Raw genomic sequence first — 141,002 nt, 5'->3', positions numbered from 1 at the left:
TGCCACCTCTGCTTCCCGGGTTCAAGCGATTCTCCTGCCTCAGCCTACTGAGTAGCTGGGATTACAGGCACCCACCACCACGCCTGGCTAATTGTTGTATTTTTAGTAGAGACAGGGTTTCACCATGTTGATCAGGCTGGTCTCGAACTCCTGACCTCGTGATCCACCTGCCTCGGCCTCCCAAAGTGCTGGGATTACAGGCGTGAGCCACCATGCTTGGCTTTGATTTCTTAAATTCTACTTTCTTCATTTAACAATACGTCTCGGGGCTGGGCACGGTGGCTCACGCCTGTAATCCCAGCACTTTGGGAGGCTGAGGCGGACGGATCACGAGATCAGGAGATCGAGACTCTCCTGGCTAACACAGTGGAACCCCATCTCTACTAAAAATGCAAAAAAAATTAGCTCGGCGTGGTGGCAGGCACCTGTAGTCCCAGCTACTCTGGAGGCTGAAGCAGGAGAATGGAGTGAACCTGGAAGGCGGAGCTTGCAGTGAGCCGAGATCGCACCACTGCATTCCAGCCTGGGCAACAGAGCAAGACTCCGTCTCAAAAAAAATAAATAAATAAAAATACATCTTGGACACCTTTCTGAATCAGTATACATAGACCTGCCCCATTCATTTGAGTAGCTGCTTAGTACTCTACTGCGTGGAGTACAAATTAATTAACCTAACCTAGGTCTTCAAGTAATGGATGTCTTGATCTTTTTTTTTTTTTTTTTTGAGACAGAATCTCACTCTGTCGCCCAGGCTGGAGTACAGTGCTATGATCTCAGCTCACTGCAACCTCTCCCTCCTGGGTTCAAGTAATTCTCCTGGCTCAGCCTTCCGAGTAGCTGGGACTACAGGTGCATGCCACCATGCCCAGCTAATTTTTAGTATTTTAGTAGAGACAGGGTTTCACCGTGTTGCCAAGGCTGGCCTCGAACTGAGCTCAGGCAATCCACCAGCCTTGGCCTCCCAAAGTGCTGGGATTACAGGCATAAGCAACCACGCCCAGCCTAAAAGCTTTTTCTTTTCTTTTCTTTTTTTTTTTTTTTTGACAGAGTCTCGCCCTGTCGCTCAGGCTGGAGTGCAATGGCACGATCTTGGCTCACTCCAACCTCTGCCTCCCAGGTTCAAGCGATTCTCCTGCCTCAGCCTACTGAGTATCTGGGATTACAGGCACCCTCTACCATGCCCAGCTAATTTTTTGTATCTTTTAGTAGAGACGGGGTTTTCACCATGTTGATCAGGCTGGCCTTGAATTCCTGACCTCGTGATCCACCTGCCTCGGCCTCCCAAAGTACTCGGATTATAGGTGTGAGCCACCGTGCCTGGCCATCTTGATCTTTAGCAGCTTTGTTTTTGCAAAAAACAGACACCAGCCAACGTTATAGGATGCGCAGCTGACTGAAGGTAAAACAGGAAGTCCCTGGGGAGCCTGAGCAGTACTTGCAGCTGAGTCAAGCTGATCAGAGTAATCCAAGACGATGCACCTGATACGATTAGCCCTCCCATTAGACAATGTCTCACAGTTCCCAGGGTGCTTATGCATTTGATCCTCATTACAATCCTGTGAGGTATGCAAGGCTGTGGGTATTATTGGCTCTGGCTCTGAGAGTTGGATACTGAGGTCCACAGGCATCATGCGACTTGTCTGAGGTCGCAGAGCTGGAAGCTTAAAGCAGGAACCATATCTCCAGGTTCCCAGTCTGCAGGTCTTTCCTCTGTGTGCTATAACTTAACAGTGCGAGCTGCACAATAGACTCCCTGGGAAGCTTTACAAACAATACTGAGGCCTGGGTCCCAGCACCAGAGATTCTGATTCAGGTGTTTGGAGGGCAGGACTCAGGGCAAATGTTTGAAAAGCTCCCTAGGTGACTCCAATAGACAGGCAAGGTCGGGGGCCAGACCCAAGCTGTACCTGGGGTTTGCAGCATGACATTCCTTCCTGATTCAGGTTATGCTTGTGTCAGATTTATTTATCTATTTATTTATGTATTTATGAGACTTTGTCACCTAGGCTGGAATGCAGTGGTGTGATCTTGGCTCACTGCAACCTCTGCCTCCTGGGTTCAAGTGATTCTCCTGCCTCAGCCTCCCAAGTAGCTGGGATTACAGGTGCACGCCACCACGCCTGGCTAATTTTTGTATTTTTAGTAGAGACAGGGTTTCACCATGTTGGTCATGCTGGTCTTGAACTCCTGACCTCATGATCCGCTGGCCTCAGCCTCCCAAAGTGCTGAGATTACAGGTGTGAGCCACTGTGCCAGGCTGGCTGTGCCTATTTTAAACAGCGCACTGCTGGAAAATCCCGAGGCCTCTGGAACAATCCTACTCATTCCCCAGCATGGGAAGATGACTGAGGGGCAGCCTATTTTGTCCCCCAAGCACCAAAGGGAAAAATTATCAATCCCAAGGTTATAACATGGAGTCATCTGTTCCATATTATATCAGTCCTATTTTATCCATTCTCTATCAAAGTGCAACCCAACCCAGATGATAAAATTAATAAATGGTACTGGAAGATACAGAATGGCATATAGTGCCATTTGAGGGAAAAAAGCAACTCATATGTATATACCCTTGTACATGCAAACATCTCTACAAGGAGACAGGAAATTGGAATTCGTGATTGCCTCCGGGGAGAGAAATTGGTAGGGGGGAAACAAGGTGGGAAGGGAGACTACTTTACATTGTGTGTCCTTTTATACCTTCTGAATTAGTTATTATTAATTACAAAGAAAGCAGGGAAGGATTGTTAACTTTCCTTTTTTTTTTTTTTTTGAGACGGAGTCTCGCTCTCGCCCAGGCTGGAGTGCAGTGGCGCGATCTCGGCTCACTGCAAGCTCCGCCTCCCAATTCTCATGCCTCAGCCTCCCAAGTAACTAGGATTGCAGGTGCACACTACGCCTGGCTAATTTTTTGTATTTTTAGTAGAGGCGCCATGCCTGGCTCCACCATATTCTTTCAATCAGTCATTCGATAAGTATTTATTGAGCACCTACTGTGTACTAAGACCTGTTCTAAGTCCAGAGAATACGGTGGTGAATAAAACAGACCAAAAAAATCCCTGTTCTTGTGGAGTTTACATTCTAGCAGATAGAGACATAATAAACGATAATTTAGCCAGTAAATTATAGAGTATGTTAGAAAGAGTATGTGTTATGGGAAAAGATAGAGCAAGGTATGAGGACTCAGCCGTTGGTGGGGTAGGAGTATATTAGTTTCCTATTACTGCTGTAACAAATTACCATAAACTTAGCGACTTAAAACAATATACATGTTATCAGCATAGTGGCTCATGCCTGTAATCCCAGCACTTTGGGAGGCTGAGGTGGGAGGATCACAAGGTCAGAAGATCGAGACCATCCTGGCTAACATGGTGAAACCCCATCTCTACTAAAAATACAAAAAAATTAGCCGGGCATGGTGGCGGGTGCCTGTAGTCCCAGCTACTCAGGAGGCTGAGGCAGGAGAATGGCTTGAACCCGGGAGGTGGAGCTTGCAGTGAGTCGAGATTGCACCACTGCACTCCAGCCTGGGCGACAGAGCGAGACTCAAAAAACAACAACAACAACAACAACAACAAAAACAATGTACACGTTATCTTACAGTTTGTTATCTTACAGTTTGGTATATCAGAAGCCCTATCAGGTTGTCTGCAGAGCTATTTTCCTTCTACAGGTTGTAGGTGGAACTGGTTTCCTTGACTTTTCCAGCTTCTAGACGTCACCTGCATTCCTTGACTTGGTCCCATCTGCCATCTTTAAAGCCAGCATCTTCAAATCTCTCCCCACTTCCCTCTCTCCTGACTTCTGCTTCCATTATCCTCACATCTCCTTTCTCTGACCCTTCTGCCTCCTTCTTATAAGGATCCTTTGATGACATTAGATTTACCCAGACAATGAGCATAATCTCCCTAACTTAAGATCCTTGATTTACATGGCAAAGTCCCTGTTGCTGTGTAAGGAAACTCACAGGCAAAGAGGGGCGGTTAGGATATGGACATCTTGGGATGGGAGGGGACCATTATTCAGCCTACCATAGGAAGGGGGCAGCAGATTGCGGAATTTTTTGTTTTTGTTTTTCTTCTGAGATGGAGTTTCATTCTTGTTGCCCAGGCTGGAGTGCGATGGCTCAATCTCAGCTCACTGCAACCTCCGCCTCCCGGGTTCAAGAGATTCTCATGTCTCAGCCTCCCGAGTAGCTGGGATTACAGGCATGAGCCACCATGCCAGGCTAATTTTGTATTTTTAGTAGAGATGGGGGTTTCTCCATGTTGATCAGGCTGGTGTCAAAATCCCAATCTCAGGTGATCCGCCTGCCTCAGCCTCCCAAAGTGCCGGGACTACAAGTGTGAGCCACCGTGCCTGGCCATGGACAATCTTATTTTTATTCCCTGACTCTATTGCTACCTCTGAGCTGGTATCTCAATATTTACCTCCAGCCCTAGCCTCTCTTGAGCTTCAGAACTGTGCCATATTTTCCAACTGCCTTTGTTTCATTTCATCATGTGGCATACTTAGCTATTTATGTCATCTTCCCCATGAGACTGGAAATGCCTTGAAGACAGGTACCCTATTTTTTTGTTTCTTTGGTTTGTGTTATTGTTTTTTGTTTGTTTGTTTTGTTTTGTTTTGAGACAGTTTCACTGTTGTTGCCAAGGCTGGAGTGCAATGGCATGATCTCAGCTCACTGCAACCTCCACCTGCTGGGTTCAAGTGATTCCCCTGCCTCAGCCTCCCAAGTAGCTGGGACTACAGGCATGCGCCACCACACCCAACCATTTTTGTATGTTTAGTAGAGATGGGGGGTTCACCATGTTGGCCAGGCTGGTCTCAAACTACTGACCTCAGGTGATGTGCCCACCTCATCCTCTGAAAGTGTTGGGATTCCAGGTGTGAGCCACTGCACCCGGCCTACCCTGTTTTATTCATCCTGGTGTCATCCTGGATTGGTCATATAACAATGGCAATTATCATAATAACCAGTATTTGGTTTTTTGGGGGGGACAGAGTTTCACTCTTGTCACCCAGGCTAGAGTGCAATGGCACGAACTCAGCTCACTGCAACCTCTTCCTCCCAGGTTCAAGTGATTCTCCTGCTTCAGCCTCCCAAGTAGCTGGGATTACAGGCGTGCACCACCATGCCTGGCTAATTTTTGTATTTTTAGTAGAGATCGGGTTTCACCATGTTGGCCAAGCTAGTCTCAAACTCCTGACCTCAGGTGATCCACCCACCTTGGCCTCCCAAAGTGCTGGGATTACAGGCATGAGCCACCGCGCCTGGCCAGTAACCAGTATTTACTGAGCACTTTCTATGTGTCAGGCACTGTGCTAAGCACATTACATATATTAATTCACTTAATCCTAACAACAACCCTATGAGATGGATAGTATTACAATCCTCATTTTACAGGTGAAGAAACTGAGGCTCAGAAAGGTAAACTACCTTCCTTAAGGTCTCACAGCTAAATAAATGGCAAAGCCAGAATTCAAACCCAGGCAGTCTGGCTGCAAAATCCAAAGGCAGTAGTTGGAATGGATTGGCATTCAGCTCCATTCCAAATTGGTACCTTTCTGCTTCAGAAACCAAAGAGCTAAAAAGTACATTTCCCAGATGTCCTTGCAGCTAGGAAGTGAATTATGTCGCACTAATTAGATGCAGATGAATACGATTCGGAAAGTGGAAGTGAGGTGAAGACCCTCCTCTGCTGCTTTGATTGTTCCTGCTAGCACGTCTGGTCATGAGGCTGTGGGATTTTTCTGGAGCAGTGTCCAGTGTCCAGTCATTTGCTTTGTAGGTATTGAGTATTGTGAGACAGTTGAACCACAAGGAGCAGTAGTGGTTTCCTGATCCATGGATCACAGCTGCAATTTGTGTTCATGGGTTCAGTCAGCTTCAGGATCCCCACCAGCTACAGTAGTTTATTTCCTGCAACTAGAATTCAGGATGATACCTTCAAGGAAGGGATCTGAGAGTGGATATCTGAAGTCTCAGTTATCACATGTAATGACAAAATGAATAAATTAATTTACTACCTGGGATCACCAGGAATGACTGGCCTATTGAAGGTAAGGCTTTGGCAGGCTACACACTGTTGAGATTAAATCGTTACGGTGGGGAAAGGAAATCAAAGGCCCTGGTGTGGTCTGGCTGCTTAACTGCACTGGCGAGCTTAAAGAATTAAAAAAAAAAAAAAAAAAAAAAAAAAAAAAGGCCGAGCGTGGTGGCTCACATCTGTAATCCCAGCACACTTTGGGAGGCTGAGGTGGGCGGATCACCAGGTCAAGAGTTTGAGACCAGCCTGGCCAACATGGTGAAACCCCATCTCTACTAAAAATACAAAAATTAGCTGGGTATGGTGGCGCATGCTTGTAGTTCCAGCTACTCAGGAAGCTGAGGCAGGAGGATCACTTGAACCCGGGAGGCAGAGGTTTCAGTGAGCTGAGATCGTGCCACTGCACTCCAGCCTGGGCAACAGAGTGAGACTCTTTCTCAAAAATAAAAATAAAAAATAAACAAGAAAAAAAATGGCTGGGTGAGGTGGCTCACGCCTGTAATCCCAGCACTTTGGGAGACCAAGGTGGGCAGATCACGAGGTCAGGAGTTCGAGACCAGCCTGGCCAACATAGTGAAACCCCATCTCTACTAAAAATACAAAAATCAGCCAGGCGTGGTGGTGCACACCTATAATCCCAGCTACTTAAGAAGCTGAGGCAGGAGAATCGCTTGAACCCAGGAGGTGGAGGTTAGAGTGAGTTGAGGTCACGCCATTGCACTCCAGCATGAGCAACAGACAGAGATTCCGTCTCAAAAAAAAAAAAAAAAAAAAATTCATTTAACTTGGCCCAGGAATTCGGGTGGCCGAGGCAAGCGGATCACTGGAGGGCAGTTCGAGACCAGCCTGGCCAACATGGCAAAACCCCGTCTCTCCTAAGAATACAATAAATGAGCCGGGAGAGGTGGTGCACCCCTGTAATTTCAGCTACTCAGGAGGCTGAGGCACGAGAATCGCTTGAACCTGGGAGGCAGAGGTTGCAGTGAGTGGAGATGGTGCCACTGCACTCCAGCCTGGGTGACAGAGCGAGACCCTGTCTCCAAAAGTAAATAAATAAATAAACAAAGATTCATCTGTGTTGTTGCATGTAACAGTAGTTCCTTTTTTTGTTGAGTTATATTCCATTGTGTGCATGCACCGTCATCTGTTTACCTATTCACCAGCTGAAAAATGTTTAGAATGTTTCCGATTTGAGGCATTTATGAATAAAGTTGCCATAAACACTCAATGTATGGATTTTTGCATTTTCATTTCATTTTTCTTGAGTAGTTTTCATTTCTCTTGGGTACCTAGGAGTGAGATGCTGGGTCATGTGGTAAGTGGTTGTTTTTTGTTTGTTTGTTTGAGACAGAGTCTCGCTCTGTCACCCAGGTTGGAGTACAGTGGCATGGTCTTGGCTCACTGCAACCTCCGCCTCCCGTGTTCAGGCAATTCTCCCACCTCAGCCTCCCGAGTAGCTGGGATTACAGGCATGCACCACCATGCCTGGCTAATTTTTTAGTGTTGGGATTACAGGCGTGAGCCACTGCGCCTGGCCAAGAGTATCTTTTATGTACAACTATTATGTACCCGTAAAAATATTTTTAAAGGAATAAATTTATTTTACTCATAAAAAAACTGAGGCCCAGAGGGTGACTGACTCAAGGTCACAGAGATAGTGACAGGGCTGGGACAAGGATTCAGACTGCAGAGCTTCTCAGCTTTTCTCACTCTGGTGGGTGACCCAGACCAGGTGCAATGGGAATGTTCCTGACTTCATCTTCCTTCATCAAGAGTTGCTGGGGCTTCCCCAAGGGCTGGGAGTGGAGAGAGGCCGCAGGCCAGGGCCAGGGACTGGGTGGAGCTGGGAGTGAGTGTCTGTGCACGACCCTTCTCATCTCTGGTGAGCATAACCAGATTGGGACAGGCCTTCAGAGAAGGAAGGGGCAGGGGCAGTCGTGGCACCTGGGAAGAGGACACTGGAATTCTGTGCTCAGCTTACAATAATATCAAACCTTATGTAGCACTTATCCTGGGCCAGATAGGGTCCTAAAAGCTTAACATATATTAATTCATTTAATCCTCCCAACAATCCCAAGAATGCGCTCTCTTTAGCCCTATTTTAGGAGCGAGGAAATGAAGGAGCTGAGAGGTTAAGGGACTTGCCCAGGAACTCCAGTTCGCCAGTGGCTTGCCAGGGATTTGAGCCTGGAGAGTCTCACTCTCTGTCCGCATCTCAGTCGCGCTGATCTCGGCCACACGTGGGTCCATAGGCTGGTCCTCCCTCACGAGTGGCCTCCGCGAGCCCCTGGCCCCTGGAGCGCCCTCCTCCCAGCCACCAGACCCTCTGAGGCCTGACTCCTGGCTAGGCGGGGCTAAGGGGCGAGGAGAGCTGGGGGACAAAGCCCCTTTATGTCGGGGTGGGATTCCCCTTAAAGCCACAGCCAAGATGGAACAGGATGGGGGGCAGAGAGGGACTGGGGGAAGGCGCCAAAGCCCGGGACCGAGGGGGAGCGGGGAGGAGCTGGACTCTACTCGAGGGAGGATCCGAGGGCGGGCAGGCGGAACCCTCCTCCTTAAAGATCTCGCAGTGAGGTTAGGGAGCTGCTCCCCGGCTCTGGGAAGCCGCTATCCTGCCCATACCCTCCTTTCTCTCCGCTGCTGCCCCTGCCTCACTCCCGCGCGCTCCCAGTGGGTGGTGCCTGGGTGTCCCCGGCTCGGCAGCTGCGGCTGCTTCCCAGCCCCGGGGTCTCAGGGCCGTCCCGCCGGTCCCAGGGCACCGCTCCTGTGCCCCACGCCTCCGCTTCCCCAGTTGCCCCCTGACTACAAGAGTCTCCTGGTTTTCGGCTTGTCCTGGGACTCCTGGGAGAGCCCACCGAGAGTTCTGGGGCACCCGCAACCTCCCTCGTCTCCTAAGAGGGTGGGGGAGTTCTTTTCTAAATTTTATAAACCTCAAGGGGAAAAACCAAGGGGTGTATGTGTGCACGTTTGGGGTAATATTTGAGTATTAAAAAACAACCTTCCTCCCAAAATAAATAAATGAATAATAAAAAATTAGCCTGCCTTGGCCGGGCGCAGTGGCTCACGCCTGTAATCCCAGCACTTTGGGAGGCCGAGGTGGGCGGATCACGAGGTCAGGATATCGAGACCATCCTGGCTAACACGGTGAAGCCTCGTCTCTACTAAAAATACAAAAAATTAGCCGGGCGTGGTGGTGGGCGCCTGTAGTCCCAGCTACTCAGGAGGCTGAGGCAGGAGAATGGCGTGAACCCGGGAGGCGGAGCTTGCAGTGAGCCGAGATCGCGCCACTACACTCCAGCCTGGGCGACAGAGCGAGACTCCATCTCAAAATAAATAAATTAATTAATTAAATTTAATTTAAAATTTTTAAAAAATTAGCCTGCCTTGGTGGTGCGCACCTGTTATCCCAGCAACTCGGGAGGCTGAGGCAGGAGGACTGCTTGAGACCAGGGGTTGAAGAACAGGCTGGGCAACAAAGTAAGACTCCATCTCTACAAAAAATTTTAAAATTTACCTGGGTGGTCGCGCGTGCCTTTGGTCCCAGCTACACAAGGGGCCCAGACGGGAGGACTGCCTGAGCACCAGAGGTTGAGGCTGCAGTGACCCATGTTTGCACCACTGCACTCCAGCCTGGGTGAAAGAGTGAGATCCTGTCACAAAGATAAATAAATAAATAAGTAGAATGCAGAGCAATGAAACCCTCATATGTTGCTGGTGGGAATACAAAACGTGTACAACTACTTTGGAAAACAGTTGGGCCGTTTTTTCTAATTTTAAAAACACACCTCCCAGTGCGGTGGCTCACGCCTGTAATCCCAACACTCTGGGAGGCTGAGGCGGGCGGATCACGAGGTCACGAGTTCAAGACCAGCCTGGCCAATATGGTGAAACCCTGTCTCTACTAAAAATACAAAAAAAAAAAAAAAATAGCCAGGTGTGGTGGCATGCGCCTGTATTTCCAGCTACTTGGGAGGTTGAGGCAGAAGAATTGCTTGAACCTGGGAGGCGGAGTTTGCAGTGAGCCGAAATCATGCCATTGCACTCCAGCCTTGGGCAACAGAGCAAGACTCTGTCTCAAAAAAAAATAGTAATAAAAATAAAAATATACTTACCAGCTCGGTGTGGTGGCTCACACCTCTGATCCCAGCACTTTGGGAGGCCGAGGTGGGTGGATCACCTGAGGTCAAGAGTTCGAGACCAGCCTGACCAACATAGAGAAACCCCGTCTCTACTAAAAATACAAAATTAGCCAGGCGTGGTGGTGCATGCCTGTAATCCTAGCTACTTGGGAGGCTGAGGCAAAAGAATCACCTGAACCCGGGAGGCGGAGGTTGCAGTGAGCCAAGTTTGTGCCATTGCACTCCAGCCTGGGTGACAAGAGTGAAACTCCGTTCTCAAAAAAATAAATAAATAAAATAAAGTAAATAAACAGATGGTTCAAGTTTGGCCTCTCCCAGTAGGAATCCTCTTTGTGGCCTTCCTAACATCTGGCCTCCGTATGAAGAATTTATGACAGTATAGCCCCTGTTGGATAATAATTGTATAATTACTGGAACATTATTGTTCCTTCTACTGGGCTGAAATCTGCCTCCTACTAACCTTCTAAACTCAGCTCTGCCCACTAGAGTTACACAGAACTCCCTCTTCCATTAGATTTCAGGCATAAGTGATTATTCTTCCCCTAACCTGTATAAAAGCAACCCCAGTCATGGTGTAAGGATTTAGCTGCACTGCTGGCCTCAACCTCACCTGCCTGAATGAGCTGGAAAATAATTATCTACACAGAAACAGCCCGAGGAATTAGAATGATAGTGATGCTCAGATCCGGGGAGGCTGTGTCCCCCTGAAGGCCCTGGTCAGATCCTGGTGAAGTGGATGGTGCTGCCACAGGAGGGATGTAGGGTAAACTTCTCAGAGACTCAGGGCACTCCAGTGATCTGGGCCCAAAGCACACAGTTCCTTTTCCTCTCCCCACAATCCACACTGGAGCAGCAGGCTCTAGTGGGCCCCTCCCAGGCTGGCAGAACTTTCCCTATCACCCACTCCCCAGAAGCAAAAAAAGTTTAAAAAGCACCAGCCTAAGGCTGGGCGCAGTGGCTCATGCCTGTAATCCCAGCACTTTGGAAGGCTGAGGCGGGCAGATCACAAGGTCAGGAGTTCAAGACGTGCCTGACCAACATGGTAAAACCCCGTCTCTACTAAAAATACAAAAATTAGCCAGGCATGGTGGTGCATGCCTGTAATCCCAGCTACTCGGGAGGCTGAGGCAGGGGAATTGCTTGAACCCGAGAGGCAGAGGTTGCAGTGAGCCAAGATCATGCCATTGCACTCCAGCCTGGGCAACGGAGCAAGACTCCGTCTCAAAAAAAATAAATTATTGTACATTTAAAAATAACTAAAAGAGTATAATTGGATTGTTTGTAACATAAAGGATAAATGCTTGAAGTGATGGATGCCCTGATGAGATTATTATGCATTGTATGCCTGTATCAAAATATCTCGTGTACCCTAAAATAGATACACATACTGTGTACCCACAAAAATTAAAAACTTTTTTTTTTTTTGAGACAGAGTTTCACTCTTGTTGCCCAGGCTGGAGTGCACTGGCTCAATCTCGGCTCACTGCAACCTCCGCCTCCCAGGTTCAAGTGATTCTCCTGCCTCAGTCTTCCGAGTAGTTGGGATTACAGGCGCCCACCACCACACCTGGCTAATTTTTTTTTTTTTTTTTTTTTGTATTTTTAGTAGAGACGGGGTTTCGCCATGTTGGCCAGGCTGGTCTCGAACTCCTAACCTCAGGTGATCCACCTGCCTTGGCCTCCCAAAGCGCTGGGATTACAGGCATGAGCTATCAGACTCAGCCAAAATTAAAAACTTTAAAAAATAAATTAATAACCACAGCAGTAGCTAGTAGCTAATGGCTACCAGATTGGACAGGACAGTGCAGCACCAGACTGTAAGCTCCCTTTGGGCAGAGACTGGACTATCTTGTTCACTCTTATGCCCTGATACATAACACAATTCCAACACATAAACAGCAGGTTGTTATTTTCTTTTTTAAAGACAAAAATTTGAAATTGTAATTTTTATTAAATTGTAAATAAAATGTTATTTTATTTTATTTAATAACCTATAGCATTTGCCAATATCCAAGGTGTAAATACTGCCGTCATGGTTGATTTAAAATGGTTTAATTCTGGGAAGCAAAATTTTCAAATTTAACAATCTTCTCTTACTAGCTTTTGAATGAATAAGCAAATGAATGAACAAATAAATGAGCAAATAACCAACCAAGAGGAGTCTCTGCATGCCTCACCCAAGGAAAAGAGGACAAAGGAGAGTAGAAGAATATTTCAAGATGCCAGCAGTCCTCTCACTCTCTTTGCAGGTCCTCTTCGTTCCAGGAAAGAGAACTTAGTGGGAGAACAATTGAACGCCCTCAGCCTCGCTTCACACACACCCCAGCTTTAAGAAAGCCCAGGAAGAATTTTTTTTTTTTTTTTTTGAGATGGAGTCTCACTCTGTCACCCAGGCTGGAGTGTAGTGGCGTGGTCTCGGCTTCTCAGCTCACTGCAACCTCCACCTCCCAGATTCAAGCGATTCTCCCGCCTCAGCCTCTCCAGTAGCTGGGATTACAGGTGTGCACCACCACGCCCAGCTAATTTTCATATTTTTAGTAGAGACAAGGATTTCACCACGTTGGCCAGGCTGGTCTCGAACGCCTGACCTCAAATGATCCACCCACCTCGGCCTCCCAAAGTTCTGGGATTACAGACATGAGCCACCTCGCCTAGCCTTTTTTTTCTTTTTAAGGAAAAAAAGAAAAATAAAATCTCATCTTAATCTGCTCCATTTTTGTTTCTTTTTAAAGAAACTTTCCCAAGTCACTCAAACAGTCTTCGTAATGGGAAGGCACTCAAACTATAAATCTCCCTGTCATTTAGGAATGCTCAGTGCAAATGTTTATAGAACCCGGGCACCACTTTCAACCTCTCCTTTGAAGAAGGGCTTTGTAATCCTCCTCTGGGGTCACTCCTAGATTCCAAAAATGTTCAGGAAAGGAGGGCCAGGTACCCACCAGTGGGACAGCTTAGACCCAGGTCCCCACCCTCAGGTTCTGCCCTAAGAACATAAAGATACAAGAAAGGTCATGAGGTTAATTCAAAGCCAAGGAATGTCATGGCAGTAAATGCTGCAGGTGTTCACGGGGAGGATGATGGCCATGATTTGTGGCAGAAGTGAAACCTGAGGGATGCTAAGACTTGTGCAGTGGGAAAGGTGAGAAAATAATGAGAACAAAGTCCCCAAGGCTTGGCTGCGTGCCTGGCAGCTAGTAGGTACTGCATAAATACAAGTTCATTGGCTTTCCTTGAGTTGTCTGGCTGGGGTCCCAGAGACTGAAACTTTGCTCTTGGCTGCAGCAGGGGCAAGATCGCAGGGGTGGGTACATGCCAAGCCCCAGGCAGCACATCACCAGAGAGATAATCTTGAGCTGGTGGGAGCAGCCAGGCATGCAGTGGGGCTGAGCTGAGCCAAAGCACAAAACAAAAAGGTCTCATCCCCGTGGCTATAATCAAGGATGCCAACCCTCCAGCTGCCCCAAGACCCCAAGCCTAGATAAGGAGATAGCATCCTGCCTGAAGAGTGTGGCTCTGTCCAGTCAGGGTCTCAAAGGCCTACTGCCCACTTTGGTGCTGCCTTTAGCCCTGTCTAGCACCAGACCCAGCCACAGGGAGCACCTCAGGACCACGGCATCCTTCTGTTGACCGGATGGTCACAGCCCTGGTCAAATCAAAGCCTTCTTGGGGTTCCCTGGAGCTGTCACTCATCTGCCACCACTTTCAGGCCTCTGTCACCCTAACCCAGCCCTTCAACACAAGTTCTCTGGCTTCTTCAAGCTCCTATCAAGTAATACAAAATCACCCTTAAAAGGCTCTATAGTATTGTTCAATTCCTTATCTAATACTTTCAAACCCCAAAAAACTCTGAAAACCAAAAGTTCTTCATAACTCACATGCAAAACCTAACATGAAGTTATTTATACTTTTTTCTTTTTTTTTTTTTTGAGACGAAGTTTTGCTCTTGTTGCCCAGGCTGGAGCGCAATGGCACGATCTCGGCTCACCGCAACCTCCGCCTCCTGGGTTCAAGCAATTCTCCTGCCTCAGCCTCCCAAGTAGCTGGGATTACAGGCGTGCACCACTGTGCCTAGCTAATTTTGTGTTTTTAGTAGAGATGGGGTTTCTCCATGTTGGTCAGGCTGGTCTTGAACTCCCGACCTTAGGTGATCCGCCCACCTGGGCCTCCCAAAGTGCTGGGATTACAGGCGTGAGCCACCACGCTCAGCCTATTTATACTTTTTATATATTCCATTTAGTGTGAATATTCATACGTTTCACTGCAGCAATATTGATAAGACTGAGTCCATGATTACACGTGCCACAGATCCCCCCCTCCCCACTGTGGTTTTCCTTAGTATACATTTTATGTACCACATTTCCTTTGTAAAATCTGAAAGATTCTGAATCCTGAGAGTCATCTGGACCTACAGGTTAGGTTAAGTGATTGTGGGCCTGCAGCCTAAGCCCAAGTTTAGAGTGAAAGAATTCCAACCTGAAATGCCTACTCCCCCAAGAGATGCACAGGCCCCTGCCAGGCAGAACAGACAGGGCCTTAGAGCTGATGGTGGGAGGGTCCCAGGAAGACAAGGCAGGGTAGGGGACTTGGATAGCTCAGGGCAGTGCCTCTTCGCCAGCTAGTGCACAAGCGCAGTGTTTCCAGGCTTTCACAACCACGCAGCAGCCCAGGGTGTGCCTGCTGCTCACCAGGATGACTCCACCTCTTCCATCAGCCAGAGCTTGAGCAACAGCTTATCTCCCCACCTGGGTTTCGTCATCATTGCAAGGAACCCACCTGGGAGCCCTGGGTGGGGACGAAAGGAACTAAGGCATGCAGCATATTTAAGGAACTCAGTGGGAGTGGGCTACTTTGATTGTTCCTTTATTCAGTGTTTCTTGACCACCTTGTACCATGGTAGACCCCTGTGGGCAAGACAATGTATAAATTACCGTGTTAAGGACGGACAGAAAGTACACAAATAATTAAAAGCAAAATTGAACTGAGCAGATTAAAGTGAGATTTCAGAAGAGAGTTTGGCCTGGAGAAAAGAAGCCTGGGAGGAAAGAATGCTGCCTGGGGCGTCAGGAGCCCTGGGTTAGGTCAGGCTGACTCATTTCGGTGACTTTCACAAGGTTCTTCTTCTCTGGGCTCAGTTTTCCTCGTCAGCAAAATATAGATTTAGCCTCAGATCTCCTCTAAGATTCCTTCCATTTTCTTTCTTTCTTTCTTTTTTTTTTTTTTTTTTTTTTTTTTTGAGACAGAGTTTCGCTCTTGTTGCCCAGGCTGGAGTGCAGTGGCGCAATCTAGGCTCACCGAAACCTCTGCCTCCTGGGTTCTAGTGATTCTCCTGCCTCAGCCTCCCGAGTAGCTGGGATTACAGGCGCACACCACCATGCCCAGTTAATTTTTGTATTTTTAGTAGAGATGGGGTTTCTCCATGTTGGTCAGGTTAGTCTCAAACTCCTGACCTCAGGTGATCCACCCGCCTCGGCCTCCCAAAGTGCTGGGATTACAGGGGTGAGCCACTGCGCCCGGCACCTTTTTTTTTTTTTTTTTTTTTTGAGACAGCGTCTTGCTTGATCACGGCTCACTGTAACCTTGACCTCCCACGCTAAAGCAATCTCCTGCTTCAGCTTCCCAAATAGCTGGGACTACAGACATGCACCACCATGCCCAGCTAAATTTTTTTTTATTTTTAGTAGAGACGAGGTCTCACCATGTTACCCAGGCTGGTCTCAAACTCTTGAGCTCAAGCGATCCTCCTGCCTTGGCTTCTCAGAATGCTGGGATTACAGGCGTGAGCCACTGAACCTGGCCTCCCTTCCGTGATGCCAAATATCAGAAGGTCTGTCATTTAGGAGAAGATAAATTATACCTACTCTCTGTGATTCCCAGGGGTACAACCAGACAGAAGTGTGGAAGCCAAAGGAGGCAGGCTTGCTGAGATGAAGGACTTTCTGAGGTGCTCTCCTGCACTCAGGAGGCTGCCTCCTCCTCATCCCAGTGCAGCAGCCTGGGGTTTGTAAATTAGGTAGAGAGTCAGAATGGGGTGCCACACAGTCCCCTCCCTCCACAAGTCCATAAACTCAACCTCAAGAATGGCTTTGGGTTTGCAGAGCATTTGCCAATTCACCAAGCAAGTCTGATTTCATCCTGGGAGCAGATCTAAAAGACAGCAGGGCAGGAACTCAAGGAGTCTTCAAGGAGGCATGGGGGACGAGGACCCTGGGAATGGGCAAGGGAATAGCACCTGGATATGATGTGAGTTACACATTAAGGGGGATGTTGGCTTATGCCTGCAATCCCAGCACTTTGGGAGGCCTAAGTGGGCAGATCATCTAAGGTCAGGAGTTCAGCCTGGCCAACATGGTGAAACCCCATTTCTAGGCTGGGCGCGGTGGCTCACACCTGTAATCCCAGCACTTTGGGAGGCCAAGGAGGGCGGATCAAGAGGTCAGGAGTTCAAGACCAGTCTGGCCAACATAGTGAAACCCCAACTCTATTAAAAATACAAAAAATTAGCTGGGTGTGGTAGTGTGTGCCTGTAATCCCAGCTACTCGGGAGGCTGAAGCAGGAGAATTCCATGAATCCAGGAGGTGGAGATTGCAGTGAGCCGAGATCGTGCCATTGCACTCCAGCCCGGGTGACATTACAAGACTCCATCTCAAAAAAGAAAGGAAGGAAGGAAAGAAGGAAGAAGGAAGGAAGGAAGGAAGGAAGGAAGGAAGGAAGGAAGGAAGGAAGGAAGGAAGGAAGGAAGGAGAGAGAAACCCCATCTCTACTAAAAATACAAAAAAATTAGCCGGGCGTGGTTGCAGCCGCCTATAGTCTCAGCTACCAGGGAGGCTGAAGCAGGAACCCGGGAGGCAGAGGTTGCAATGAGCCAAGATCGAACCACTGCACTCCAGCCTGGGCAACAGAGCAAGACTCTGTCTCAAAAAAAAAAAAAAAATTTTTTTACTTTTAAAAATTAAAAAGGGAGGGGAAGGCCAGGCGCGGTGGCTCATGCCTGTACTTTGGGAGGCCAAGGTGGGTGGATCATCTGAGGTCAGGAGTTCGAGACCAGCCTGGCCAACATGGTGAAACCCCATCTCTACTAAAAATACAAAAAAATAGCTGGGCATGGTGGCAGGTGCCTGTAATCCCACCTACTCAGGAGGCTGAGAATCGCTTAAACCTGGGAGGCAGAGGTTGCAGTGAGCCGGGATAGCGCCACTGCACTCCAACCTGGGTGACAGAGCAAGACTCTATCTCAAAAAAAAAAGGGGTGGGGGGAAGTTATGGTCATCTATGCATATAATACACAAAATGCAAATTATACACCAAATAGCAGAATATAATCAGTATGGGGTTAGTGGTAACAAGGGCTAGCAGGGGGTGTGGGAGGATTTTGTGTCCTCACTCTGCCCTCCCCTCTCCAGCTGGGTATTTCTGCCCCTGCCCCTGTTCTCTCTCTGTTTTTTCTCTCTCTCTCTCTCTCTCTATGTGTGTGTGTGTGTGTGTGTGTGTGTGTGTGTGTGTGTGTGTGTGTGTCTTTGTCTGTTTCTCTCTCACTCTCTCTTCCTCTTTCTCACTCCTCACATTGGCTCCCACCCTCCTCAACCATGGCCAGATGGCACCGAGGAGGAGATGCAGCCCCTGTCCTTGAAAGGTGTAAGGTGTGGCTGGGCAAACACCAGGCCAACCCATCCACAGGAAACCCCACGGGGCCAAGGCCCAGCAGAGTCCTCTCTGTTTTGGCACCAGAGACAAAGGATTGTTCCAAGGATTACAGAGAAGGAGCCAGGCTGGCTGGCTGGGAGGAGAAAGAGCAGGGAGAGGGGCTTCCTGGAGGGGTGGGCGTCACACTGATAGACAAGAATGAGTGGACTGTTCCTGAGCTGCAGAGGGGCCAGATGACCCCCTTCAAGACTGAAGTGCTTCAGATAGCACTCCTACAGCAAGCTCAGAGACAGGTCCAGCATCCTCCACCTTTCCAGTCTTGTCCAGGAGAAATGGGGTGGGCGGGGATCCAGGACATGAAGAAAGGCACGTAGCCTGCCTGCAGGCAGAGAGGGGTGAAGAAAGCTCCAGGGGCTGGGATCCTAACACTCCTGCTGAATTTTATCTCCCTGTAATAGCTGCTCCAATGGTCCCATCCCAGCTGCACAGAGAGATATCCCTGGACAGAAGTCAAACAGCCACAGTGGAATAATCCCAGTGAGGTCACTTCCTCCATCCTTCTGTCTGCATTCTCTGAGGCCCCCAGGAAGCAGTGCAGGACTGCACTCTGGTGCTTTTATCTTCCCAGGACATGACTTCTGTGGGGGAGAGGGGCCAAGGCAGTGAGGCCTGGGACTGGGGGTTACAGGAGAGAAAGGAGACACTCTGGGGAACCTCTGTGGGTGGACTGAACCTCTGGGATGTCCCCATGGGCCCATAAGCTTCAGACCAGCCCCCTTGCTCTCAAATTATGGCCCGCCCGCTTCTCCATTCCCCACACCCACTGTCCTGGGTTGGGCTGAGGTGCCAGCATGGAGAAGCCACATGGCACGCAGTGTACGGAATCCTTCCCTGGACTGCGCCAGGCCCTCTGGCCCAGAAAGTTTCATCCTGTCCTGTGCTACCTGGTAGGCAGGGAGGGACTCAGGTCCAAGCCCCACTGTGGACAGAGCCCCGGCCAAGCATAGACACAGGGCGACAAGAATCCCAGGAGAGGGAGGGTCTCATGGCTCCCCAATCCCACCCATCCTGCATCTTCATCAAGGTACTTCTGGGCCCCTTGAGACAGTGGCAGCAGCTGAAGGTGAGGAGTCAGGGGATAAGAGAGCATGAGACCTTCACCTCTCCACCCCGCTCCTCTCTAATTTGCTTCCAGAATTATCTTTAAATCCACACTGTTCCCCTATCACGACTCCCCCCTGAAACACCTGTGATGGCCTCTCATTGTTGAAAGCATAAAATCTGATCTTCCCCCTGCATTCCATCTCCCATATCCACCTCACTACTCAAGTGCCCCGTCTGCCCTTCGCTAAACCTACTGTTCCACCTGAACTAATCTCAAACAACGTTTCCCAAACTGCCTCCTGCCAGGAGTTCTCCCCACCCTCCCATGTCCTGCATCCCATGCTTTCCTCAAGGCTCAGTGCAAATCACGCCTCCTCCCTGAAGCCTTCCCCGTAACTCAGCTGCCACCCTCAGGCTGCCTGCCAATGCTGTCTCCTCCTCTGACACCTCTTATGAGCACCACTCATCAAGATGGTCCCTTTAGTACTTGGGGTGCCTGGCCCCACATGTTGGCTGGCATTGTTTATTTGAATGAACATTGCCTTGGTACAATGATGGAGCCTGCTCTGTCCTCCTAGAAGAGACAGGAGAGAGAAGCCCATAGCAAGGGTCAAAAACTCCCAGCCTGAACCTGGGAGATGTCCATATACTGATGAAATGAGAGGTTCCCCTCCGGGTTCCGATGCACAGGCCCTGTACCAGATGAGGGAGCCATAAGGGGTGCAGACAGAGACTCAAAGACAGAGACAAGGGCTGAGGGAGGGGGGATGGAAAGAACTGGGGAGCCAAAGACCGCAGCGGGGAAAGAATGCAGTGTCCATCCTAAAAGAAGGAAAATGGAAGTTTCCCAGGGAGGAGGGTGCCTGATCTTATCTGCTGTTTACATTCCAGAAAGCCCCTGCTTCTGCTTCTCATCTTAATTAGAGAATACCTGAGAAGCCCTGCCGCTGTGCAGAGAGAAAGGAATGCAGGCCCCCCCTAAACCCCAGCCTGCCCCCCTCACCCCTGACCTCCTGCTGGCTATGTGGTGGGACTGATGGGAGTCTGGGTTCTGGATCCATTTTCTGTTTTCTGTTTTTTTGTCTACAGTGGGCTGATCCATTAAGCTGGATTCTTTGAGAGAGTATGTGAGAGGGACTGGGAACTGTCAGGGCTCCACTCCTGCAGGAAACAAACAAACAAAATTAAAAAGTATTAGAAAGAGCCACTGAGAGGAACAGCTGAGATTCTCTCAGTCAGTCTGCCATTCACCCCCTCAAACATCGCCCTCACTCCACCACCATAATGTCCAGGCAGGGTGCTGACACTTCACCATTCACCTCCCACCCTGCCCCAGGCTGTCCTCCAAATGTGTGTCAGACACAGTGCTGGGGTACTTATACTTCTGTCATAGTCTCTGTCTTCAGTAGTATATGGTAAGAGCCAGGATTCGCTATTAAACATGCTGTGAGTGGGTAGAGACAAAGTCTTGTCTTGTAGGGTGAGCAGGCAGTGAGGTCAGGAAGGGCATCACAGGTAGAGGAAAAAGCATGGGCAGAGGTCTGGACCCCAATCCCTCTTCATACCACCCGCTGACCCTTTCCCCTCCCCCCAACATGAGATTTCTCTCCCTCTCTTCTCTCTTCTCTCCCTCAACAATTCCAGGGTTGCCCACCTGAAAACAAGCTCCCTGGACCACCTTCCCTTGCAGCTCTCTGTTCCTTCTCTTTTTTTTTTTTTTTTTTTTTTTTTGCGACGGAGTCTCACTCTGTCACCCAGGCAGGAGTGCAATGGTGTGATCTCAGCTCACTGCAGCCTCTGCCTCCCGGGTTCAAGTGATTCTCCTACCTCAACCTCACGAGTAGATGGGATTACAGGCACCCACCACCACACCCAGCTAATTTTTGTATTTTTACTAGAGATGGTGTTTCACCACATTGGCCAGGCTGGTCTCTAACTCCTGACCTCAGGTGATCCACCCACCTCAACCTTCCAAAGTGCTGGGATTACAGGCATGAGCCACTGCGCCTGGCCAGCTCTCTGTTCCTTCTCACAGCTAAGCATCCTACATCATTCTATCTCGTTTTGTTGTTGTTTTGCTGTTGTTGTTGTTGTTGTTGTTGTTGTTTGAGACAGAGTTTTGCTCTTGTTGCCCAGGCTGGAGTGCAGTGGTGCGATCTCAGCTCACTGCAACCTCCTGCCTCTGCCTCCCAAGTAGCTGGGATTATAGGCATGCGCCACCACACCTGGCTAATTTTGTATTTTTAGTGGAGATGGGGTTTTATCATGTTGGTCAGGCTGGTCTCAAACTCCTGACCTCAGGTGATCCACTTGCCTCGGCTTCTCAAAGTGCTGGGGTTACAGGCTTGAGTCACTGCATCTGGCCTTACATTATTCTCAAAAGAGGTCTACACACAGGCTTTCCCCTTCCTCACCCAGTTCACTCTTCAGCCCCTCCAGGCTGGCTCAGCTCGTATGGCTCCTCAGAAGCTGCACTAGCCAAGGTTCCCAGAGACCTCCATGTTGTTGAAATCGATGGACACTTGACATTCCTTTTGTTCCTTGACCACTTAGCTTCCAGCAGCTGCATGCTCCCTCCTTCTTTTTTTTTTTTTTTTTTTTTTTTTTTTGAGATGGAGTTTCACTCTTGTTGCCCAAGCTGGAGTCCAATGGCACAATCTTGGCTCACTGCAACCTCCACCTCCCAGGTTCAAGTGATTCTCTTGCCTCAGCCTTCCGAGTAGCTGGGATTACAGGCGTGTGCCACCACACCTGGCTAATTTTTTGTATTTTTAGTAGAGACAGGGTTTCACCATGTTAACCAGGCTGGTCTTGAACTCCTGACCTCAGGTGATCCACCTGCCTCAGCCTCCCAAAGTGCTGGGATTACAGGCGCTAGCCACCGCACCCTGCCTCTCCCTCCTTCTTGAAACACTCTCCTTCCTAGTCTCCCAGACACCTCGTGCCAGGCTTTTCTCTAGTTATAATTTCTCGGTCCCTTTTCCCCACTCACCCTCCTTGACATGGTCTGTAACTTGATGTTTCTGATCTATAAATTGACCTGATATAAAGTTGATGTTCCTCAGGGCTGGGTCCTGGCCCCTATTCTCTTATTAATAGGGACTATTTTCCTGAGTCATCTCATACCTTGCCCTGGTTTTAATTGCATCTTCTATAGACCAAAGACTTCCAGATTGTGACGTCCAACCAGACCTTTCTTGTGAGCTCCAGAGCAGCCTATGGAATATTCTACTTAATGCCTCTTTTTAGATGACTCTTAAGCATCTCAAATTTAACCTGTTCAAAACTGGATTATTGATCTTAGCTCCCACCAGCTGCTTCATAATTCTTGTTCATCTTAGTAAATGACACACCATCCATCTAATTGCTTGTGCCAGAAACCTGGGAATCATATTTGACACCTCCTTCTCTCTTGGTCTACCCTATGGATCTAACAAATTAATAACCCTACTTCCACAGTAAGTCCAAATCTATTCCTTTCTCCCCATCCACATCCCACATCCAGGCTGTAGGCATCTGTCCTCTGTACTATCACTGCAACATCTTCCTAACAGAAAGTCTTCTCATGGCCACCAGTAACCACTCAGCCTTCCTCCACACACCAGCCAACATGGTCTTCTTTAAAAATAAATCTCAGCCGGGCTTGGTGGCTCACACCTGTAATCCCAGCTCTTTGGGATGCCAAAGTGGGCGGATCACCTGAGGTCAGGAGTTCAAAACCAGCCTGGCCAATGTGGCAAAACCCCATCTCCACCAAAAAAAAAAAAAAAAAATTAGCCGGGCATGGTGGCAGGTGCCCATAATCCCAGCTACTCAGGAGGCTGAGGCAGGAGAATCACTTGAACCCAAGAGGCAGAGGGTGCAGTGAACCGAGATGGTGCCACTACACTCCAGCCTGGGTGACAGAGCAAGACTCCATCTCAAAAAAATAAATACATAAAAATAAAAATAAATGTGTGCCAGGCCCAGTGGTCCCAGCTACTTGGGAGACTGAGGTGGGAGAATCTCTTGAGCCCAGAAGTTTGAGACCAGCCTGGGCAACATAGCAAGACCACCTCTAAAAAATATATAAATAAATAATAAATAGATAAAACTAGATCTCATAATATCCCTCACCTACTTAAAACCCTTCTGTGACCCAGGAAGTGTCCAGACTCCATGGCCAGTGCCCTGGCTCTGTGCTCCAGCTCCTTTTGCAGTCTCCCCTGCTGACCAGCCTCCAGCCACACCATCCACTCCACACACACACTCCTCCCTTAGCTCCCTCCCACCTCCTCATCAGCGATCTCTCCCTCACCTTCCGAGTCTCTGGCTAAATGCTCTGGTATACAGAAGGAGCTTGATGAGTATGGGGAAGGTACGGGAACAGAGGAAGGGAGGAAAAGCCATGGTGACAGGGTGACACTTATAGCAACAAGTTGTATGGTGAGGGGGGCAGGTTAAGGGATGAGGCTGCAGAGCTCCCTTGAACTATCCCTTTAAGCATTTCATAATGACTCCTATCCCTTTAAGCATGTCATAGCAAGATCTGCACCTGTTTGAGTTATTCTGTTTTATTTCTGGCACTGCATTATTATAGCCATTTGTTTTATTAAATGACTCTGATGGCATTTTTTTTTTTTTTGAGATGGAGTCTCGATCTGTCACCCAAGCTGGAGTGCAATGGTGTGATCTCAGCTCACTGCAACCTCCGCCTCCTGGATTGAAGCTATTCTCCTGCCTCAGCCTCCCAAAGTACGCACCACCATGCCCGACTAATTTCTTGTATTTTAGTAGAGGCAGGCTTTCACCAAGTTGGCCAGGCTGGTCTTGAACTCCTGACCTCAAGCCTCGGCCTCCCAAAGTGCTGAGATTACACATGTGAGCCACCACGTCCGGCACTGATGGCCTTTTTGACTGGTGACTCCAGCTGTCCCTGAGAAAAGCAGTCTTGCCTCCCTCTGCCCCCTGGTGGCCTTCTAGGTGCAGAGACCATTGTTCCAGTCATCCTGGCTACTAGAATGGCTTTGATTTTCTGGCTTATAGCACCACCATTTGGCCAAATTTGCTAATAGGCGGCTGCTCCATCCACATTCATTTCCAATTTCTTTTCAACCTTCTCATTGGCAGAGTTCATGGAATCAGAGCCTCTTGGAGCTTAAACAACGTCAGTGGACGTAAGAGCTCTCCAGAGCCTCAAGCAAGCTTGCAGTTCATTCTGGAGGGCCATGCTAGCGGTGCAGACAGAATGGCAGTGATCATGGTGCAGGAGTCGAGGAACTGGCCCTGTGAATGTCAGGCATGTGTCCCCCTGGGTTTCCTGGTCCTTCCCTATTTGCCCTTGCCCTGACACACCTCTCATCCTCCTTCATGCTGCCTCCTACACAATGCTTCTCCAGATTGGCTCAGTCCTATTTACACAGTCTTTGATCTGGTGTTTATGTCTTTTTTTTTTTTTGAGACTGGTCTCAAACTCCTGACCTTGTGATCCACCCGCCTCAGCCTCCCAAAGTGCTGGGATTACAGGTGTGAGCCACTATGCCTGACATATGTCTTTATTTTTTTTAATCTTTTTTTGAGACGGAGTCTTGCTCTGTCGCCCAGGATGGAGTGCAGTGGCACGATCTCGGCTCACTGCAAGCTCTGCCTTCCAGGTTCACGCCATTCTCCTGCCTCAGCCTCCCGAGTAGCTGGGACTACAGGCACCCGCCACCACGCCCAGCTAATTTTTTGTATTTTTAGTAGAGATAGGGTTTCACCGTGTTAGCCAGGATGGTCTCAATCTCCTGACCTCGTGATCCGCCCACCTCGGCCTCCCAAAGTGCTGGGATTACAGGTGTGAGCCCCTGCACCCCCGCCCGACCTATGTCTTTATAATAATACCTAATATTTATATAATGCTTTGCAGTTTATGAACTATTTTATTTTTTATTTTTATTTTTTTGGGACAGAGTCCCACTCTGTCACCCAGGCTGGAGTGCAGTGGCATGATCTTGGTTCACTGCAACCTCTGCCTCCAGGGTTCAAGTGATTCTCCTGCCTCAGCCTCCTGAGTAGCTGGGACTACAGGCACGTGCCACCACGCCCGGCTAATTTTTTGTATTTTTAGTAGAGACGGGGTTTCACCATGTTAGCCAGGATGGTCTCGATCTCCTGACCTCATGATCCACCTGCCTCAGCCTCCCAAAGTGCTGGGATTACAGGTGTGAGCCACTGCGCCCGGCCTATGAACTATTTTATACAGAACTACCACTCTTCAAGTGCTTACTGTGTGGCAGGTACTGTGCTAAGGATTTGAAATAAATGATCCCTAAGCTTTCTAAGATAGGTGAGTATAAGTGGTCCCATGTTATGAAAAAGGAAACTGCCAGGCGTGGTGGCTCACGCCTGTAATCCCAGCACTTTGGGAGGCTGAGGAGGGCGGATCACCTGAGGTCAGGAATTGGAGACCAGCCTGGCCAACATGGCAAAACCCTATCTCTACTAAAAAAATACAAATTTAGCCGGGCGTGGTGGCGGGTGCCTGTAATCCCAGCTTCTCAGGAGGTTGAGGCAGGAGAATTGCTTGAACCCAGGAGGTAGAGATTGCAGTGAGCCCAGATTGCACCATTGCACTCCAGCCTGGGTGATAGAGTGAGACTCCATCTCAAGGAAAAAAAAAAAGAGAGGCTGGGTACAGTGGCTCAGGCCTGTAATCCCAGTACTTTGGGAGGCCGAGGCGGGAGGATCACAAAGTCAGGAGTTCGAGACCAGCCTGGCCAACACAGTGAAACCCCATCTCTACTAAAAATACAAAAATTTGCCAGGCATAGTGGTGCACACCTGTAGTCCCAGCTACTCAGGAGACGAGGCAGGAGAATCGCTTGAACCCAGGAGGCGGAGGTTGCAGTGAGTTGAGATCGCACCACTGCACTCCGGCCTGGGCAACAGAGTGAGACTCTGTCTCAAAAAAAAGAAAAAGGGAACTGGGGTTTCGGACAAGACCAAATGACATAGTAGAAAAAGCTTTGAAGTCAGACCAGATCCAAGTTTGAATTATGTATTTGTTGTGAGTATCGTATCACAAACTGTCAGTTCACTCCCTGGATAAAAATTGCATGAGAACACCTCTAGCCAGGGCATGCACTCCTCAATCTTCCATAGTCTGCACCACTCCCAGTGACCTACACCACTTTGCACACTTGCCTATCTGAACCCTGACAGTATTTGAATTTGAGACCCTTAAAAATATTATTCCACTTGATCTTTAACAAGGGCTTTGTAAGGAAGGCAGTAGCATAACAAAGGTAGGAGGGTAGGAGGATTCCACCCTGAGTCAGGCAAGAACGGATGTTTAGTCCGTAACGAATTTTATTTTATTTTACATTTTATCTATTTTATTTTATTTTACATTTTATCTATTTTATTTTATTTTATTTTTTGAGGCAGAGTCTCCCTCTGTCATCTAGGCTGGAGTGCAGTGGCGCAATCTCGGCTCACTGTAACCTCTGCCTCCCCAGTTCAAGTGATTCTTCTGCCTCAGCCTCCTGAGTAGCTGGGATTACAAGTACATGCCACCATGCCCGGCTAATTTTTTTTTTTTTTTTTTGAGACAGAGTTTCACTGTTGTTGACCCGGCTGGAGTGCAATGGCACAATCTTGGGTCACCACAACCTCCACCTCCGAGGTTCAAGAGATTCTCCTGCCTCAGCCTCTGGAGTAGCTGGGATTACAGGCATGTGCCAGCACGCCTGGCTAATTTTGTATTTTTAGTAGAGATTGGGTTTCTCCATGTTGGTCAGGCTGGTCTTGAACTCCCAACCTCAGGTATTCTGCCCGCCTTGGCCCCCCAAAGTGCTGGGAATACAGGCGTGAGCCATCGCACCAGCAATTTTTGTATTTTAATTAGTATTATCAGTGAATTAATAATATCTGCCCTATGATTCTAAAGTTGAGCAGTATAAAGATATACAATGAAAAGAAAGTCTTCCTCCTACCCAGCACCCAGCCCCACAACCCACTCCAGAGGCAACCATTATTTACAGTTTTTCAATGTATAGGTGGCTATCATTTTAACCTCATTTTACAAATGAGGAAACTGAGGCTTAGAGAGGTTGAGTGGCTGTCCTGAGATCACACGCCTGATGGAGCTAACAGAGATGATATCAGATCTTGTCCTTGACACTGCTTTGCCACCCTGACATCATCCTGCTTCACACGTACATCCTGGGTATGCGTCCTGGACTGAGAGTCCTCAGAGGGCAGGAGTTGCCCATGGAACCTGCTAGGGGCAGTAGTCAGCACTGGGCCACTGGGTGCTACAGCAGGAGGCCTGGGATCTGCACCATGATTAAGCTGCTGTGTGATGTTGAGCAAATCTCTTGATTTCCTCACTTGCCTTTCTTTCTCACTAGGCTATATTGAGATTTAAACAAGCCAAGTAGAAAGATGATTGGAGAGTAAAGATGTCATACAGATTCAAGGAGGGGAGAGGACAGATATTTAGTATAGGGTTAACTTTGTCCTTTCCTTGGAGCACACGTGTCCATGTTCAGATACTTTACAGATACTTTAACTTGAGCACATGTGTCCTTGTTAAGTTCCTTGAAAAGTGTTGCTTGTTCACTGCCTTTCTTCTTTTTTTTTTTTTTTTTTTTTTTTTTTTTGAGACAGAGTCTCGCTCTGTCACCCAGGGTGGAGTGCAGTGGTGCGATCTCAGCTCACTGCAACCTCCACCTCCTGGGTTCAAGTGATTCTCCTGCCTCAGCCTCCCAAGTAGCTGGGACTGTAGGCACGTGCCACCACACCCAACTATTTTTTGTATTTTTAGTAGAGACGGGGGTTTCACCGTGTTAGCCAGGATGGTCTCCATCTCCTGACCTCGTGATCCACCCGCCTCAGTCTCCCAAAGTGCTGGGATTACAGGCGTGAGCCACCGCGCCCAGTGCCTTTCTTTCTTTTTTTAGATAGGGTCTCGCTCTGTCACCCTTGCTGTAGTGCAGTGGCACAGTCACCACTCACTGCACACCTGACATCCCAGGGCCACATGATCCTCCCACCTCAGCCTCCTGAGTAGCTGAGACTACAGGCGTGCACCACCGCACCAAATTAATTTTTTATTTCTTGTAGACATGGAATCTCACCATATTTCCCAGGCTGGTCTCAAACTCCTGGGCTCAAGGGATCCTCCCCCTTGGCTTCCCAAAGCACCAGGACCACAGGCACATGCCACCAAGCCTAGCTAATTTGTTTTTGTTTGTTGGGTGGTTTCTGTAGAGATTGGGATCTCACTATGGCTGGTCTCAAATTCCTGAGTTCAAACCATACTCCTGCCTTGGCCTCCAAAAGCACTGGGACTACAGGTGTGAACCACTGTGCCCGGCCTTCTGCCTCTCTTCTTTTTTGTGTGTGTATCGGGGTTTCGCTCTTGTTGCCCAAGCTGGAGTGCAATGGTACAATCTCAGCTTACTGCAACCTCGCCTCCCAGGTTCAAGCAATTCCCTGCCTCAGCCTCCCAAGTAGCTGGGATTACAGGCATGCACCACCATGCCCGGCTAATTTTATATTTTTAGTATAGACAGGGTTTCACCATGTTGGCCAGGCTGGTCTCGAACTCCTGACCTCAGGTAATCCACCCGCCTTGGCATCCCAAAGTGCTGGGATTACAGGTGTGAACCACCGTGACTGGCCTTTTGCCTCTCTTCTTTGGAAGAGGGTTAACTTCCATTTCTCTACAAGCTTCAAGCCCAGTACAGGTAATAAGCCCATCAAATTGGCTGCACAACCACCTAGAAGGTTTGGGGCCGAGCCACATACTCAAGTAATGACACTTCTTTCAGAGAGCAGTACAGGGCTCCCAACCCATTTGGGATGCAGGACAGCTGAGGCAGAAAATTCAGTCGTGGTAGACAGTGTATCTCTCCAAAGAAGAAACACTTGTCTTCTGCCTCCAGTTGACATTCTGTGACTGCACAGACAGCACTATGTCAATTTAGCTATTACTACATAAAAAACCACTCCAAGACTTAGAGGCTTAAAACAATAATTAGCTCACAACTCTGCAATTTTAGCTGGGCTCAGCTGAGCAGTTCCGTTCATCTCACTTTGAGTTGCTTAAGTGGCTGCAGTCATATGGATCAGGATGGTCTATGATGGCCTCACTCACATAACTGGCAGTTAGCTGGGATTGTCAGCCAAAGCACCTCACTTCTCCTGCCTGTGGCTCTCCAGCAAAATAGCCTGGGTTCCTTGTCTGGTATCAGCAGGTTCCAAGAGAGTAAAAGTGGAAGTCACAAAATCTTCCAAAGTCTAGGCTCCAGAAGTCACATATTGTCACTTCTGACACATTTGTTAGCCAAAGCAAGTCACAAGGCAATGCCAAATTCAAAAAGTAGGAAATAGACTCTACCTTTTGATGAAGGCACTGAAAAATATTTTGGTCATGCTTTTCAATCTATCACACACTTTCTAATCCATCATTCAATAATTATCCAATCAACCAGCCTGTACTTATTGAATACCTAACATACTTAATACCTAAATATTGTGCTAGATGGCAAAATACAAAAGAATGCTAAGACCAAGTCTTTGCTGGAAAAATTTTAAAAGATCTTAAAATGAGCTAAAGATTACTGGGTACCTTTTTGGTGTAATGCTGGTCTTTGTATAGAGAACTTTCAGTGTTATTTGATTTTGTAGTGGTCTGTGTCTTTGTGTTTTTTTGTTGTTTCTTTCTCATTTTATAAAAATAGTTTGTTTCAAAGACTCAATAATCCTTCAACTTCTTTTTTTTTTCTTTTTTCTTTTGCAGACGGAGTTTTACTCTTGTTACCCAGGCTGCAGTGCAATGGCGTGGTCTAGGCTCACTGCAACCTCCACCTCCCAGGTTCAAGAGATTCTCCTGCCTCAGCCTCCCAAGTGCTGGGATTATAGGCACCCATCACCATGCCTGGCTAATTTTTGTATTTTTAGTAGAGATAGGGTTTCACCATGTTGGCCAGGCTGGTCTCGAACTCCTGACCTCAGGTGATCTGCTCACCTTGGCCTCCCAAAGTGCTAGGATTACAGGCATGAGCCACTGCACCCAGCCCCTTCAACTTCTTATTTTTGGATATACCAAGAAGATAATCAATGTGCTCAATATAATTTTTGACTGCTTTTGACTACACTCTTATATCTCTGTAAGTTTAAAAAAAAAAAAACTGATGGTAGGCCAGGTGCAGTGGCTCATGCCTATAATCCCAGCATTTTGGGAGGCTGAGGCGGGTGGATCACCTGAGGTCAGGAGTTCAAGACCAGCCTGGCCAACATGGTGAAACCCCATCTCTACTAAAAATACAAAAATTAGCTGGGCGTGGAGATGCACGGCTGTAACCCCACTTACTCAGGAGGCTGAGGCAGGAGAATCGCTTGAACCCAGCAGGCAGAGGGTGCAGTGAGCCAAGATTGCACCACTGCACTCTAGCCTGGGCGACAGAGCAAGACTCTGTCTCAAATTTAAAAAAAAAAAAAAATTAGCTGGGCATGGTGGCAGACGCCTATAATCCCAGCTACTCGGGAGGCTGAAGCAGGAGAGTTGCTTGAACCCGGGAGGCGGAGGTTGTAGTGAACCGAGATCGTGCCCCTACACTCCAGTCTGGGTGACAGAGTGAGACTCCATCTCAGGAAAAAAAAAAAAAAAAAAAGAGAAGAAAGAAAGGGAGGAAGGAAGGAAGGAAAAAGGGAAAGAAAAAAAGAAAGAAAGAAATGTTTGTAGGTTGGGCACAGTGGCTCACGCCTGTAATCCCAGCACTTTGGGAGTCCATGGTGGGCAAATCATGAGGTCAGGAGTTCAAGACCAGCCTGGCCAACATGGTGAAACCCCGTCTCTACTAAAACTACAAAAATTAGCCAGGTGTGGTGGCGGGTGCCTGTAGTCCCAGCTACCCGGGAGGCTGAGGCAGGAGAATCACCTGAACCCAGGAGGCGGAGGTTGCAGTGAGCCAAGATCGTGCCACTGCACTCCAGCCTGGGCAACAGAGCGAGACTCCATCAAAAAAAAAAAAAAAATACAAAAATACAAAAATTAGCTAAGCGTGGTGCTACATGCCTGTAATCCCAGCTACTTGGGAGACTGAGGCAGGAGAATTACTTGAACCCAGGAAGCGGAGGTTGCAGTGAGCTGAGATCATGCCATTGCACTCCAGCCTGGGTGACAAGAGCGAAACTGTGTCTCAGAAAGAAAAAAAGAAAGAAAGAGATGTTTGTTGTTGGCCAGGCGCGGTGGCTCACGCCTGTAATCCCAACACTTTAGGAGGCCGAGGTGAGTGGATCACCTGAGATCACCTGAGGTCAGGAGTTCGAGAGTAGCCTGGTAAACCTGGTGAAACCTCGTCTAAAAATATAAAAATGAGCCAGGTGTGGTGGTGCGTCCCTGTAGTCCCAGCTACTCCGGAGGGCTGAGGCAGGAGAACTGCTTGAACCTGGGAAGTGGAGGTTGCAGTGAGTCGAGATTGCACCAGCCACTGCACTCCAGCCTGGGCGACAGAGCGAGACTCCATCTCAAAAACAAAAAAGAAATGTTTGTTGTTTAAGCCACCCCGTCTATAGTAATTTGTTACAGCAGAACTGACTAAGACAGACACAAGATCAAGGTGGGAAAAAGTGTAACTTGACCCAGCTCTGTGATGAGTTTATCCATAGCTCCTTCCTCTATTACGTTTACCTTTGATTTGTCTATTAGATAATACTCCACTATTTATATATTCATTACTCATTTATCCACAGATATACAATAAAAACATTAATCAGGTGAATTACTTTCTTATCAATACCTGCCAAGAAAACACAACTAACTATAAATTTGTAATAAACTCCCAAGGGGCAGAGGTTGGGTTTTTAGTTGCTTCTCAAACACACCCCATCATTCAAAAGTCTGAACTGGAAAGTAAGAAGGAAAAGAAGGAGAACTTTAGTACGCTAGTGTGAAACAAGCCTGTCCTAATAAGCAATCCCAAACTGCTCTCCTGTCTGGGTCCAGAATTGGGTTTGGTTTTGAAATACCACGTGGGAAATTTCTAGCCAAAGTCCTCACCAGTTCCTCCTTTGACTAACAATCTCCAACCCAGGAAGTGGGAACTACAGCGTCTTTGGTAGAGGTGGTTGGATTTACTCAAGAAAAAGCCCCACCTGAACTCCCCAAGCAGAAATCTTCATTAGAAAAAAAAACAAAACGGCCGGGCGTGGTGGCTCATGCCTATAATCCCAGCACTCTGGGAGGCCAAGGCAGGCGGATCACGAAGTCAAGAGATCGAGACCATCCTGGCCAACATGGTGAAACCCCATCTCCACTAAGAATACAAAAATTAGCTGGGCGTGGTGGCACACGCCTGTAGTTCCAGCTACTCAGGAGGCTGAGGCAGGAGAATCGCTTGAACCCGGGAGGCGGAGGTTGCAGTGAGCTGAGATCACACCACTGCACTCCAGCCCAGTGACAGAGCCAGACTCTGTCTCAAAAAAAAAAAAGTAGAAGAAGAACATTAAAAAAACAGGTTTAGGCTGGGTGCAGTGGCTCACACCTGTAATCCCAGCACTCTGAGAGACCAAGGCAGAAGGATCACTTAAGGCCAGGAGTTTGAGATCAGCCTGGGCAACATAGCAAGACACCCATCTATACAAAAAATTTTAGAAGTTAACTGGGTGTGGTGGTGCATGCCTGTAGTCCAGCTACTCAGGAGGCTGAGGCAGGAGGATTGCTTGAGCCCAGGAGTTCAAGGTTGCAGTGAGCCATGATTGCACCACTGCACCCTAGTGTGGGCAACAGAGCAAGACTCTGACTCTAAAAAACAACAAAAACTGCTGGGCGTGGTGGCTCATGCCTGTAATCCCAGCACTTTAGGAGGCCGAGGTAAGTGGATCACCTGAGGTCAGGAGTTTGCGACCAGCCTGACCAACATGGCGAAACCCCATTGCTACTAGAAATACAAAAATTAGCCAGGCATGGTGGTACACACCTGTAGTCTCAGCTACTCAGGAGGCTGAGGCAGGAGAATTGCTTGGAGGCAGGAGAATTGCTTGAACCCAGGAGGTGGAGGTTGCAGTGAGCCAAGGTCACACCACTTCACCTCAGCCTGGGCAACAGAGCGAGACTCCGTCTCAAAAAAAAAAAAAAAAACACAGAAAACAAAAAACGAACACCAAAAAAAAAAAAACCAAAACATGTTACAAGGCCCTGAAGAAGAGGAAAAAAACTGTGTATAAAATACCACCTGGATAAAATAAGCCAAATACAAAACTAAATGGGAGACCAGGCCAACAGGTTGTCTTGGGAAGATGTCTTGAAGTAGGAGGGGCTTCTCCTGCAAAGGATTTGGCAAGACTAAGAGGGAGCAGGCATTCCAGATGAAGAGAATGATGAGTAACATGGGAAAGCCCAGCGTCCACTCCGGGCCAGGCAGAAGTTGAGGTGACAGATATAGTAGGAAAAGCAAGCTGAGGGCACTTCATGCAGAGCTTTCAATGCTGGAGAGTAGGGCCTTGGAAAGAGATGTGGTGACACAGTAAGAGCGCTCTTTCAGGAAGATTTATCCAGGAACTATGTGCTAGGTGGATGGGTGGAGATGAACTCAAGTGGGACAATTCCTGAAGCAGCACAGAGGGGAAAGGAAAGTTATAGTTAGAGCAGAGTTCATGGGGACAGAGGAGAAGGGAAGGATAGGAACCCCTACCACCTTCTCCCTTGCTCACCAAGTTCCAGCCACAACAGTCTCCTTGGGCTGCAAACATGCCAGGCACCACCTCAGGGTCCTCGCCTGCCAAGAACACATTTTGCCTTTGCAACACTCTTCCCCAGATATCACTAGGCCTTGCTCTCACATCTCTACTTCCTTCACCTCTACTTCAGTCCCTCTGGCACTTGACCACTAAATATAAAATACAACTCTTCCCCCATAGCATATTCTCTAGCTCTCTGGCTTTCTATTTCTCCATGGCACTTATCATCATCTGACCTATTATACATATATATATATATATATATATAATTATTATTTATTTATTTTTTTGAGATGGAGTCTCACTCTGTCACCCAGGTTGGAGTGCAATGGCATGATCTCGGCTCACTGCAACCTGTACGTCCTGGGTTCAAGCAATTCTCCTGCCTCAGCCTCCCGAGTACTGGGATAACAGGCGCCCACCACCACGCCTGGCTAATTTTTGTATTTTAGTAGAGACAGGGTTTCACCACGTTGGCCAGGCTGGTCTCAAACTCCTGACCTCAGGTGATCCACCCGCCTTGGCCTCCCAAAGTGTTGGGATTACAGGCTTGAGCCACCGTGCCCAGCCAACCTATTATATATTTGTTTGTCTGTTCATGCCCAATATAATGTAAGCTCCGTGAGGTTACAGACTTTTTTTAGTTTGTCATTGTCTATTCAGTGCCTAGAACAGGGCACATGGTAGGGAGTCAATGAATAATTGGCTTGGTTTTGGATGGAGAGATTAATATGATACCAAGGGTTTGAGACTATGACTTGGAAGATAGTAGTACCATTAACAGCAATAGGGAAGCTGGAATAGAAAGATGAACCTTTCCACTTGAGACATGTTGAATGTGAAATGTGTAAGAGATGAACTGAAAACTCAGGACTAGTTCAGGGCAAACCCACAGGGCAGTGGAAGGCAGACTCCAAATCTCCAAAGAGTAAAAAACTGAGGGAAAAACGTTTAATCAGAGGAGCAAGACTGTCAGGTCCAAAGGGCAATGTAAGGCCATAACTGGGAAAGTAAATTACTGGGTCAGAAGCTAATAAAGAAATGTCAATGTTGAATAGGAAATGTGTGAAGAAAAGGAGATGATAGAGTCAAGCCATGAGAAAGAATCATTAGAGCCAAGCACAGTGGCATATGCCTATTGTTCTAGCTACTTGGAAGGCTGGGGCTAGAGGATTGCTTGAGCCCAGGAGCTCAGCCTGGGCAACATAGCAAGACCCAGCTCTTAAAAAAGAAAAGGCCAGGCGCAGTGGCTCACACCTGTAATCCCAGCACTTTGGGAGGCCGAGGCAGGCAGATCACGAGGTCAAGAGATCAAGACCATCCTGGCCGACAAGGTGAAACTCCATCTCTACTAAAAATACAAAAATTACCTGGGCATACTGGCAGGCACCTGTAATCCCAGCTACTTGGGAGGCTGAGGCAGGAGAATCACTTGAACCCGGGAGGCAGAGGTTGCAGTGAGCTGAGATCGTGCCACTGCACTCTAGCCTGGCGACACAGCAAGACTCCATCTCAAAAAAAAAAAAAGAAAGAAAGAAAGAAAAAGGAAAGAAGGAGCCATTAGGCCCCTAACAGTGTGCACTTACGCTGTCGGGGGACAGGTAGGACTGACAGCTTAAAGAACATTCTGAGGCTGGGCATGGTGGCTCATGCCTGTAATCCCTGCACTTTGGGAGGCCAAGGTGGGCAGATCACCTGAGGTCAGCAGTTTGAGACCAGCCTGGTCAACACGGCAAAACCCTGTCTGTCTCTACTAAAAATACAAAAATTAGCCGGGCATGGTGGTGGGCACCTGTAATGCCAGCTGCTTGGGGGAGGCTGAGGTTTGAGAATCACTTGAACCCAGGAGGTGGAGGTTGCAGTGAGCCGAGATCACACCACTGCACTCCAGCGTGGGGGATAGAGCGAGACTCTGTCTCAAAAAAAAAAAAAAAAAAGAACACGCTGGGGCTACACTCCAGCATTTAAGCTAAAGCTAGAAATACATGGTTGAAAGGTTGAAGGCATTCACTGAGCTCACCAGGAGCTTTGACACAAAGATAGGGTCTTTGCCCCCATCTGAACAGGAGTGACAACAGAAGCTTTGGGAATTGATGAGTCACTAAGGAAAACAGGGCAGGGCACAAGTTGCAACTGGTGGCCCATGGGCTAAATTGGCCCCAGGTGTGCTTTATTTGGGCTACACAGGGTTGTGATTTTTTGAATTAACTATCCACTTTTAAATGTTGGACTATTTCACCAAAAAAAAATCCATATATCTAGTTTATCTTGAAAAACTGGAAGATCTGGTAACGCTGGGCCCTATTTCACTTGACAATGAGAGTCAGGGTTGAGTTGTGACTGTCACCTTTAAAGAAAGTACATAGAGTAGGCTAGGCCACAGTGACAAAATATCAGCAACTTAACACAATGAAGATTTGTTTCTTGTTTGAGCAAAGTCCAGGGTGAATCAGGCAACTCTCCAGGGTAGCTTTCTTCTTTGCAATGACTCAGGGATCCAGGCTGCGCATATCTTATGACTCTGCTATTCCAATTTACGCTCTGGATGATCCCTTCAGGGAGCCGGAGCTGAAGGGCTGCTTTGTGGCACTTACATGCTTCCAACACAAAGTGAAATGGTACTTGAACTAACCGTCCATTTGCTGAAACTAGTCCCAGGACCCTCATCAGGGGCCTGAGAAATGTGGGGCAGCTCATGGATATTGGGTGAGCAGTAAATGTTTCTGCCACATGGAACATGTGCTCTGCAGTTTGCCACATGCTTGCCAGGCTGCTTAAATCATTCACATCATCTACCTGGCTCCTGGAGACACTGGCATTTGCAGCCTTTGGTACAAAAAGAGAGGAGTGCTGAGGAGAGAACCTTGTGGAATGCCACCAGGCAGCAGCCATCACAACAGAACCCTACACTAGCCCAGTGTTTCATGCCAAGGTTCTGTCTGTAAGTGACAGAACCTACCCCTGGGAGGTGACCTGGCTATATCTTTCATATCTCCTGGTCACACTGCTGAGGGGGTGCCTGCTGCTTCTCCACAGATGAAGATTCAAAATGTTCTTGTGTTACAACTTTTGCATATTTCAAATTCCTTAGAGTCAAAAAGGCTCTTCTGAATTCTACCTACTTTCCTTCCCCCTATATCGCATTTCTTCTCTTTACTCTTGCTCTGCATAGCTCCTAAAGACTGAACTGGAGCAAAAACCTGCACAGTAGGCTCTGGATAGTACCAGTTCCCATGTAAAATGTTCAGGAAGACCAATTTATGTGATTTTCCTGAAAAGTGTTTGTTTGTTTGTTTGTTTGAGACGGAGTCTCACTCTGTCGCCCAGGCTGGAGTGCAGTGGCATGATCTCGGCTCACTGCAAGCTCCACCTCCCGGGTTCACACCAGTCTCCTGCCTCAGCCTCCCGAGTAGCTGGGATTACAGGTGCCCACCACCACACCCAGCCAATTTTTTGTATTTTTAGTAGAGACGGGGTTTCACCGTGTTAACCAGGATGGTCTCGATCTCCTGACCTCGTGATCCGCCCGCCTTAGCCTCCCAAAGTGCTGGGATTACAGGCGTGAGCCACCGCACCCGGCCTTATTTATTTATTTATTTATTTATTTATTTATTTATTTATTTGAGATGGAGTCTTGCTCTGTCACCCAGGCTGGCGTGCAGTGGTGCAATCTCGGCTTACTGCAACCTCCACCTCCCAGGTTCAAGAGATTCTCCAGCCTCAGCCTCCCGAGTAGCTGGGACTACAGGCGAGCATCACCATGCCTGGCTAATTTTTGTATTTTTTAGTAAAGACGGGGTTTCACCATATTGGCCAGGATGGGCTTGAACTCCTAACCTCATGATCCGCCCACCTTGGCCTCTCAAAGTGCTGGGATTACAGGCATGAGCCACCGCACCCGGTCTTCTTTTTAATTTATTTATTTTTTAACTTATTATTATTTTTTTTTTGAGATGGAATCTTACTCTGTCACCCAGGCTGGAGTGCAGTGGAGGAATCTCGGCTCACTGCAACCTCCACCTGCTGGGTTCAAGCAATTCTCCTGCCTCAGCCTCCTGAGTAACTGGGATTACAGGTGCCTGCCACCATGCCCGGATAATTTTTGTATTTTTTCAGTAGAGACGGGGTTTCGCTATGTTGGTCAGGCTAGTCTCGAATTCCTAACCTCATGATCTGCCCACCTTGGCCTCCCAAAGTGCTGGGATTACAGGTGTGAGCCACCACGCCCAGCCTTCTTTTCATTCATTTATTTGTTTGTTTGTTTGTTTGTTTGTTTTTGAGACAGGGTCTTCCTGTCACCCAGGTTGGAGTGCAGTGGCAATCACAGCTCAGTGCAATCTCGACCTCCCGGGCTCAAGTGACCCACCCACCTCAGCTTCCTGAGTAGCTGGGACTATGGGCACACACCACCACGCCCAGCTATTTTTTTTTTTTTTTTTTTTTTTGTAGAAATAGGATTTCACCATGTTGCCCATGGCTGGTCTCCAATACCTGGGCTCAAGGGATCATCCTGCCTCGGCCTTCCAAAGTGTTGGGATTATAGGCATGAGCCACCACGCCTGGTCCAATTCCCACTATGCTTTAGCTATAGTTGTATGTGTTACATTTAAATACATTATAATTCCCCAAGACCATGTTCTAATATTTGCTTTTGGCAGTCAAGTGTATTTCAAATAAATTAAGAGGGGCAGGGCATGGTGGTTTATGCCTCTGTAATCCCAACACTTTGGGAGGCTGAGACAAGAGAACTGCTTGAGGCCAGGAGTTCGAGACCACCCTGGGCAACATAGTGAAATCCCAGTCTCTACCAAAAACATATAAAAAATAAAAATAAGCTGAGTGTGGTGGCACACACCTGTAGTCCCAGCTGCCTGGGGGGCTGAGGTAGGAGGATTGCTTGAGCACAGAGATTTAAGGCCACTGCACTCCAGCCTGGGTGACAGAATAAGACCTTGTCTCTTAAAAAAACACAGGGCCAAGCTCAGTGGCTCACACCTGTAATCCCAGCACTTTGGGAGGCCGAGGCTTGATCACTCGAGGTCAGGAGTTCGTGACCAGCCTGGCCAACATGGTGAAACCCCATCTCTACTAAAAATAATCTGGGCATGGTGGTGTGTGTGCCTGTAATCCCAGCTACTCAGGAGGCTGAGGCAGGAGAATCGCTTGAACCCAGGAAATGGAGGTTGTGGTGAGCCAAGATCGTGCCACTGCACTCCAGCCTGGACGACAGAATGAGCTTACAACTCAAAAAAAAAAAAAAAAAAAGACCCACAGGAAAGCAAATATGTGTATTATAGGGTGTTTTTGTTTGTTTGTTTGTTTGTTTTTGAGACAGAGTTTCACTCTTGTTGCCCAGGCTGGAGTGCAATGGCGCGATCTTGGCTCACTGCAACCTCCGCCTCCTGGGTTCAAAGCAATCCTCCTGTCTCAGCCTCCTGAGTAGCTGGGATTACGGGCGCCTGCCACTACACCCGGCTAACTTTGTATTTTTAGTAGAGATGGGGTTTCTCCATGTTGGTCAGGCTGGTCTTGAACTCCTGACCTCGGGTGATCCATCCGCCTTGGCCTCCTAAAGTGTTGAGATTACAGGCGTGAGCCACCGTGCCCGGCCTGTAGTATTTTTAATAAATAAATCATAAATAAAAATAATTTTGAAAAAGAAATTAAGACGAAAATATGCCTTTTACACTTACCTGGTAACCTACTATATAAATACTCTTTATTCCTTCCTAAATATATGCATTTCCCTCTGGTATCATTTCCCCTTAGTTTGAAGAACTTCCCTTAGTTTGGCTGTAATACAGTTCTTTCTTATCTTTTATTTTTTTGAGACAGAGTCTCATTCTGTTGCCCAGGCTTGAGTGCAGTGGCGTGATCTTGGCTCACTGCAACCTCTGCCTCCCACGTTCAAGGGATTCTCGTGCCTCAGCCTCCTGAGTAGCTGGGACTACAGGTGCGCACCACCACACTCAGCTAATTTTTTGTATTTTCAGTAGGGACGGGGTTGCCTGTTGCCCAGGCTGGTCTCAAACTCCTGAGCTCAGACAGTCTGCCCAACTCAGCCTCCCAAAGTGGTAGGATTACAGGCGTGAGCCACCTTGCCCAGCTGGCTTAAATACAGTCTATTGGCAATGAATTCTTAGTTTTCTTGTATCTGAATATGTGTTTATTTTGCCTACGTTTTTTTAAAAAAAGCTTTGAGATACAGTTAACACACCAAAGAATCCACCCATTTAAAGTATACAATTGGCCAGGTGTGGTGGCTCACGCCTGTAATCCCAGCACTTTGGGAGGCTGAGGCAGGCAGATCACCTGAGATCAGGAGTTCGAGACCAGCCTGGCCAACATGGTGAAACCCCGTCTCTACTAAAAATACAAAAGTTAGCTAGGCGTGGTGGCACATGCCTGTAATCCCAGCTACTCAGGAGGCTGAGGCAGAAGAATCGCTTGAACCCAGAAGGTGGAAGTTGCAGTGAGTCAAGATCGCACCATTGCACTCCAGCCTGGGCAACAAGAGTGAAACTTCATCTCAAAAATAAATAAATAAAAATAAAAATAAAATACACAAGTGGTTTTTAGTATGCTCACAGAGTGATGCAGCTATCATTACAATCAATTTTAGAGTATTTTCATTACCCTGAAAAAAAAAACCGATACCTTTTAGCAGTTACTTCTTCTTCCATCCTCCCAACTTCTTCTCCCCTACTTCTTCCATCCTCCCAAACTTAGACAGCCACTAATCCACTTTCTTTGTCTAGGAATTTATCCATTTCTTCTAGATTTCCAAAATTATTGACATATAGTTGCTCACAGTAGCCACTAATGATCATTTGAATTTCTGCAGTACTAGTTGTAATGTCTCCTTTTTCATTTCTGATTTTATTTATTCAGGTTTTCACTTTTTTTTCCTTAGTCTGGCTAAAGGTTTCTCAATCTCGTTCATCTTTTCAAAAAAACTTTTTGTTTTGTTGATCTTTTGTATTGTTTTCTTCATTTCAATTTCATTTATCTCTACTCTGATATTCATTATTTCTTTTCTTTTCTTTTTTTTTTTTTTTTTTTTTTTTGACTGAATCTCACTCTGTCACCCAGGCTGGAGTGCAGTGGTGCAATCTCCACTTACTGCAACCTCTGCCTCCTGGGTTCAAGCAATTCTTCTGCCTCAGCCTCCCAAGTAGCTGGCACTACAGGTGCCCGCCACCATGCCCAGCTAATTTTTTGTATTTTTAGTAGAGACGGGGTTTCACCATGTTGGGTTTCATCACGTTGGCCAGGATGGTCTTGAACCCCCGACCTCGTGATCCACCTGCCTCGGCCTCCCAAAGTGCTGGGATTACAGGCGTGAGCCACCGTGCCTGGCCAGCTATACCTAATTACATTACTTTTTAAATTCTTGCTCTAGGGCTTAGAAAACACATCCATAACTTTTCACAGCCTAGGGATAGGTTAATATTCTACTTCTTCATGTTGAATATGAAAACCTTACAACCATTTTAGGCCCATTTACCACCAACTCCCACTATTTCCTTTTTTTTGAGATGGAGTTTGCTCTTGTCGCCCAGGCTGGAATGGCATGATCTTGGCTCACTGCAATCTCTAGCTCCCAGGTTCAAGCAATTCTCCTGCCTCAGCCTCCTAAGTAGCTGGGATTACAGGCATGCACCAGCACGCCTGGCTAATTTTTGTATTTTTAGTAGAGACGGAGTTTCACCATGTTGGCCAGGCTGTTCTGAACTCATGACCTCAGGTGATCCATCCGCCTTGGCCTACCAAAGTGCTGGGATTACAGGCATAAGCCACTGCACCCGGCCTCACTATTTCTTTTTATTTATATATTTATGTATGTATTCATTTATTTATTTGAGATGGAGTCTCGCTCTGTCGCCCAGGCTGGAGTGCAGTGATGCGATCTTGGCTCACTGCAACCTCTACCTCCCCGTTCAAGCGATTCTCCTGCCTCAGCGTCCCCCATAGCTGGGATTACAGGCATGCGCCACCACGCCCAGCTAATTTTTTTTTTTTTGAGACTGAGTCTCACTCTGTCACCCAGGCTGGAGTGCAATGGCCCACTCTCAGCTCACTGCAACCTCCGCCTCCCAGGTTCAAGCGATTCTCCTGCCTCAGCCTCCTGAGTAGCTGGGATTACAGGTGTGTGCCACCACACCCAGCTAATTTTTGTATTTTTAGTAGAGACGGGGTTTCGCCATGTTGGCCTGGATGGTCTCGAACTCCTGACCTCGTGATGTGCCCACCTCGGCCTCCCAAAGTTCTGGGATTACAGGTGTGAGCCACCACACCCAGCCCACTTTCTAGTTCTTTAAGATGCATTGTTAGGTTGTTTATTTGAAGTTTTTCTACTTTTTTTGGTGTAGGTGCTTATAGCTATAAACTTCCCTCTTAGTACTGCTTTCACTGTATCCCATAGGTTTTGGTATTTCATGTTTCCATTATTATTTGTTTCAATAAATTTTTCAGTCTCCTTCTTAATTTCTGCATTTTGCCACTGGCCATTCAGGAGCATGTTGGGTAATTTCTGTGTGTCTGTATAGTTTCCACAATTCCTCTTGTTATTGACTTCTAGTTTTATTCCATTGTGGTCAGAGAAGATGCTTGATATTATTTCAATTTTTTGAATGTTTTAAGACTTGTTGGCCGGACGCAGTGGCTCACACCTGTAATCCCAGCATTTTGGGAAGCCGAGGCGGGCAGATCACAAGGTCAGGAGATCGAGACCATCCCACCTAACACAGTGAAACCCCATCTTTACTAAAAAGACAAAAAAAATTAGCCAGGCATGGTGGTGGGTGCCTGTAGTCCCAGCTACTTGGGAGGCTGAGGTGGGAGAATGGCGTGAACCCGGGAGGCAGAGCCTGCAGTGACCCGAGATCACATCACTGCACTCCAGCCTGGGTGACAGAGCGAGACTTCATCTCAAAAAAAAAAAAAAAAAAAAAAAAAGGACTTGTTTTGTAACTTAACATATGGTCTATCCTTGAGAATGATCCATGTGCTGAAGGAAAGAATGTGTATTCTGCAGCCATTTGATGAAATGTTCTGTAAATACCTATTAAGTCCATTTGGTCTATAATGCAGATTAAGTCCAATGTTTCTTTGTTGATTTTCTGTCTGCATGATCTGTCCAATGCTAAAAGTGGAGTGTTGAAGTCTCCAGCTATTATTGTATTGGGGTCTATCTCTTTCTTTAGGTACTATAATATTTGCTTTATATATCTGGGTGCTCTAGTGTTGGGTGTGTATATAGTTACAATTGTTATATCCTCTTGCTGAATTGACCATTATCATTATATCACGACCTTCTTTGTCTCTTTCAGTTTTTGTCTTTAAATCTATTTCGTTGGCTGGGCATGGTGGCTCACGCCTGCAACCCCAGCACTTTGGGAGGCCAGGGTGGGTGGATCTCTTGAGGTCAGGAGTTTGAGACCAGCCTGGCCAAGATGGTAAGACCCCATCTCTAGCAAAAATACAAAAATTAGCTGGGCATGGTGGCAGGAGCCTGTAATCCCAGATACTTGGGAGGCTGAGGTGCAAGAATTGCTCGAACCTGGGAGGTGGAGGTTGCAGTGAGCCGAGATCATGCCATTGCACTCCAGCCTGGGCGACAGAGCAAGACTCCTCAAAAAAATAAAATAAAAATAAAAATAATAAAAAAATTAAAAATTTAAAAAGAAATCTATTTTGTCTGATATAAGTATAGCTAGTCCCAGCCAGGCCCAGTGGCTCATGCCTGTAATCCCAGCACTTTGGGAGGCCAAGGTGGGTGGATCACCTGAGGCCAGGAGTTCGAGACCAGCCTGGCCAACATGTTGACACCCTGTCTCTACTAAAAATGCAAAGATTAGCCAGTTGTGGTGGTCTGCACCTGTAGTGCCAGCTACTCAGGAAGCTGAGGCAGGAGAACTGCTTGAACCCAGGAGGTGGAGGTTGCAGTGAGCTGAGATCACACCAGTGCACTCCAGCCTGGGTGACAGTGCAAGACTCTTATCTCAAAAAAAAAAAAAAAAAGGTATAGCTAGTCCTGTACTTTTTTGGTTTCCATTGGCATCGAATATATTTTTCCATCCCTTTATTTTCTGTCTATGTGTGTCTATAGGTGAAGCGTGTTTCTTGTTGGCAACAGATCATTGGGTCTTGCTTTTTAATCCATTCATCCACTGTAGGTCTTTTTATTGAAAAGTAAGGACTTATTCCTGCCATTTTGTTATTTGTTTTCTAGTTGTTTTGTGGTCTTCTCTTCCTTCTTTCCTTTTTCCTGTCTTCCTTTTAGTGAAGGTTTTTTTTTGTTGTTTTTTTTTTTTTTTTTTTTTTTTTTGAGACAGAGTCTCACTCTGTCACCCAGGCTGGAGTGCAGTGGTGCAATCTCAGCTCACTGCAAGCTCCACCTCCCGAGTTCACACCATTCTCCTGCCTCAGCCTCCCGAGTAGCTGGGACTACAGGCACCTGCCAACATGCCCAGCTAATTTTTTTTGTTGTTGTTGTATTTTTAGTAGAGACAGGGTTTCACCATGTTAGCCAGGATGGTCTCCATCTCCTAACCTCGTGATCCACCCGCCTCAGCCTCCCAAAGTGCTGGGATTACAGGCGTAAGCCACTGTGCCCAGCCTCAGTGAAGGAGATTTTCTCTGGTGATATGATTTAATTTCTCACTTTTTATTTTTTGTGTATCCATTATATGTTTTTTGATTTAAGGTTACCATGAGGTTCGCAAACAATACCTTATGACCCATTATCTTAAGCTGATAATAACACTGCTTGCATAAACAAGCAAAAAGAAAACTAATAAAAACTCTACACTTTATCCCTCTGCTTTTTAGATTTTTGTTGTTTCTTTTGTTGTTGTTGTTGTTTTTGTTTGTTTGTTTTTGTTTTCAGACAGAGTCTCAATCTGTTTCCCAGACTGGAGTCCAATGGTGTGATCATAGCTCACTGCAGCCTCCAACTCCTGGTCCCCTGCAATCCACCAGCCTCAGCGTCCCAAGTAGCTAGAACTATAGGAACACACCACTGCACCCAGTTTTTTTTTTTTTTTGAGACAAGAGTCTTGCTTTGTCACCCAGACTGGAGTGCAATGGTGCCGTCTTGGCTCACTGCAACCTCTGCCTCCTGGGTTCAAGCGATTCTCCTGCTTTAGCCTCCTGAGTAGCTGGGACTACAGGTGCATGCCATCACACCCAGCTAATTTTTGTATTTTTTTCAGTTGAGACAGAGTTTCACTATGTTGGCCAGGCTGGTCTCAAACTCCTGAGCTCAGGCAATCCGCCTGCCTTAGCCTCCCAAAGTGCTGGGATTGCAGGTGTGAGCCACTGTGCCTGGCCCACTGCACCCAGCTTTAAGTGACTGAAAATTTTTGAATTGACTATACCAAGTGTCAGCAAGTATGTGGAGCAACTAGAATTCTCACACATTGTTAGTAGGAATGTCAAACAACATAGAGACTTTGTATTCTTACAAAATCAAACATACACTTTACTGGACTAGAGCAATCCTCCCACCTCAGCCCTATGAGTAGTTGGAACTATATGTTGCCACCAGATTTCTTTTCATTCATTACAAGTATATTTTACTTTACTTCAATGAGCACAGTTATAATAGCTGCATTAAAGTCTTGTCTGATAATTTCAGCATTGGGGTTATCTTGGGGTTGACCTCTGATGTCTTGTCCCTTGAGAATGGGTCACATTTTCCACATTCTTCATATGTTGAATAATTTTGATTTTATCCTGGACATTGTGGGTTTTTTGTTCATTTGTCTTTTGTTTTTTTTGAGACAGAGTCTCACTCTGTTGCCTGGGCTGGAGTGCAGTGGTGAGATCTCAGCTCACTGCAACCTCCGCCTCCTGGGTTCAAGTGATCCTCCTTGCCTCAGCCTCCCAAGTAGCTGGGATTACAGGTGTGCCCGCCACCATGCCCAGCTAATTTTTTTGTATCGTTAGTAGAGATGGGGTTTCACTATGTTGGCCAGGCTGGTCTCAAACTCCTGACCTCATGATCCACCCACCTCGGCCTCCCAAAGTGCTGGGATTACAGGCATGAGCCACCACACCTGGCCCATATCCTGGACATTGTGAATGTTACATTGTAGAGACTCTAGATTCTGTTATATCCTTTTGTGGTTATATCCTCCCAAAGATGTCCAAATCTAAATCCCTGGAACTTTTGAATATGTCATGTTACATGGCCAAGGGGAATTAAGGGTGTAAATGGAACTAAGTTTGCTAACCAGATCTTTTTTTTTTTTTTTTTTTTTTGAGATGGAGTCTTGCTCTGTCACCCAGGCTGGAGTGCAGTGGCACGATCTCAGCTCACTGCAACCTCTGCCTCCTGGGTTCAAGCAACTCGCATGCCTCAGCATCCGTAGCTGGGATTACAGGCGCCTGCCATCACACCAGGCTAATTTTTGTATTTTTAGTAGAGATGGGGTTTCACCATGTTGGCCAGGCTGGTCTCAAACTCCTGACCTCAGGCAACGCGCCCACCTTTGCCTCCCAAAGTGTAGGGATTACAGGCGTGAGCCACCGCACCTGGCCTGCTAACCAGATGATTTTAAGATAGGGAGATTGGCTGGGTGCAGTGGCTCAGGCCTGTAATCCCAGCACTTTGGGAGGCCAAAGTGGGCGCATCTCCTGAGGTCAGGAGTTCGAGACCAGCCTGCCCAACATGGCAAAATCCCGTCTTTACTAAAAATACAAATCTTAGCCAGGCATGGTGGCAGGCACCTGTAATCCCAGCTACTCAGGAGGCTGAGGCAAGAGAATTGCTTGAACCCAGGAGGTGGAGGTTGCAGTGAGCCAAGATTGTACCATTGCACTTCAGCCTGGGTGACAAAGCAAGACTTCATCTCAAAAAAAAAAAAAAAAGGAGATTATACTGGATTATCCAAGTGAGCCTGATGTATCACAGAGGTCCTTAAAAGTGAAAGAGGGAAAAGCAGAAGAAAAGAGTCAAAGTGATTCAATGTAAGAAAGATTCAAACCTATGTTGCTGCGTTTGAATACGGAGGAAGGGGACCATGAGTCAAGGAACGTAGGCAGTCTATAAAAGATGGAAAAGGCAAAAAACAGAACAAAACAAAAACCCTGGATTTTCCCCTAAAGCCTCCAGAAGGAACACAGTTTTGTTTTGTTTTTTTTGAGACGAAGTTTCGCTCTTGTTGCCCAGGCTGGCGTCCAGTGGCATGATCTCAGCTCACTGCAACCTCCACCTCCCAGTTTCAAGTGATTCTCCTGCCTCAGCCTCCCGAGTAGCTGGGATTACAGGCATGCACCACCACACCCGGCTAATTCTGTATTTTTAGTAGAGACAGGGTTTCCCCATGTTGGTCAGACTGGTCTCAAACTCCCGACCTCAGTTGATCCGCCCACTCTTGGCCTCCCAAAGTGCTGGGATTACAGGCGTGAGCCACTGCATCCGGCCACAGGAACACAGTCTGTCAACACCTTTATTTTAGCCCGGTGAAACCCATTTCAGACTCTGACCTCCAGAGTTGTAAAAGAATAACTCTATGTTGTTTTAAGCCACTAAATTTCTGTTCATTTATTACTTCAAGAACAGGAAACTAATATGCCCTCCAAAGATGTTGATGTTTTTATTTTAGCAGGATATTAAATCGGTTAGACTCAAACTACAAACTCACTCACTTGAAATAGATAGCAGCTGGGATCTCAGTTCAAGTCTTTATTATTGTTTTCCTTAGCTGAACTGTTTGTACCCTGCTCTATGCATGCATGGTTCAAGGACCAGCCAGATTTGGGCAGAGTCTGAACACAGAACTCTGGCTCTCTTCTCTACAAGATTCCCCCCTCACTTTCTGGTAGTTGAGAATGTCTTCGTCAATGCCTTTCTCATGACACAAATGTGACATAAACTTCAGCCCCCGACACCCCACTATTCCACCCCAGTTCAGCACCTGCTTTCAAGTTTCAACTCCCCTCCAAAACTGCTTGCCTTTGTGCATTCTCCACAGCTTTCAGATAATTGTGGGTTTTCTCTTTTTATTTTTGTCCAGAGATTACCATTATCTATGACAGGATTGATCTGCTGGGAACTTATTTACCAAACCAGAAACAGAACCCGTACATAATATTCACATATATTTAAAATTAACCTCACACATTCGAAACTCAGCAATAAAAATATTTTATTCTGCAGAAATACACATCTTTAAAGTAGTGATATATTTTGCTTGGATTGTGGGGAGAGAAAACAGAAAACAATAATATATCCATTATTTTAGTTTCCTAACCTTAACAAAATAGAAGTGAGTGGAATAGGCAAGGCGCAGTGGCTCACGCCTGTAATCCCAGAACTTTGTGAGGCTGAGGCGGGCAGATTGCCTGAGCTCAGGAGTTCAAGACCAGACTGGGCAACATGATGAAACCTCGTCTCTACTAAAATACAAAAAATTGGCTGGGCGTGGCGGTGTGCACCTGTAGTCCCAGCTACTCACGAGGCTGAGGCAGGAGAACTGCCTGAACCTGGGAGGCAGAGGTTACAGTGAGCCAAGATCGCACTACTGCACTCCAGCCTGGTGACAGAGCGAGACTACATCTCAAAAAAAAAAAAAAAATTTTCCTCACCTGGCATAATGTCCTCCAGGTTCATCCATGCTGTCAAAAATGGCAGGATTTTTTTTCTTTTTTTTTGAGTCTCACTCTGTCGTCCAGGGTGGAGTACAGTGGCTTGAACTTGGTTCACTGTAACCTTCGCCTCCCGGGTCAAGCAATTCTCCTGCCTCAGCCTCCCAAATAGTTGGGATTACAGGTGCCTGCCACCACGCCCGGCTAATTTTTGTATTTTATTTATTTATTTTTTTTTTTTTTGAGACGGAGTTTTGCTCTTGTTGCCCAGGGTGGAGTGCAATGGTGCTATCTCAGCTCACCACAACCTCCACCTCCCAAGTTCAAGCAATTCTCCTGCCTCAGCCTCCCGAGTAGCTGGGATTACAGGCATGCGCCACCACATCTGGCTACTTTTGTGTTTTTAGTAGAGACGCGGTTTCTCCATGTTGATTAGGCTGGACTCCAACTCCCAACCTCAGGTGATCTGCCCACCTCGGCCTCCCAAAGTGCTGAGATTACAGGTGTGAGCCACTGCGCCCGACCTTTTTATTTTTTTTCAGTAGAGATGGGGCTTCACTATGTTGGCCAGGCTGGTCTTGAACTCCTGACCTCAAGTGATCCACCCAACTCGGCCTCCCAAAGTGCTGGGATTACAGGCGTGAGCCTCCACGCCTGGTTGGTACTTCTTGTTTCTGAATCTTGCTGTCATTACCTAAAAATGAGACTAATCTCATCAACCTTACAGGGCCACTGTGAAGACTAAATAAGCTAGTTCATTAAGTGTCATAACATTGGGATATTTTAAATGCTCAGTAACTAGAAGTCTCTCCCTACCCAATACATCCCTATTTTATTTGGCTTTTCTCTGAAACTTTTGAAATCTACTGCCTCCAATGGTCAACTTAATTCTTTTTTTTTTTTTTTTTGACGGAGTCTCGTTCTGTTGCCCAGGCTGGAGTGCAGTGGCACGATCTCGGCTCACTGCAAGCTCCGCCTCCCGGGTTCACGCCATTCTCCTGCCTCAGCCTCCCAAGTAGCTGGAACTACAGGCGCCTGCCACTACGTCTGGCTAATTTTTTGTATTTTTAGTAGAGATGGGGTTTCATCATGTTAGCCAGGATGGTCTCGATCTCCTGACCTCATGATCCGCCTGCCTTGGCCTCCCAAAGTGCTGGGATTACAGGCGTGAGCCACCACGCCCGGCCTGGTCAACTTAATTCTTAAGTTAATGGTCTTAATTCTCAGATTTCATTCCATTTTAATGATCCAAACCAGAAAAAATACAGAATCTCATGCTTCATCTCAGTCCTACTGAATTGGAATCTGACTTAAAAGTTAAATTCTCCAGGTGATTGGTAAACATTAAAATCTGAGAAGCACTGGACTAGTACGTATCATAAACATAGCAGGGCCAAAACAGAGCCCACACACCCTCTCCAAACCTGTTCCACCCAGGCTTTACCATCTAAGTAAAAGGCATCGCCCAGCAGCTCATGCCAAAATCTTAGGAGTTATCTTCAATAACTGTTATAGTTATTTAGGCAAAAGTGCCTACAGCCCATGAAAAGTTACGTGGCCTGGGCAGCAACAACCATTTTTTTCTCTAGGGATAGGGTCTGTTTCGCTCTGTTGCCCAGGCTGGAGTGTAATGGTGTGATTATAGCTCACTGCAGCCTCAAACTCTAGCCTGAAGCAATCCTTCCACCTCAGCCTCCCTAGTCATTAGGGTTATAGGCAGGAGCCACAGCTCCCAGCCAGCAACAACTTTTTTTTTTTTTTTTTTAAGACAGAGTCTCGCTCTGTCACCCAGGCTGGAGTGCAGTGGCATGACCTTGGCTCACTGCAACCTCTGCCTGCTGGACTCAAGCGATTCTCCTGCCTCAGCCTCCCTGAGTAGCTGGGATTACAGGCGTGAGCACTTAGGGAGGCCGAGACGGGCGAGGTCAGGAGATTGAGACCATCCTGGCCAACATGGCAAAACCCTGTCTCTATTAAAATACAAAAATTAGCCAGGCATGGTGGCACGTGCCTGTAGTTCCAGCTACTCAGGAGGCTGAGGCAGGGGAATAGCTTGAACCCGGGAGGCGGAGATTGCAGTGAGCCGAGATAGCACCACTGCACTCCAGCCTGGTGAGACAGCAAGACTCCGTCTCAAAAAAAAAATTGTATTTTTAGTAGAGACAGGGTTTCGCCATGTTGGCCTGGCTGGTCTTGAACTCCTGATCTCAGGTGAGCTGCTAGCCTCAGCCTGCCAAAGTGCAGGTGTGAGCCACCCCACTCAGCGGAGCAACAACCCTTTAATTGGACCTTCTCTTCCATTATTGTGTTACCAGAAAGGGGTCCAGATCCAGGCCCTAAGAGAGGGTTCTTGGACCTCATGCAAGAAAGAATTCTGGGCAAGTCCAAAAAGTGAAAGTAAGTTTATTTGGAAAGCAAAGGAATAAAAGAATTGGCCAGGCATGGTGGCTCACACCCATAATCCCAGCACTTTGGGTGGTTGGAGCAGGCGGATCACTTGAGCTCAGGAGTTCAAGACCAGCCTGGGCAACACAGGGAAACCCCATCTCTACAAAAAAAATACAAAAATCAGCTGGGCATGACGGCACGTGCCTGTGGTCTGAGCTTCTCGGGAGGCTAAGGTAGGAAGACCGCTTTAGCCCGGGAGGTGGAGGTTGCAGTGAGCCATGATCTTGCCACTACACTCCAGCCTGGGTAACAAAGTGAGACCCTGTCTCAAAAAAAAAAAAAAAAAAGCCGGGCGCGGTGGCTCAAGCCTGTAATCCCAGCACTTTGGGAGGCCAAGGCGGGCGGATCACGAGGTCAGGAGATCGAGACCATCCTGGCTAACACGGTGAAACCCCGTCTCTACTAAAAATACAAAAAAAATTAGCCGGGCGCGGTGGCAGGCGCCTGTAGTCCCAGCTATTCGGGAGGCTGAGGCAGGAGAATGGCGTGAATCCGGGAGGCGGAGCTTGCAGTGAGCCGAGATCGCGCCACTGCACTCTAGCCTGGGCGACAGAGCGAGACTCCGTATCAAAAAAAAAAAAAAAAAAAAAAAAAGGAAAGGAAAGGAAAGAAAAGAAAAAGGAATAAAAGAATGGCTACTCCATCGGCAGAGAGCAGCAGCATGGGCTGCTTGACTAAGAATACTTACCGTTATTTCTTGATTATATGGGAAACAAGGGGTGGATTATTCATGTTTTCCCTGGAAAGAGGAGGGCGATTCCGGAACTGAGGGTTCCTCCCCCTTCCTCACATTGCCATGGCATCTGTAAACTGTCATGGCCTGGTGGGAGTATCTTTTACCATGCTAACGAATTATATTTAGCATATAAAGAGCAGTGAGGAGAGGTCAATTTAGTCGCCATCTTGGTTTTGATGGGATTTGGCTGGCTTCTTTACTGCATACTGTTTTATGAGCAAGGTCTTTGTGACCTATAACTTGTGTTGACCTCCTATCTCATCCTGTGATTAAGAATACCTAACCTTCTGGGAATGCAGCCCAGTAGGTCTCAGAGTTATTTTACCCAGCCCTATTCAAGGAGTTGCTCTGGTTCAAACACCTCTGACAATTGCACTCTCCACTCAGTAGCCTGAGTAATCTCTTTTTTTCTAATTAACGCGTGACTTACATAAAGTACACAAATCTTAAGTATTCACAAATCTTAAGTATACGAATTCTAGATATACACCCATGTAACCACCACTCACATCAGGATACTAAGTAATCCTTTTTAAAATTTTATTTCAACTCATGACGTTTCTCTGCCTTAAATCATTCCACACTTTCCCAATCCCCTCACATGATCAGCCTCACATGATCCAGCCCCTATCTCTCAAGATTCATCCTGTACCACTCCTCCCTCCCCTGCCCTCACCATATTGCAGCAAACCCAACTGCGCATCCTGTCTTCTCCTAAACCTCTTCAGAAGACATTCCCAGGGCTGGCAGCTTGTAATTTAGACCTCCGTCTGAATGTCACTTCCTCAGAGGTCTCCTCTGACAGGCAATCTAAAGTTGCACCTAATAACTTATTACACCACCTTGTTTTAATTACTCACAGAATACTTGTTGTAATATTTTATTAATTGCTTATTATCTGTCCTTCCTCCACTAGAATATAACCTCTTTTGGGACAGTTCTACTCCATGTTGTACCCACAAGTGTCTGTGCCTGGCACACGGTGGGAAACAAAAATTTTCATTTAATGAATGAAATGGAACATCAGCTAGGGGAAGCATGAATAGCCCTTGTCTCAGAAATCCTAAAGGCCTAAATTGGACTAAACCTAGTCAGTAAATTGGACCATTAAATGAGGTAAAAGCCCATGACAATTAAGTGTTCAGCATTTGTTACCTTCTTATTCCGTCTAAATATGCCTCATTAAAACCATTCTTACACAAGACGTTCAATTTGTTTTGACTTTACAAAAAGTAATTTGAAAACAGTGGCTGATGCCTGTAATCCCGGCACTGTGGGAGGCCTCGGAGGGAGGAATGCTTGAGTCCAGGAGTTCGAGACCAGCCCAGGCGACACAGGGAGACACACCGCCCCCCCAAGCCCGCCACTCTGTCTCCACACAAAGACTTTTTTTTAATTAGCTGGTCCTGGAGGCACTCGCCTGTGGTCCCAGCTACTCGGGAGACTGAGGTGGAAGAACTGCTTGAGCCCCGGAGGTTGAGGCTGCAGTGAGCCGAGATCGCGCCACTGCACTCCAGCTTGGGAGACAGGGCGGGCCCCCGTCTCAAAAAATAAAAATAAATAAAAATAAAATCAGTGATTTCTGATGTGGCTTTTAAAAACTAGGCCGGGCGCGGTGGCTCACGCCTATAATCCAGCACTTTGGGAGGCCGAGGCGGGTGGATAGCCTGAGGCCAGGAGTTCAAGACCAGCATGGCCAATATGGTGAAATATCCCGTTTCTACTAAAAATACAAAAAACTAGCAGCGAATGGTGGTGGGCGCCTGTAATCCCAGCTACTCCAGAGGCTGAGGCAGGTGAATCGCCTGAACCCGAGAGGCGGGGGTTGCAATGAGCCGAGGTCGCGCGCGCCATTGCACTCCAGCCCGGACAACAGGAGCGAAACTCCGTCTCAAAAAAGTACATTAAACTCAGAATCTTCCCTTTCAGAACATCCATTTCGCCACACCCATCACCGGCTCCGTGCAGAGTAAGCAGCAGCAGCAGCGAAGCCCCGCCCTTCCCGCCACTCTTCCGGCAGGAAGTCTGTGCGTCAGGAGGCCGGCCAGGACTCAACTCCAGCCCCGCGCTCGCGTGTAGCCCTACGTAAAGCGTGAGGGGTTTCGCGACAACCCAGGCCCCGCCCCTTTGGCCACATGTCGCGCATGTCTTCCCGTCGGACGGCGTGCCACCTCGCCGCGCAGCTTTACGAACCTAGAGCAACGCCGCCCCGCCTCCTGTCTCCGTCCTCACCTCCCCGCCCCCTCCCAGCTTCGCGTCTCCTAGCTCGACGCGCCCGCTATAATCACGTGATTGCCTCATCCGGGTCTTTTGCGTTCTCGTTCCCTCTCCCAACATGGCGGCCTCAGGTGAGCGAGCAGCCGAGCGCGGCCAAGGACTGGGCTCTGAAACCCCCCTCCGAGCGTGATCCACTGATTTCCTGAAGTCGGGGAATTGCTGGCACTGGTTCCTTTCTGAATTGAGGGCTGCGGCAGGCTAGCGGCGTGGCCCTGTTAGGTTACTGCCTCGGGATGTTTGGGGGGGAGGGGAAGGACACCTTCCCCTCCCCCTCACACTCTTTTCACCCTTTCTGCGCGAGATTGGAATAGGCAGTAATGGTAGACTCTGGCTTGAATTGGGGAAGGAGGCGCAGAAAGGTGTGCGGGTGGTGCGAGGCCTTTTCGTAGACGTGAAGCACCGTGCCCGCGTGAAGGCGTGGAGGAAGGAAGGAGGCGGTTGCTGCGCGGACGAGCGCACATTAGACTACGTCTCCAAGGCGCGAGGCTGTAGCGGACCGGAGTCGGGGGTAGGGGAATAAGTGTGGTGGGGGGGAGCAGTTGGAACGCGAGCGCGAGTTGGTGGAGGGGCGGGGGAAGGCAGCGGTGCGCGTGCGCGATAGGAGACACGAGGGTAGTAGAGACGGGCGCGCCTTCAATGCGTGCGCTAGAACCCAGATGGGAAGCTTTTTAACGCGCCTGTGTTGCGCTCTTTTTATGTCCTTTTAGGTTGTCTCTTCCCTTTCTAGAGTGGCCCTGTGCCTGTATTCTTCTAAGGGTGTGTGTGTTAGGCTTGGAGGTTGGTGCTATTGGCGTTAGATGGGGGTGGGGAACCCAGTTAGGTGCGCCCACGTGTTGGAAAAGCACCGGTGTGCACCTAGATTTCCTTCTAGGCTTTTTTCTCATACTCAATTGGAGGCATTTTTTACTCAGCGCAGCTATATGGCAGGATGAGGTTTCTCTTCCGGCGCTTCCATGTTGGTTGAATTTGGATAGCTCCAATGGTAGATTTCAGCTTTTTTTTTTTTTTTTTTTTAAGGTAACTGTACAACTACCAGCAGGTACTTTTAAAATAGTGCTTACTAATGGCTGGAGTTGCTTACTTCTTTAGACAACCTTGGAGGGGAGTATCAGTGCCTTGCAAGTCTAATTACATTTCTAATGGGCTTATAAAAGCAGTGATGACCCAACATCTTGTAGCATTGATTTTAGTTTGAGGAATATAGTTTGTTTTCTCTGGCATGACCTTGCATTCTTCAAAACATTATTTGAACTTGTATCTCTGGGTGCTCATTTCTTACCTAGTAATTCATCGTCTCTATTACAAAGAAGCTAAGGGTTTTGGTTGGCTTTGGAAAATGTTGAGAAATTTGAGGTGCATTTGAACATCTTTCATTGGTGTAACGCTTGACAGTTGACCAAGCACTTTTGTGCATGTTGTCTCCTTCCATCCTGAGGTACTGCAGAGAGCTAGTGGTATTTCCCAGCTGAGGAATATTATTTAAGGCCACACTGCTCTCAGCTGGCAGAGCAAGGTCATAATCTTTGAGACTCCTTAGCAACTTAAAAGTATCAAGGTGTCATCATCAGTTTAGGACGCTGCCCGAAAGCATCTGAAGTTTACAAAAATGTTCATATTTTTTTCTCCAGTGGGCTAGTAAAAGTCCTAAATATATTTTAAACTAACCATTGCTTAAAGTACTTACTTGGTCTGGATTTGCCACCTTAACAGTTTAGTATCGTAATTTAGTGAAGAAAATCTGTGTTTTCTTAACTTTTGTGTAATTTTTAGAGGCGGAACATATGACAGCAATTCATGTCCTTCGTTTTACCGAGTTGAGGGAAATCCAGACTGATAAAAGGGATTTACTCTGACGTCCCATTCTCTTGTTCTTCCATATTTACTCTACCCCCTTGAAAACCCTCATCTCCTTTAATTCACTTCAGTAAATCTTTTTAGCTGGTACTGGTATCTGAGCACAAGTCACATCTTTCAGTCTGTTCTTGAGGAATCTGGGGTTTATCGGATTGTTTCCCCGCTCCTCTTTCCAGTCACATTGGCTTTGTGAAGTAACCAGTATTCCCTGATGTGGGAAATGGATGTTATGTATTCTGTGTGAAAATACATAAAACAACTTCATTCGCCTCTTTTACTGTTAAATGAGACCAAAAAATTCTTTGCAGCAATACCAGTTTCCAGTGTGATCCATTATTGACCTTCAAGAACTAAGGTAGGTCTCAGAACTAACTATAGAATGAGGATAGTTTGAATTCCTAGAAACTTGATACATTGAGCCAGTACACTTAATTCCTTGCTTTGCTTCTTAAAAAGAATTCTTAAAGGCCGGGTGCGGTGGCTCACGCCTGTAATCCCAGCACTTCGGGAGGTCGAGGCGGGCGGATTACTAGGTCAGAAGTTGGAGACCAACCTGACCAACATGGTGAAACTCTGTCTCTACTAAAAATACAAAAATTAGCTGGGCGTGGTGTCGCGTGCTTGTAATCCGAGCTACTCCGGAGGCTGAGGCAGGAGAATCGCTTCAATCTGGGAGGGGGAGGTTGCAGTGAACCGAGATTGTGCCATTGCACTCCAGCCTGGGCAAAAGAGCAAGACTCCATTTCAAAAAAAAAAAAAAATCTTAAAAATACGAAGTTTTTCATTTTTCTTAAATTTTCATTGTGACTACTTTAGTAGACTTGCCAGTAATAAGCCAGTTACCGCTTGAATCTCAGTTTATCTGGAAAGTGGTCATTATTTATCTGCTGTCCCCTTACCTAGAGGGAATCAAATGTGTTTGATACAGGTTAACATTTAAAATGCTTTCAGATTGGGCAGGGTGCAGTGGCTCATGCTTGTAATCCCAGCACTCTGGGACGCTGAGGTGGGTGAAACACCTGAGAACAGGAGTTCGAGACCAGCCTGGCCAACATGGTGAAACCCAGTCTCCACTAAAAATACAAAAATTAGCGGGGTGTTGGGCTGGGCGTGGTGGCTCACGCCTGTAATCCAGGAGGCAGAGGTTGCAGTGAATTGAGATTGCACCGCTGCCCTCCGGCCTGGGCGACAGAGCGAGACTCCGTCTCAAAAAAAAAAACAAAAACTTTAAAATTGGAAATAACATATGTAAGCTCATGCACAGGCCTTTCATTTCCATAATGCTTCAAAATGCCGTCCTGTGTGACATCTCATTTGATTATTTTTATAGGGAGAAGATGCTCTGCAGTGGTTGTTTTCATACACTGCTGACTCTCACAGTGAAATGGTTTTAAGGGGTGCCATTATATATTGCTTACAGATTCCCTAGTGTCAAATTCCATCCTCTATCGTGTATATGTTATTCTGTGAGTAAGATACCGAGAAGGCCAAAATTAAAACTCTTTATGAAAGTTTAAATACAAATACAGAATAGTGTCAATTAAGATAAAGCAGTGTTTCTAAGTAATGTCATTGAAAAAAGAGGTATTTTTCATCTCAAAACATTCTGGAATTCTCTTTTCGTGATGGTAGAGGAAATAACTGAACTTGAGTACAGTATTTTAAGTAATTATTTGTAATTAGGTTTGCCTTATGTACATTTATGAGCCAGTTTCTTAAATTTGTAGTAGATACTGCTGTGCTCCCGATAGTGGGAAAGTACCAAACCAAGAAGTTTAACTTGAATTTGTGTACCTCCTGTCTCCCATTTTGTGTAATGGTTAGCATGGCATGCATTGGGCACTTATTTTGTTTGATTATGTATATGATCAAATTGAGTATCCCTGGAGGGATAAGGAGAAGGTAGTATGGCATCTTCTTCTGTCAAAATGAAGTAATTGGGCACAGAGAGGTCATGTAACTGAACCCGTACGGGGGTCAAGATGGTGGAGCTTATGAGTTTTGACTCAGTCTTCATCTCTACTATGCTAAACTTACCCAATCCCCAACTAAATCAAAAGGTGGCTTGCATTGGGATCTTTTTGACTTTACAATGGGTTTATCCGGATAGTAAATGCATTTTTTTACTTGAGAAGGGTTTATCCTGACAGTCTTATCATAAGTCAGGGAGCATCTATATAGTGCAGTAAAGGTGAAGGTGAAATATTATATTACATTGCATGAAATGTCTTTTCATGGCTGGGCTGTAAACACCAATGTAATTAGTCTAATTCTAGGCACTCTGTTTGGGTGGATCGATTGTGTTTATGCAATGTTGTTGGTTTAGGGAAACATTTGTTATTCATTATTTAAAGTAACTTTTGTTTTGTTTTGTTTGTTTTTGTTTTCGTTTTGAGACAGAGTCTCACTCTGTGGCTCAGGCTGGAGTGCAGTGGCGTGGTCTCAGCTCACTGCAGTCTCCACCTCCTGGGTTCAAGCGGTGTCTTCATGTTGGCCAGGCTGGTCTCGAGCTCCCGACCTCAGGTGATCCTCCCACCTTGGCCTCCCGGAGTGCTGGGATTACAGGCATGAGCCACCACGCCTGGCCTAAAGTAGCTTTTAATTATGGAGAATGTGGCAGAACTCACTTTTAGTAACAGCTTTATTCAATGTAATTTGTATACCATAAAATTTACACTTTTAAAGTGTACAGTTTGGACCGTGTGCAGTGGCTCACTCCTGTAATCCCAGCACTTTGGGATGCCAAGGCAAGAGGATCACTTAAGCCCAGGAATTCAAGACCAGCCTAAGTAACATGGTGAGACCACGTTTCTACAAAAAAAATTTTAAAAATTAGCCAGGGGTGGTGGTGGCATGTACCTGTGGTCCCAGCTACTTGGGAGGCTGCAGTGGGAGGATTGCTTAAGCCCTGGAGGTCAAGGCTGCAGTGAGCCATTATCTCACTACTCTACTCCAGCCTGGGTGACAGAGCAAGACCCTATATGATTTGGTGGGGTTTAGTATATTCAGAGATGTTCAACCATCATTATTATCTAATTTCAGAACCTTTTTATCACCCCCAAAGAAAAGTCCTTTATATAGGACTAACATTTCCTTTTCATTTATCTTTTTATTTATTGAAGTGAAACATCACTTAGAACATGGTTCTCAACTAAGGGACAGTCTTTTCATCCCAAACCCTCATCCCACCCCAGAGCATTTGGCAGTGTCCAGAGACGCTTTTGGTTGTCAGAGTGGAATGGGGATCGGGGGTTGCTATTGGCATCTAATGAGCAGAATCAGAGATAACTGCTAAAGATCCCCCCGTGACAAATTACCTAAGCTAAAATATCAGCAGTGCTGAGATAGAGAAACTCTGAGTTAAGAAGTAGTCTGTATTTATTTTAGTATCTATTATAACAAATCCTGTTTATTAAGAAAACCATGAATGTGTTGTCTCTTGTTTAAGGGCTTCTGGACTTGGCAATATTTCCGTTTTTAAGATCTTTTATTAAACCTGTATGGGTATATAAAGAGCTGGAGGTATGTTTTCCTCACTGTAGACCATGTATAAATAATTGGGACAGGTTTTGTTTTGTGAGGTGATTGATTTGTTAACTTTTTAACCAGTTCACATAGGATTTAGAGAAAATTAAAGAATTGGACCAGTTCATTGTTGAATTGCAAAGGATTGATAAACCTGGAGCATTAAACAGTGCTTTACTTATACTTATAAAGCAGAGGGAACACTGTTGAAATCTAAACATGTAGTGGGCCTAGGTATTGAGGGAGCAAAGGGCATGGAGGATTTAGATAACATCTTTTCTCAGTTACTGGAATGAAATGGAGTGGAACAAACACGGGCACCTACTTTAGGTTTATTGATTTTGCTTTCCAAGGGCTAATTCCTTTAAACCTGCTGCTTATATTTTGACTGAGTCAGTGCTGCTGCTACAGTTAAATAAGTTGAAGATCTTGTAAGGAATTTTAGCCTGTTTTTTTAAGACTCATCTAACAGGTGGGGCGCAGTAGCTCAGGCCTGTAATCCCAGCGCTTTGGGATACAGAGGCGGGCAGATCACCTGGGGTTGGGAGTTGGAGACCAGCCTGACCAACATGGAGAAACCTCATCTCTATTAAAAATACAAAATTAGCCAGGTGTGGTGGTGCATGCCGGTAATCCTCGCTACTTGGGAGGCTGAGGCAGGAGAATCGCTTGAACCCGGGAGGCGGAGGTTTCGGTGAGCCGAGATTCCACCATTGCACTCCAGCCTAGGCAACAAGAGCAAAATTTCTGTCTCAAAAAAAAAAAGACTCATCCAACAGTAATTTCTTTTTTTTTCTTCTTTTTTTTGTGGGGAACGGAGTCTTGCTTTGTAGCCCAGGCTGGAGTGCAGTGGCACGATCTCAGCTCACTGCAAGCTCCGCCTCCCGGGTTCACGCCATTCTCCTGCCTCAGCCTCCCGAGTAGCTAGGACCACAGGTGCCCGCCACCACGCCCGGCTAATTTTTTTGTATTTTTAGTAGAGACGGGATTTCACCATGTTAGCCAGGATGGTCTCAATCTCCTGACCTCGTGATCCACCTGCCTCGGCCTCCCAAAATGCTGGGATTACAGGTGTGAGCCACCAAACCCAACAGTAATTTCTTAACCAGAGGGCCTGGGAGTGGGTGGCAGTCAGAGGAGGGGGAGACTTGTGATTTGAAAAGACATTCTAAGATTTAAAAGTGCTTTTAATATTTTTTAGTCATGATATTTAATTTGTTTGGAAATTTCAAATAACGTTAAAGAAGAAACTTGTTTGTCAAAGGAGTCAAGGGGTGAGAGTTGAGAAACTGTGATCTACAAAGTTGATTTAAGCCAAATCGGACTAAAGGGCAGATTAATTCCACATTCTGCTGTTTTGGTAGAAGATACGTATATAGAACAAAGAGGAAAGGGATACCTTATTCAGATTGTTAATGTTCTTTTGTTGAACTTGACCTTATTGTACTGACCACCAGTTCTATTTTTATCCTCCCAGTGGAAGGACAGGTTAATAATTGGATATTAGCTGATGATATTAGATTAAGCCCCATGAGGGTAAGGATCTGTAGCTAGCATCATATTAATCCCAGACACTATTTTTGAATTAAATGATATGAAAAAGTCTAAAATAAGCCCACACACTATAAGTGGTTTACCTCATGTCTTACTCGTGTTAGCTTATTAAAATCTCCCATAGATCTTTGCATATGAGGCTGGGCACAGTGGCTCATGCCTGTAATCGCAGCATTTTGGGAGGCCGAGGTGGGTGGATCATTTGAGGTCAGGAGTTCGAGACCAGCCTGGCCAACATGGTGAAACCCCATCTCTACTAAAAATACAAAAATTAGCCAGGCTTGGTGGCACATGCCTGTAATCCCAGTTACTCAGGAGGCTGAGGCAGGAGAATCACTTGAACCTGGGAGGCAGAGTTTATAGTGAGCCGAGATGGAGCCACTGCACTCCAGCCTGGACAAGAGTGAGACTCCCTCTAAAAAAAAAAAAAAACCTTTGCATATGAGCTGCAGCAGTAAAAGTGCTATGAGACCCAACATCTCTGTAACCGTATTCTTTGAAAGCTGTGGAATAAGGTCAAGTGCAGTGGCTCACATCTAATCCCAGCACTTTGGAAGGCTGAGACGGGTGGACCACTTGAGGCCAGGAGTTGAAGACCAATCTGGGCAGTGTAGCAAGACCCCTGCCTCTACAAAAAATTTTAAAATTAGCTGGGCATGGTGGTGCATGCCTATAGTCCCAGCTACTCAAGAGGCTGCAGTGGGAGGATTGCTTGAGGCCAAAAGGTCAAAGCCGCAGTGAGCCACGATTGCACCACTGCAAAAAAAGAAAAAGCAGGCCGGGCGCGTTGGCTCACGTCTGTAATCCCAGCACTTTGGGAGGCCAATCATGAGGTCAGGAGATCAAGACCATCCTGGCTAACACTGTGAAACTAAAAAAAAAAAAAAAATTAGCCTGGCGTGGTGGCACGCGCCTGTGGTCCCAGCCACTTGGGAGGCTGAGGCAGGAGAAATTGCTTGAACCTGGGAGGCGGAGGTTGCAGTGAACTGAGATCGCGCCACTGCACTCCAGCCTGTATGACAAAGCGAGACTCCGTCTCAAAAAAAAAAAAAAGCGTAGGATGGATTCAAAATGTGATCTGGTTGATCATAAACAATACTTTTGGAGCTGGATTAATATTAAGTCACTTGAGAGATACAGAAAATACTATGTTCGTGGTCAACTTTGATTATTTTAGCCGGGTTCATCTGGTTTGCACATTGAGACCGTAATACTTCAGGTTCTAATTGTGTCCAGAAGGCTATGTGTTAACATTCATAGCAAACGGGTTACCTTTATTTCCTGAAAGTTAAATTTTGAAAGAAAGGCAGATACCAAGTGAGAAAGCAACCTTCAGTTAAACAAAGGGGTACATCAAGTTTGATATTCTTGGATTAAAAATCAGGTGACAGTTGGAACATGGAGGAGAAATTCATGATTATAAAAACCATGAAGCCCATCTTTTTTACAACAAAGCTGCTTGTTTTTTTCTTAATCATGTAGTGGCTGCTATCAGGCCAGTTCTGGAACTTTACTGAGTCCCTCTGCTCTTCTGAATCAGCTCTTGATTGGTGGTGACTTCTCGGAAGTTCTAAGGACCGCAAAGAAAGAGCAGTGTCAGTTCACTAAGTTGAGCCATTTGGAGATTACTAAATATTCCATAACTGTGGGAAACACTTAAATGTGTTTTCGTGTGTTTTCCTTTTAGCATTACATCCTCATATGCAGTGTTGTTATAGTAGAGGAGGACATTTTTTCTAGAGGGCAGAGAGATCTAGGGAATATGACTGTTAACATTTGAACACTTTCAAATAGCAGTACATTTTACCGTGGTTTTGATAACCTGACATAGAATAAGCTGCTGAGATGCGAGGATACCTTGGTATATAGAAAGAGCCTTAGACTTCGTATGAAAAAAACTTGGGTTTTATCTTCAGCCTAGCCATCTAATGTCTGTAACTTTACAGACATATGGTGTTTCACTTAATCTCTCTGAGACTTAGTTTCCTTTTCTGTAAATTGATAGTTGTAGCCAGGCACCATGGCTCATACCTGTAATCCCAGCATTTTGGGAGGCTGAGGCAGGAGGATCACTTGAGCCTAGGATCCTCCAAGATACTTGAGACCAGCCTGGGCAACATAGGGAATTAAAAAACTTTTTAAAAATCAGCTGGGCGTGGTAGTGTGCCTCTGTGGTCCCAGCTATTGAGGAGACTGAGGTGGGAGGATCACATGAGCATGGGAGGGTTGAGGCTTCAGATAGCCGTGGCCACACCACTGCACTACAGCCTGGACAACAGAGCAAGACCCTGTCTCAAAAAAAAAAATGGGGCCGGGTGTGGCGGTTCACACCGTAATCCCAGCACTTTCGGAGGCTGAGGCAGGAGGATCACCTGAGGTTAGGAGTTCAAGACCAGCCTGGCCGACATGGTGAAACCCCATCTCTACTAAAAACACACAAAAAATTAGCTGGGCATGGTGGCGGGTGCCTGTAATCCCAAGTATTCGGGAGGCTGAGGCAGGAGAATTGCTTGAACCCAGGAGGCAGAGGTTGCAGTGAGCCGAGATGGCACGATTGCACTCCAGCCTGGGCAACAAGAGCAAGACTCTGTCTCAAAAAAAAAAAAAAAAAAAAAAAAGACAGTTGTGATTCCTTCCCTATGTGGTTTGTTTACAAGTGTCAAACAGTCTTCAAAACTGCCGTACTGAATATGTTATGTGAGATACGAATTTTTGTTGATCTTTTTTATCCAAGGAGCAGTGAAAGTAGTAACTGAATAGAAGTAGTTACAAAATTAAAGATCTCAAATGATAAGTGAATATAGTAGAAAATAAAAGGTTGCCCCCACACCCCAAACATACTCTCCAGGGTGTATCTCAAACACTCAGACCCTTTTCTGTACGTAAACATGTGTTTATACATAATAGGTATTCTGCAACTTTTTAATTTCTTATTTATGTCTGCATAGTACCCCTTCATGGAAATGCCATAATTTAACCATTTGAGGAGTGTCCATGTTATTTCTTTCTAAATAATGTTTTACAATATTGCATTGTACAACTCTGTAAATACCTGAGTATTGGTGAATAATCTTTCTCTTGCCTTTTAAAACAGCAAAAAAGAAGAATAAGAAGGGGAAGACTATCTCCCTAACAGACTTTCTGGCTGAGGATGGGGGTACTGGTGGAGGAAGCACCTATGTTTCCAAACCAGTCAGCTGGGCTGATGAAACGGATGACCTGGAAGGAGATGGTAATTTTTCTTTTGTCATCATGTTTGGAATGTTTATTATTTTCTAGACAAAACCTATTACATAATAATTCACATCGTTTGTAATCTGAAAAGAACTTACTCATTTTTTAGCACCTGAAATCTTACATATTTTATAGAATCTAAGGTTTAATCTGAGGTTTGGGCTGTCAGACTTTGCAGTGAAGACTGAAGTGGTCATTTAAGAGAGCTTTGCTAGTTCTTGTTCTTGCATTAACAGACTTTTTAAGTTACTATTCTTTTGGGCCTCATTTTCTTCATTTTAAAAGTAAGAACTAGATCATCTTTTAAAATTCCTTTTAGGTCTAAAATTCTATGGGGTCCTCATAAAGTGATGTTTCAGGCTGCTTGCGATGGCTTACACCTGTAATCACAGTACTTTGGGAGGCCGAGGTGGGCAGATCACATGAGATCAGAAGTTCAAGACCAGCCTGGCCAACATGGTGAAAACCCATCTCTACTAAAAATACAAAAATTAGCTGAGCGTGGTGGCATGTGCCTGTAATTTCAGCTACGCGGGAGGCTAGGGCAGGAGAATTGCTTGAACCTGGGAGGCGGAGGGTGCAGTGAGCTGAGATCATGCCACTGCACTCCAGCATGGGAGACAGAGCGAGACTCCATCTCAAAAAAAAAAAAAAAAAGTGATGTTTCAGTGTAATCTGTAAGCTATGTTTACTCAGAGCCAAGGAATAATTAGTTCCAGATGTCATTAGTATAAAATCAGAGTGTCCTTGGGTAAACGAAAATGGTCTGAGGAAAAGGAGTGAGAACAGTAATTATGGTGGGAAAATAAAGAAGAGTCAATTGGACAAGTTCTGTGCCTTCAGGGAGTCACCAGGAATAATAAGGAGCTATGTTTTATAATGACCGGGTATGACATAAATCTCATTACCATTGTTTTTTTCCTGAAAATCGTTTATTGCATGCTGAAAGAATATTTTTTCCTATGACCTGTTTTCATAATTCCTAAAAACAGGAAATTTTTTTTGAGACAGAGTCTCACTCTATTGCCCAGGCTGGGGTGCAAGTGGCGCGCTCTCTGCCCACTGCAACGTCTGCTCCCGGGGTTCAAGCGATTCTCCTGCCTCAGCCGCCTGAGTAGTTGGGATTACAGGTGCCTGCCACCGCGCCCAGCAAATTTTTGTATTTTTAGTAGAATCAGGGTTTTACCATTTTGGCCAGGCTGGTCTTGAACTCCTGACCTCGTGATCCACCTGCCTCAGCCTCCCAAAGTGCTGGGATTACAGGCATGAGCCACCGCACCCGGCCAAAATGGGAAATTTTATATAGGTCATACTTCCCATAGGTGTTGGTATCTGAAGTACAAATTCATGGACAGTGCTGTAGGAAAAGATTTTTGTTGTGATATTTTTGTTTGTTTGTTTTCAGATGGAGTCTCACTCTGTCGCCCAGGTTGTAGTGCAGTGGCACAGTCTCTTGGCCCACTGCAACCTCCACCTCCCGGTTCAATAGATTCTCCTGTCTCAGCCTCCCAAGTAGCTGGGATTACTGGCACGTGCCACCACACCTGGCTAATTTTTGTATTTTTAGTAGAGACAGGGTTTCACCATAATGGTCAGGCTGGTCTCAAACCTGACCTCAGGTGATCCACCCACCTTGGCCTCCCGAAGTGTTGGGATTATAGGCGTGAGCCACCGAGCCAGGCCTGTTGTTGTTTTTAAGGGAGGATAGACCATGCAGAAAAATACTCAACTTCAACCTCACCACTAGGAATACAAGAGTTGTCAGTAGTGGTTAAATACACCTGGAGTAAGAGGGACCCAGGTTTGAATCCTAGCTTTACCATCTGTGACCTTGGGCAAATTACTGTCTGAAATCTGAGTTTGCTTTTCTGTAGAATGGGGGACAACCTCACAGGACTGTTAAAAAGATAAGATGGGATATAATGAATATAAAGTAGCTGGCACACAGTAATATTCCATAAAGAGTTGTATTTATGGAATAATATTTCTTTGCTTACATAAGGATTAAGGTGTCATAATTAATCTCAGAAGCTTCTCTTCGTAAAGTGCCCTTATTACTGAACCCCCACTTTTTTTGTCTGGTTTTCTTGTATAGCATGTTTAATATTTGGCAATTAACATGGGTCCTCTTGTTCTATGACAGTAGTGAGAGAAGTTTCTTCTAATTTCTTACATTCATTCCTATATCCTAGTTTCGACAACTTGGCACAGTAACGATGACGATGTGTATAGGGCGCCTCCAATTGACCGTTCCATCCTTCCCACTGCTCCACGGGCTGCTCGGGAACCCAATATCGACCGGAGCCGTCTTCCCAAATCGCCACCCTACACTGCTTTTCTAGGAAACCTACCCTATGATGTTACAGAAGAGTCAATTAAGGAATTCTTTCGAGGATTAAATGTAAGTGTAAAAGTTGTAATAATTAACTAGATATTGAGGATAATGTCTAAAAAAGACTAATTGTGGAATGGGCAGTTGCTGTTGAAAAAACAACTAGAAATATAATTTAAGGCCGGGAATGGTGGCTCACGCCTGTAATCCCAGCACTCTGGGAGTCCGAGGCGGGTGGATCATTTGAGGTCAGGAATTCGAGTCCAGCCTGGCTAGCGTGGTGAGACCCTGTCTCTACTAAGAATACAAAAATTAGCTGGGCGTGGTGGCACACGTCTGTAATCCCAGCTACTTGGGAGGCTGAGGTAGGAGAATTGCTTGAACCTGGGAGACGGAGGTTGTGGTGAGCCGAGATTGCGCCGTTGCACTCCAGCCTGGGCAACAAGAGTGAAACACCATCTCAAAGAAAAAAAATAAAATCAAAATTATATATATTTATATATATAATTATATATATATATATATATATATATATAATTTTTTTTTTTTTTTTTGAGACAGAGTCTCATTCTGTCATCCAGGCTGGAGTACAGTGGATTACATGCCCAGCTAATTTTTTGTATTTAGTAGAGATAGGGTTGCACTATGTTGGTCAGGCTAGTCTTGAACTCCTGACCTCAGAGGATCCACCTGCTTCGGCCCCCCAAAGTGCTGGGACTGCAGGCATGAGCCACTGCACCTGGCCTGAATTCATCTTTTTTTTTTTTTTTAGAGTTAAATTCATATGGTTCAAACTTCAGAAGGTATAATAGGGCATTTAGTAAAGTTTCTACTATCCGTCTGCATCAGTTTTCCTCCTGAGACAACCATGTTCTTGTGTATTCAGAAAAATTCACGCACATACAGTAATGCTTTTGTAGTCCTCTCAAAAAATGACAAATGAAGAAGAACGCTAGGAAACTTTGTTGTTGTTTCTTATTCCTTCAGATCAGTGCAGTGCGTTTACCACGTGAACCCAGCAATCCAGAGAGGTTGAAAGGTTTTGGTTATGCTGAATTTGAGGACCTGGATTCCCTGCTCAGTGCCCTGAGTCTCAATGAAGAGGTAAAGAAAATAAGAGTGGGGATATGAGGGGTGTAAGTTCACAAATCTCATGTTTATTGATCAAACTGGTATTTTTTAGGTTGAGTGAGAGGCTCACTTCAAAGATTTCCATATCTACAAATAAAGGCCTGCATTATTTAACAGTGTATCACTTAACATTGAACATCTAGCAAGTCACACTTCAGCAAATTCAGTAGGCCCCAATAATTTAGATAGGTACTTAGGTGGAAAGTTGTGGAAGAAACCCACCACACACCAGGTCTCTAATTAAGTCTTACACTGGTTTACCCACAGTGTTGCCTCAACTCTTATGGCATTGCTTTTTCAAAGTAATCTGACCTGATAAAGGCAAATAGAAAAATCAAGTTTGTTTAGTATTAAAGGCATATCTCATTTTCAGGGAAGTGTTGTAATGGTATTTTTGTTCATTTAAAAGGATTTGGAAACATTTCCTACAAAGGAATATTTTACAGGAGAGTGACAATAAATATCTAGTCCTTCTGCTTGTCAACACTGCCCACAAAGGTTTTCCTGTCCCAGGACTTGAGAGGCTTATATCTGAGAAGAAAAAAGACTTTTTTCCTCCTTTAACTCCAAAAACACCTTATTGTTTATTGATAAGGCAATTTCTAGTGCCATTTGTGCCATATTTCTGTAGTCCTATTTTGCCATATGACATGATTGAAATCAACACCTCTTAGAAATTGTTTTGCTGCCTCATAATTGATTACCATCATGATAATCTGTAGTCAGTGTGAAATAGAGATAAAAATTAATGTACTTAGTTAAATGCATATGAAGGTCTAATCTTGTTCCAGAGTTACTCTTATTGGATTATTTTTAGATTTTTATTAACATTACTGGTCTCTAACTTTACTCAGTCTGGATAAGAAAAAGAATACCATGCAATTGTTAACTATTTGGTGTTTACTAGTTTAACTATTACTTAATATATTGTTGTGGTCCATATTTAGGAGTTACTTTGTTACTAGAGATTTCATTATAGTGGTGTTTAATATAGTTTTGGGTATTTTTAACTAAAAATCATTGTTATCCTTCTTCAACTGTAGATTCTACTATGAAATGAGGAAAAATCAGCAATAGAATTAATTGGGTTCAAAGTATATAAATAATGATGTGGGAAAGGGAAGTCAGAGGGTATCTCTGGAAGAACTGTTTTATCTGAAGGTAATACTGAGTGAAAGAACCTAAGATTGTAGACAAAGCATGCTTTATGCAATTTTGCTGGTACATAGTAGTAGTAGGGGCTCTATAAATGTGTTGGGTGTTTTTGTTTTTAAGAGACAGGGTCTCGCTATATTGCCCAGGTTGGACTTGAACTCCTGGGCTTAAGTGATCCTCCAGCCTCAGCCTCCTAAATAGCTGAGACTGTAGGTACATGTCACTGCACCTGGCTTCTATAAATTTTGATAAATAATTGTTGTGGCACCAAATATGCCTTTTATTCAGCTAGTTATGTGAGAATTATTTTTAATTTACTACACTTGACAAATTACCTTGGATAGTTAAAAAGTTTATTCTGTGAAATTAAGCTTTGTAAAAATAGTATAATTGACCTAATATTCAAGGCCAGCTTAAATTTGTTTAATTTTTAAGTCTTTATAAAGGACTCTTTAGCCCACAAATTTGAGTGTTAGCTAGATTACAGTGTTTTCCTTTATCTTCCTTCCCCTAGTGCTTCTGCTATGCCCAGACGTTCAAGGTCACTCAAGGGATTTGTGCATAATGGGGCAAAAGGTTGGTTAATATGGTCCTATGCTCTCAGTCTCTAGGTAACAGGAGAATTCGAGTGGACGTTGCTGATCAAGCACAGGATAAAGGTAAGGAAACTGGTAGAGATTTCTGTTTGGTAATGGTCCTAGGATGACACCAAGCCATCCTTTCCCAGAAAATTTGAATAGGGGTAGTGGTGGGCCTGCCTGAATCTACAGTAACAGTTTTCAATCAGTTTTGCCCCACAGGGGACTTCTGGCAGTGTTTGAAGACATTGTAGTTGTCACAATTGGAGGGAGTGCTGCTGACATAAGTAGAATCCAGGGGTTAATTCTATAGGGGATAGGACAGTCCCCATCAACAAAGAATTATGCAGCCCAAAATGCATGTCAAGATTGAGAAGACTGATTGATCTAGATGAACATTAAATAGATGATAAATAGATTAGCTGCCTAACAGCACGTTGGTCACAAAGGGGACCTAATTTGTATATGTTTCAGGGACTCCTGGCCCATACAGTATTTGAGATAGCTAAGCATTAAACCAATAGGAAAAAACGAGAGGAAAAGAGCCACCTGGGGTTGAATTGGAGCATGTACTTATGGGGCCTGAGGTAACTGGGATGACAGTGTGACGTGAAAGTGAAAAATAGGGTAAAATGGGGGGTTTTCTATGTGTGAGAAATATTGGGCAAAGTTTTTATGAGATAACTTATGGTTTTTGTTTTAATGTATCTGTAGACAGGGATGATCGTTCTTTTGGCCGTGATAGAAATCGGGATTCTGACAAAACAGATACAGACTGGAGGGCTCGTCCTGCTACAGACACCTTTGATGACTACCCACCTAGAAGAGGTGATGATAGCTTTGGAGACAGTAAGTTTGTTTTTATGAAGTTAGCTTCCTCTGTGCTTTGGGAGGCTATTTAGTAATAGGACAAATGTGTTACAGATGATCAGATCACATTAACAGATAGAAGGGGGGAAAGCAGATTAAGAAAAATTTTGGATAGTATCTGAAAGAACTGATAGATGCAGGAAACGAATTTGATAAATTAATAATTTTTTTTGAAAACTTAACCAAACAAAGGGACAGACATTTCTCTTTTTTTGGAGACAATTGTTTATAAAGAAACCCAAACTGGGCATGGTGGCTATAATCCCAACACTTTGGGAGGTCAAGGCAGGTGGATTGCTTAAGGCCAGGAGTTTGAGAGCAGCCTGGGCGACAAAACAAGACCCTGTCTACCAAAAAAAAAAGCTGACGTGGTGGTACGCACCTGCATTCCTAGCTGTTCAGCAAGCTGAGGCAAGAGGACTCCTTGAGCCCAGGAGGTCTAGACTGGGTGACAGAGCGAGACCCTGTCTCAAAAAAAAATCCAATAGATTCTACAAAGTGAGCTATTTGAAATAAGAGTTCAGCATGATTGCTGAGTGAAGAGCAGCATACAAAGATCACTTGCATTACTTTTATATATATATATATTTTTTGAGACAGAGTCTCGCTCTGTCGCCCAGGCTGGAGTGCAGTGGCGTGACCTTGGCTCACTGCAACCTCCACCTCCTGGGTTCAAGTGATTCTCCTGCCTCAGCCTCCCAAGTAGCTGGGACTACAGGCGCACACCACGACACCCAGCTAATTTTTGTATTTTTAGTAGAGATGGGGTTTCACCATGTTGGCCAGGATAGTCTTGATCTCTTGACCTCATGATCCGCCCGCCTTGGCCTCCCAAAGTGCTGGGATTACAGGCGTGAGCCACCGCGCCTGGTCCATCAGTTGCATTACTATATGCTTGTAGCTAACAATTAAAATGTAATTTTTTTTTTTTTTTTTTTGAGACGGAGTTTCGCTCTTGTTGCCCAGGCCGGAGTGCAATGGCATGATCTCAGATCACCTCAACCTCTGCCTCCTAGGTTCAAGCGATTCTCCTGCCTCAGCCTCCCGAGTAGCTGGGATTACAGGCATGTGCCACCACGCCTGGCTAATTTTGTATTCTTAGTAGAGATGGGGTTTCTCCATGTTGGTCAGGCTGGTCTCGAACTCCTGACCTCAGATGATCCTCCTGCTTCAGCCTCCCAAAGTGCTGGGATTACAGGCATGAGCCACTGCACCTGGCCTAAAATGTAACTTTCTAAAATAAAAATATTGATTCACTTTAAAAATACTCAAGATACAGCAGTGAACAAAGATACAGCAGTGTAATTTTTTTCTAATAAAAATTGATTCACTTAAATGCTCAAGATACAGCAGTGAACAAAAACAAGAAAATCCTGTCTTTATTGGGCATACATTATTATAGTGGAGGGAAGAGACAGTGTGTGAATAATTAAACAGTTGGGGTGCGGAAAGATAGGGGAGTGGGAAATATCATGGGGTAGGAGTAGAGATTAATTACATACATCACTTTAACAAAGACCTTTATGGGGAAAATTATGCAACTTTATTCAAATACACAAAAGTAGACAACACTATTTTTAAAATGGAAAGAAGCTACTACCTAGTAAAAATAAATAAATAGTGGTTTGTCTGTAATCAAATACTTAATAGCATAACAACAGGGATAAAATTCAAAACCTGTTACATTAAGGGGAAAAAAATTGTGTATAAATTTGAAAACAATACCATGTAGTATTAATGCATAAGTTGTAAAATTATAAAGCTACGCATGGTAATTTAACCACCCTTTTGATTGTTGGTGGGGGTAGGGAAAATTCTGTTGTTAGTCTGTAACATATTTCTTTTAAACAAAAAACAAACATGGCAAAATATGACATTCACTAAACCTAAGTAATAGGTTCATAAGTTTGTTATAATGGTGTCTTTACTTTTCTGTATGTTTGAAATAGTTTAAGTAAAAACAGACCAACTTAAATTTACAAGCTCTTTGTTTTGTTTTGTTTTGTTTTGACACAGTCTCTCTGTGTTGCCCAGACTGGAGTGCAGTGGCAATCTTGGCTCACTGCAACCTCTGCCTGCTAGGTTCAGGGTGTTCCTCATGCCTCAGCCTCCTGAGTAGCTGGGATTACAGATGCGCACCACCACACCTGGCTAATTTTTGTATTTTTTAGTAGAGATGGGGTTTCACCACGTTGGCCAGCTGGTCTCTAACTCCTTACCTCAGATGATCCGCCTGCCTTGACCTCCCAAAATGCTGGGATTACAGGTGTGAGCCAGCGCTCCCAGCACAAGCATTTTAATTTTGTGAGGTACCTTTTGAGCTTTGTACTAAATATAATTGGGGAAGCAGTAAGGGATATGTATAATTCCTTTTAGAGGAGAGTAGAAGGAAGAAGAATGGGTCATAGGTCTGAAAGAAGGATAAATCAGCAAGTTTATATCTGACTTTTTACATGACTTTGTGACACAGCAAAGCCTTGGGGAGAACTACGTGAGGTGATTAACTTCAGCATTTATGCAAGAGATTCTATTGTTAACAGGAAGAAATGGCTCTTGAAAGAAAAAGCAGACAATCAGACCAAGGGTCCTGTTTTGAGTCCAGGGGCATGACTTTTCTCACCTGAAACCTTGAATTTAGAGCAAGCAGGATGGATAACGAGTGAGTGTGCTGTTGTTATCCAAAGCTGCCCCAAAGTCAACTTAGTTAACCTGAATTAAAGATCCAGAGACTCCTGTCCCAAGCATTAGGCCAAAAAGAGAACCCTGAGGGGTGTTGGGGGGTATTACACTCAGTATTCCTATGAAATGTCAGTAATAGCGTGTGCTGCTTTTCTCCAGCATGGATCTATGCTTTCTCAGGAAATACAAGCTTATCATAATTTCAGTATTACCCAAATAAAATTAAGTGTAAATCGCATCTCCAGAAATTAAAACCACATTTCAAAAGAAACACAGGGCTGATTTTCTTATATGTGTCCTGTTTTAGATCATTTCTATAATCATTTTACTAACATTAGCATGTTCTTTAATATATAAAGTTTATAATACCAGGAAATGTTATGTCTGGTGAGTAAAAATTATGTGGTTTCCAAAATGAAATCATTATTTAAAAGACAGCAGCCACAAGAAAAAGATCCCTGGCCGGGCATGGTGGCTCACGCCTGTAATCCCAGCACTTTGGGAGGCGGAGGTGGGCAGATCATGAGGTCAGGAGATTGAGACCATCCTGGCTAACACGGTGAAACCCTGTCCCTACTAAAAATACAAAAAAAAATTAGCCGGACACCTGTAACCTCAGCTACTGGGGAGGCTGAGGCAAGAGAATCGCTTGGACCCGGGAGGCGGAGGTTGCAGTGAGCCTGCGATAGTGCCACTGCACTCCAGCTTGGGCGACAGAGTGAGACTCCGTCTCAAAAAAAAAAAGAGAAAGAAAAAGATCCCTGTTTGTCCCCCGTACATAAATTATCAGCCCTTAAAACATGTGTAGGTTGTTTTAGTTAGTTAATTTATATTTAGAAATTCAGATTTTTTTTTTTAACTTTAAAATCTGGGTTGCCAGCTTCTCTCAGAAAATTGGAAGGTCCTAGCAACAGTCAGCTGGAGCTAAATAGCAGCTATCCCTTTTACAAACAACATAACGCTACCCACAGTTTGCTATCTGAGCTACTACGTTTCTTTATACAGATTTCTAGTATTTAGGGTCCTCTGATACTGAAATGTATGTGTGTATAAAATATAGTTTATAACATAAACAACATTGCAATGAATGTCTTTGTACAAGTATCTTTATCACACATCCAATTATTTCCTCGGTGAATTTCAAGAAATTAAATTGTTGGTCAAGAAGGGTATACATGACTTCAAATCTTTTCATGCATAGTTCTAATACAACTTTCAGTATTTATACTAATTTATTGATTTATTTATTTGTTTTGAGAGGAAGTCTCACTCTGTCACCCAGGCTGGAGTGCCTTGGCACAATCTTGGATCATTGCAACCTCTGCCTCCCTGGCTCAAGTGATCCTTCCACCTCATCCTCCCAAGTAGCTGGGACCACAGTCCTGCACCACCATGCCTGGCTAATTTTTTGTATTTTTGATAGAGTTGTGGTTTCACCATGTTGCCCAGGCTGGTCTCAAACCCCTGAGCTCAGGCAATCCACCAACCTCAGCCTCCCAAAGTGTATTTGTACCGTTTAAAATTATGATCAGCAGTGCAGAAATTGATTTAAGCTCCTAAAATTCAATAGAAAATTATGTCCTGTTAGTCATATGTTGCATATATTGTTTCTCATTTTGTTTGCCTCTTAAAGTGATCTTTGAAGCTGGGTGTTATGGCTCAGGCCTATAATCCCAGCACTTTGGGAGACCAAGGCTGGAGGATTGCTTAAGCCTGGGAGTCCAAGACCAGCCTGGGCAGCAGAGAGAGACTGTCTCTCAAAAAAAAATTTTTTTTTTTTTTTTTTGAGACATAGTCTCACTCTCTCGCCAGGCTGGAGTGCAGGGGCATGATCTCAGCGCAACCTCCGCCTCCCGGGTTCACACCATTCTCTTTCTCAGCCTCCCAAGTAGCTGGGACTGCAGGTGTGCGTCACCATGCCCAGCTAATTTTTGTATCCTTAGTAGAGATGGGGTTTCACCATGTTGGCCAGGATGGTCTCGATCTCTTGAACTCGTGATCTGCCCACCTCAGGCTCCCAAAATGCTGCTGGGATTACAGGCATGAGCCACCGTGACTGGCTAAAAAAAATTTTTTAATTAAAAAATAAGTGGTCTTTGGGATCAAACATGGAGGATTCCAACTGTATTGTTTTAGTGTCTTGTGCTTTGTTTTGTTTTTTGTTTTTGCATGTAAACCTCTTCTCCTTCTGGAAATTCATTATGGAATATTTAGGGATTTTTTAATTTCCAACCCACCCTTCCCAAATTATTAGCTGAGCAACATTTATTTCACCAGGGAAACTTTTTGAAGAAATCAGATAGAAAATTTAAATAAATAGATTCTTCCAAATTGGACTGATAGCTTACCGTGTTTCTATTAATGGTGTCAGAGAAAAGGGGATGGTGTTACTTGTCTGTTTCCTCTAGAGTATCGAGATCGTTATGATTCAGACCGGTATCGGGATGGGTATCGGGATGGGTATCGGGATGGCCCACGCCGGGATATGGATCGATATGGTGGCCGGGATCGCTATGATGACCGAGGCAGCAGAGACTATGATAGAGGTAATTGTAAAACATGTCAAATTGCTCTTTCAGTAACTTTGCCTTTTTTTTCCCTCCTCCGCTGTGATGATTATAATTTGGGATATATTTACAGGCTATGATTCCCGGATAGGCAGTGGCAGAAGAGCATTTGGCAGTGGGTATCGCAGGGATGATGACTACAGAGGAGGCGGGGACCGCTATGAAGACCGATATGACAGGCGGGATGATCGGTCGTGGAGCTCCAGAGATGATTACTCTCGGGATGATTATAGGCGTGATGATAGAGGTAATAGTTTTCTTTTTACTTACTTCATGGAGCAGAAACTGGGAAAACTACGGAAAATTTGTGATTGTGTTACGAACTACTGAGTTGGGCACAAATATAATTTGCACATTGTACAGGAAGCAGCAAAGCATAGTAGAAAGAGCATTGGCTGGCCAGGTGTGGGCAGATCACAAGGTCAGGAGATCGAGACCATCCTGGCTAATGGTGAAACCCCGTCTCTACCAGGTGTGGTGGCAGGCACCTGTAGTCCCAGCTACTAGGGAGGCTGAGAGAGCAGAATGGTGGGAACCCGGGAGGCGGAGCTTGCAGTGAGTGGAGATGGCGCCGCTGCACTCCAGCCTGGGTGACAGAGTGAGACTCCCCATCTCAAAAAAAAAAAAAAACGCATTGGCTAAAGATGACATCAGTGGAAACACAGCAGTCGAATTGTTTTCATCTCATATGCCTTCACAGATTTTTCAGTTAAAATTTATTGAATAAACAGTAGAAATGGAAAAAAAAATTGCCAGATACTGTTATGTTGTGATCTCAGTAAATTACACTTAAAACAAATGGTTTTAGCTCCATTTTTCAAGTGAGGGAAATGAAATTCAGATTAAACACAGTCCTGTAGCCCATAATTGGTACTATGGGGTTAAAAACTAAGCATTAAGGCCAGGTGCAGTGGCTCACACCTGTAATCTCAGCACTTTGGGAGGCCAAGGTGGGCAGATCATTTGAGGTCAAGAGTTTGAGACCAGCCTGGCCAACATGGTGAAACCCCGTCTGTACTAAAAATACAAAAATTAGGTGGCCGTAGTGGCACATACCTATCATCCCAGATACTTGGGAGGCTGAGGCAGGAGAATTGCTTGAGCCCAGAGGCAGAGGTTGCAGTGAGCTGAGATCGCACCACTGCACTCCAGCCTGGGCGACAGTGAGACTGTCTCAAAAAAAAGAAAAAAGGATTGCCTTCTGTACCATTATACCACAATAATTGATGTTCATTAATTATAAAGGTGAGATTTTGGTGCACCTATTCTAAAATTATGCCTCTAATACTATAAGATATAAAATGTAAACTGTGTTACAAATCTAACCTGTTAGAAAATACTAATAAATGGCCACCATTTGTGTTCTAACTTCAGTGATGTCATATAAAAGGTTATGGTATCTGGCCCAGAATTTTTTTCTATCCTTTTTTTATTTTTTTATTTTTATTTATTTTATTTTTTTTTTTTGAGACGGAGTCTTGCTCTGTTTGTTGCCAGGCTGGAGTGCAGTGGCATGATCTCAGCTCACTGCAACCTTTGCCCCCTAGGTTCAAGCAATTCTCTTGCCTCAGCCTCCTGAGTAGCTGGGACTACAGGTGCACGCCACCATGCCCAGCTAATTTTTGTAGTTTTAGTAGAGACAGGGTTTCACCATGTTTGCCAGGCTGGTCTCAATCTCTTGACCTCGTGATCCGCCTGCTTTGGCCTCCCAAAGTGTTGGGATTACAGGCGTCGTGAGCCACCGTGCCCGGCCGAATTTTTCCTATCTTTAACATCTTTGTGTTAGTCCTAAACTTTGTGCCAATGGCTTTATATCCATCATCTCCTGTGATTCCCCAAGAAAGGAAAATCGATCTGGACAACTAATAAAACACAGTGAGATGACAGAATTCATCAGAGCCATATGGCAATTCTATTGCAGTGAGGTCTTTCCTTCTCCCTCAGAAAATGGTGAAGTCTTTACTCCTTCCTCAAAATAATAATAATAATTCAATGTTTGTTTGGTTTTTTTTAAAAACTTAGGCCAGCCATGGTGGCTCACATTTGTGATTCCAGCACTTTGAGAGGCCAAGGCAGGAGGATCACTTGAGCCCAGGAGTTCAAGACAAGCCCTGGCAACATAGTGAGACCCCATCTCTGCAAAAAATATAAAAGTTAGCTGAGCGTGGTAGCATGTGCCTGTGGTCCCCGTGTCTTAGGAGACTGAGGTAGGAGGGTCGCTTGAGCCTGGGAGGTCAAGGCTGCAGTGAGCCAAGGTCTCATTTCAGCTTGGGCAACATAGTGAGACCCCATCTAAAAAATAATAAAATAGGAAATAGGTTTTAAAAAATTACATTCTTTTTTTTTTTTTTTTTTTTTTTTTTTTGAGACGGAGTCTCTCTCTCTAGTTGCCCAGGCTAGAGTGCAATGGCGCGATCTCGGCTCACTGCAACCTCTGCCTCCCAGGTTCAAGTGATTCTCCTGCCTCAGCTTCCCAAGTAGCTGGGCTTGCCACCACGCCCAGCTAATTTTTGTATTTTTAGTAGAGACGGTTTCACCATGTTGGCCAGGATGGTCTGGATCTCTTGACCTTGTGATCCGCCCGCCCCGGCCTCCCAAAGTGCTGGGATTACAGGCGTGGGCCACTGCGCCCAGCCAAAAAACTACGTTCTTAAAAGCGATTTCCTCAAGCAAGAAGCCTAAAAATAGCTAACATTTATTAACCATTTACTCTGTTCCATCAGTGAGCTGAGTGCTTGTACAAGTATTGTTTAATTCTAAGACTTCTGTGTGGTATAGGTAAAATTACAAGTTAGAAAAGTGGAGGCTCAGATGTGGGCCTCATGTTCTCCTTGACTTCTGACCTTTTCCTCTCTCACACTGTCCCTTACCTCCCCACCAAGAGCTGCATACCTAATTTTTTTTTTCTCTTCTTGCTCTTACCCCCCCCAATTCCCTCTAAGATCTGCCCTCTTGTCTCTAGTTGCTGCTGCTACCTTCGTTGAGGCCTCATTGCTGCACCCACGTTACTGGCCATTGCCTCCTAACAGAGTTCCCTTTCTTGCTCCGTTCTTCACATTGGCCCCAGTTGTCAGTTGTCTTTCTGGCATAAGATCTAATTACCTTATTCTCCTGTTTAGACCTTTCTAGTTTCCCCATGGCCTGGAAGATAGCCCTTTCTCTATACCTCTGACATACACGGGCCTTCACTGTTTGCCCAGCCTTTACTTTTTTCTTCTTGAGACAGGATCTCACTCTGTCACCCAGGCTAGAATTGCTGTGACATAATCATGGTTAACTGTAGCCTCAGCCTTCTGAGCTCAAGTGATCCTCCTTCCTCATCCTCCCCAGTAGCTGGGACTAGAGGTGCGTGCCATATGCCTGGCTAATTTTGATATTTTTTCTAGAGATGGGGTTTCTCCACGTTGCCCAGGCTGGTTTTAAACTTCCAAGTTCAAGTGATCCACTTGCCCTCGGCCTACCAACGTGCTGGGATTACAGGCGTGAGCCACTGTGCCCGGCTGTGTTCTTTTATTAATATCTTAAATGAGCTACTTTTTCTGAGCCCCTATTTTATCTTACAAAAGTGACGGGGCTATAATACAGATTTAAAATATGTTTAGGAACATATATAAACTGTCGGCTTAAAGCCCTCGTAGAAAATTTAGATCTTGTTAAACAGTACCCTCTATCTACAGGTACTATGTGCATATGTAGTAAAAGTATAAAGTCAAGTGTGGGCATGATGAAGTCACCATCTAGTGGTTATTTAGAGGACAGAGTGCAGCTGGTCATGTCATCAGGAGGTTTTACCTCTTTGTTAAGGTTACATTACTTAAGCCAGGTGATTGTATACATAGGCTTTCTTTATATTCTCTGTATCTTTTGTATATCCAAAATATTTAGGACAAACAATCATTTTTAGAAATTTAACTTACTTGAAACACTTAGGTTTCTCTTGAAAGTGTTCTGACAACTTGAATCGAGGAAGAAATCAGACTGCCTTAAGAGTTTATTTGTTCAGTGTTATACATGCTTTGCCCCATGAACCACCTGCCACATTTATATTATACACAGAGACAAGGGTATAAGATCTAGAGTCTTCCTGGCTGGGCGTGGTGGCTCACATCTGTAACAGCACTTTGGGAAGCCAAGGCAAGTGGATCACTTGAGGTCAGGAGTTCAAGACCAGCCTGGCCAACATGGTGAAACCCCATCTCTACTAAAAATACAAAAATTAGCTGGGCATGGTGCCACGTGCCTATACTCCCAGCTACTGAGGAGGCTGAGGCAGGAAAATCAGGGAGGCAGAGGTTGCAGTGAGTTGAGATCACACCACTGCACTCCAGCCTGGGTGACAGAGCGAGACTGTCTCAAAAAAAATAACTAGAATCTTCCCTATCATATTGTATTAGTTCTTAACACGCAGATTTCGGAGCAAGATACTTTCATCCAGTAGTTTAATGATGGTCAAAAATTTCTTCCCATATAAAAGAGGTCTTGATAGATTATTAATTTATCACTTAAATGTTTACCATTTTTAGTCTTTCCTGTGGTCTTGTACTACATCATGGATGTGGTAGAAGAGTAATTGAACTTGGGTTTTTTTTGTTTTTTTTTTTTTTTGAGATGGAGTTTGGCACTTGTTGCCCAGTCTGGAGTGCAATGGTGTGATCTCAGCTCACTGCAACCTCCGCCTCCCCGGTGGGTTCAAGCGATTCTCCTGCCTCAGCCTCCCGAGTAGCTGGGACTACAGGCATGTGCCACCACTCCTGGCTAATTTTGTATTTTTAGTAGAGATGGGGTTTCTCCATATTGGTCAGGCTGGTCTCGAACTCCCGACCTCAGGTGATCTGCCCGCCTCAGACCCCCAAAGTGCTGGGATTATAGGTGTGAGCCATTGCGCCAGGCCAGAACTTGGTTATTTATGCCACCTATTTTTATTTTTTTTTATTTATTTATTTTAGGCGTAGTTTTGCTTTTGTTTTCCAGCCTGGAGGGCTGGAGTGCAGTGGTGCAATCCTGGCTCACCACAACCTCTGCCTCCCAGGTTCAAGCGATTCTCCTGCCTCAGCCTCCCGAATAGCTGGGATTACAGGCATGCACCACCATGCCCGGCTAATTTTTTATTTTTAGTAGAGACGGGGTTTCTCCACGTTGGTTGTGTTGGTCTCGAACTCCCGACCCCAGATGATCCACCTGCCTCGGCCTCCCAAAGTATCGGGATTACAGACGTGAGCCACCACGCCCAGCCTGAGCTACCTATTTTCTTTTTTTTCTTTTTTTTCTTTTTTTTCTTTTTGAGACGGAGCCTTGCTCTGTCACCAGGCTGAAGTGCAGTAGCTCGATCTTGGCTCACTGCAACCTCTGCCTCCCAGGTTCAAGCAATTCTCCTGCCTCAGCCTCCTTAGTAGCTGGGACTACAGGTGCGCGCCACCACGCCCAGCTAATTTTTGTATTTTTAGTAGAGACGGGGTTTCACCATGTTGTCCAGGATAGTCTCGATCTCTTGGTCTTGTGATCCACCTGCCTCGGCCTCCCAAAGTGCTGGGATTACAGGCGTGAGCCACCATGCCCAGCCTAAACTACCTGTTTTCTAATGATCTATTTGCCTTCTGTGGATTGGTAGGCCACTAACTTGAATCTCATGTAGCATTTCATAGGAGTTATATCTGAGAAATCTGGCTTTCAGCCATCAGCTTCTGGTGATTGGAAAACTATTACTTAAAATTTCATTTAACTTAGGTCCCCCACAAAGACCCAAACTGAATCTAAAGCCTCGGAGTACTCCTAAGGAAGATGATTCCTCTGCTAGTACCTCCCAGTCCACTCGAGCTGCTTCTATATTTGGAGGGGCAAAGCCTGTTGACACAGCTGCTAGAGAAAGAGAAGTAGAAGAACGGCTACAGAAGGAACAAGAGAAGTTGCAGCGTCAGCTGGATGAGCCAAAACTAGAACGACGGCCTCGGGAGAGGTGTGTTGTCTTCTTGATGGATATCCCATCTAGGAATCCGGTGGTTCGTAATGGGGGCATTACATCCCCAGGGGCATTTGGGAAATTTGTGTCGTTATCACATTAGTGGTTGTCACTGGTGGGCATTTAGTGGGCTGTGGCCAGGGGTGTTAGGCAGTATGCAGTGTTAGGGACAGTTTTACACAATGAAGAGTTGTTCCCTGTCCATTACAAAAGTGTTTACTATTAAAAGCTGGTATTGTATCTAAAAGGCTAGAGACCTCCTATAATAAGTAATTGCCCTGAAAAACTAGGCCTGGTAATGAGTGGCTTGTAGAACTGTGTTGATTAGTAAAGAAGGGCAGTATTGTAGATTATGTAGGATACTGTTCTTAACCGTATTAGTTGATTCTTGCTGAAGTATTTAGGGCCAAAGTGTGTCTTAGTGTCTGTAGCTTTCAAATAGTTTGAGGGAAAGATAAATTTATATGCATATACACATATAGATGAAGTAAGTGATGGTTCTTGAGGGGTCAGCATGGGTCTAAGGTGGCCTTCACTGAGCCAGGCATAATGTGTATTTTGTGAATCTCTCATACAGACACCCAAGCTGGCGAAGTGAAGAAACTCAGGAACGGGAACGGTCGAGGACAGGAAGTGAGTCATCACAAACTGGGACCTCCACCACATCTGGCAGAAGTAAGTCAGACCAGGGTGGATATCGTATTATTGCCGTTTTCCATAAACTATCCATAACCAAATTATGCAGAAACCTTGCAGTATTTAAATTCAGTCATGAACTCTTTATTTGGGTTGCATGGGCCAATTGGAGTTTCATATCTTCTGCTCCAAAGAATCTGAGGAATGGGTACCAGAGTAGACCTAGATGATCTGCTTAATAATCTACCACTGAAGTGGATACTTGACTGTTAGGTTTGTCTTTTTTTTTTTTTTTTTTTTTTTTTGGTATATTTTCATTTTATGTCTTGACATCTTTGAATGTTGTTTATTCAGAACAGTCAACGGCTTGGAGTTTCATGTGAGCTGTCCCAAGACCAGCCTTTTTTGATGTTATCATCACCAGAGCAGTGTTCTCAAGCAGTGTTATTACTGGTTGATCAAGCACTTTTAGTGTTTTGGAAACCTAAATGGTTCAATTGTAATACCTCCCTTCCCTTACCATGATGTGTTTTTTTTTGTATTTTGTTTTGAGACAGGGTCTTACTCTGTCACACAGGCTGGAGTGCAGTGGCATGATGATGGCTCACTGCAGCCTCACCTCCCTCAGCCCTCAGCCTCCCTAGTAGCTGGAACTGTAGGCATGCACCACTACACCCAGCTAAATTTTTTTTTTTTTTTTTTTTTTTTTTTTGTGACCGAGTCTCGCTCTGTTGCCCAGGCTGGAGTGCAGTGGCGCGATCTCGGCTCACTGCAAGTTCTGCCTCCCGGGTTCATGCCATTCTCCTGCCTCAGCCTGCCGAGTAGCTGGGACTACAGGTGCCTGCCACCACGCCCAGCTAATTTTTTGTATTTTTAGTAGAGACGGGGTTTCACTGTGTTAGCCAGGATGGTCTCGATCTCCTGACCTCATGATCCGCCCGACTCGGCCTCCCAAAGTACTGGGATTACAGGCGTCAGCCACCGCACCCGGCCTACACCCAGCTAAAATTTTGTAGAGATGGTTTCCCCATGTTGCCCAGGCTGGTCTCAGCCTCATAAGTGCTGGGATTCCAAGGGCCAGCCACTGTGATATTTTTTAAGGTCTTTCCTCCCACCTCTAAATTGATTTGTACTTGCATTTCTTTTATTTATTTATTTATTTATTGAGATGGAGTCTCGCTCTGTTACCAGGCTGGAGTGCAGTGGCACGATTTTGGCTCACTGCAACCTCCGACTCCCTGGTTCAAGCAATTCTCCTGCCTCAGCCTCCTGAGTAGATGGGATTACAGGTGAGCGCCACCATGCCCGACTAATTTTTTGTATTTTTAATAGAGACGCAGATTTGGACGGGCTGGTCTCAAATTCCTGACCTCATGATCCACCCGTCTCGGCCTCCAAAAGTGCTGGGATTACAGACGTGAGCCACCATGCCTGGCCTTCTATTTTTTTTATTTTTTATTTTTGTATTTTATTTATTTATTTTGAGACGGAGTTTCGCTCTTTTTGCCCAGGCTGGAGTGCAATGGCATGATCTCAGCACACTGCAACCTCTGCCTCCCGGGTTCAAGTGATTCTCCTGCCCGAGCCTCCCGAGTAGCTGGGATTACAGGAGTCTGCCACCAGGCCTGGCTAATTTTTTGTATTTTTAGTAAAGACGGGGTTTCACCATGTTGGCCAGGATTGTCTCCATCTCTTGACCTCGTGATCTGCCCGCCCTGGCCTCCCAAAGTGCTGGGATTATGGGCGTGAGCCACCGTGCCCGGCCTAGTTTTTTATTTTTATTTTATTTATTTATTTTTTTTTTTTGAGACGGAGTTTCGCTCTGTCGCCCAGGCTGGAGTGCAGTGGTGCAATCTCGACTCACTGCAAGCTCTGCCTCCCGGGTTCACGCCATTCTCCTGCCTCAGCCTCCCGCGTAGCTGGGACTACAGGCGCGCGCCACCATGCCCGGCTAATTTTTTGTATTTTTAGTAGAGACGGGGTTTCACCGTGTTAGCCAGGATGGTCTCGATCTCCTGACCTCGTGATCCACCCGTCTCGGCCTCCCAAAGTGCTGGGATTACAGGCGTGAGCCACCGCGCCCGGCCTAGTTTTTTATTTTTAAGACAGGGTTTCATTCTCACCCAGGCTGGAGTGCAGTGGTGCGATCATAGCTCACTGCAGCCTCAAACTCCTGGCCTCAAGCAATCCTCTTGCCCCAATATCCCAAGTAGCTGTTACAACGGGTGCACGCAACCATGCCTGGCTAAATTTAAAAAATTTGTTTTTTTAGAGATGGGGTCTCACTACACTCCCCAGGCTGGTCTCAAACTCCTGGCCTCAAGCAATCCTGTCTCAGCCTCCCAATGGAGGCTCCTTGTTTTTAGAAAACACTTAACTGCATTTTTAAAAAAACACACGTGTAGGTTGTTGTTTTTTGAGATGGAGTCTCACTCTCAGCCAGGCTGGAGTGCAGCAACATGATCACAGCTCACCTCATCATTTCTAGTAGCTGGGACTGCAGGCACATGCCACATCCAGCTAATTTGTCTATATTTTGTAGAGCTGGGGTTTCACCATGTTGTCCAGGCTGGTCTGAAACTCTTAGGCTCAAACGATCCGCCCCCAGCAGCCTCCCAATATCCTAAGATTACAGGCGTGAGCCACTGCACCCAGCCAGTAGGTTGTTTTTCATAAATATGATTGCATCATAGTCCATGTGTGTTGAGTTTTAAGCTGAAGTTGAGCAGTGGTTACTAGAGTTTGGGGTTTCATCGTAGGTCCTCTTCACATATGTATATTCTCCAGGTCAAGACACTTTTAACATTGAGAATGCAGAAAGGCTGTAAAGGATACTCATTCCTAAAAAGGTCACATGGCTGGGTGTCCCTTAAGTTGTATACATGGTCATTATTTTTCCTATTTCTCTGTGCATCAGTAAGACATTGTTCTGGAAATACTTGTAAACCACTGGTTTAGGGATAAATCCATCTTTGGGAGCCAAAACTTGGATGTGGACCATTTTCCACACTGTTGAGATCCTGGTAGATGCATGAGCATCTGCAGCCTGATAATTTGATCTTTTCACTCTGGCTTCACAGATGCACGAAGGAGAGAGAGTGAGAAGTCTCTAGAAAATGAAACACTCAATAAGGAGGAAGATTGCCACTCTCCAACTTCTAAACCTCCCAAACCTGATCAGCCCCTAAAGGTAATGCCAGCCCCTCCACCAAAGGAGAATGCTTGGGTGAAGCGAAGTTCTAACCCTCCTGCTCGATCTCAGAGCTCAGACACAGAGCAGCAATCCCCTACAAGGTGAGTCAGTTTGGAAACAGTAGTTGGTTAACTGCAGATTCTAAAATACTGTGATGTAATGATGGAAGATCTCCTACGGGATGCCAGCGTTGTATAGCACCTTATAAGTTACGCTGGCTTTAGTCTCTTAGTGTGCTGGAACTGGCTCATAAGACCTAGTTGTTCCATTTTCTGGAGTTCCATCACTTTGATAGCTTGAAATCAGCTATGATGGGAGTACTAATGCCGCACAAATCTGCAAATACTGTAAGTCAGAGGCTTCCCTTTTGCCACATATTGACAGTATGGTAGGGGGTAACTTCCTTTCATTTCTCTTAAGTCTTCTCATTTGTAAGGAAAATAGCAACACTATTAGCCTGGTGTGGTGGCAGGCACCTGTAATCCCAGCTACTCGGGAGGCTAAGGCAGGAGAATTGCTTGAACTTGGGAGCGGAGGTTGCAGTGAGCCGAGATGTGCCATTGCACTCCAGCCTGGGCGACAGAGTTAAGACTCCAAAAGAAAAGAAAATAGCAATACTAATCCTGCATGATGTGATGATTAGAAAGCATATGGCACTTTAGTGTTCAAATTACTGCTTTCATTGTAATCTTTCCCATATTTTAATGTTCCATAACATTGAGTATGATTTTGTTTTCTATAAAGCTTACCCACTGCATTTGGAGGATGATTATGTTTCTTGGCTGTTTTCTCCCTGAAACAACTGATGAATGTGATTACCTGTTTTCCTTCTAGTGGTGGGGGAAAAGTAGCTCCAGCTCAACCATCTGAGGAAGGACCAGGAAGGAAAGGTGAGCTCATAGTATGGGAAATAGGTTTTTCACCTAGAAGCCTAAATAAAAAGGCCTCCAAAATTAGATTTTTGAAGAGCAGTGTGTCTTGCACCTGATACTGTGTTAAGAGTTCTTGGGTTGGCCAGGCGCAGTGGCTCACACCTGTAATCCCAGCACTTTGGGAGGCCAAGGCGGGCAGATCACAGGGCAGGAGTTTGAGACCAGCCTGACCAACATGGTGAAACGCCGTCTCTACTAAAAATACAAAAAAAATTAGCCGGGTGTGGTGGCACATGCCTGTAATCCCAGCTACTCAGGAGACGCTGAGGTAGGAGAATTGCTTGAACCCGGGAGACGGAGGTTGCAGTAAGCCGAGATGGCCCCACTGCACTCCAGCCTGGGTGACAGAGCAAGACTCTGTCTCCCAAAAAAAAAAAAAAAAAAAAAAAAAGATTTATTGGGTTATCTACCTTTTCTTGCCAGTAGAGGGAGGAGTGGCCTCTTTGGAGAAAGTATGAAACCCTGCCCTTTCCTGGTAGAACATTTCTTTGACAGGAGGAGAAAAAAATCGGAAGGAAATTAACCAAGGTCACTACAGAGCGTCATAGTCTTTATTTCCAGCTTGCTTTTCATGATGGCATATCCCTACATGGAACTTTTTAGTGGATTTTGTTTGTTTTTTGTATTTTTGTGTGCTGTAGAGGATGTGGAAAGAAGGGCTTCAGGAAGGAAGTCTGGGTTGGGGTGAGGTTAGTTTCCCTCAGTACATGGGGGCACAATTTCCTTCAGCTTAAGGGAAATCTTACGAGAGGGACATTGATACTTTTACTTGCCTTTAATTTGTTTACATTACTGCCCAAGCAGATGAAAATAAAGTAGATGGGATGAATGCCCCAAAAGGCCAAACTGGGAACTCTAGCCGTGGTCCAGGAGACGGAGGGAACAGAGACCACTGGAAGGAGTCAGATAGGTATGCTTGTTCTCTTTCTCATCTTTCCTCTGATCCACGTTTGTGTAATTAAGAAATTAAGTTCTTGGTTCTCAAAGCACTGCCAGATCGCTCATTGTGAGCAAACTAAAGTCAGCCAACGTAGACAGTTAAGATTCTGAAAATCTAGAAGTAATACATCATCCAGACAACAAGGACTGTTGACTAGAGGTGCCTGTTCAGTGCCTCGAAACTGCATGCATGCACATGTTTGTATTAGGCGAGTCCTTTCCTAAAGACATGGTTTTATGCTTACGTCTCTGCAGGAAAGATGGCAAAAAGGATCAAGACTCCAGATCTGCACCTGAGCCAAAGAAACCTGAGGAAAATCCAGCTTCCGTAAGTGTTGAAGGCTGCTCCCAATTTTTCATTCTAAGAAAAATTCTTAGAATTCTAAGTATTCTTACTAAGAATTAAAAATTCTTAGTATTCTAAACTTTTTGCCTTTGGACTTCTTTCCATTTGGAATACAAAGTGTTTGGAAATAAGACATTGGTCTTTATCTGAAATAGCGAAAGAAGTTTAGCTTTTTCCTGGTTTCTGTCTTCCTTTGTTCTCATCCCTTCTGCAAGGTGTAGAGGTGGTATGAGACTATAGTAAGATCACATGTGCCTCTGACCCTCTTCCCTAGCTCCTCTCCAGTGGACAATGCCGATGAGCAAGCAAGTGGGTGTCATCTGACTGTCATCCCCCATTGCCAAAGGATCAGTATCCTGTGTCTTGGGTTTTGATGTGATAATTCAGGGCCTTCATTATCCTGTCACTCTCGTTGTGTTACAGAAGTTCAGTTCTGCAAGCAAGTATGCTGCTCTCTCTGTTGATGGTGAAGATGAAAATGAGGGAGAAGATTATGCCGAATAGACCTCTACATCCTGTGCTTTTCTCCTAGTTTCTCTCCACCCTGGAACATTCGAGAGCAAATCAAAACCTCTATCCAGACAAGACAAAATAAAACTCACCATCTCCTGAAGACCTTTCTTACCTTTTTTTAAAAACAAAAAATGAAATTATTTTGCATGCTGCTGCAGCCTTTGAAGTATTGAAGTAACTGGAGAATTGCCAATACAGCCAGAGAGAAAGGGACTACAGCTTTTTAGAGGAAAAGTTGTGGTGCGTTATGTCACCATGCAGTTGCCAGTGTGATTAGTGCCTAGGGGTCTCCATTTAGCAGAAATGGTAATGACAGTGATATAACGCCTGGAACCTGGTTGGGCAGTAGGGGAGGGAGGTAGAAGGAAAAGTGTGAGATTTCTACCTTTTAGTTTTTATCCTATTGTGGCATATATGAATTCTCAAACATTATCTGAATAAATTTTCCACTCTTGGAAAGGTAGATTTAGCCTCAAGTTGTTTTAGTCTCCAGGAGGCTGCCAGCCCCTCCTCTTATTTAATTCTGAGTTTTGGAAGCCAGCCTAGAGGGAATTCCTTTTTTTTTTTTTTTTTTTACCCCCCAGGAGGGTAGTTGGGAGTGAGACTATAGGCCATAAAGAATGGGACTGCATTGGACCAAAATGGGAAAATCGTGGTTTGAAAAGAAGCTTTTGGGAAGTGATGAGTCATTTTGCACCAGGTAATAGGGGAAAATTGTGTGACCTCCAGCAAACACATGAATGGTTATTTCCTGGAGCCGGAAGCACTTGGGGGTCATGGTAATTCCCAATGTTTTCTGTGTCCTAGTTTTACCCTTTCTAAACACTGTCGTTTTTGAAAGTTTGAATATATCCACATTCTATTGAAACCTTGAAACTAAAAATTTAGACTCTTATCGTCATCTTAAGTTCTTCATGCTACTCTTAACCTCCCAAAAAGCAGTATCTAAGTCACATACATGATGTCTTGGGCATTTTCTCTCTCAGCCATGGAGAACTCTGAAAGGAAGAATCGCTGCTTTTCTCAAGCAAATCGGTTTCTTGATGTCTTTTGGTTCTCACTCCTTGCCTGCTCCTGATGCTTTGACCCCTTTTATTGATCAGAGTGCTCTAGAATAATGGATGGTCTTGGATGGTGGATAAATAGGGACAGGGACAGTTAAATTGGGAGCCTTTGTTACAACCTTGATGGGTTTTTTTCCCCCCAAGTTTCCTTCTCCACTGAAATGCCACACTAATGCTTGTTGGATTCATGAGGTGGCCAGACCAATGTGTTGTTGTTTTGTTTTTTTTTTTTTTTAAGCTTCCCTTGAGAGAATAAATGGTAATGGAGAGAACTATTTAACAAGGTCCTGGTTTCTCTTGCAACACAGTAGCTAAACTTGCCTGCTTTTATATGCATTTTTGTAGGGATCAGCTTGGTAGACAGTATTAGCAAAGAAACACCTTGATCTTGGTTTGCAAGCCCTTCTCCCATCAGTCCTAGATTAGGCCCTATTCAGCCATGCAGGGGTGTTGGTTTATGCGTGCTGCAGCAGTGGGCATAATGAATATAATTTACCCAGTGGACAAAGGTGTGTACCAAGTGAATTTAAATAATTGGTGTGGATTGGCCAGTAGCTAAGAAGTGGGCTTTTAAAGAGTATTGAAGATTGAAAGGTTTTTTTTTTTTCTTTTTTAAAAAAGAAAAAAAAACTATTAATTGTAGATAATGAAAAGCTAGGGTTTGCCCTCTTCATGTCTACTCTCCTTCCAAATAGTTACATCCAAAACTGTTTTTCCCTCTCCCCTACCTTGTCCCCCCTATTAAAATAGAAACAGGGATTGATTAATGTCCCGCTCCTGAATACATGTAAAATTTGTACAAAAATATCTTCTATGAAAATGATTTGTAATCTGTAGACTTATTACCTGGGAGATGTCTTGATGTAAAATCCCATCCTTTGGGTTGTGGGTTTTTTGTTTTCTCCAAATAAATCTGATCTTTAAAGTTCATTGTAATGCTGAAGTTCTTTGACAAATACTCTGCACTCCCAGTGGTTTTTACTGGAGTCATTGACCACCTGCTCCTCCTTCCCCTACCATCTCTGAAGTTTTCATTCAGTATTGGATACCATATTGTCCAAGATTAGAGGGTGGGGTTACAAGGGAATCTATTTCAGTGTTCATTGAGGCCCAATAATAGTTTGCATCCTAGCTCCCCTCTGGCTTTTTTTTTTTTTTTTTTTTTTCTGCCTGGTGTTAAATTTTTTAATCACCTGGATGTGCCTGCAGTCTATTTCCTGTACTGTTTATTTTAATCAAGATGTGGGAACTCTAAGAATGAATCCTTGTGTCCTTGGGGCAGTTCCCTCATAATCTCCCTCCCTCACTTCAGCAATCTGGAGAGATGCTGCTCCCTTGAGTTACACCGCACTGGTGGACCAGAGATACTGGTGACAGGCTGGTCGAGGTTACCAGAACAGAGGCTCACAGACTCAGTGGGAATTTTCCAAACAGCTAGGGACAGACTGGTCATTGTTGTAAGGCGGGAAAGGGGTTAGGACAGTGGCAGAGAATCCTTAAGGTCACAAGGAGGTGGAGCATAGAAAGGAGCCCGGGAAACCTCAGTCAACAATTTTGGGGATTTAAGAGCCAAGATGAGGAGCCAGTTAACACAAATGACATTTCCCAGCCAATTGGAGCAGCTGCTCTTCTAGTTTCTGGCCAGTGCATTTATCTCTGTTCTCCAAAACTGGTAAAGTTGAAGGCTGTGAGACTCAGCTGTGATGATGTGAAGGCTTTTCAATGTGGGTTTAGGTGCCCCTATTGTCCAGGCTGCCTGGAAACCTACAAGGTAATGCTTTTTCACTGCCTCTCCACCACAGGAATCAGTTTCACTCACATTCTCCAAGCCTTTGTTTCAAGCCACTCTCAGCTGTGCAATAATGAGGTCTAGGTAAATGATGGAAAGAAGGAACATAAAAATAGGAAAGGCTTGTTGAAAGGTTTATGATGGCTGCGTACAGAAAGGGTAGAGAGGAAGGCCCTATGTCCCAAAAGGTACTCTAAAGTCAGAGAAAACCTGGGCTGTAATATGGCCACATCCTCATTTAAATTTAAAAAGACATGTGTGGCCAGGTGCCATGGCTCACAGCTGTAATCCCAGCACTTTGGGAGGCCAAGGCGGGCAGATCATGTGGTCAGGAGTTCTAGACCAGCCTGGCTAATAGGGTGAAACCCCGTCTCTACTAAAAATACAAAAATTAGGCTTGGTGGTGTACACCTGTAGTCCCAGCTACTCATGAGGCTGAGGCAGAAGAATCGCTTGAACCCGGGAAGTGGAGGTTGCAGTGGACCGGGATCGCACCACTGCACTCCAGCCTGGGTGACAGAGCGAGACTGTCTCAATGGTTGCTCACACCTGTAATCCCAGCACTTTGGGAGGATGAGGCAGGAGAATCGCTTGATCCTAGGAGTTTGAGACCAGTCAGGGCAACATGGCAAGACCCTGTCTCTACAAAAAAATAGAAAAATTATCCAGGTATGGTGGTGTATGCCCATAGTCGCAGCTACTTGGGAGGAAGGATCACTTGAACCCAGGAGGTCAAGGCTGCAGTGACCTGTGATCACACCACTACACTCCAGCCTGGGCAACAGAGCAAGACCCTGTCTCAAAAAAAAAAGTGTGGGTCCACCCAGAAGCCCCCCAGCTGCAGGAATGGACCCAGGACTGGTCAGCCCTCGTTGCCAACGTCTTGTAAATCTTGAACTACTGGACGAGTAGGGGGAAAGTGCAGGTGCAGCAACCTACTTCAAAAGGGCTAACTTGAGGTTGATTAGGTCCCGTGTGTCTCCCAGTCCACATTAGCCTCGTTTCTTCTCAATAGAATCAAGCACTATACTCTGGATCCCAAGGCACTAGGGTCCCAGTTCGTGCTGAGGGCATCGCCTCAAGTGCTAAGCGAGCTCACAGCATCTGGTTTCTCAGGAAGTGAGAGAGCTACACATCTGCTCCTGGGAAGCATTATTTGTCAAATAAGCCTTGTTTCTCAGCAACCATTGTAGCCCCCAGGGCCACAAGTAAAGAGGGGCCCGGCTTCCCTTACCCTCCCCCAAAAGAAATTTGGAAGAGACGAGCTGAGCTGCTCCCCGCCCAGCTGCAGCAACCTCCTGCTTGGACAATACACCCTCTGTCCTCAGCCAGGAGATCCGCCTCTGGAGTTGGCTCTGCCCCTTCCCCCACTCTTCCTGGTTCCCAGCACCCAAACCCTCTACTGGAGTTCTCCTGACCCAGTGGTCTCCAGCCAGGACAGTCCCACACCTTCAAATCCTCCCCATACAGTCCCCGTACCCCAAGGATCTGAGCACATTCAGTTACAGGCATGGGGTCACCCCAGACAATGGAAGAGGGGGTTCCACCTTCAGTGCCAAGATGGACCACCCTCTGCATAGTCAAGGTAAGAAAACCTGTGTGGAGGGAGGTCAGAGGTGCTCCTGAAATTGTTTGACCTTTACTAACATCAACCTGGCTTTCTCCTCCTCTCCTTCTTCCTCGCTGAAGCTCCTGCTGCTGTGAGCTGGAAATCAGGATGCCTGGCTGGCCCAGGAACCACTCATTTTTGTTTCACTCCCACCAAGCTACCTCCTGTATAACTTCTCATTCTCAGCTTTTCTCAGCCCTTCCTGCAGCCCCCTTCCCCACTATCCCCACATTGAGAGTAGGAATCAAGCCTGAGCTGGGAGTTTGGCCACCCATCTTGTGACCCTTTTCCAATTCCTTGGAACCTCTAAAGTTCTTCCCATGGGCCTGCCAGGCAGCAGCAAAACCAGCATGTGTGAGGTTCTAGCCCTTACCCCTCACCTCTCTGGGGTCCAATCAAGTTCCTCTTTGAGTCCCAGTCTCTCCATTGGTAACTTTAGAGCTTAGGTAAAGGTACTCCCACGGCATCCATCCCAGAGCCCAGCCAAAGACCCTAAGGAATGCTGGGAAGAGCAAGATGTTAAAAGAGCTGGTTGAAGGCTCCAGAGACATGAACACAATTATCTCATGTATCTCGATTACATAATCAAATCTGGCCAAAATACATGGGACAACCTTCAGCCTTGCCCTTTCTCCAGGAGCCTACAATCCCTGCCACTTTCCTCGGTATTCCCCTAACTCTTGCCTCTCCCCTCCTCCCAGTGCCTCCCTACTCATTCCCGCCTGGCTTCCCCCACCCCCACCTCTCCCGTCCCCAGTCCCCAGTGACTCCCACTGCTCTAACCTCTGAAACTGTCTATTGGACACCAACTCAACCAAGAGCAGTAAGATCAAGGATCCCCAGTCCCAACCATATCCACCCCTCCCAAATGCCAATTTCTGGGTGGGGGGGACACACAGTCATCACGCACTTCTTCAGACTCTTCTTCCCTGTGGCAAGATTGGAATCAGGTGCTCCACCCCCTGGAAATGAGAACCAGACTTCTCAGCCTTTGCCAAAGACAAGGGACCCAGTTGAGATGAGACAGGGAGGGAAAGAAGGCCTTAGAGCCAGTGGTACTGGCTGCTTTGGGCAAGCACTGGGCATTGAGCCCTGGGCACTGGGTTCTCAGAATTCCAACCTTCCTTCCCCCCGCCCCTTTTCATCATGGAAAATCCAGCAGGGAGGGTGAAGGAGGGAGAAAGTTTCAGGAAGTGCTCACTGCTAAAGGACGTTGGGGGAATGTAGGAATGGCAACAGGTTCAGAACTTCTAGGAAGATGTCCCCTACCTTATCCCTACCCTCCACCTTCCGCTCCAGGGTGGCACGACTCAAAACTGCCCTACGGCCCATTAGCTCCATTCCATGAAGTTCCTATCCAGTACCAGGCACTGCAAAAGAAGGGAATGAGGTCAGACCATAGAAAGAACTTCCATCTCCATTTGGAAAGGCTGGACTCAAGTTAAATGTAAGGAAGACCTTCTCAGAGGTCTCCTGCGAACTGGGAATGACGGTTCAGCTCTTTAAAATAGGGCAATGGGCCGGGCACGGTGGCTCACGTCTGTAATCCCAGCACTTTGGGAAGCCAAGAAGGGGAAATCGCTTGAGCTCAAGAATTGGAGACCAGCCTGGGCAACATGGCGAAACCCCATCTCTACAAAAAATTAGCTGGGCGTGGCGGCGCCCATCTGTAGTCCCAGCTACTCGGGAGGCTGAGGTGGGAGGATCGCTTGAGCCTGGGAGGCAGAGGTTGCAGTGAGCCGAGATGGCGCCACTGCACTCCAGCCTGGGCGACAGAGACAGACTCCCGTCTCAATGAATAAAGCAGGGCAGTGGATGGGATGGCTGGAGCTGCTTGCGGGTGGAGATGGGGGCTTGAGCCTGACGGAAAGGTCCCCAGCTGTGAATCCTTTGAGAATACTAGCCCAGGAGAAGTCTCCTGTGGGGCAGAGGACCAGGGAAGGGTGTCCAATGACTTGGGCCAAAAGTAACACCAGGTGTCTTCACCTGATTCAGGCGCCCGCCTGGGTAGGAGACGCTAGCACCACCAGGCTAGGCCACGGGTGGTCCTCTCAGGTCAGGCCCAAGCCCAGGCACACTCCTGTGGGGAGGGTAAGAGGCTGACGCTGCGCGGCAGTTCCCTGTCCCCTTGTTCCTAGTCCCTTCTGGACCTACGCCCACCGTTTCTTCTGCTTCTGTCTGGCTCGCGTGTTTCTTTTTGCCTGTGTCCCGCCGGGTCAGGCTCTCCCCGTCTCTCAGACTTTCCCGTCCCCGTGTCCTCCGCGGCCGTCTCTCTCCAACTCTCTCCCCCTCTCAGCCACTTCCTGTCTCCAGTATGTCCCTGGCGCGGCCCCGCTGGCCGTCTGCGCACCCTCTCTCCCCTCGGCTCTTTGTGAGTGTGGGTTCGCGGGAGAAGGTGGGGAGGAGAGGAGGCCGAGGGGTGGGGAGCTGGCGGAACGTGGGGATTGGAGCCGGGAGGGAGGAGGAGGAGGAGCGGGCTGCCACGGGCGCGGGCGCGGGCGCGGGGCGCGGCGGGGGCGGGAGGGAGCCCAGCCGAGCCCGGCCGCCCGCTCCCGCCACTGCCACCGCCTCCTCCTCCGCGTCCGCTCGGCGCGGGCACGGGCGGGATGGGCTGGCCCGGCGGCTCCCCCTGCTGCTGCCCCGCCCCGCCGCGCCCCCGCCCGGCCGGGCGCCCCCCGCAGGTGAGTGGCCGCGCCGCGCTGGGCGGGCGGCGGTCTCTGCGTCACGGCCGCGCGGGCAGTGCCAGGGGCGGGCGCCAGGGGGCGCGGGGCCGCCGGAGGTCGAGAGGGCGCGGGGCGCGGGGCGCGGCCCAGGGCTGAGGCCGGGGGCTCTGGCTGGCCGCGGAGAGCTGGGAGCAGCGGGAGGCCGGGACAGTGACTAGGGGGCGGGGCGCGGCCGCGGCCCTAGTCGATCAGGCCGCCACGCCTTCCAGCACCCGGGGCGCACGGGGCCGCACGCCGTGCCACACACGCAGGCCCGGGACCCGGCAGCAGCTGGCGGCGGCGCTCGGGCTCCGGCCTGGCAGGGTGCGGGCGAACGTTTTCCTTTCCTGCTTCACATGTGGGACACTGAGGCCGTAAGCGGGCACAGATGAGGCTGATTCGGCTCGCCAGCCCCGCTCTGCGGCCCCCTTCCGTCTCTGCCCCCATCCTCCAGACCCTTCTGGGAACACCCCCAGAGCCGCCGCCCTCCCTCGCTCCTTCCCTGGGCCTTACCCCTCCTCCGCGGCGGCCGGGCTCCCAGCCTCCCTTCCAACCACAGCTATTTCCAGGAAGGGGGGTGTGGGTGGAGGGGTTTCTCCAAACAAACCCAAGACTTCGGAGAAAGAGGGGGCCCGGCTGGGGGAGAGGTTGACAGGCTCTGGAATGTTACAGGCGGGAGGAGGGTGAGGGTCCAAGAGGGTCTAGTGATGCCTTCCCAGCCCTCCTCAAGTGAGCTACTTTTCCCCTCGGGACTGGCTCATAGGGATCCCATCCCTTCTTCCCTTCCGAGGTGCGAGTGCCACAGGATGGGAGGGACTCACAGCTACAGTGGATCCTGACCACCCCACCCCTCACCGAGCTCACTGCTTGGGCACCTCCTTGCTGGGTCTGGGTGGGGAGTGTGAGACCAGTGAAGGTGAGAGGATGTCTGGGGACCTGTTCCAGGTGAGGGGACTTTCAGCCCCTATGGAGGCAGCAGGAGAGTGAAGCATGTAGAGGAGTCCTGGTCAGGGCCATGTGCCATAGGAGCAGAAGCTGGGACTGGACGGAAAAAAGCCACCCCCACTGCCCACCTTGTCACACTGCCCCATCTCCCCCAAGCAGGGCTGGGGGCTGGACAAGGCCAAGCCCGGTTGCCCACACTGGCCAGGGGCCTGGAATGTGCTGGGACACAGCCAGGCTGGCAGGATGGGGGTGGGTCACAGAGCCCGTGCTCCTCTCCAGTTACAGGCAGGGGGCCCAGGCCTGCCACACAGATGCCACCTTCTGGCCAGGATATCCTGGGGACACATTTCTTGGCCTGGAAAATTGGAGCTTCAAGGGAGAGGTCTCAGGCTAGGCCCAATCCAGTCAGGTCCTCGCAAGGGTCTCAAGTGGGCACCCACAGCAGGCCTCACCCCAGAGAATGCAGGATTCTTCATCCCAGGGAACCCATCCTGATGGATATGAAGGAGCAGGAAGCAAGTAGAAGGGACTCCGTGGGAGAAGCCAGGGCTGGGGGAGTTGCCTGAGTACTGGGACATTCAATAAATACCATGCAAATGAGAGGGGCACATTTGCACATTCTTTCAAGTGACAGCTATAGCCTGTCCCAGGGGCTGCTGTCCACAGCTTGGGGCTGAAGACTCCCAGGCCATTAACCCCTTAGCTTTTAGGAAGATTACTCCCCCTTTTCCAAGGCCCCATCCACCTCCCTCCCTTGACTCCCAGGACGGGAAGTTGGCCATGTTCCCAGGAGGGAGGCGGGAGGCCCATGGATGGGGGTGGAGTATGTGTTGGGAGGGGGGACCTCCTGTCCAGTCCTCAGGCCCTGGGACAGCTGCTGAGGAAGGAGAGCAGACCCAGGAGAGCCATGAAGGTAGTACTCAGGCTTCGGGGTTGCGGCGGGGGGAGGGTGCAGCCCTTGGGTAGAGAGCCCAAGTTGCAGGGCTGGAAAGAGGGCTAGGGATCTGTGAGATCATGTCTGAAACAAAGCCAGGGAATGGGTGAGTGGGGGACACTATGTCAGGAGCAGAAACCTGGGGGCTTTCAGGAGAAGGGCCTCATATGCCTTAGGCTGTGGCAGGAGAATGGATTACTCCCCAAACCTGAGCAAAGCAGTCTTGTGGCTGGAACTTGGCCTTGCAAGGTGTATTGAGGGTAAAGGTGGGCGGTGCATGCTTTCCTTTTCCTACTTCATAACGAGTGAAACTGAGACAGGAAGGGGGCCCCCAGTCCCATTTTTACCTGACTATCAGGACACGCTCAGGATCCTGGGCCTGCCTGCTGGTAGTAGTTCCCAGCTCCACTCCCTCCCCAGCGGAAGTCCCTCGAGAGCTTGAGAGTTCAGGCTGGAGCCTGGCTGGGACACACTGTTCCCCACTTGCCCTTTAGCCCTGCCCTGAGACCAGAATTCTCACCCGGCCCCACCGGGGGGCAGGATCTCAAGACCATGGATCCCTGCAGATCCCTGGAGAGTGTGGTGTCCCAGGTGTGGGACAACTCCAGAGTCGGGGGAGTAGGGGGAGCAAAAGATCACAGGCTGACACTCCCAGCAGGGTAGATCCTGGGAATCTGATCTCCTGGCCTCCCCCACATCCTCCCCCCTCCACTTCCTGGAGCAGCGACCTGCCCCCTTCCCGCCTGCACTTCCCTCCACTTCCAGGGCCGGGCTTCTCCTCACACCAGCCAGACAGCCTACCCTCCGCCCAGGGGAAGCGGCTGCCTCCGCCAGGCCGCTTCCAGGAAGCCACGGGCCAGGCCCCAGCATTGTTCAGGCCCTGGGGCCAGCACCCCAGCCAGCCGAACACCATGAAGTCCAGCGGCCCTGTGGAGAGGCTGCTCAGAGCCCTGGGGAGGAGGGACAGCAGCCGGGCCACAAGCAGGGTAGGAGTGCCCACCAGCTGGGCAAAAGAGGGGCAGGGGTGGAGGTGCGGGCAGTGGGGGAGGGGACCAGGAATCAGGCCAGGCCTTCCTCCCAATTTCAGCTTCCTCAGCCTTCTTCCCTGGCCCAGCATCCCCTCCGGAGTGGCCAGGGCTGTAGTGTGAGGGGATGTTTGGGTTAGAGTAGGTCCTGCTGTCTGTTTTGGCTCCTCTCACCTTCCCTGCTCTAGCCTGGGCCAACCCCAGGAGGTCCTGGCCCCCCAACATAAGCCCCAGGTGCCTCACTGCAGGACTTTGCCACATGCTATCCAGGTATCCTCCAGCAGGCTCAGAGATCATCAGGCCCCTTCCCTGGCCCAGGGAAGTTTGAGGGAAATGGGGTGGCAGGGTGGAAAAAGAGAGAGGAGAGGGAGTCAGGAGTGCTTTGGAACTGGAGGTTTGCTTTCCACTGACAACATCCATATCTGCCGCTAATGCCAACATGCTCCCAAGTGTCTTAGTGGGTCCCACAAAGTTGGTCCAGCCCAGAAGAGTTGCAGGGACAGTCAAGAAACCAGAGGTGCTGCCCACATCCCCATCACTCCCTTTCCCAACTTCCCAGCCTTGCCCCAAAAGCAGCAGCTCAGGACAACCTGAGATACTACTGTGATGGGTCCCCGGGAGGAGGACAGCAGGAGTCTGAACTCCAGAGGAGGGGGAATATGGGTAAAACAGAGAGATGGCAAGGAGACAAGCTGTCCCCAGACAGAGGATGGGAGGAGAGAACCCACAGTGGGAGAGGGGAAGGGACTGAGATAGGCCTGGGCCTTAAGGGGGCATCCCAGGCTCCTGCCTCACTGCATCTCTGGGTCAGGAGGGGCTGAACAGGGAATCTGGTCCACTCCTTTCTCATTCAATGCGTGAATCCCAAGTGCCAGGGTGCAGGGGGTCGGGGGAGAACTCACAGCATCCAAAGCCAGCTAAACATCTCTCCCCAGTGACAGGCCTCTATCTGTTTCCCTCCAGCATGACCACCCCCCTTACACAATTGCTGTCTGCTGCCTCAATGCACAATGAGTAAACATGTTGTTCTGACCGTGGGGGAGGAGGGCATGTCAGCTGCCTGGAGCGTGGGGACAGCAGGAGCTAAAGGAGCAGGACTGGCTGAGGCCACTCCTGCCGGCTCAGTCTGGTGCTGCAGGACTGACATACAACACATATGTTTGGAACCTCCCTGCTCACTCTGCACACAGGTCTCCATGCGGGGAGGACAAGATAGGAAGAGTCAGGGAGTACCCTTACCACACCAGGGGGAAAGCCTGAGCATGGAGGCTTTCCACAAGGGCGTCACACACCAGGGCCATGTGAGGGGCCCAGGTGATCCCCTGGGGAGGAGCTGACCCAGCAAAGGTGACGCAAGGGGTCAGATTCCATGCACAGTTGAGGACAGGCCCCATGACCGCCCTGAAGCAGCTGTGGCCAAGTGCGTCCTACAAGTTTGAGGGCTTGATCTGGACGGAGAAAACCAGTGCAGTGCTAAGGCAAGGCTCCTGCCCAGTCCCAGAGATGGAGATGGGCCCACTGGGAACTCACACCTCTGTTTGTCCCTCCACCTTCAGCCTAGGAAAGCTGAGCCTCATAGCTTCCGGGAGAAGGTTTTCCGGAAGAAACCTCCAGTCTGTGCAGTATGTAAGGTGACCATCGATGGGACAGGCATTTCGTGCAGAGGTGAGGCGCTCTGTCCTGTGACTCTGAGACCCTCCACCCAGTACCACTGTGTTGCACAACTCCAGCAGGCCAGCTCACACAATCTCAAATGTAATATGCTGCTCCTGGATTAGGCACAATGGCAGCTAAGAAGCAGCTGCCTCCCCCTTCAGATGGCCCTGGCTCCCCATGACAGACACCTCCCATAACCCAGGAGAGCCAGTACTCTCCACCACCTTCCCATCCTGACTTGTGACGGTAGTCTTCCTTCCCTCTCTTCCTCCTCACCTCCACCCACCCTGGAACGTTACCCCTGGCCTGGGCAGTAGTACCCCACTGCCACACTCTTCCCTCAAAACCTAGCCCTGCTCCTCTGCCCCAGCCAGCCCAGTCCAGGTGGGATCTTGGAAGTCCCAGGGTCTGGTTCCAGGGTCTGGGAGATGAGGGAAGGCCATTCCTTCCACTGTCCCACAGGCCCCTGCTAACCCCCTCCTCCCCCTACCTTCCCTAGTCTGCAAGGTGGCGACGCACAGAAAATGTGAAGCAAAGGTGGGTATCTGATTCTACCTGATAGGGGGAGAGGGTCTGGAGTCCCTTCCTCCTCCCAAACAGGCTTCTGCAACCCACTGGCATCAACCCCCCACCTCCACCCCTCTCACCACTGGGGAACCCCTCCTGGGTGGGAGAGGTGCTGTACTGGGCCCTTTAAGAACCGCCCTACTCCGCCTTCTGGAGGGCTGGCCAGCCCAGGCGGGTGGACAGCAAGACAGCGTTTGTCTTGGTGCTGTGCCCAGGCTGCAGCTGGCGAGAGGATGGGGGTGGGGAAGAGGAGGAGAATGAGGAGGAGGAAGGGTGGGGTGGGTGGGGAGTGGGGGAGCAGGATTTCAGAGACTGGGCAGCCGGATGGGCTGTGCCTTCCCTCTGGGGAAGGGTCCTCAAAATGCCTGGGCGGGTCTTGTCCTGGGCCCTGGAAAAGCTGGGCCTTTCCAGGTATAAGCTGTAGATAGCACCCACTGTCCACTGGGGACCTGAGACAGCCCTGTCTCTGAGGAGGTCCCCTGGTCCTCTTCCTTCAGGGCAGGGGGAGGAGGGTCCCAGGGCCCTGGAGCTGGCTTGGGGGAGCTGTGTGACCAGGGGCGGGGTCTCCCAGTGAAAGAAGCCAGTGTCCGTCCCTGGCCATGGCCTGCCTGCGTGGCTCTATATATAACTCCTGCCCTACAGCTGGATGAATGGGGGTCTGTGTGGGCTGGGGGCTGAGCGCCAAGAGCAACAAGTGGGGGGCCTGGGGGGTGGGGGACCAAGAGGCCAGAGGGGAGGTGCCCTTAAATAGCGCAACCTCAGCTGGAGCCTGTGCCCATCCACTGAAGGCCCCTCCACCTTCCTCCTGAAGCTGAGGGGCTGCCCCATCCTCAAGCCCATGAGAGCCCTTCACCAGGAGCTCAGTTCCTTACTCGGTCCCCTTCCAGGTGACTTCAGCCTGTCAGGCCTTGCCTCCCGTGGAGTTGGTGAGTGCGCTCTGGGATGGGGTGGGGAGGGCAAGGAACCTGGCCATGGTGTCCAGAGGTCTGGTGGCTCCAGAGAGGGCCCCCAGGAGATGACCTTGAACGGAGTGCTGTGGGTATTGCTCATCCTACGAGGAAAGAAAAAACTGTCCGAGTCCTCTGCTGATCTTGTGCCCTTGGGCCTGCTGGGGGTAGGACTCCTCTCCCCTTATCCAGTACAGCCTTCAAAAGGACACTGACATTCCCTTCCCCTGTCCCCAAGGCCCACACTGGTCCTTGCCCCTGCTGTAACTAACCACTCCCTTTTCCTCCCCCATCTCCCTCTAGCGGCGAAACACGGCCCCAGTCAGGCGCATAGAGCACCTGGTAAGGTGATGCTGGAGGAGGAGGGGGAAGTAGGTAGCTTTGGGAGTAAGGATCTAGATTTCCTGAAGACAAAAGTGCATGGCTCTGGAGTGGGCAGTCTAGAGTAGGGGGTACCCAAAGAGATGTCTAGACACTGTCTGTTAACCACCAGGGATCCACCAAATCTCTGAACCACTCAAAGCAGCGCAGCACTCTGCCCAGGTAAGTGAGGGTGCTGGGGTGGTCCCACGTGACCCCCTTTCCGCCGGCCCCACACCTCAGCCCAGGGCACTGCCCCGCAACAGAGCTCCCCGGGACAGCCCCCCACCCCCAAAGCCGTATTCTCCCTCCGGACCGATCCACCCACCCTCAGGACCCGCTGCCCAACAGACAGCCTTCCCATCACACTAGCCACCTCCGGGTGCCCCGCCCCTGCGTTCATGCGTAGGCTCCTCCTCCCCAGGAGCTTCAGCCTGGACCCGCTCATGGAGCGGCGCTGGGACTTAGACCTCACCTACGTGACGGAGCGCATCTTGGCCGCCGCCTTCCCTGCGCGGCCCGATGAACAGCGGCACCGGGGCCACCTGCGCGAGCTGGCCCATGTGCTGCAATCCAAGCACCGGGACAAGTACCTGGTGAGGGGTGGGGCCATCAGGAGTCCGCCAGTGAGAGGGATGTGGGGTCCAGATGGGCGAGGCTAATCACTGACGTCACCAGCGGAGGGGAGGCCGCCAGGGGGCGGGACCAGAGTGGTGGGGGTGGGGGCGGGGCCCGGAGCGCGGCCTGGAGCGGAGCGGAGAATCCTGGAACGCTGGCGACTTGGCTGTGACTGGCTAGGCCGGGCCTTAGCTACCTTTTTATTTTCTTTATTTATTTACCTTTTTTTTGAGACGGGGTCTCACTTTGTTGCCCAGGCTGGAGTGCAGTGGCACGATCTCACCTCACTGCAACCTCCTCCACCCGGGCTCAAGCGATTCTCCCACCTCAGCCTCAGTAGCTAGGATTACAGGCGTGCGTCACTCACGCCCAGCTAATTTTTTTTTTTTTTTTTTTTGTATTTTTTGTAGAGACGGGGTTTCGCCATGTTGGCCAGGCTGGTCTCAAGACTCCAGGGCTCAAGCAATCCACACCCGGCAAATTTTTGTATTTTTAGTAGAGATGAGGTTTCACCATATTGGCCAGGCTGGTCTCGAACTCCTGACCTCAGGTGATCCGCCCGCCTCGGTCTCCCAAAGTGCTGGGGTTATAGGCGTGAGTTACTGCGACCGGCCTGCACCTTATTTTAGAGGAAGATTCTTACTTAGGATCCACCTCCACCTCGTGCCTCATTGCCGGAGATCATTTCTGTCTAAAGCCCTCCCCCTTTATTTCAGCTCTTCAACCTTTCAGAGAAAAGGCATGACCTGACCCGCTTAAACCCCAAGGTATGAAGGAAATGGCCTGCCCAACCATTAAACCAAGCCACCCCAACCCCAGAAGCCCCCAGCTTCCTCGTTATTAATAGTAGCAATTGGCATCTACTTCACTCTTAAACACTTTCCCACTCTCCCATGATATATTACTGGAGACACCCCAAAACGTGATGCAGCAGGTATCAGCCCATTGTATGGATAAGGAAAGTGCTGAGGCTATCATGGACAACCAGCAGACCCCCAACCTTGCCCCCGGACCCCTATGCCCTGTCCCCTTTCCACCCTGCCCATCTCTCTCTGTTGGTGGCCCCCAGCCCCAGTTGCACCCCTGCATTCTCCCCAGGTTCAAGACTTCGGCTGGCCTGAGCTGCATGCTCCACCCCTGGACAAGCTGTGCTCCATCTGCAAAGCCATGGAGACATGGCTCAGTGCTGACCCACAGCACGTGGTTGTACTATACTGCAAGGTGGGCCAGGACCTCGGGTTCCCTGGTGCCTGGAGGTTCCAGGTCAGCCTGGAGCCCCCAGACCCTCATCCCTGTCTCTCTGTCTGTCAGGGAAACAAGGGCAAGCTCGGGGTCATCGTTTCTGCCTACATGCACTACAGCAAGATCTCTGCAGGGTGAGGCTCCCAGCGCCTGAGTAGCTGCTTCCCCAGTGGCCCTTTCTCCAGCTGGCCCCTTAGGAACCCATCTCCCCTGGAGCCCACCTCTTCGTTGAGAGTCCTTTGCTGTCAGCTTAGCATTTCCACCTCCCTTTTATCACTAGTACTGTAACATAGTCTGCAGCAGATGGTCTGTAGAGTTTCCTGGGGCAGCCACAAACAGGGTGGTGTAAAACAGTGGAAATGGGCCGGGTGCGTTGGCTCACGCCTGTAATCCCAGCACTTTGGGAGGCTGAGGTAGGCAGGTCACCTGAGGTCAGGAGTTTGAGACTAGCCTGGCCAGGTGAAACCCCATCTCTACCAAAAATATAAAAATATAAAAATTAGCTGGGCGTGGTGGTGGGCACCTGTAATCCCAGCTACTCAGGAGGCTAAGGCAGGAGAATTGCTTGAACCCAGGAGACGGAGGTTGCAGTGAGCCCACATGGTGCCACTGCACTCCAGCCTGGGTGACAGAATCAGACTCCGTCTCAAAAAAAACAAAAACAAAACAAAACAAAAAACAGTGGAAATGTACTCTCTCACAGTTCTGGACGCCAGAAGCCCCAAACCAAGCTGTCAGCAGGCCCTTGCTCCGTCTGAGACTCGGGATAGAATCCTTCCTTGTCTCTTTCTAGCTTCCAGTGGTGGCCAGCAAGCCTTGGCATTCCTTGGTTTGCAGACACATCACTGTAATCGCTGCCTCTGTCATCACATGGTGTTCTCCCTGTGCGTCTCTGTCTGTGTCTCTTCCTCTCTTCTTATAAGGACACCAATCATATTGGATTCAGGGTCCACCCTCCTTCAGTATGGTCTCATCTTAACTAATTATGTCTGCAACAGCCCTATTTCCAAATAAGGTCACATTCTGAGGTACATGTCTTTTGGGGGGATATAATTCAACCCATAAGATGGTTTTGTTGCCCCGTTTTACAGATGAAAAAACTAAAGTTCAGGGAACAATTGCCTGAGGCCCAACAACTAGTAAAGTGACTGTACATGGTGCTTCTCATTCTCATTACCACCACTCTGGGCTTCTTCTAGACTTAGAGAATCATATTTCTCCTCCATCCCCTGGGGCTTAGGGATGGGAGGCCAGGATGAAGATTAATTCCTAATCCCCAACACTGGCCTTGCTGTCCCCAGGGCGGACCAGGCACTGGCCACTCTTACCATGCGGAAATTCTGCGAGGACAAGGTGGCCACAGAACTGCAGCCCTCCCAGCGTCGGTGAGCAGCCTGGGTGGGGATGGGCCAGAGGAGCAGCTCCCTTCATGGCTACCAAGGCCAAGACTCTCTTATTCATGCAGCACACCTTCACTGAGTGTGCCAAGCGCCGTGCCAGGTGCTGAGAATTCAAAGTGGACAAAGCCCCTGCTCTCATGGAGCTTTCATGCTAGTAGGGTGGAAGGCAGTAGACCTGGGAATAAATAGATGAGGAGATCAGTAATAAAGAGAACCTGAAGGACAGTCAGGGCCTGCCACTATAAAGTGAAGCAGAGCTCTGGGGAAAGAGCTTTGAGGCAGAGGGGAGCAGGAGGGATTGAGGTTAGATGCAAGGAAGAACTTTCTGGTGACCCGGAAGATGGGAAGGAAGTGCTGAGCAGAAGGGCCAGCCTTCTAAGGGTGGATGGTTGAAATGATACAAGGTGACCTCCAGAGGAAAAGGCTTATGTTCTCCTTGACACGCCCTCCACCAGATACATCAGCTACTTCAGTGGGCTGCTATCTGGCTCCATCAGAATGAACAGCAGCCCTCTCTTCCTGCACTATGTGCTCATCCCCATGCTGCCAGCCTTTGAACCTGGCACAGGTGAGTCTGCCTGAGATGTGCTCCCTAGGGAGAGCCACCTTCAGGCCCTCTTTATCAGCACCCCTCCTGTGCCTTCTCCTCTGCCCCTCCAGGCTTCCAGCCCTTCCTTAAAATCTACCAGTCCATGCAGCTTGTCTACACATCTGGAGTCTAGTGAGTGCTCTATTCCCAGGCCCCTGACACTTCATGACCAGGGCCCCTCTTGCTCCTGCATTCCTGCTTCTCCAGCCTCCCTAGACACCTGGGCAGGGCTCAGACTCTGGTCTCCTGGCTCCCCCTGACTGCATAGCTGCCTCTGCACGCAGGAGCTTCTGGTTCATCTCTGCCTTCTCCTCTCTCCCCACAGTCACATTGCAGGCCCTGGTCCCCAGCAGCTTTGCATCAGCCTGGAGCCAGCCCTCCTCCTCAAAGGCGATGTCATGGTGAGGGGGGTCCTGTCAACAAGAAGAATCCTGGAGATGGGGCAGGGGTTGGTGGTGTAGCGGCACAGTCACCAATTTGAGACAGATTGGAGAGCGAGTAGGGAGATCACCTTGAGATCGAGGCAGGGCAGAAGCTGTGACCAGGCAGTCGCCAGGGTGGAAGCGCAGAAGAGGACATGAGGCCTGATCCCCAGCCTCCTGCCTTTCCCCCAGGTAACATGTTATCACAAGGGTGGCCGGGGCACAGACCGGACCCTCGTGTTCCGAGTCCAATTCCACACCTGCACCATCCACGGACCACAGCTCACTTTCCCCAAGGACCAGCTGGACGAGGCCTGGACTGGTGAGTCTGAGACAAGTGGCCTGGGGCTGGAGTCCAGGTGGCAGGCAGGCAGGAGAGTGTGGTATGGGCCAGGGGCCTGGTTCTTCACTGTCTACTCCCCATAGATGAGAGGTTCCCCTTCCAAGCCTCCGTGGAGTTTGTCTTCTCCTCCAGCCCCGAGAAGATCAAAGGTAAGAGCAGGGACATGGGCTGGGGACTGAGGGCCGCCTCTCCCCTGCTCCCCAATACCCGAGTGGCCTTCCACAGGCAGCACTCCACGGAACGACCCCTCGGTCTCTGTCGACTACAACACCACTGAGCCAGCCGTGCGCTGGGACTCCTATGAGAACTTCAACCAGCACCACGAGGACAGTGTGGATGGTGCGCAGGGCAGCCTGCAGGGTGGGAGGTACAGGGTTGTGGCGGGACCCTGGGGGGTGGTGCCAGGGAGAAGCACACTCCCTCCTCCCCAGGCAGAGCCCACTCCCGAGAGACACCCCCGGCCCGACAGCTGTCTCCAGTGCCATCCCCTCTCATGAATTTTCTCTCTCCCTCCCTATTCCCCGCTTGCCCTTCCTCCCTGATCCTCTTCCCCACTCAGGCTCCTTGACCCACACCCGGGGTCCCCTGGATGGCAGTCCTTATGCCCAGGTGCAGCGGCCTCCCCGGCAGACCCCCCCGGCTCCCTCTCCAGAGCCTCCACCACCCCCCATGCTCTCTGTCAGCAGCGACTCAGGCCATTCCTCCACACTGACCACAGAGCCGGCTGCTGAGTCCCCTGGCCGGCCGCCCCCTACAGCTGCTGAACGGCAGGAGCTGGATCGCCTCCTAGGAGGCTGCGGAGTGGCCAGTGGGGGCCGGGGAGCTGGGCGCGAGACGGCCATCCTAGATGACGAAGAGCAACCCACTGTGGGCGGAGGCCCCCACCTCGGAGTGTATCCAGGCCACAGGCCTGGCCTCAGCCGCCACTGCTCCTGCCGCCAGGGCTACCGGGAGCCCTGCGGGGTTCCCAATGGGGGCTACTACCGGCCAGAGGGAACCCTGGAGAGGAGGCGACTGGCCTACGGGGGCTATGAGGGATCCCCCCAGGGCTACGCCGAGGCCTCGATGGAGAAGAGGCGCCTCTGCCGATCGCTGTCAGAGGGGCTATACCCCTATCCACCTGAGATGGGGAAACCAGCCACTGGGGACTTTGGCTACCGCACCCCAGGCTACCGGGAGGTGGTCATCCTGGAGGACCCTGGGCTGCCTGCCCTATACCCATGCCCAGCCTGTGAGGAGAAGCTGGCGCTGCCTACAGCAGCCTTGTATGGACTGCGGCTGGAGAGGGAGGCTGGAGAAGGGTGGGCAAGTGAGGCTGGCAAGCCTCTCCTGCACCCAGTGCGGCCTGGGCACCCGCTGCCTCTGCTCTTGCCTGCCTGTGGGCATCACCATGCCCCGATGCCTGACTACAGCTGCCTGAAGCCACCCAAGGCAGGCGAGGAAGGGCACGAGGGCTGCTCCTACACCATGTGCCCCGAAGGCAGGTATGGGCATCCAGGGTACCCTGCCCTGGTGACATACAGCTATGGAGGAGCAGTTCCCAGTTACTGCCCAGCATATGGCCGCGTGCCTCATAGCTGTGGCTCTCCAGGAGAGGGCAGAGGGTATCCCAGCCCTGGTGCCCACTCCCCACGGGCTGGCTCCATTTCCCCGGGCAGCCCGCCCTATCCACAATCTAGGAAGCTGAGCTACGAGATCCCTACGGAGGAGGGAGGGGACAGGTACCCATTGCCTGGGCACCTGGCCTCAGCAGGACCCTTGGCATCTGCAGGTGAGGGGCACCAGAGTGCGGAGTGCCCAGGGCAGAGGAGGTTCTGGAAGATGGTGGGGAAGTCAAGGGGGAACAGGGTGAGAAACAGCTAAGCCAGACAGAAGAGCCCCATCTTGCTCACAGCCCACCTCTCCCCTTCACTGCAGAGTCGCTGGAGCCGGTGTCCTGGAGGGAGGGCCCCAGTGGGCACAGCACACTGCCTCGGTCTCCCCGAGATGCCCCATGCAGTGCTTCGTCAGAGTTGTCTGGTCCCTCCACGCCCCTGCACACCAGCAGTCCAGTCCAGGGCAAGGAAAGGTATGCAGAGGGGCCGGGGATGCTTGAGTGCTTTCTTGTCCAAGCAGTTGATGAAGGCAGGTGGGGTGGGAGCAGCCACAATGGGGGCTCTGCTGACCATCTGCCCTTCCACCCTACAGCACCCGGCGACAGGACACCAGGTCCCCCACCTCAGCGCCCACTCAGAGACTGAGTCCTGGCGAGGCCTTGCCCCCTGTTTCCCAGGCAGGCACCGGAAAGGCCCCTGAGCTACCGTCGGGAAGTGGGCCTGAGCCTCCGGTCCCTAGCCCAGTCTCTCCGACCTTCCCTCCCAGCTCGCCCAGTGACTGGCCTCAGGAAAGGAGTCCAGGGGGCCACTCAGATGGTGCCAGTCCTCGGAGCCCTGTGCCCACCACACTTCCTGGCCTCCGCCACGCCCCCTGGCAAGGCCCTCGAGGCCCCCCAGACAGCCCAGATGGGTCTCCCCTCACTCCTGTGCCTTCCCAGATGCCCTGGCTTGTGGCCAGCCCAGAGCCGCCTCAGAGCTCACCTACACCTGCTTTCCCCCTGGCTGCCTCCTATGACACCAATGGCCTTAGCCAGCCCCCACTTCCTGAGAAACGCCACCTGCCCGGGCCGGGGCAACAGCCAGGACCCTGGGGCCCAGAGCAGGCATCATCGCCAGCCAGAGGCATCAGTCACCATGTCACCTTCGCACCTCTGCTCTCAGATAATGTCCCCCAAACCCCAGGTATAAAGGCCTTGAGGGGGTTGGTGCCACCTTGAGAGAACCCTTTCTCATGGGATGTAGCATGGATGGGGACCCGGGTACCCTGGGGTCTGAACCTACTCCCTCCCTGTCCTAGAGCCTCCTACACAAGAGAGCCAAAGCAATGTCAAGTTTGTCCAGGATACATCCAAGTTCTGGTACAAGCCACACCTGTCCCGTGACCAAGGTGAGAAGCCAGCCTGCCCCCACCCCACTCCATCCCACCTTCCAGGGTGTCTGTCTTGGCTTTAAGTCCCATCCTGTTGAAGCTCTTGGCTCCTCCTGTCTGAGCTGTGTTTACTCTTGGCTGAGTGTTTACCAGCAGGTGATTCTGGGCTTTGGGCCAAGGCGGTGAGATCCAACATGGTCAAAACCCCTGTGAACTCTAGAGCCTTGGCCTCAGACTCTTACCACCACCACAGCTGTCAGGGCAGAGACCATGGAGCTTGGCAGCAGAGGAGGGGGCCTGCATGGGGCTCAGTCCACCCCTGTGAAAACTCCTCCCCATTGCCCGCTACCCCTCACCCTGCAGCCATTGCCCTGCTGAAGGACAAGGACCCTGGGGCCTTCCTGATCAGGGACAGTCATTCATTCCAAGGAGCTTATGGGCTGGCCCTCAAGGTGGCCACACCGCCACCCAGTGCCCAGCCCTGGAAAGGTACAGAACACCCAAACCTGAGTGGGGTGGGGATGAAGTTGGGGGTGGTGCCAGAGGCAAGGTAACAGGGCGGGTGGGGGCGCTGTGCTGGCCATGCCGCTGTGGAGGGGAGAGGTAGGAAAAGACCTCAGCTGCTCGGGAAAGAATCCCATTAGGGAAGAAGCTGGAACCTGGAATCCTAAAGCCGCAATCTTCCCCTCTCCTCCTCTCAGGGGACCCCGTGGAACAGCTGGTCCGCCATTTCCTCATTGAGACTGGGCCCAAAGGGGTGAAGATCAAGGGCTGCCCCAGTGAGCCCTACTTTGGTGAGAAGCAGGAGCCTGGGGAAGGCTACGTTGGGTCGGTTTAGGGAGCTGCCAAGGGATCTCAGGAGGATGGAAGGGAAAGGCGGGGCACCCTGGGCATCTCAGGACTTTCCTACCTCCTCTCCCACAGGCAGCCTGTCCGCCTTGGTCTCCCAGCACTCCATCTCCCCCATCTCCCTGCCCTGCTGCCTGCGCATTCCCAGCAAAGGTGAGTGTCTGGTCATCTGTCCTCCCCACCTTTCCCTACCCCCTGCAGCCAAAGCAGGATCCAGAGGTCTTGGCTCCCCGCCTTCCCTTGGGGAAGCAGAGGGAGTGCTCCAGCCTGGGGAACACTCTGCCTTCTGAGCTTCCCTGTCGGTTCTCATTGCCCTCAGATCCTCTGGAAGAGACCCCAGAGGCTCCAGTGCCCACCAACATGAGCACAGCGGCAGACCTCCTGCGTCAGGGTGCTGGTAGAGACTTCCCCTCCACTCCCCTCCCTCTCCCTGAGCACCAAGGGGGCATTGTGGATACAGGGCATGGGGCACTGAAAGGCCTTGAGGTGGGTGAGCCCTGGCCAACCCATGAGGGCAGGGGAGCCCCATACTGTTGGGGATGAGGAATTGGGTCCTCAGCCTAGGTTCTCAAAGTCTCATGAACAAGACGATCATGGGGTGGTAGCAGGGAGGCTTCTCTGCCTCGCTTCTGACTGTAGATCCAGTAGAGTCATGGAATCTGCCTTTTTAACAAGTCACCTATGTGATTGTAAAGCATGTGACAGCAGTAGCTGGGGAATGTGCAAGAGCTGGTGGGGGTGGCTAGGGGATGGGCACTCCCTCCCTGACCCACTCCCTGCCCCTGTAGCCTGCAGCGTGCTCTACTTGACCTCAGTGGAGACAGAGTCACTGACGGGCCCCCAAGCTGTGGCCCGGGCCAGCTCTGCAGCTCTGAGCTGTAGCCCCCGCCCGACACCAGCTGTTGTCCACTTCAAGGTGTCAGCCCAGGGCATTACACTGACGGACAACCAAAGGAAGTATGTATACTCAGCCCTGTAGAACCCCATGCTTAAGGCCCCTGGGGGCTCATGTTTCTGAGTGTGACCTTCCTCACCCTCCTCCTTGCAGGCTCTTCTTTCGCCGCCATTATCCAGTGAACAGCATCACCTTCTCCAGCACTGACCCTGAAGACCGGAGGTGACTCTCCCTCCAAACCCTTTGCCCCAAATCCCCATGGTCCCACCAGGTCCCAGCTCCCAGCCCCAGCCCCAGCCCCAGCCCCAGCCCCCCTTCAGCAGCTGTCCCCTGGGGTGTGCATCTTCACACTTCTTCTCCTTCTGCAGATGGACCAACCCAGACGGGACCACCTCCAAGTAAGCCTCCCCACGAATTCAGCCTCTTCCTTCCAAGGGACCAGGGCACCGCTGTCCTCTCAATGCTGGCATTTGATTTGTCTCACCAAGGCCAGCTACATTCCCTTGTGGAAGGAATGTTAAGCCCCTTCCCCACCCTTTATCCCCCTAGGATCTTTGGTTTTGTGGCCAAGAAGCCGGGAAGCCCCTGGGAGAATGTGTGTCACCTCTTTGCAGAGCTTGACCCAGATCAGCCTGCTGGCGCCATTGTCACCTTCATCACCAAAGTTCTACTGGGCCAGAGAAAATGAAGGAAGGCCACAAGCTCAGAGCCCACATCAACACTGCACCCCTCCCAGCACCCCACAGCCCTCACATCCCCTGGCCTGGACCCAGGAGACCCAGGAGAAAGCACCCTCCCTTAGGAATGAGGAGTGGGCATCAGGCCTGGGACACTGCTCTCCTTCCCCGCCCCCAGCCTGCTAAGTTAAGTGGACAGGCCCACAAGATGACCTTGCATGTGAGCAGATGGCAGAGATGGGTGTGTGAGGGGTGAGGAGGCATCAGCAGTTGAACCCCGAAGGAGATCAGGCAGCCCCACCTGCAGGAGAACGTCAGCCCTCCAGGGGATCAGCCCCTGCCAGTTCCACCCAGCTGCAGGTGCCAGCACGGCAGGGATGGGAGAGGGGTGGGGAGCAAGTCACTGCCTCCTCTGAGCAGAGATTCAGAGTAGGATCACATGAATAGGGGAAAAAAGAGAGTCTATTTTTGTCTAATAATAAAGAATTTCTATAAACTTTAGCCGAAATTGGAGTCAACAATTATTCACAGGAAGGTCAAAGCCTCATCTCCCAGGGGACGTATCTGTGCTCAGGCCTATAGCCAGGCCCATGGAACATATGATTCCCATCCCTGGCCCAACATTGGTCCACATCTCCCCACGAGCAAGCTGCCTTCAGCTGCCCCCATCCAGCAGTCCTGTTCCTAGCCCTGTGGACTAGAAAGGCTCCTGGTTCCGGCCATACTGATAAATACGGAAACTCCATCTTTATTGGCTGTATAAACGTCTCTGGTCTGTACATACATTTCATACATCGTAGGGTGGGAAGCGAGGGCCAAAGGGAGGCCCAGCAGCACAACAGCTCACCCGCTTTCCCTACAGCCCTACCCGCTCTGTGCAAACCAAGGCCAACAGCTCCTGCTGCCTCTTCCTCCCTGTAAAAGTCACTGTTACAGGGAAGGGGGTCAGGGGTTGAAGGATTAGAAGGAGATAGAGGGCTTGGTGGGGAGGACACATGTAAGTGCTAGAATCAAACACTGAAGCGAAACAGGCAACTGGCACAAGCAGCAAGCTGAGGCATGGGACGGGGCAGGAAAAGGGGAGGGAGGGGCCACGCTGCCCCTCTGGGCTTGCTCAGCTAAGGCTCTGGGGTCTTGCCCTCACGCTGGCAGGGAGACAGGCCCCAGAGCCTCAGCCCCAATACCCGGGAGCTAGGGACATGGGTGGCACAGGTAAAGAAAGGATGGAAGGGGAGAAAGGAGTGAAGGCCCTAGTGCCCCGTCACCTCACAGCCCCTCTCTCTTAAACATGCAACAGGCACCCACCCATGTGGGTCCAGGTATGGGGAGCCAGAGACATAGATCCTCTGTGGTGCCTGAGCAGGTTGGGGTGGGGAGCCAGCTCTCAAGGGAAAGATGGAGAGCCTAGAGGAGTCTTCCTGGGGCAGCAGCCAGTGAAAGGACAGAGATGACCAAAGAGAGGTCCCCTGGCCCTGCCAGGGGTATGACAGCAGCAACTGGTTCACACAACCAGGAAAGAAAACAAGAGGAATTCAAGGAGAAATACCATGGTGAGTAGGGGAGGGGGCTGTCTACTCTACCCTCTACAAAGCATCATGCCCGAATAGCAGCTGAGATAGGGTGCTCACGCCTCTCCACCCACACAGGGCCAGTGAGGGAAAGGGGGACCCAGAAGCCCACTGACCAAAGCGAGTGGGACCACCCACATACCAACACCATTCTTTGGGTCCATTCCTGTCCAACCAGGGTCTCAGGCCCAGGGACTGACAACAGTGGCAGCACCAGGTCAGAAACGTGGGCACAGAGAAGCGTGACAGGGGCCTGAGCCAGTGCGGGCAGAGTGACTATACACCTCCAGGGGCCTGCTGGGTAAACGAAGCCTCTGGGAAGTCAGGAACTGGGTGCCTGGCCCAGCAGAGGGTGAGCAGGGAGAAGGAGCAGGTCTGGAGGGGAGGCCCTAGCCACTCAAGGGGTGCAGATCTACTTTGACTTTCTCCCCACAGCTCAGCATTCCAATGGTGGGGAAGAAGCCTCCAGAAGGAACAACAGCATCCTTCTTCCCAATGATCTTGCCATTCCGAGTGAAGAAAACCTGGGGAGGAGGTGGGGAGAAGAATGGAGCAAGCAGGCTGTGGCCTCTTCCCTGAGGATGCCGGAGCTCCACAGGCCTGAACCCCAATCACCCCAGCTTCCAGCGGGGCTGGAGAGGGGCAGTTAAGGTGATATGGGAAGTGACCACCAGAGGGCGTGCTGAGGCCGGAAAACAGCCTCCCAAGACCGTCTCCCGATCTCAGCAACCCCTGGAGCTCGGAACAGCCCTTGGGCAACGCCAGAGCTTCCCGTCTTTCCCACCCTGGTTGTGAGTTCTGTTCCCCACTAATACCCACCCTTTGCCCAGACCCAAAAACCCTGGTCCCACCCCAAACTCTCCGTACTCACCACCACCTTCCTGCCCTCATGCTCCGGCTCTATCTCTTCCCCATCCTCTTCCTCTTCCTCTTCCTCCTCTTCCTCTTCCCCTTCCTGGTGCAGGTACATGACATTCCGCACGTTCCGGACGGCCCGGGCAGTCGGAGACAGGATCACTGTATCACAACTGTCATCACTGTCCCCTAGGAGACCAGGAAACCTGAGCTCCTGTGGTGCCTTTCCACCCTCTGCCCCAAGCAGCCTGGCTGGCCACCCCTACCCCACTCACCCTCACTGTCCAAAATGTAGTCCCGGGGGAACATGATTCCACAGCCCATGATGTCCCCTTTGTAACAGCGTGGCCCAAAGGGGTCCCCCACGCCACTGCCATGGAAGATCTTCCCATCGTCTGTTGGAGGGAGGGGAGAGGACACACACTTGAGGAAGGAGGGCTGACACCACACCCCCAGAGCGGCTCATGAAGCTGAACACTTCCCACCCCTCAGAGGAAGGGAAGGGTCAGGGCGGAAACAAAGATGGAGAGAGAGGCCGGGCGCGGTGGCTCACGCCTGGAATCCCAGGACTTTGGGAGGCCGAGGCGGGTGGATCACCTGAAGTCAGGAGTTTGAGACCAGCATGGCCAGCATGGTGAAACATCTCTACTAAAAATACAAAAATTATCTGGGCGTGGTGGCGCCCGTCTGTAGTCCCAGCTACTCAGGAGGCTGAGGTGGGAGGATCACTTGAGCCTGGGAGGCAGAGGTTGCAGTGAGCCAAGATCATGCCACTGCACTCCAGTCTAGGTGACAGAGTGAGACTCCATCTCAAAAAAAAAAAAAAAAAAAAACTGGAGCGAGATATATGGGAAGGGGGCACCAAATAAAATAAAGAGACGTAGTATCCATCTGCTCAAGGTAAGGGTAAGGGGGAACCCTTAGGAAAGGAGTCAGAGGAGGGGGCCCTAGGGAAGGAATGAACACACAGGGAGGGCAGGCGGGGGGAGGTGGGTCGGGGAACTCTAGGCTCAGTCTTCTTCTAAAGAAAGCCAAGGAAACCAAGCAGCAAAAGAAAAAAGAAAATGAGGAAAATGAGGGTCTGCAGGAAGGGCACAGGGGGGACCAGCTCAGAGGCCTGGAATGTCCCATCTGGGCCCAGATCTCCCTCTCCTGTCCTGCTCCCCTGGTTTCCAGAGCTGGGAGGAAAACACAGATGAGGAGGAAGCACTAGTGATTTGGGAAGGGGAGGTCAGCCAGCAGCAGGGCAAACAGCAAGGCCATTTGTGAGGGGCCAGGACAGGGGAAAGTGGATGTCCCTATGCCTCCACGTCTCCCACCATCCCACCTTTCCCAGGCAGCCCGCTATTCACCTGCATGATAAGCCACAGACCCTCTGCTCCAGCCAGGGTGCCTGTTCTTGGGATAGTCCTGCACCAAGAAGAGAAAAGAAAATCTATGGTCCCATGCATAAACAAGAAGACAGGAGAGAGTGGCATCTGAACCTCTGGGACAGACCACAGCCCAGAGAGTGCCAACCCCGCATACTCATACCCTGCAGGCACTGGGGCTTCAGGGGAACCAGGGAGGGTGAGGAAAGTGTTAGTTAAGCTTTTAAGGCCAGAGCCATGGCATGTCCCACCCCCACCCCCCAGGCCTTAGTGTGTGGTGCAGTCATGACCTGTCTCAGGTCCTTGGTCACATGGGGTGTGTACTCTTACACAGCAGACACATACAACTGTGTTCCATCTCAGCTTAGCACCCTCCCTCCAAAGCCTGGGCTCCCCTGGTTTCTCCTAAGAGCTTCCTGGCGCTGCCCCAACAGCCCCAGACCTGAGCAGCTCCATGAGCAAAAAAGCTCAGCCTTTGTGCCCACCTTCCGTGCCAGCCCCAGGGCGATGTAGCATTTCTCTCCAGGGTCCACGATCTCCACCTCGAAGTAGTGGCTGCGGGTGCTGAGTGGGTGCCGGGCCTGGGCCAGCCCCACATCCACGATGCTTTTGCCCTTCCCTAAGTACTCCAGCAGCTGTGGGGGAAGAGCCAGATGGGGGTCAGGGGACAGGCTGACACCCACCCTGGAAACCTGGGCCCAAGGCAGTCTGGGTCCCACTTTCCCAGGTCTGACAAAAACTCCTGGCTGAAAGGGAAAGAATCCTAGAGATACAATACGGCCCCAAAGTTCTAGGCCAGCATGGAAGAGCAGGATGGGGTGGGAGGCAAAGGGGAGAGCACCCCTTGCTGAATGCCCACGCTTTCTTCCCCCACACACTTTCTGGGAGGCCGGGGAAAGCAGCACAGCTAGGGGAGCGGCACACCAGGGGGCTCTAGATGCATCCTCACCTGCTGAAAAACCCTGCAGTCTTTCCTGCTGGGAAAGGTCCGCCCAGGGTCCCAAACATAGGGGAAAGGAGAAGCAAGACTAGCTGAGAGGAAACTTGATGACTTTCTCAGGGGGCCTAATGGGGACAGGGAGGATGCAGAAGTTAGGTGCCAACCCCAGATATTCAGGGGAAGCGGGTGAGTTCAGAAGCCAATTCTGCCTGGGATGGGCCTGACATAATTTCTCAAGGTCCTTGTTTTACTTGGCTGTGAACACAGCTGTTCTTAGCTGGGTCAGGGAGGTGCTGAGGGCAGCCCAGTGACCCAGAACACCCAGCTCTACTCCCTCATTTCATGTGAGGGAGGGGAGAGGTCAAAATGAAGACAGAGGCAGGCTTAGCTGTTCCCAGCCCCTCATTGCTCATTCAAGTTGGAGTAGGGGCGTGGAGGTAGGATAGGGGAGATGACTGATGGGTTCTTGGGGCTCTTCAGTCCCACAATGGTCCTGCCTGGGCACGACGGGGCGGCAACCCCCAATCTGGGAGGATTTATTTGTCAGTTGTCATGGTAATAGTGGGGTGATGACTCAACCCCATCCCCTCTTTCCCCCACCTTCAGCCTCACCTGGGATTCCTTAATCTCCTTTTAATTAGCCCAACTGCCCCTCAAGACTTTCTTCTACCCTCCCACCCCTGCAGCCCTGAAGGAAACATGTTGCCTAGGGACCTCCTCCATGTCTCCCTGGCAAGCTTTGGGACGCCGGCCTCTCACCTCTCACAGATTCCTGCCTGAACAGGAAAGGAATTATGCCCACCTGCACCAGCACAGAAGCCTGTGCGTGTCTCCAGCAGAGGCTGCTCCCACATCCCCACTCCCAGCCTCAGATGGCCGTCTGCTTAGCTCAGGTGCTTAGAGCGGGATGCTACTAACCCCTTCTGAGAGAGGACTAGAGGGGCTTGGTGCCTTTCTCAGCCCTGGATCTTAGCCCCGCCACCTCAAGTCCATCCTTCCCTCCTCTCCAAAGATAACTGGGGATGGATGAGGGGGAAAGCAGCATGCACAGGAGACCACCTAAGCCCATCCCCAAGGCCACACTGTTTGACTTCTGTTCATGGTGTATTCTCTGCTCAGCCTGGGTTTCTCCTCTGCCTCTCTCCCCGGCAAGCCAGGAGGGGTGTGGCTTGATCCACATTAACTAGTTTAGACTCCACCCAGGCAGAGCAGCCCCCAGCCCACCCTCTCCACCCAGCATTGCAGAACTGGGTGGGGGACCCCACAGCTGCCTTTGACCCATTCTATCCAACTGGCCTCAGTGTAGGAAACACAGTGTTCTCCATTTCCAGAGCCAAAAGACAGCCGATCCAGACCCTGATCCTTGGGAAATACCCGGCCAGCCCCTCCCTTTGCCTCAGCTCAGAAGAGGGTAGCTGCTGCATTTCTGTCTCTGGATAGGGTGGAGGTGCTTTCTCATGCTAAAAGCAAGGACGGACTACCCCAACATGGGTCTCTAAAACCCACTCTCTACCTGCCAACCACAGAGCACTTCGGACAGAATGCTGATGTCCTGGACGACTAGGTACTTGTACAGTGTATAGGTGAGGCTTGTACAGCGTGCCCTCTTCAGAGGGGACCACCCAGCCCTCACAGTGAAAGCCATCATAAACCTCCTGATCCACTCTTCTGCTCCTGGACAAAGTTCCCCCGACCCCTCCTGAGCCTTCCCAGAGAACTCAGAGGGGTGGAAGTGGGGGGAATATTTGGCCTCCCTGACAGATTCTTTCTTGAGTACCTTCCTCTGCCTCCTTGGTCTATAGCTGTTAGGAACCTAGAGGAGGAGTGAAGGTTAACCCTTAGAGTCTGAAGCTGTTAGGATCTTGATGCTGGTCCCTCAATCTGTACCTCAGAATCCAACAGACCTGGGTTCAAATCCTAACTCCTATTACTTAACAGCCGCTAACCTCAGGCAAATGACATTCACCTCCTTAACCCTTGGTTTCTTCAACAGTAAACTGGGATAAGATTACCTGGATTTCCAAAAACAAGTGGGAAGACTTAATGAAGTGACCAATACACATTGCTGCCTCTCCCTAAATCAGTGTAAATGGGGTTACGTTGGAATTGCCGATCACAAACAAGGAAATGATCTTTCATCTTAGCCCTTACTTCCAACTACAATGGTCCCTTAGGCCAACCAGGACGATGGCCACTCCCCAGACAACTCTACCCTATGTGTCTCCTCTCAAACAATGTCCAATCAACAGAAATGTTTCTCTGCATTTTTGGTGGGGGAAGACGGAGCCCTTTCTTTGGGTCTCCCCCCAATACACACACACCACCAAAGCCCCAAGAAGCCAAAGACGTGACTCAGTGCCACAGAGTGGCGGCTGCAGACCAGAGTGTGGACAGTCTCGTGCACTCCACACCCTCCCTCTACCAGTAGCACCTTCCCAGCCTCTTCTCCCCTGCCGGTATCCGCCCTCCTCCCCTTGCCAGCAGAGACCCTAATCCCTCTTGACAGGAGCAAGGAAGGGCTCCGTGCCCTGAGGGCCCAGAAGCAACCGAAACAGGAACCAAATAAACACTCTACTGGCCAGCTCAGGCTCCAGCACGGCCTCCCTCTGGGCTGGGTCTGGGGAGGACCCCTGGGAGGGTGGGGCCTCATTCACCACCCTGTGTGTACCAAAGCTGTTGGGCCTGTCACTAAGGAGTTGTCAGAGGAGCTGTGAACAGGGCACAAACACAGAATGAGTCTAATCCCCCAGCTGTTACCTACCGCCCCCAGCTCCCCTCCACCACATTACCTCACTTCGCGAGGCCTGGAGGCAGGGATGAGGCAAGAGGCAATACTCCCACCCCTGAGCAAGTGCCCCAGCAATTCCTCAACCCCTCAGAGCTCTGGGGAGGTAGACTCTTTAGGAGGGGGAAACAGGCCACACAGTAGGCAGGGGAAGAATTCCACTCAAGAAAGAGCCAGGTCTGTCTATATCCAAAGACTCAAATCTAACAACTATTGAGGCCCAGTGCAGTGGCTCATGCCTCTAATCCCAGCAATTTGGGAGGCCAAGGTGGGAGCATCCCTTGAGCCTGGGAGTTGGAGGCTGAAGTGAACCAGCACTCCAGTCTGGGTGACAGAGTGAGAGCCTGTCTTAAAAAAAAAAAAAAGGAAAGTTGGCATGACTGGAAAAAGGCACATGTCCCTCAGGAAGCTCACGTCCAAGTTGGCCCCAGAGGAACGGGTGCCCCAGGAGTAGTGCTCCCACCCTGCCACCTGGCCCAGGCTGGGGTGAGGGTCTGAGAGAAGGGCCCAATTCAACAGCTTATGTCTAAAAAAGAAAAAAACTCTTAAATAAGTGGCTGAAGATGTTGGGGGGAGGGTGGGGAGGAAGGAAGGCTATTTATAAATGTCTACAGGATTCTGCATCAATTAGAAAAGATTGCCTGGGAGGAGCTGAGAGCAGAGTGGGGACAGGTCCAGGCAGAGAAAGGATGCCAGGAAAAAACTCTTGAGGAGAGGTCAGAGATGAGAGCTGGAACATCGCCCTGGCGCAGCCCCAAGTTTAACTCTGTAGATGTGGTCAGAATGACGGTAGATTGAGGGGAAAAAGGAAAGACATGAGAGTCACGGAGTGGGCATCTGAGGCCTCTTAGCTCTCAGTCGCTGCAGCCTGGGACCCTGATGCCAGAAGGGGGTGCAGAGTGTCAGAAGCAGCAGGAGGGCACACTTCCTGTCATTTTCCCTGAGTTCCACTCCACCAGGGGGAGGCCTGGCTCCTAATCCGCTCCCACCCCCCACTGCTTCTGTTTTGTTATCAAAGACTGAGTTGAAAACAGCCTGTGTTGGGGTGGAAAGGCCAGAGGGTGGAGAAAAAGGCCAGGCCAGGAGCAAGGGGGTAGGAGAGGGACAATTCGAAGTGGGAGGGCTGAGCAACCCACTAGAGGTCAGGGCCAGATCCTGGACTTGGCGTCCATTCACTCCCAATGCAGCACAGTGTATTGAGGCAGACAGGAAGAATTTCCGTTTCTCAAGGTTCATGAATTTTCCAACAAAACTTAAAATCCGGGGAGGAAGAATTCCTCTTTCTCAAGCTCCACATGCTTCCCAACGAAGCTTAAAATCCATACTAAAGCAGGTATGAGGAAAAGATAAATGAAGCAAGTTTGGAGGTGTAAGGATGCCCACTGAATCTTTATCTGCCTCCATTCTAATCCTCTATCAAATGCAGGGATAAGACAACAGAAACTGACATTGACACTTCCTCAAAAAAGATGGCTAAGAACCTTCCACCACATGTGTGGACTTCTGACCACACCTGCCCCACAACACTTTGAATGAAAAGCCTGGGCCAGGCATTTTGCCTCCAGATCAACCCCCAGCCCCTCAAAGGCAGTTGTGCAGGGCTGTAGAAGACACCAGAAGCTGAAGGAACCAAAAAAGGCAAAGCAGAACTACTTGTTCCCAGGGTCAAACTGCGAACCTGAGTTCCCTGAAGAGGAGGAAGTGAAGAAAAGAGAACATGTGCTAAAGAAAACACAGATCTGGACTCAAGGACTCATGTCAAGAGCCTAGGCTATCTTGCCAAACCCCACACGGACACTGTCCCGACGCCCCATTCCCAGCAATTCAGACATGACCATGTGCCCACAGGTGTTCTGCCCAGCCTCCTCCGACCCAGCCCCTCCCACCCTCCCACCCGCTACTTACAGTCCCACAGACTCTGACATCATGTAGCCGGCCCCATTCATCCTCGTAACTGTCCACCATCATGACGCTGTCGTCCTCGCGGCCCAGCTCAGCGTTGAGGTGCAGCCGCACCTCCTCACCCAGGGAGTGCATGCCCACTGCTGGGAACAGTCCATCTGGGGACATGGGCATGATGGTAGAGCCCACCTGCAGCGGGGGGAAAGACGGAGCTGCCACCTGGCCTGCTTTTCCATAGCTCACGTAATTCTCACAAGGGTACTTTTAAGATGATGCAACCAGCCGGGCGCGGTGGCTCACGCCTGTAATCCCAGCACTTTGGGAGGCCGAGGTGGGCGGATCACAAGGTCAGGAGATCGAAACCATCCTGGCTAACACGGTGAAACCCCGTCTCTACTAAAAATACAAAAATTAGCCGGGCGTGGTGGCAGGCGCCTGTAGTCCCAGCTACTCGGGAGGCTGAGGCAGGAGAATGGCGTGAACCCGGGAGACGGAGCTTGCAGTGAGCCGAGATGGTGCCACTGCACTCCAGCCTGGGGGACAGAGCGAGACTCCATCTCAAAAAAAAAATAAGATGATGCAACCAATAATTATCACACACACTGACAGATTAAAAAAAAAAAAAAGCAACCCAGAGGTGCAGAAAAGTTTCCAAATGTGCTAAGTACTCCTGGCTAAGCAAGGTATGTACAGAGCTAGAAGACAAACACAAGTCTCCTGACTTGCTGCCAAATACTTTCAGTACGTGTGCTGGACAGGAGAGTGCCGAGGCGCAGATGCTAAGGCAGCAGGACCCCTTGGCCAAGGCCTGAGAAACCAATTTTCCAGTGTGGGAGATGGAGTTGGAGAGAAGGGAGAGAGCTGTGTGTCTCTCTCTACTATTGGCTCCTGTCCCATCTCCTCACCACGCCTCGTCTCTCTACAAAGAGGATAGTGAAAGAGATGTGAAACAAGGAAAACAGGACACAGAAAGGACATATCCCCAAAAGTGCTCAAGTCAAAACCCAAAGAGGACCTCCAGCTTACATGGCCAGGCCATAATCTTCCCCTCTCTTTTATCTGCTTAAAACCTTCCCCCAAATCACCCAATTCTGTTCCCCACAATTCCTGCTCATCCTCTGCTCCACTAACTTGCCTCTCTCTGCCTGTCATCTGGGCAATGTCCCAGCTTCCTCTGGCCATGGGAAGTATCTTCTCCTACACGCAGGAGACTTCAGGAGAATCTGAGGCTGGACTGGAGGAGATGGGGACTCAGTGCAAGGGTCCCTGGGCAAGCCCCAGCCAGCAGACTCTTCCTAATCACTCCCCACAAATCCTTGGGCAGATTTCAGCCACGTAAATCCCACCCACGATTTCCCACTCACCCGCTTCCCATTTTTGGTGAAGAAGATCTGGGCGGTCTGCACATCAAAGGACACAGGCTCAATGCCACAGCCAATCCGGTCCCCGGAGTTGCACTTTGACCCAAACTGGCGGCCCTTGGCTCGACCATTGTACAGCCTACAGACAGAGTAGTACAGACACAGTACCCGAGCCTGGCCTCCCAACTTCTCCCCAGCACTGACAGCAGAGGCCTCATCCTCATCTTGCTGCTCCTGGTCATTCTGTGATGGTACCCACTTACGTCCTGGCGTGAGCATCACCCTCCTCTAGTCTGTAAGCCTTCAAGGGTGCTGCCAGGCCACTTCCCTGTCCTGACCAGAAAAGTCTATGAAACACCCAATGGGAAAAGCCAGCCCAAGGTAGTTCTTCAGATCTAAGATTCCCAAATTCATAGGAAAAGGGCCGGGTTGCACAGGAGCCAACTCACTTGCCATCATCAGCATGGTAGGCTACAGAGTCAGGCAACCAGCCAGGCTGGTGATCCAAGCTGTAGTACTGAGGGACCAGCCCCACAGCAATGGTGCCCCGGACTCCACTGTCCACGATAGACACCTGGAGAGAAGAAAGCAGGGCACAGTCAGCAGGGCTGGGAAATGGGATGAATTGCTGGGGGTGGGGGAAGGGGACTTAGAGATTAAAGGGTGCTGAGACTCAAAAAGAAAAAGGACATGGGAATCAGGAAAAAAGATAAGATACTCAGAGGGGGGAATTGGTGAGAGTGGGTGCCTATTTCACTTAGAAAATTACTCCAAAGCTTTGGAGAAAGATAGGACTCACGTCCCTGTATGGTGGGTTTGGGTTAGGGGACATGAGTCAAGTCTGGAATATGGGTCAAAGTCTACCTAGCTAAGGGGTAGGAGAGCAGAAGGGACAGGGTGACAGGTTTCCAGGGCACCTATCTCTCAGATGAGGGGCCATGCTATTCTGCACCTATTTCCCAGCCAACAGGACAGCCCTGATGGAAAATTAAAAGGCCCAGGTCATACATCTAGTAAAGGAGCTTCTTGGGGCTTAATGATCTCACCCCCAAGCTCACCCCCTGCTCTGCCCACCCACTGCCTTGATCACCTCAAAATAATTGCTGTCCTTGGTCAGGGGTCGAGAAGCCACGTAGCAGCCAACTTCACCAGAGTTTCCATGATAACTGAAGGAGGAATGAGGGGAGAATTCCATTAGCAGCCTAGCCCAAGAGTAGGGCGAGGGCCTCAGCTTCTCCCACCCTTACCCTGCAAGGGCCAGCACACAGGAGAATCCATCAGGCTGCACTTCAGTACGTCGGCAGACATCAGAACCAGATACTTAAGGTCACCTCACCCTACTCCTCTCGCAGCCTCCAGCTGGAATCCAACCCGTACCAGACCAGTGCAAGCCTGGTTTCTTCATTTCCAGGAGCAAAAGAATGTAGAGCCTCCCTTACTTGCCTAAGAGAGGTCTCACAACCCTGTGTAACCTCAATCTCTCATGCTGCAGCTTCAGACCTTTTCCTCTGGCTGTGTCCTCAGTGGAGCTGGAGAATAATGGCTGGTCTCTATCCTCTTTACCAAAGCCCTTCATCGATTGGAAGACAGTGATTCAGTTCCCACTCCTCAGCTTTCTTGCCTCTAGTTAAACAGTACTACTTTCTTCCCCCTTCAGTGGAACTTTGTGAGAGCATGGGCTCAGAAGGAGTCAGGGAAGGGGTTCAAGCCAGAAAAGAGGGAGGAAACACACACAAGCTAAGGGGCTGGAAATACAGGAGTTAGTGGACAGGGTACACTATAGAATGGCCCTTCCCCAAACAGGAAATCAACTATCTCTGAAACAGCCACTCTTCACTAGATCTAATCCCTGAGACAGTGGCAGGAGACTCAGTTACCCCACTGGAGTCTTCTCAACAAAGCACCTAGGAAGCTTCTGAGACCCCAGCAGCCTCCTGTGTCTGATGTGATCCCTTCCCCTACCCAGCTGGATCCCCTCCTTGCTGGATGAGGACAGAGCCACCCAGTGACAGAGGCAGAGGTGAGTGAAGGGTGAGGCAGCACACACTGCTCCACTCAGAAAGGCCTCTGGGCGGGTGGATCACTTGAAGTCAGGAGTTCGAGACCTGCCTGGCCAACATGGTGAAACCCTGTCTCTACCAAAAATATAAAAAATCAGCCGTATGTGGTGATGCACGCCTGTAATCCCAGCTACTTGGGAAGCTGAGGCAGGAGAATCGCTTGAACCCAGGAGGCGGAGGTTGCAGTGAGCTGAGATCACACCACTGCACTGTAGCCTGGGTGACAGAGCGAGACTCTGTCTTAAAAAAAAAAAAAGAAAAAGAAAGGCCTCTGGAGTCAAGAGCATCCCCCTTCCCTGTGCAGTGCACAGTCCCCTTCTCTGAAAAAATAAAAATTAAAAAAAAAAAAAAACCCTTTCCTCTCTAAGATCTGGAACAGAGAAGAAAATGTGGAAGCATTCTCCTGAACTCACCTTAAAGTATCTCCATCTACAAGGATATGTTTGAACCTCTCCTGATATCGGAAAGCTCGGACCTCTCGAATCTCCCGGATCCGCCGGCGCCAATTCAGAAACCGGTAGTGCAGGTTGAGGTCATCCATCTTGTTCATGAGAACAAACCTGCCAAGGGGAGAAGGGGATTGAGGAGAAAGCAGGGCCCTAGGTAAAGCACCTCAGCCTCTGTGACCCAGAAGGTAGAGAAGGCACTGGCCTTGAGGCCAGCTGCCCAGATTGACCTCAACAACCCTTGTCTTCTTTCTTCCATTCAACAAATATTTACCAAGCTCCTACTATGTGTGCTCTTCTCCGTGCTAGGGATGGAGCTGTGAACAAGATGGACAGGATTCCCATTCTCACAGGCTGGGAGGTGGACACGACAGGCAATAAACAGACATAATTTCAGGCAGTGGAGAAAAGAACAGGGTGATATGATAAAGAATCTGGAGGCAGTGGATAGAGTGGACAGAGGCGGTCTCTCTGAGGAGGTGACATTTTGAGTTGAAAAGGAGCTAGGCATGACAAGCCAGGCATATTCCAGGCAGGAAGGGCAGCCACAGGTCCTTGGATGGAAGAGAGCTGGCATGGTAGAGAAACAGAAAAAGGCATGGACAGCTGGTATATAGGGAATGTGAGGGAGAATGTACAAGATGAGAATAAGGCAGGAGTCAGATCATGGCCCTACAGACAATGAAATGGTAAGGACTTTGGATTTTATTCCAAGATGGAAATTTCTGGAGGGTTGTAAGCAAGGAAATGCCATGATTGGCTGGGTATGATGGCTCATGCCTGCAATCCCAGCACCTTGGGAGGCTGAGGCAGGAGGATCGCTTGAGGCCAGGACTTCCAGACCAGCCTGGGCAACATAGTGAGACCTCATCTCTACTAAAAATTAAAACAATGAGCCAGGTGTGGCAGCGTGCACCTGTAGTCCCAGCTACTAAGGAGACTGAAGATGGCTTGAGTCTGGCAGGTCAAGGCTGCAGTCAGTTCTGATTGTGCCACTACACTCCAGCCTGGCTGACAGAGCAAGACCCTGTCTCAAAAAAAAAGAAAAAAAAAATGCCATGATCCTGGGCCTGGTGGCTCACGTCTGTGATCCCAGCACTTTGGGAGGCCGAAGTGGGAGGATCACAAGGTCAGAAGTTGAAGACCAGCCTGACCAACATGGTGAAACCCCGTCTCTACTAAAAATACAAACAAATTAGCCAGGCGTGGTGGTGCGCACCTGTAATCCCAGCTACTCAGGAGGCTGAGGCAAGAGAATTGCTTGAACCTGGGAGGTGGAGTTTGCAGTGAGCCGAGATCGTCCCACTGCACTCCAGCCTGGGCGACAGAAACTCCATCTCAAAAAAAAAAAAGAAAAGCCACGATCTTAATCAGTTCCTGAAGATCATTCCAGCTGCTGGTTGGAGAACTGATCACAAGAGGATCAAGAACAGATGTGGGCAAACAATTCAGACGTTGTTGCAGCAGTTCACATGAGAAATGACATCCACTAAGTCGGCAGCAGCGCCGATGGATGGGGGTGGGATGATCCAGGTATTTAAACAACCATCAGTCCCTACATATAAATGAATGAATGATTTTTCCTGGGAGCCAAAAGTGAGAAAGAGGTGAATTACTCTTCTCTTCCCATTCCCCAAACACTGGGACAGGGGTTTTCTTGAGGCCTGACATTGCCTTGCACACGGTAGGTGCTTAGTAAGCCTTGGCTGGGCTGAATTTGATCCCAATACGCAAATTATGACTCTTATGCAGTAGCTACAACCCACCACGTGGCCCAGAAGAGTAGGCACCTGTGGGACAGACAGCCCTAAGATTCCACTCCCGGGCACTCAGCCAGGACTCAACCGCAGGTAGATGCTGGTTGCGCAGACCCCACAGTCTTGGCACCGGCGAGTGGCGGCCCTACTGGGCCCTGTCTCCTCCCCGGGCACGGCCTGATCACTGATATGAGACCCGGGAGCAGCCGGGCCCCAGCCCATCCGTGTGCCTACGCCCAGTCTCCCCAGGCCCTGCACTGGGCCGAGGGTGCACCGACAGAAGAAGCCCAGTGACCAGAGCGCAGGGCCCCGCCCCTGGCCCCGGAGCCCCCGCCCAGGACCCCCGCCTTCCGCTTCAGGCTCCGGGGAGATACGAGGCCTCCGGGACCCCGCCCCCGATCCCCGCCTACCGGGGCCGCCGCGTCCTCCTCATCCATAGGCCTCTCAGCTCCGCACACAAGCTCTTCGGCCGCCGCCACCACACACATCCGGGTCCCCGCCTTTCCTTCACTCCTAGAGGCCCGCCCCGTCCCCCATCTAAGCCAATCAGCAACTGCCTCTGACGACGGGCACCTGCAGGAGCCAATCGGAGGGCGCAGGCAGGGTGTGGGGCGCGGCCCGGTGCCCTGGGTACCCAGCTCAGGGCCCCGGTCTGGTCAACCCGGCTGTTGCTGGGGTGAGCGAAGGCGACGTGGCAGCGCGGACGCTGCTGGGTGCCTGGGCGCTGCTGAGGCGGACAGGGGGCGGCTCTTGAGCGGCGCCGGGGGGACGGGACGGGCGGAGAAGGTGGCCACGCTCGCACAAACGTTGCGAGTATTACTTGAGCCCTCGTTCCGCGCTGGACTAAAATAAAAGCTTTACCGGAATGTCCATTTAATCCACGGTGCAGCCTTATGAAATAAATCTTATTATCTCCTTTTTACGGATGGGCCGAAGGCTGGCCTCGATAGCCTGCGCGCTTAACTGTTATGCTGTGTACCCTCTCGAGCTCCGTTTCATGGCACCGCTCGCTCATTATTGGCAAGAACATTCCATTCCAGGAGGAGAGAACTTGGGATGCAGAAGGCACAGTGGCACGAAGCGGCATTCTGTGGAGGAACACAGGGCTTTGGTAGGCTGAAGGAAAGTTAGACTGGGGTCAGAATGTGAAGGGACGAAGACACGAATATTTGTTGAACACCTACTAGGGAGTGTCTACCTGCCATTCTGGGGGGTTGGACTCCTAGATGAGGACTTCCTTGCTCCCTTCCCATCACCATGTCTCTCTTTTCTGGACGGAAAAGATTCCCCTCCTCTGTAGCACCTCGTTTATAATACTTTTTTTTTTTTTGAGACGGAGTCTCACTCTGTCGCCCAGGCTGGAGTGCAGTGGCGCGATCTCGGCTCGCTGCAAGCTCTGCCTCCTGGGTTCACGCCATTCTCCTGCCTCAGCCTCCCAAGTAGCTGGGACTACAGGCGCCTGCCACCACGCCCGGCTAATTTTTTTTTTGTATTTTTAGTAGAGACAGGGTTTCACCGTGTTAGCCAGGATGGTCTCGATCTCCTGACCTCTTGATCCGCCCATCTCGGCCTCCCAAAGTGTTGGGATTACAGGCGTGAGCCACCGCCCCCGGCCATTTATAACACTTATTACCGTCTTGCTTTCGTTATTGGAGTTACTTGTGTGTGTAGACCCATCTCTGCTAGACTGTGAGCTCCTTCAGACCCCAGACTATTCTATTCTTATCACACTAGGTACTCTAACGTGTTGAGTGCCAGGAAAGCCATCAGCTCGCATACCGTGAATAGTGCCCACTCGCATTATAACGGCAATGGGTGATAGGAATAGATGAGACGGGAAACAGAGAAACCCGGATTAGAGCCCCAATTCTGTGTGACTAAAAGGTCAAGGTCTTGGTGTTCTCATCCCTAAACAAGAATTATTGAAGTATGTGTTCTCTTAGCTCCCTTCCAGCCCCTGGATGACTCAGTTCTGAATAGCTACCCTTCCAACTCATCTCCACCTCCTTTTGATTCCCTCATTGCTTCTCCTCCGCTCCTCTTCTTGTGTTATGAAAATACCTCAACACTGAGCTCAGCTCTTCCCAAAGGCAGCCAGAGAGGGACAATCTTAGGAGGCTGCCAGAGTCATGTTCATCCCAGACCAGGGCTCATTCCAGAAACTAACTAGCTAGCTGGCTAGGGTCAGACATGGAGAGAAATGGCAGAAGAAGGCATTTCCAAACTGTTACTGACGGTTGGTGATTCCACTCGGGATTTCCTCACCTTCAAGTTCCAGGTGTGGGGCTGACCTTTTTGGCGAATTCTCCATCCATTGGCATGCTCAGGACCCAGTTGGTAATTTGTGCTTGGTGTCTACATGTATTTGAATAAACAACTTTATTGCCATATAACCGACATACAATAAACCATATATATTTAAGGTGTACAATTTATTCCTTTGTTTTTTTAATTAGAGACGAAGTCTCACTGTGTTGCCCAGGCTAGTCTCAAACTCCTGAGCTCAAGCAACCCTCCCACCTCAGCCTCCGAAAGTGCAAGGATTACAGGTATGAGCCACTGCACCTAGCCAAGGTATACAATTTGATAAGCTACTTATATACCTATGAAAATGAAAATGTCACCACACCCAAGATAGTGACCACATCATCATCATCCCTAAAAATTTCCTCATGCTCCTTTATAATCCCTCTCTCTCACTCTTTCATCCCTAGGAACCACTAATCTGCTTTTTGAAACTTTTTTTTTTTTGAGACAGAGTCTCACTCTGTCGCCCAGGCTGGAGAGCAATGGGGCAATCTTGGCTCACTACAACCTCCACCTCCCGGGTTGAAGGGATTCTCCTGCCTTAGTTTCCCAAGTAGCTGGGATTATAGATGCCCGCCACCACGCCTGGCTAATTTTTGTATTTTTAGTAGAGACGGAGTTTCACTATGTTGGCCAGGCTGGTCTTGAACTCCTGCCTCAGCCTTCCAAAGTGCTGGGATTACAGGCATGAACCACCGCGCCCAGCCCACTAATCTGTCTTTTTGTCACTAGCTTAGTTAGCATTTCCTAGAATTTTATGTAAGTGGAATCATACAGTAAATCCTCTTTGAGGAGGGATGTGTCTGGCTTCTTTTGTTCAGCGTAATTACCTTGAGAGATTCATCCATATTGTTGTTTGTGTTAATAGTTTTTATTTATTTATTTATTTGGGGCAGGGTCTTGCTCTGTTGCCCAAGCTGGAGAGCAATGGCGTGATCAAGGCTTATTGCAGCCTCAAACTCCTGGCCTCAAGTGATCCTCCCACCTTGGCCTCTCGATTGTTCCTTTTTATTGCTGAATAGTATGCTATTGTTCAAATATATTACAATTTATTCGTTCACTTGTTGATGGACATTTGGATTTTTTCAGTTTTTGGCTATTACAAATAAAGCTATGATGAATATTCATGTACAAGTCTTTGTATGGACATATTTCATCTTCTTTTTTTTTATTTATTGAGATGGAGTCTCACCCTGTCACCCAGGCTGGAGTGCAGTGGCATGATCTTGGCTCACTGCAACCTCCACCATCCAGGTTCAAGTGATTCTCGTGCCTCAGACTCTCAAGTAGCTGGGACTACAGGCATGTGCCACCACACCTGGCTAATTTTTTTTTTTTTTTTTTGTATTTTTAGTAGAGATGGGGTTTCACCATATTGGCCAGGCTGGTCCAGAACTCCTGACCTCTCATGATCTGCCCACCTTGGCCTCCCAAAGTGTCATTTTCTCTTAAGTAAATATCTAGGAGTGAATGGCTCAGTCACATGGTAGATGTACGGTTCTTAATTTGTTAAAAAGCATCACACTGTTTTCAGAAGTAGTTGTATCATTTTACATTCCTATCAGCAGTGTGTGAGTGTTCTAGTTGTTCCATATCCTTGCCATCACTTGGTACGGTTATTCTTTTTACTTTTAGCCTTCCTAATAGGTAGGTATCACAGTGTATGAGGGTTCCAATTTGTCTACATACTCAACAACACTTGTTATTATCTCTTTTTGATTATAGCCACTTAGTGTGAAGTGGTATCTCATTTCACTTTTGATTTGCATTTCCCTAATGACTAACGAGGTTGAGCATCTTTTCATATGCTTATTTGTCATCCATATATCTTCTCTGGTGAAGTGTCTGATTAAATCACTTGCTCATTTCAAAAAATTGTTTCTTATTGCATTTTGAAAGTCTTTATATATTCTAGATTCAAATTCTTTATCAGATATGTGCTTTACAAATATTTTCTTCTAGTCTGCAGCTTGTCTTCTCATGTTTTTAACGGAGTTGTTCAGGCTGGGCATGGTGGCTCACACCTGTAATTCCAGTGCTTTGGAAGGCCAAGGCGGGGAGAATTGCTCAAGCCCAGGAGTTCAAGACCAGCCCTGGCAATACAGTGAGACCTGGTCTCTACAGAAAATTTAAAAATTAGCCAGTGTGGTGGCACATACTTGTAATCCTAGCTTCTTGGGAGGCTAAGATGGCAGGATCACTTGAGCCCAGGAGGCAGAGGTTGCAGTGAGCCATGGTTGTGCTGCCACTGCACTCCAGCCTGGACAACAGAGTGAGACCCTACCTCAAAAAAAAAAAAAAGTTCTGCCGGGTGCGGTGGCTCACAACTGTAATCCCAGTACTTTGGGAGGCCGAGGTGGGCAGATCACCTGAGGTCGAGGTCGGGAGTTCGACACCAACCTGACCAATATGGAGAAACCCCATCTCTACTAAAAATACAAAATTATCCAGGCGTGGTGGCACATGCCTGTAATCCCAGCTACTCGGGAGGCTGAGGCAGGAGAATCACTTGAACCAAGGGGGCTGAGGTTGCGGTGAGCCAAGATTGCACCATTGCACTCCAGCCTGGGCAACAAGAGCGAAATTCCCTCTTTAAAAAAAAAAAGGGGGGGCTGGGCATGGTGGCTCACGCCTGTAATCCTAGCACTTTGGGAGGCCGAGGTGGGTGGATTGCTTGAGCTCAGGTTCGAGACCAGCCTGACCAACATGGTGAAACCCTGTCTCTACTAAAATATAAAAAATTAGCCAGGTGTGATGGCACACACCTGTGATCCCAGCTATTAGGGAGGCTGAGACAGGAGAATCGCTTGAACCTGGGAGGCGGAGGTTGCAGTGAGCCGAGATCGTGACATTGTACTTCAGCGTGGGTGACAGAGCAAGACTCCATCTCAAAAAACAAACAACAAAAAAAAGTTCTATGTGTTAGGTTTGCATTTAAGTCTATAATTATATAATTTAGGGTCTCATTCTATTGCCCAGACTGGAGTGTAGTGTTGCGATCTCAGCTCACTGCAACCTCCACCTCCTGGGCTCAAGCAGTCCTCTCATCTCAGCCTCCTGAGTAGCTAGGACTACAGGTGGACACCACCACAGCTGGCTAATTTTTATATTTTTTGCAGAGACAGAGTTTCACCATGTTGTTCAGACCTGATCTTAAACTCCTGGGCTCAGTGATCCACCTGCCTTAGCCCCCACCAACTGTTGGGATTACAGGTGTGAGCTATAGTGCCTGGCTCCTCTATCTGTATGTATTTGTTACTATAGCTTTATAATAAGTCTTGAAATCAGGTAATATAAGTCCTCCAACTTTCTGTTTTGCATTTCCATGTGAGATAATCAGCTTGCCAGTTTCTATTGAAAAAGCCCCTGGCGGCCTGGCACAGTGGCTCACGCCAGTAATCCCAGCTGGGAGGCTGAGACAGGCAGATCACCTGAGGTTGGGAGTTCGAGACCAGCCTGACCAACATGGAGAAACCCCACCTCTACTAAAAATACTAAATTAGCCGGGCATGGTGGTGCATTATGCCTGTAATCCCAGCTACTCAGGAGGCCGAGGCAGGAGAATCACTTGAACCTGGGAAGTGGAGGTTGCAGTAAGCCGAGATCAAGCCATTGACCTCCAGCCTGGGCAACAAGAGCTAAACTTTGTCTCAAAAAAAAAAAAAAAAAAGCCCCTGGGGATTTTAATTGGTATTACATTGAATCTATTGATCAATTTTGGAAGAATAGACATTTTAACAATATATCTTTAACAATATATCTTCTGATCCATGAACATGGTATATCTACCCATTTATTTACATATTTTTAAATTTGTCTCAGCAATATTTCATGGTTTTTAGAGTGTAGATATTTGTCAGGTTTATCCTTAAGTATTTCATATTTTTTACAATTTGGTTAATGTTATTTTAACATTTCAATTTCCAGTATATAAAAATTATTGCTAGTATATAAAAGTACAATTGATTTCTATATATTGACTCTCCATATACTTGATTTTGATGTATGAAATTTAATTGCTATCTTCCTAAATGTACTCTGGCTGTTTAATATTAAATTATAGGCCCTCAGCTCAAAATTTTAGGAAAGGAAAAAAATATTTACTATATTTGATATTTTGTTCAGAGCCCAAGATACTTCTTCAACAGCTGTGCCACAGATAGGCTCTAGGAGTGCATAGCTGACCTGCCCAAAAGGATAAGACCCAGCCCTCAAACAGCCCCAGGTTGTTTTTGGAAAGAACCCAGACTTAGGCTTGGGGTATTCTCATAGCTCAGGAAGAGGAAAGAGAGGAAATCTAGTCTTTTCATGACTTGCCAGAACTCTTTTATCTATTATTTTATTAAGTTGTTTCTAACTTTTTTCTTTTTCAGCTTGTGCTGTTTGTTATAATAATATATTTCTTGTTTTTATTCCCTACCGCATCCCCAACATAAGGCAATCATTCTTTTTATTTGCCTTAAAGCAATCTTTCTCTTGCCCTAGAAATTGCACACAGATTGAGTATTTAGAGAATTTAGCAAACAAGTCTGTATTTAACTTATCCACACCCTTGATGTCTTTTTACATTATGAAATTTTTTGTGGGGTTGAGGGGAGGGAGAGCATCAGGAAAAATAGCTAATGGATGCTGGGCATAATACCTAGATGAGGGGATGCTCCGTGCCGCAAACCACCATGGCACACTTGTTTACCTATGTAACAAACCTGCACATCTTGCACGTGTACCTCTGAACTTGGAAGTTGAAGAAAAAAGAAAAAGGAAAGTTTTCGTGTTTCAGTGAAAAGAGTTTTGAACTTGGAATCTAGTGGATTCTGCCATCTAGCTGTGTGGCCTTTGGCAAGATATTTAACTTATTTGGATATGTCTTCTTATCTACAAAGTGGAGATGGTAATGGAACATCATGAGAATTGTACAAAAATAAATAAGCAGCCAGGCACAGTGGCTCACACTTGTAATCCCAGCACTTTGAGAGGCCGAGGTGAGCAGATCACAAGGTCAGGAGTTCGAGACCAGCCTGACCAACATGGTGAAACCCCGTCTCTACTAAAAATACAAAAATTAGCCAGGTGTGGTGGTGTGCACTTGTAATCCTAGCTACTCGGGAGGCTGAAGCAGGAAAATCGCTTGAACCCAGGAGGTAGAGGTTGCAGTGACCCGAGATCACGCCACTGCACTCCAGCCTAGGCGACAGAGTGAGACTCGGTCTCAAAAAATAATAATAAATAAATAAGTAAATAAGCATTTAGTGAATTTGAGTTGAATCTGAATATATCTGCCTCCTCTTCAGATTGAAGAGCCCTCTTCTGTTCGGTTAGCTCTGACAGGCTATTTTCCCATCCTGCTGAAATATTGTCTTTCTCTGGATCTTTTCCAGTCCAGTGAGGTCTTCCAAGGCACAGATTTCCAGCTATAAACAAAACAGCTTTGAAACAGGGTACCATCATTCATTCAGCAAATACTGACTACCTTAGTATGAGCCAGAAACTGAGCTAGACACTTCATTCATTTATTACAGAAAAAAATCATTGAGTGTCTGATATGTATGTTACATGAATTATCTCTAACAATCCTATAAAGTAAATACTGCTACCCACATTTAACAGAGGGTAGATAGAGGATACAGCCCCTATCCTTAAGGAGTTCATAAGCCAGCTAAAAGCTGCTGGAAATACAAGACAAACTACAAGAGACGTTAAGAAGGGACACATGATTGTTAGAGACACGTGTGCCTCCTCTGCCTGGAAGCCTTTCCCTCAATTCCTTCCCTCACAAATTCCTATTCCTCCAAGATTCAACCAAAGCATTGTCTCCTCTGTGAAGCCTTCTGTGCTGCTTCCAGGCAAGCTTAAGTCTCTCTCCTCTTGATCCCTCTTATCCTTATATAGTGTCATTGTTGATTTACCTGTTTTCCTGATAGACTATGAGCTCCTTGGGATTAGGATAAACAGACTTACTCAATTTCACCCAGACCTTGATAATAAAAATCAAAGAACACACGGTTAGAGAAGAAGCAAAAGGTTAGAGGTGTGATCATGAGTAAAAGTTTGCAGGTGTGAATTCAAAGATATATTTGGTCAAGATGGAATCGTTCTTGCAAGGTAATAATAGGATTATAGAATTAGTGGCTTTAAACCCAAGAATTTGGACTTGACACTAGAGTAAATAGGGAGTCATTGAAGGTTTCTGAGCAGAAGAGTTATTTGCTGTATTTTCATTTCAGAAAGAATAGTTTGTGTTTAGAGCAGATAGTGTCTGAAAACTGGGTAGTCCATAGGAAATGATTGCCATGGCCCAGGTGAAAGACGATGAGAACCAAACCATCATGATGGCCTTAGAAATGAAAAAACTGACTGGGTACAGGTGGCTCATGGCTGTAATCCCAGCACTATGGGAGGCCAAGGCGGGCGGATCACCTGAAGTCAGGAGTTTGAGACCAGCCTGGCCAACATGGCGAAACCCCGTCTCTACTAAAAATACAAAAATTAGCTGGGCATGGTGGCGGGCGCCTGTGCTTGGGAGGCTGAGGCATAAGAATCGCTTAAACTCAGGAGGCAGAGGTTGCAGAGAGCTGAGATCAAGCCACTGCACTCCAGCCTGGGTGACAGAGCAAGACTCCATCTCAGAAAAAAAAAAAAAAGCTATTTATTTTAGAAGAATTCTACATTCACAGCAAAGTTGCAAAGATGGCATGGAGAGTCCCCAAATGTCCCTCACTCAGTTTCTCACATTGATAACCTTCTATATGACAATAGTACATTGGTCAAAACTAAGAAAGCAACATTAGTGCATCACTATTAACTGAACTCCAGACTTTGCATTTGGTCATGTTTCTATTGATGTCCTCTTCCGTTCTGGGGTCTAATCCAGGGTGCACACTGCTTTAGTTGTCATCTCTCCCCAGTCTCCCCTAGTCTGAAATAGTTTTGCAGCCTTTCTTGTTGTTGTTGTTTTATCTTTCCAACTGTATTTTAGGTTCTGGGAGTACACGTGCTGGTTTGTTACATGGGTAAATTGTATGTCACAGGGGTATAGATAACTTTGTCATCCAGATCATGAGCATACTACTTAATAGGTAGTTTTTCAATCCTCACCCTCCTTTCACCTCCACCCTCAAGTAAGCCTTGGTGTCTATTATTCCCTTCTTTGTGTCCCCATGCACTCATTGTTTAGCTATCACTTATAAGCAAGAAAATGCAGTATTTGATTTCCTTTTTTTTTTTTTTTTTTTGAGTTGGAGTCTTGCTCTGTTGCCCAGGCTGGAGTGCAATGGCATGATCTGGGCTCACTGCAACCTTCACCTCCTGGGTTCAAGTGATTCTCATGCCTTAGCCTCCCGAGTAGCTGGGATTATAGGCAAGCACCACTACACCGGGCTAATTTTTGTATTCTTAGTAGAGACGGGGTTTCACCATGTTGGGCAGGCTGGTCTTGAACTTCTGACCTCAGGTGATCCACCCGCCTTGGCCTCCCAAAGTGCTGAGATTACAGGCGTGAGCCACTGCGCCCGGCTGGTATATGGTTTTCTGTTCCTTTGTTTTTGATAACTTTGACAGTCGTGAGGATTACTGGCCAGGTATCCAGTAAAACATCCTCCAATCTGGATTTGCCTAATGTTTTTCTCACTATTAGATTAGAGTTATGGATTTTTGGAAAGAAATCTATAGAGGTAAAGTACTTCTCATCTCATCATATCAGGGGTACATGATATCAGCATGACGTCACTGGTGAGGTTAACCTTGATCACTTGGTTAAGGTGGTGTTTGCCAGTTTTCTCTACTACAAAGTTAGTATTTTTTCTTTTCTGATCTCTATTCATTGGAAGCAAGTCATTAAGATCTAGCCCACTTTTTTGTTGTTGTTGTTTTTTGAGACAAAGTCTTGCTCTGTCGCCCAGGCTGGAGTGTAGTGGGGTGATCTTGGCTCACTACAACATCCACCTCCTGGGTTCAAGAAATTCTCCTGCCTCAGCCTCCCCAGTAGCTGGGATTACAGATACACGCCACCATGCTGAGCTAATTTTTGTATTTTTAGTAGAGACGGGGTTTCACCATGTTGGCCAGGATGGTCTCAATCTCTTGACCTCATGATCCACCCACCTCAGCCTCCTAAAGTGCTGGGATTACAGGCGTGACCCACCTCGCCTGGCCTGTCTAGCCCACTTTCAAGGCAGGAGGGGAGTTAAGTTCCACATTCTGGAAGGCAGAGTATCTACATAAATTATTTGGAAATCTTCTAGAAGAAAGTTGTCTCTTCTCCATTTATTTATTTATTGACTCAAATATTTATTTATATCAGTGTTATAGATTGAGTTGTATCCTCCAAAAGAAGATATGTTGAGGTCCTAAACCCCCCGTACCTCAGAATGTGACCTTATTTGGAAATAGGGTCTTTGTAGATTTAACCAAATTAGGATAAGGTCATGAGGGTGGACTCTAATTCAATATAACTTGTGTCCTTATAAAAAGGGGAAATTTGGGCCGGGCACGGTGGCTCACGCCTGTAATCCCAGCACTTTGGGAGGCCGAGGTGGGCAGATCATGAGGTCAGGAGATGGAGACCATCCTGGCTAACATGGTAAAACTGCATCTCTACTAAAAATACAAAAAATAAGCCGGGCGTGGTGGCATGTGCCTATAGTCCCAGCTACTCGGGAGGCTGAGGCAGGAGAATCACTTGAACCCAGGAGGCAGAGGTTGCAGTGAGCCGAGATCATGCCATCATGCCATTGCACTCCAGCCTGGGCAACAAGAGTGAAACTCCATCTCAAAAAAAAAAAAAAAAAAAGCCCAACTGCCTGGTTTGAATCTGGCTCCACTGCTCTGTGCCTCCCGGGAGGCTGCAGTGAGCCGAGATCGCGCCACTGCACTCCAGCCTGGGCAACAGAGGGAGACTCCATCTCAAAAAAACCAAAAAAACCCAAAAAGGGGAAATTTGGACAGACAGAGGGAAAACACTGCGAAGACAGCCACGTGATGCCAGAGGCAGAGATTGAATTGACACAGCTGCAAGCCAAGAAATGCCAGAAATTGCCAGTCACCACTAGCCCTGGGAAGAGGCAAGAAAGCCCATTCTGCCCTGAGTCTCAGCGAGAGCAGGGCCCTGCTGACACCTTGATTTTGGACTTCCAGCCTCCAGAACTCTGAGACAATGTATACCTGTCTTAGCCACCCAACTTATGGCTCTTTTTTACAGTAGCCCTAGCAAACTAATACAATCAATATGCATTCATGTATCTTTATTTTATACCTTGAGTTATAATCCAATACTATGTAATCTATTTTGTTGCTCAAATTGTTTCAGCCTCTGTCATTGAGAGCTCTTTCAGGTTGGTTCCCTTGTCCCTTTGATATGCCCCCATCCTTTTGTTTTGTGGGTACTTTCTTACTTTCTAGTACTACAAGATGCTCTAGATCATCTATTTTCCCTGCCCCAGACCCAGAATCAGCCAGTTTAATGGAGAAACATTCTTCCTTTTTTGGAGAATGGTATTTAGAAACCAAGATCTAGCTGTGAGATATGCTACTGTTATTGTAGTGTCATTTCTTCTAGGCTCTCTGGGGCAACGGAGTTAGCTAACACATGTATGTATACTAACCATGTGCATATAGGTATCTATAATCGTTTCTGTATCTATTCATCTGACTATATATTAAGCTAAATACAAGTTCACACTGCTGTCTCCCATTCTAACCCAGTACCACAGAGTTCATTATATAGCCTTGTGGATCTGTGACTTCTCCCTCTGACAGTGAGAAACCTGGCTCCCAACATTCATTACTTATTTGTTCAACCCCAATATATATGTAAGCACTTTCAAAATTTTTAACCCATACTCCAACGAGAAACAGATGTACCAGTTACAGTACAGTGTTTCTGTAAAGTGCATTCTTCTTTTTGTTTTTAGCCTTTGAGAGTTTCCAGTGAAAACACTGTTTTCCAAAGTTACTTAGGTCAGCTCCTTTTCTTCTCACCCTCCTCAGTGTGTGTGTCATAAATGTGTAATATAATTAGATTAATTTGTCACAGTCTGCATTCTATCCCAGAATACCCTGGCATCCTGGCTGATTTTCTCAGTTGTTTATCATATGTTGGATAAACAGATATTAGCACTAAGTTCTCTGGGAGCACAATTCCTACTTATGTCCGTATCTCCCAGTTACATCTACATAAATAGGTGCCCTATGAATCCATTGAATGACTGAATATACTTTTATTCATTTAAATATTTAAAAAAGCAAGACGCAGATCCTTAGTTGCTCCTTTTTGTTCACTAATGATTCCCAACTCCCAATCATCTGGCTGGCTCCAGCCCAGTCTAGAAAAGTCTTGTTCCCTTTCCAGCTCTCCTTCCTCTGATGTACCGAGACGCTGGGGACCCAGGTGGAGCACACATGCACACACACACATCAACACGCATAGGCTGTTTTGCTCTCCCCGCCCTTTTACCTTTACAACCGTTACACAAAGATGTGCTTTCCTCCTTGGGATGCCTTCACCATCCCCTCTCTTCATCCCTATCCATCTCTTCTCCCAAACTCTCTTGTAAAGCCCTATTCCCTGGGAAGTCCTGTTTGATTTACCCTCGGGGCAGTTTTCCCTCTCCTGACAGCACTCGGGGCCTCTCAGACTATTGGCCTTTACCTGAGAGCAGGGAGAGGATGAAGAAAAGAGAGAGGAAGTGCTGAAGGGGTGGGAGGGCCAAGAGAGCTCCTGGAGTAGGCTGGGCTAGCGCCGAGGTCCAGGAGGATGGCGGAGCCTCCAGAAGTGTTGCAGTATCTCCGTCACCTCTCTGTCCCTCCCCCAGGACTGCCTTTGCTCCCACCAAAAACACCGATATTTCCCGGTGTCTATTCTAAAGTCCTTCTATGGGCTGGAAGCTGGAGGCCCAGAGATAAAAAAGGAATGGGGGCCCTATTCTCAAAACACCCACAATCTAACTGGAAAAATGATGCAGGAAAAGAGGAGCAAAAATATAAAATAGCAACACAATAATGTGGATGAATTAAAAGGAAGGCAGGGTGTCAACTGGCCAAGTAGGTGAGGAAGAGGTGCCAGAATTTGGTTAATGATGGGCTAGGTGTGGTGTCTTATGCCTGTAATCCCAGTACTTTGGGAGGCGGAGGTGGGAGAATTACTTGAGTCTAGGAGCTCAAGCTCCTACATTGTCCAGCCTGGGCAATACAATAATAAGATCCTGTCTATATAAAATACTTTTTTTTTCTTTTTTGAGGGGGGTTTCGCTCTCGTTGCCCAGGCTGGAGTACAATGGTGTGATCTCAGCTCACTGCAACCTCCGCCTCCTGGGTTTAAGCAATTCTCCTTCCTCAGCCTCCCAAGTAGCTGGGATTACAGGCATGCGCCATCATGCCAGGCTAATTTTTTTGTATTTTTATTAGAGACGAGGTTTCACCATGTTGGTTTCACCAGGCTGGTTTCGAATTCCTGACCTCAGGTGATCTGCCCACCTCGGCCTCCCAAAGTGCTGGGATTACAGGCGTGAGTAACCACACCTGGCCTAAAAAATTAAAAAATTAGCCAGATGTGGTGGTGCGTGGCTGTGGTCCCAGCTACTCTGGAGGCTGAAATGGAAGGATTACTTGAGCCCATGAGGTTGAGGCTGCAGTGAGCTGTGACTGAGCCACTGCACTCCAGCCTGGCTGACAGAGTGAGACCCTGTTTCAAAAAAAAAAAAAGAATGTGGCTAGTGATGAGGGGAGTGAAGGGAGGGTCCTTGTAAGCTGAAAGCTTGGAGTTCAGGGGAAGAAATGATCTCTGAGCACCAATCATGCCTCATCCTCATTTCCCCTTATCCCATTTCAATCCCCAAGATGAGAAACTACCAGGGGGTTCTGGGGAAGGTGATTCAGCCAGCTAACTGAAGCAGAGTGTGTTTCAGGGTCATTGTCCACGGGACCCTGAATGTCAGGTGGAGCACAGGTTCTATGGTAGGGGAGGACATCGAGGAATAACACACACCGGGACCTGTGGGGTCGGGGGGCAAGGGGAGGGAGAGCATCAGGTCAAATAGCTAAGGCAATGTGGGGTTTAATACATAAATATATGGACCGGGCATGGTGGCTTATGCCTGTAATCCCAGCATTTTGAGAGGCTGAGGCGGGCAGATCATGAGGTCAGGAGTTGGAGACCAGCATGATCAACATGGTGAAACCTCGTCTCTACTAAAAATACAAAAATTAGCCTGGCACAGTGGCACGTGGCTGTAATCCCAGCTACTCAGGAGGCTGAGGCAGGAGAATCGCCTGAACCCAGGAGGCAGAGGTTGCAGTGAGCCGAGTTCGCGTCACTGCACTCCAGCCTGGGCGACAGAGCCAGACTCCGTCTCAAAAAAAACGAAAAAC

At 48.3% G+C, this 141,002-nt stretch overlaps 3 protein-coding genes and 2 long non-coding RNA genes across 13 annotated transcripts; 3 read left to right on the top strand and 2 right to left on the bottom strand.

The window, feature by feature from the left end:
* Window positions 1–53,260: 53,260 nt before the first annotated feature.
* On the top strand, window positions 53,261–89,685 carry EIF4B (eukaryotic translation initiation factor 4B). The gene is made up of 15 exons (XM_004053206.4): window positions 53,261–53,768; window positions 63,725–63,862; window positions 66,057–66,265; window positions 67,184–67,300; window positions 69,087–69,141; window positions 69,775–69,909; window positions 75,018–75,155; window positions 75,250–75,423; window positions 80,901–81,129; window positions 81,710–81,807; window positions 84,849–85,062; window positions 85,796–85,851; window positions 86,698–86,803; window positions 87,088–87,160; window positions 87,602–89,685. Exons 1-15 carry the CDS (start codon window positions 53,756–53,758, stop codon window positions 87,680–87,682), a joined length of 1,836 nt encoding a protein of 611 aa, XP_004053254.1. The 5' UTR covers window positions 53,261–53,755; the 3' UTR covers window positions 87,683–89,685.
* Window positions 89,347–94,438, bottom strand: LOC109029137 (uncharacterized). Of its 3 annotated transcripts, none has more exons than XR_008670135.2 (4): window positions 94,314–94,438; window positions 93,423–93,523; window positions 92,534–93,115; window positions 89,347–91,186 (listed from the first exon to the last, which is right to left on the bottom strand). It is a non-coding gene; the product is annotated as an uncharacterized lncRNA (long non-coding RNA). The 3 variants fall into 3 exon arrangements; XR_010129332.1 differs by having other exon boundaries at window positions 89,347–90,624; XR_010129331.1 differs by having other exon boundaries at window positions 89,347–92,655; window positions 93,064–93,115.
* Window positions 91,898–111,789, top strand: TNS2 (tensin 2). 7 transcript variants are annotated; one of them, XM_019038293.4, is made up of 29 exons: window positions 91,898–92,129; window positions 99,316–99,424; window positions 99,915–99,952; window positions 100,870–100,908; window positions 101,233–101,271; window positions 101,423–101,472; window positions 101,714–101,885; window positions 102,624–102,674; window positions 103,006–103,128; window positions 103,219–103,283; window positions 104,451–104,534; window positions 105,005–105,117; window positions 105,210–105,270; window positions 105,464–105,539; window positions 105,753–105,882; window positions 105,987–106,052; window positions 106,129–106,242; window positions 106,463–107,674; window positions 107,821–107,971; window positions 108,091–108,680; window positions 108,796–108,885; window positions 109,231–109,356; window positions 109,569–109,661; window positions 109,792–109,869; window positions 110,036–110,113; window positions 110,505–110,673; window positions 110,765–110,833; window positions 110,980–111,009; window positions 111,161–111,789. In XM_019038293.4, the coding sequence occupies exons 1-29, from the start codon at window positions 92,055–92,057 to the stop codon at window positions 111,297–111,299; spliced, it is 4,230 nt and encodes a 1,409-aa protein (XP_018893838.3). In that variant the 5' UTR covers window positions 91,898–92,054; the 3' UTR covers window positions 111,300–111,789. The 7 variants fall into 7 exon arrangements, with proteins under 7 accessions (XP_018893838.3, XP_055213137.1, XP_055213136.1 ...); XM_055357162.2 differs by lacking the exon at window positions 91,898–92,129 and adding an exon at window positions 94,394–94,524; XM_055357161.2 differs by lacking the exon at window positions 91,898–92,129 and adding an exon at window positions 94,699–94,834.
* A 221-nt stretch (window positions 111,790–112,010) lies between these two features.
* Window positions 112,011–127,415, bottom strand: SPRYD3 (SPRY domain containing 3). Its single transcript, XM_004053208.5, has 11 exons — window positions 126,743–127,415; window positions 124,543–124,689; window positions 123,160–123,235; window positions 122,519–122,643; window positions 122,073–122,208; window positions 120,712–120,897; window positions 115,567–115,716; window positions 115,064–115,121; window positions 113,987–114,106; window positions 113,728–113,900; window positions 112,011–113,380 (listed from the first exon to the last, which is right to left on the bottom strand). The coding sequence occupies exons 1-11, from the start codon at window positions 126,763–126,765 to the stop codon at window positions 113,246–113,248; spliced, it is 1,329 nt and encodes a 442-aa protein (XP_004053256.1). The 5' UTR covers window positions 126,766–127,415; the 3' UTR covers window positions 112,011–113,245.
* Window positions 127,311–131,855, top strand: LOC129525706 (uncharacterized). Its single transcript, XR_008670136.1, has 3 exons — window positions 127,311–127,443; window positions 128,789–128,881; window positions 131,759–131,855. It is a non-coding gene; the product is annotated as an uncharacterized lncRNA (long non-coding RNA).
* Window positions 131,856–141,002: the final 9,147 nt, after the last annotated feature.

This window comes from Gorilla gorilla, chromosome 10 (assembly GCF_029281585.2).
Source record: "Gorilla gorilla gorilla isolate KB3781 chromosome 10, NHGRI_mGorGor1-v2.1_pri, whole genome shotgun sequence".
Lineage (NCBI taxonomy): Eukaryota > Metazoa > Chordata > Mammalia > Primates > Hominidae > Gorilla > Gorilla gorilla.
This window is presented reverse-complemented; position numbering and strand designations above follow the sequence as displayed.

Bases quoted from the DNA above. Each gene is read 5' to 3' on its own strand.
- EIF4B (XM_004053206.4), top strand. The intron at 69,142-69,774 runs GTAAGGAAACTG...ATGTATCTGTAG, and splicing joins TGATCAAGCACAGGATAAAG to ACAGGGATGATCGTTCTTTT. The intron at 87,161-87,601 runs GTAAGTGTTGAA...GTTGTGTTACAG, and splicing joins CTGAGGAAAATCCAGCTTCC to AAGTTCAGTTCTGCAAGCAA.
- TNS2 (XM_019038293.4), top strand. From the start codon at position 92,055: ATGGGGTCACCCCAGACAATGGAAGAGGGGGTTCCACCTTCAGTGCCA. The intron at 106,243-106,462 runs GTGCGCAGGGCA...TTCCCCACTCAG, and splicing joins CCACGAGGACAGTGTGGATG to GCTCCTTGACCCACACCCGG. The intron at 107,675-107,820 runs GTGAGGGGCACC...CCTTCACTGCAG, and splicing joins AGGACCCTTGGCATCTGCAG to AGTCGCTGGAGCCGGTGTCC.
- SPRYD3 (XM_004053208.5), bottom strand. From the start codon at position 126,765: ATGAGGAGGACGCGGCGGCCCCG. The intron at 122,209-122,518 runs GTGAGTTGGCTC...CTCTGTCTGTAG, and splicing joins TACCATGCTGATGATGGCAA to GCTGTACAATGGTCGAGCCA. The intron at 114,107-115,063 runs GTGAATAGCGGG...TCCCTCCAACAG, and splicing joins GTCTGTGGCTTATCATGCAG to ACGATGGGAAGATCTTCCAT.